The following is a 144,179-nucleotide window of genomic DNA, read 5'->3' on the forward strand; positions in this document are numbered from 1 at the left end:
TTCCTTCATCTGTAAAGTGGGAACAATAAGATAAGAACCAAGTTCTTAAGTTTCCTGAGAACTCACTCTAATCATGTATGTAAGGAGTACACGTTTGTGCCTTTCCCTTCCCTTTATCTCTAGTCTTCAGCAGAAAAAGCACATAAACTAGTAAATGAGTTCACTCATAATCACCTACTCTATTAGATAACAGGTACTCAGAAGAGTTAGAAAATATTGAGAAAATAGGTTTTCAGTAAGTTATGAGATGGAACTACAAGAATACCTTTTCACTTGAAATAAAAGTATTTCATCATGAACTAAGGTATTCTTCCAGAAAGAGAGGCTCAACGTGGAACAAGCCTGAGTCCCAGAAATGTTTTAATCTACAATCCTTTTCTTTACACCTTTCTTTCATCTTTCTGCATATTCCATCAGGAAGTAAGGATAAACTCCATAATAGTTTCCTTGGATAATCTCAATAGTTCATAGAGCACTAGAGAACTGTTTGTGTACTGAATCAATCTGTAATTGGTGGGAATTCACTAACTTGAATGAAAATTGAAATAAAATATTTTATTGGATAAGCTAGTTTCAATATTGATTAGTTCAAAACAGGTAATTTGACAAACAAAATAATTTTATTGATAAATTAGGGAAAGAAATAATTCCATTCATTTTTTAAAATTAATTTTTATTGGAGTATAGTTGCTTTAAAATGTTGTGTTAGCTTCTACTGTACAGCAAGATGAATCAGCTTTACATATACATATACCCCCTCTTTTGTAGATTTCCTTCCCATTTAGATCACCACAGTGCATTAAGTAGAGTTCCTGGTGCTATACAGTATGTTCTCATTAGTTGTCTATTTTATACATAGTATTAATAGTGTATATGTGTCAATCCCAATCTCAAAATTCCTCCCACGCTCCCCCTTTCCCCCTTGGGATCTGTACATTTGTTATCTACATCTGTATCTCTATTTCTGTTTCAAAAATAAGATCATCTATACCATTTTTCTAGATTCCACATATATGCGTTAATATACAGTATTTGATTTTCTGACTTATTTCACTCTATATGACACTCTCTATGTCCATCCACATCTCTACAAATGACTCAATTTCGTTCCTTTTAATGGCTGAGTAATATTCCATTGTATATATGTACCACATCTTCTTTATCCATTCCTCTGTTGATGGACATTTAGGTTGCTTCCATGTCTTGGCTATTGTAAATAGTGCTGCAATGAACATTGGGGTGCATGTGTCTTTTTGAATTATGGTTTTCTCAGGGTATATGCCCTGTAGTGGGATTGCAGAAACCTACATACTGTTTTTCATATTGGCTGTATCAATTTACATTCCCACCAACAGTGCAGGAGGGTTCCCTTTTCTCCACACCCTCTCCAGCATTTATTGTTTGTAGATTTTTTGATGATGCCCATTCTGACCAGTGTGAAGTGATACCTCATTGTAGTTTTCATTTGCATTTCTCTGATAATTAGTGATGTTGAGTATATTTTCATGTGTTTGTTGGCCATCTGTATGTCTTCTTTGGAGAAATGTTGTCTAGATCTTCCACCCATGTTTTGACTGGGTTGTTTGTTTTTTTGATATTGAACTGAATGAGCTGCTTGTATTTTTGGAGTTTAATCCTTTGTCAGTTGCTTCATTTGCAAATATGTTCTCCCATTCTGAGGGTTGTCTTTTATCTTGTTTATGGTTTCCATTGCTGTGAAAAACATTTTAAGTTTAATTAGGTCCCATTTATTTATTTTTGTTTTTATTTCCATTATTCTAGGAGATGGGTCAAAAAAGATTTTGCTGTGGTTTATGTCAAAGAATGTACTACCTATGTTTTTCTCTAAGAGTTTTATCATGTCCTGCCTTACATTTAGGTGTTTAATCCATTTTGAGTTTATTGTTGTGTGCGGCATTAGGAAGTGTTCTAATTTCATTCTTTTACATGTAGCTGTCCAGTTTTCCTAGCACCACTTATTGAAGAGGCTGTCTTTTCTCCATTGTATATTTTTGCCTCCTTTGTCATAGGTGTTAGGTGACCATAGGTGCATGGGTTTATCTCTGGGCTTTCTATCCTGTTCCATCAATCTATATTTCTGTTTTTGTGCCAGTACCATACTGTCTTGATTACTGTAGCTTTGTAGTGTAGTCATTTATGATAAAAACTCTACAGAAAGTGGGCATAGAGGGAAACTACCTCAACATAGTAAAGGCCATATATGACAAACCCACAACAAACATTACTCTCAATGGTGAAAACCTGGAAGCATTTCCTCTAAGATCAGGAATGAGACAAGGGTGTCCACTCTTGCCAGTATTATTCAACATAGTTTTGGGAGTCTTAGCCACAGCAATCAGAGAAGAAAAATAAATACAAAGGAATCCAAATTGGAAATGAAGTAAGACTGTCACTGTTGGCAGATGTCATGGTACTATACATAGTAAATCCTAAAGATTCCACAAGAAAACTATTAGAGCTAATCAGTGAATTTAGTAAAGTCTCAGAATGCAAAATTAATACACAGAAATCTCCTGCATTCCTATACACTAACAACAAAAATCAGAAAGAGAAATTAAGAAAACATTCCCATTTACTATTGCAACAAGAAGAATAAAATATCTAGGAATAAACATACCTAACGAGGCAAAAGACCTGTATGCAGAAAACTATAAGACTGATGAAAGAAAGCAAAGATGACACAAGTGGAGATATATACCATGTTCTTGGATTGGATGAATCAATATTGTGAAAATGACTGTAGTACACAAAGCAGTCTACAGATTCAGTGCAATCCCTATCAAATTACCAATGGCAGTTTCCAGAGAACTAGAAGAAAAATTTTACAATTTGTATGGAAACACAAAATACCCTGAATAGCCAAAACAATCTTGAGAAAGAAAAATGGAGCTGGAGGAATCAGGCTCCTTGACTTCAGACTATAATTCCATTCTTAATTTACAAATCAGCACAGGCTAAATGTTATCCCTATAAATGAAGTAAAATGAAAGACCTAAGGACAATTTTAATTTGGGATGGAGAGTAGCTCACACAATGGTTTTGCCTAGGTCTAGTTATGACAGTGTGCCATATTTTACAATACATCTCCTTAAAATATTTTCCTTTTAATTTAATTACTAATTATTTAGAGGTGGAAATACTTATTTACTTGAATGGGGCTGTTTACTTGAACGTGAGCATTGAATGTATAGTGTTTTGTGGCCCCATAACCTAAATTAATGTTAAAAGTGTTATTTCAACCCCCCAAATGAAGTTTAATACTCTTTAAATGAAGGTTGCATAGAATAAAAGATCTAATTCAAAATGATTGGGCTTCCCTGGTGGTGCAGTGGTTGGGAGTCTGCCTGCCAATGCAGGGGACACGGGTTTGTGCCCCCGTCCAGGAAGATCCCACAAACTGCGGAGTGGCTGGGCCCGTGAGCCATGGCCGCTGAGCCTGCGCGTCCGGAGCCTGTGCTCCACAACGGGAGAGGCCACAGCAGTGAGAGGCCCGTGTACCGCAAAAAAAAAAAAAAAAAAGATTAATGCACATGTACCCTTTCACACATATTCCAGATAGCAGAATCACTGGTAAGTGGTAGTGCAGTTGCTTGTGAAATGGACAAGCAAGTTCTTATGATCCCATTCCATTCAAGTCTTATCCTAGCTCCAAAGTTCAGTATCTTGAAATAATTGATTTTTCTCTTCTCCCTGTATGGTCAACAATTCACCATTCAATAATTCACTAGTTTTTATTTAAAACATCCCAGCATTTGTTCCTTATTTTTCTTTCAACTGCCACTGTTTAAGCCCAGCCTCATATATAGAATTACTGCAATAGCTTCTTGATTAGTTTTCCTCTCCAGCTTTTCCCCTCTCATCATTTCTGCATCCAGTGACATAGTAACATTTCTAAATTACTGTTTTCATCCTGCTATATTTCTCAGCTTAAAAACTTCCTATGGTTGTCCTTGTGGGATAACATCCAAATTCCTCAGCTTGGCACAAAATTTCTTCTACCACCTGACCCTGTTTGCTCATTTGACAAATATTTATTGAGACCTGACCATGTGGTTAGCATTCTCAGTCTCTTGCAACTCCATACACCTTGAAATATTTCACTTTCTGGTTAGAGATTTTTGAAAATATTCCAGTTAAGTTAAAAAGCAGAGCCAGATAACCATTTAAGAGTTACTATAAGACAGTGTGTGTTACTGTGTGCGTGCATGTGTGTGTGTACTTGTACATAAATATATTTTACAAATACATATTGATGGCAGTAATAACATGTTTTATACTGCATTGAAGTTATTACAGTTTATAACGCACATATAGGTGTGCTTTATTTTAATCCATCTGATCTGAACAACAATTAGAAATAGGGATAAATTGATGTTGAGGAGAGAAGGAACTTTATGCGAGATAAATATTTTTGCTCTATAATCTTGAAAGATAGAGCTGAATACAACTATGGCAGATTTGTAGATTGCTACTTTGTCTGTTAAAGCAAGTGTTATGCGAGAATTGTTTTCCACTGCGACAGCTATACATTTTATAGTATGTATCCAACACACTTCACCAGATACTTTGGCAGAAGCAATTTTATGAATTCATACATTTCTTCTTCCTGGTCACGTGGAAAGTGTCTAAACCTATATTATCCCAACTCCCTTGCCAGTAGGTTGGGTCACATGATTGAATTCTGGCTAAGGTATGTGGATGGAAGTAAGACTAGCCCTTTGTGGATCTGACCTTTTTACTTCCACTATTCTCAAGACTTCTCTTCATCTGTTAGGGTATCTTTGGAAGGCCCCTGTTTCTTATGACTTAGTGACCAATATGTAGGAGGACTGTCTGACTTGCTTCAGACTTTGCATGTGTAAGAAATAAACTGCATTTCATTAAGTTACTGAAATTTTTAGGGTTTTCCATTACTGCAGCATCCTGACTAATGAAAACATATTCTGTATTGAATGCAAATTCTTATGCTAGCTGTAACACTGTCACTTTCTTTATTCTCAATAAAATATGTGAGAAAACAAGCAAGAATAGCATTAAAACAAACTTAGGGCTTCCCTGGTGGCACAGTGGTTAAGAGTCTGCCTGCCAATGCAGAGGATGCGGGTTCAAGCCCTGGTCTGGGAAGATCCCACATGCCACAGAGCAACTAAGCCCATGCACCACAACTACTGAGCCTGCGTGCCACAACTACTAAAGCCCGTGTGCCTAGAGCCTGTGCTCCACAACAAGAGAAGCTGCCTCAATGAGAAGCCCACGCACTACAATGAAGAGTAGCCCCTGCTCGCCACAACTAGAGAAAGCCTGCGTGCAGCAACAAAGACCCAACGCAGCCAAAAATAAATAAATAAAATAAATAAATTTATAACAAACAAACAAACTTAACCTTGCATCAATTCTAACTATATGTATATATACTATGTTATGTACATATACACTATCTGTGTATTTATATACTTACATATTCTATACATATCGCTATGTAAATACATATATGTAGGTATATGCAATTTAAAAACACATATATGCATATATGTATAAAAAGAAATAATGTACAAACTTCAAAACCATTATTTTTCATAAATACACCAAATTCACTACATGCTATGAACTTTACCTACATTAACTCTTTTAATCCTCACAATCACCTTAAGAGGCATTTTCTCATGTAAAACAATTTTAAGATGAGAAAACTGAGGCAAAAAGAGGATAAGTGATTATGATTAACATCATTAGAGACACATTACTTAGGATGCACCACATAACTGAGGGGACTGGGATGTGAATGAAGACGTTGATCATCAAGATCTTCCTGGAAAACTCTTCTCAGCCAAATGAGGATGGCTGGCTCCTCCTCATTTGTTTATTGCCTTTCTCCTTTTACTGAGACCTAAAACTTATGAGGGCAGAGGCCTTAGCTTTGCTGGTTACTCTTCCTTAACACAGTGGCTGAAACATAGTATGTTCTCAATAAATATAGTTTAATTGAGTGGATGGATGAGTGAACAAATTAATACCGTATTTTGGCAGAAGTTATTAGGGTGATTTAAGTTTTATAGCCCTGTGCATTAGGAGGAACTGGAGCATATTCATGACATGCATGGAGGTTTTCTCTTTACAAATGCGTACCTCACTGTGGAGATTACACAAAACTTTATCACGCAAAATTATTAAAGCTTACAGATCTCTTTGGAGCCCTGGAGGCAGAAAGTAACATAAACCACTTTGTGAAGTTGGAATTATTATCCTTATTTACTGATGAGGAAACAGAGGCTCACAGAGTTTCAATGACTTATATAAAATCTCACAGTTGATTGTGGATTTGAAACCAGACAGTCTATTTCCTAGCTTGGTACTCATATTCTATCAGCACAAAATGAACACTCTGTTAATAATGGAGGTTAATGATAGTGGCTTCATGGAGATGAGGAAGGATTTGGCTGGCTTATAAAAAACATCATACAACTTCACTCCTTCATCTACTCTCTTCTGCTCCCCTTAAAACTTTTCTCACAATTATTGCCTCTTCTCATACTTATTATTTTGTATACTTTCACAAATTCACATGCTTCTGATGTGAACTCTGTCTGTCATACCTTCAAACGTGTCCCCTTTTAAAATTTCACCAGTAGGCCCTAAAATAGGCCTTCACAGCTTCTCACTTCTAGTCTATGCTTTGCAAATGACCCCTTTGCTAGTCTTAGTCAAAACCGAAAAATTAGGCCAATTTAAAGTTTCTAAAGTACGTTTGTAATTATCCATTCAAAATCCTCAGACCTTCCCAAAATCTACAGGTAAAGCTCACTCACAAATCCTACTAATTCTGACATTTTCAACCCTCTACCTACAGTTCCTGTCCAAGTTCTTTCTCAAAGATTCTATCCATAGACAAGACTTTCTCACCACACAGATGAGATGGCCACTCCTTGAGCCATCTTCATGCCATTTTGAATAATGAAAACATTGCAAAAATATGCATGAACCAGTTTACTTCCTTGTATCAAAGTCTTCTTTATTAAGGCTCAACTCAGGAACTCTTTCTTAGATTCCCTCTTTACTGCTCTGTCCCTTCCCCACACCACACTGCAAATTACCTCTTTTCACTGGCCTCTTGTGAGGATTTGCCCAATCTATGCTATGTTTTTTACACTGTATTCTTGTTATTGGTACATTGGTCTCTTTCCTTCTCTAAAGGATAAGTTTTTCGATTCATTATTGTATCCCCTAGAGTACCTAGGAAAGGACTATTTCTGAGCAATTATGGAGTAACTAAAATAGCTTGCATTTCATGTTTTAGATTAACCAGAGATTTTTAGTGGAGGGAATACTTTGACTTAAGCATAGAGAATCTAAAAAAAAAAAAAAAAACAGTAAAAATTGGTTTGGTATGCAATAAATAAATATAAATATAATTTAAGTGGATAATATCCAGGAGTAAAATTATATTTCACAATTTAAAGGTGATCAAGAGGAATCCAAAAAAGCAGATAATCAATCATAGTTTTGAATGACCCCCTAAACACACATTAATATTTACTAAAACCAAATTCTATTTTTAAAGTAATCCTTGAAGAAATAGGACACATTTTTCTAACTAAAACTCCTGCTATTGTTAGGTTATTATACTATTCTATAATACTATGCCAATTATAACATCATTTGTATAGCATAGTCATTAAGTTTAGTGTTATCCTTATAAGTGAATAAGTTGTGTCTTATATACTGAGTTGCTTGATAGGTTGGTTTTTTTTATTTTATTTTTTTACATACCTAACTTAAAGGATTCATTATTAATTTAACATAAACTTTTAAATGTCTCTTTAATTTTAAAATACTTTAGACTTGAATGCACACTTTGATGCATATTTAACTCTAAACTTGTGATCTTTAACTCTATACAGCAGTCCAAATTTAGTATATTTGTCACAATCCAAAAGATGAAATATACACATAGATATTCTCCATACTAAGAAAAGGATGTTTTTCCATGTGATAAAACCATCCATAACATATAGATTAAAAATATATTCATGCTAGATGTTCTTGAGTCATATATTTCAATGACTGACAGTCTTTAGCAAAGCAGCAAAGCAACATTTCATGGAATCACAGACTTTCAGGAATTCTTTTTTCAAAAAAATAGAAGACGTTCTCAGTACATTTGATACTTCAGCCTTTGCTAAAATTTGTTAAAACTCCCAACTGTGTTCTGTCTCTTCTCTCAGTATAGAGAGATGTAAATGTGCTCAACTTCTCTGTAATAGCCCTGTGTTCACTTAGATTTCTGGCCTCCTGTGGAGAGTGGCCATTTTGGTGTTTGTGTTGACAAGAGCTCACACAAATTACAAATGTAAATTAGAACATCTCATGACCAAATTCAACACAGCTTGTCTGTTTCATCTCTCAGATGGAAAAGCAATTAGCCATGCAAACTGGTGGTTTTGGTAGCATCAATACCATTAATGAAGGTGCAACAATATTTAAACACCATTGGCTAACAAAGTTTTGTGTTTTAGGCGGTTAAACGGAGTTGAATACTATAAGCTTATTTTTCATGACTAATAAAATTTCAACATTGAGTCAATTTTCCTAAAGGTATACAAAATAACATAGGATGAGACAAATATTTTTAGAAAGAGAATGAAATGCAAATATTCCAGATAGACTTTTTTTGAAAGGGTGAGGGAGTAGAGCTGGCTGTGGCTGCTCTAATTTTGTCTGTTCTTTGGCAAATTAACAAAGCTTAAATGTATACAGAAATCTCTCTTTGCTGAGCAATTTCACTGTAGACTACAGTTGCACCATTATTAGTGAGAAATTCTGATTTACAGTTTAATTGGCCAGAAGTGAATATAACCTCAAAGTCATTGCAATAAAGATAGCAGGAACTTTAAGGAGGTACATAAGTTAACCAAGAGATCGTCTGGTGTAGCTGGTGGAGAAGATCTGTTTAAAATATTAGAATACTACCTGAGGCCATATTGTTCAGTGCTGACTCCATACATATCACACAAAAGGTCAATCTGAAGTGTTCAAAGAGGTTCTACAATAAAATATTTTATACTTAACAACAATTGTCTGCTGCTTTTTTCCTACAAAGGAAACCAATAATTATGTGATGTCAAAAGGGATTAAAAATGGACCAGTTCTTGCATTCCTATACACTAATGATGAAAAATCTGAAAGTGAAATTAAGAAAACACTCTCATTACCATTTCAATAAAAATAATAAAATACCTAGGAATAAACCTACCTAAGGAGACAAAAGACCTGTATGCAGAAAATTATGACACTAATGAAAGAAATTAAAGATGATACAAATAGATGGAGAGATATACCATGTTCTTGGATTGGAAGAATCAACATTGTGAAGATAACTCTACAACCCAAAGCAATCTACAGATTCAATGCAAGCCCTATCAAACTACCACTGGCATTTTTCACAGAACTAGAACAAAAAATTTCACAATCTGTATGGAAACACAGAGACACCGAATAGCCAAAACAATCTTGAGAAAGAAAAATGGAGCTTGAGGAATCAGGCTCCCAAATTTCAGACTATACTACAAAGCTACAGTAATGAAGACAGTATGGTACTGGCACAAAAACAGAAAGATAGATCAATGGAACAGGATAGAAAGCCCAGAGATAAACCCATGCACATATGGTCACCTTATCTTTGATAAAAGAGGCAAGAATATACAATGGAGAAAAGAAAGCCTCTTCAATAAGTGGTGCTGGGAAAACTGGACAGCTACATGTAAAAGAATGACATTAGAATATTCCTTAACACCATACACAAAAATAAATTCAAAATGGATTAAAGACCTAAATGTAAGGCCAGACACTATCAAACTCTTAGAGGAAAACATAGGCAGAACACTCTATGACATAAATCACAGCAAGATCCTTTTTGACTCACCTCCTAGAGAAATGGAAATAAAAACAAAAATAAACAAAAGGGACATAATGAAACTTAAAAGCTTTTGCACAGCAAAGGAAACTACAAGCAAGATGAAAAGACAACCCTCAGAATGGGAGAAAATATTTGCAAATGAAGCAATGACAAAGGGTTAATCTCCAAAATTTACAAGCAGCCCATGCAGCTCAATATGAAGAAAACAAACAACCCAACCCAAAAATGGGCAGAAGGTCAAAATAGGCATTTCTCCAAAGAAGATATACAGATTGCCAACAAACACATGAAAGAATGCTCAACACCATTAATCATTAGAGAAATGCAAATCAAAACTACAATGAGATATCATCTCACACCGGTCAGAATGGCCATCATCAAAAAATCTATAAAAAATAAGTGCTTGAGAGGGTGTGGAGAAAAGGGAACCCTCTTGCACTGTTGGTGGGAATGTAAATTGATACAGCCACTATGAAGAACAGTATGGAGGTTTCTTGCAAAACTGAACTACCATATGACCCAGCAATCCCACTACTGGGCATAACCCCTGAGAAAACCATAATTCAAAAAGAGTCATGTACCAAAATGTTCATTGCAGCTCTATTTACAATAGCCAGGAGATGGAAGCAACCTAAGTGTCCATTGACAGATGAATGGATAAAGAAGATGTGACACATATAAACAATGGAATATTACTCAGCCATAAAAGAAACAAAATTGAGTTATTTGTAGTGAGGTAGATGGACCTGGAGTCTGTCATACAAAGTAAGTAAGCCAGAAAGAGAAAAACAAATACCATATGCTAACACATGTATATGGAATCTAAAAAAAAAAAAAAAAAGGTCATGCCGTACCTAGGGGCAAGACGGGAATAAAGATGCAGACCTATTAGAGAATAGACTTGAGGACATGGGACGGGGGAAGGGTAAGCTGGGAGAAAGTGGCATGGACATATATACACTACCAAATGTAAAATAGATAGCTAGTGGGAAGCAGCCGCATAGCACAGGGAGATCAGCTCGGTGCTTTGTGACCAGCTAGAGGAGTGGGATAGGGAGTGTGGGAGGGAGGGAGACGCAAGAGGGAAGACATATGGGGATATATGTGTATGTATAACTGATTCACTTTGTTATAAAGCAGAAACTAACACACCATCGTAAAGCAATTATACTCCAATAAAGATGTTAAAAAAAAAAGGGCCAATTAAAGTGTCCCAGAAAGTTAAGTTTTAAAAGAAATGCAGCAGAAACTTGGAGAAAATAGAAACAAGAATTTTAGTCACCTAGTATCATAATATATAGCTGATGCATTTGAGAGAGCCTGGTATTTCTCCATAAAACATAAGAGAAAGCAAAGTGTATTGGAAGGATTCTGAATATGATAGAAGAAACAATAACAAAGATATACACAGGTAAGTTTGAAGCATACTGTATTCTAAAATACAGTGAAATATATTAAAGATACTTTTGCTTTTACAAGAAAACAGAAAAAAGAGGGGAGATCTTATTGATCATTGAGCAATTGATTTATTTTTTGACATCTTTACTGGAGTATAATTGCTTTACAATGGTGTGTTAGTTTCTGCTTTATAACAAAGCGAATCAGCTATACATATACATATATCCCCATATCTCTTCCCTCTTGGGTCTCCCTCCCACCCTCCCTATCCCTCTAGGTGGTCACAAAACACCGAGCTGATCTCCCTGTGCTATATGGCTGCTTCCTACTAGCTATCTATTTTACATTTGGTAGTGTATATATGTCCATGCCACTCTCTCACTTCATCCCAGCTTACGCTTCCCCCTCGCCGTGTCCTCAAGTCCATTCTCTATATCTGTGTCTTTAATCCTGTCCTGTCCCTAGGTTCTTCAGAACCATTTTTTGTCTTTTTTTTAGATTCCATATATATGTGTTAGCATATGGTATTTGTTTTTCTCTTTCTGACTTACTTCACTCTGTATGATATACTCTAAGTCCATCCACCTCACTACAAATAACTCAATATCGTTTCTTTTTATGGCTGAGTAATATTCCATTGTATATATGTGTCAGATCTTCTTTATCCATTCATCTGTTGATGGATACTTAGGTTGGTTCCATGTCTTGGCTATTGTAAAGAGTGCTGCAATGAACTTGTGGTACATGAATCTTTTTGAATTATGGTTTTCTCAGGGTGTATGCCTAGTAGTGGGATTGCTGGGTCGTATGGTAGTTCTATTTGTAGTTTTTTAAGGAACCTCCATACTGTTCTCCATAGTGGCAGTATCAGTTTACTTTCCCACCAACAATGTATGAGGTTCCCTTTTCTCCACACCCTCTCCAGAATTTATTGTTTGTAGATTTTTTGTTGATGGCTATTCTGACTGGTGTGAGATGATATCTCATTGTAGTTTTGATTTGCATTTCTCTAATGATTAATGATCTTGAGCATTCTTTCATGTGTTTGTTGGCAATCTGTATATCTTCTTTGGAGAAATGTCTATTTAGGTCTTCTGCCCATTTTTGTATTGGGTTGTTTGTTTTTTTGATATTGAGCTCATGAACTGCTTGTAATGGGCAATTGATTTTTAACTTATGTCCAAGTCATGAAAATTTAAGGCATGATTTAGAAAAGAAAGAACATCATGTGAAATTGCAACAGGCTAAGAGTAGAATGACACGAGTCCCCAGAGACATGAATAAAGTGAGGGAGTGCTAAGCATTTCAACTGCCTACAATTTAAGGAATACCCAGAAAGCTAACAAAACCTCTACAATTAATAGCATTGCCTGTCACCAGGGACTCTGGCATATTTGTCTTCTTAAAAGTGGCTTTAAAGCATCTTTAATAGTACTTAAAAATAATTATTGTTACTGTATTAAATATGCATTACACACTAATAATATTGTTCCCATTTAACAAAACACAGGCTCAAAAATAGCCTCTTTTCATTGGTTTCACATAGTTGAATTCCATTCATAGTTACACATAAAGGAAGGAAAAGAGTTTAAGGGAGAAGAAAATCTGTAGACACTGAACAAAGGCTAAGACTACATTAAATGTTGACGTCCTTATTGGTGAATGTTGACAAATGGGAATGGGAAGTTCTGATAGAAGCTTCCAGGAAGTGAAACATTTGCTCAGTTGGCATGAACAGATTCTAAGGATGGTGTGTCACAGGAGCAGGAAAAGAACAGACCATCCGGAAAGCGGATATTTGGATAGTTTCATGATGTGAATTATTTTGCTTCTCGTACAGACTTTGTTCCCCCTTGAGATAAACTATAGTCACAAGATCCCAATACAACTACAGTATTAGGAATTTATAAGGGATTTTTCTTAGATTTGTGTCTTTCTCTTCTGGGGTTCTTTTACCATAAGAAGTGGCTGTTAGGGACTCAAGAGAGCCAAGAAATCCTGTTGTAAGTAAATCTACAGGCAGGCAAGGGCCTGTTGATGACAAATACATGCAAGAAGTATGGGCAACCAAGTGCAGTTACCTCTACTCAGGCACCCCTGGAACCAGGAGCCCAGACACCCATAGTATCATTCCAGGAAGACTCCATAGGGCTCTGTTGCCAAGTAATATCTGTCTTTTAAGAAGAATACAACTTGAGAAGAAAATTGTAAGGAAATAAATTTAACACATAAAAGTGAAAAGAGGAAGAATTAAAGATTAGTCTAACAGGAAATCTCGAAGAAAGAACATGATGGCAGCAGGAAAATCATATATTTGATTATGGGTAAGTGGTCAAATAAAAGGTAGGGAGAAAGAAACAGATAAAGCAGGACACGTGAATACTTGTGATAATAAACCTATTTCTCCCAGGCATATGGAAATTTTTGTAGTGCTAGGCTGACTCATAGAGGTGGCATGGGGGGAGATAAAGGACTAAAGTGTTGCAAATTGTATCATGTTTCATGACACCCATATGGATTTCCACACCATTTTCACGTCTCAGAAATTGAATGGAGGTTCATAGAGTGGGAACACTCCTAATTATATGGATTTAAATGAGGATACTAAAATGCACCAGCTGTGTGACATTGATGCAGGCACTTAATCTCTTTGAGTCTTATTTCCTCCACTGTAATATGGAATTCATTATATCTGTGAAATTATATTATTTCAAGTGCTCTTCTCATTCTAAATTTTTGTGGTTCCCAAAATTTTCTCCCCCCATTGACAATTTTTTTTTAAAGGGACATATACACCATCCTCATTTTCTGAGTTATCCTTTTCTGAGAGGCTTGTAGTTATGGTGGCAAGAGGTGTGCTAAGCACAGGAGAGAAGTAGTTGTTTTTATTTCCTGAGTTCCTTCACCTGTGTTCCTGAGTCTAGTGAGCTCTCCCATTTCTTCCCCATGGAAGTACACTCATAGAGAACTACAATGTACTGATTTGTTTATCAAGCATTTATTATATGTCTCTGTTATTTGATGGGGGGAATCAAAGACAGATAAGGTCATAGATCAATAGAATTTCAATGAATTATTTTGTGATGGAGTGATAGATACTGTAATAAAAGCTATGAGAACACAGATGAAAGAAAATCTAATGAAGTCTAGATTTATATAAAGAGAAGGGGTTGGGGAAGCATTCAAATATGGTAAATCACACTAAATATTGAATATTGAGTGAGTTGAAATTGACCACATAAAGATATGGAGAAATAACATTCCAACACATTCCAAGAAGAGGAAACTGTACGTTTTTAAGTAGAGGGGAGAATTCAGATTTGTGCTTTACATCAATTGCTATGGTAATACGGAGAAAATAGAAGGAAGAAAGGAGATCAGGCAAGGGTTGTTTTCCAAATTACAGTGACTACATGTAAAACAGCTGAAACATAGTAGGGATTTGATAAACCATTAATGTCCAAACTCTGGAAAGCTAAGGACTCTATGGCCTTTATCATATCATTTTGTGTTTGGTACATAGCACAGAACCTGGCCCACAGCAATCACTGACAAAATGGCTATTAAATAATACATATAATATCTGCAGCACAGTATCCAGCAAGTATCAGGCTTACATTTTTCCTTGATCTGAATCACTTTGGTGTAAGATGATAAAAGAAATCAGGGAGGAAGATATGAGATGTAGGGAGGAGGTTGATATTTTAGATAGGGCCTAGAGAAAGCTTTGGGAAGCTGTCATTTGAAGGAAGTGAAGTATGAAGCCCTGTGGATGTGGAGGGTGAAGTGCAGGAGAGCATTCCATGTAGAAGGAACAGCAGTGGAAAGGACCAGAGAAAGAACATGTCAAGTGTCTCTGAAAAAATGGCAAAAAGACTAACTTCCAGATCCTAGGCTATGAGGCATGTAAGACAGGAAGCAGGGACTTCAGAGAAATAGTGTTATTAAGAGAGAGCTGGGTTTCAGCTATGGCAAAATGGAGGAGGGAATTTTCATACAATTGAGGATAAAGTTGATTCTGCTGATACTTGACTTTGAGTTTCAGAGGGCACAGGGAAATGGGTTTAGTAAACGAGGTGTGGGGAAGATAAGGGGCAGAACAAGCACTGTTGAGTCCTATGAAGATCGGAATCTGGAGGATGGGGAATGAACCGGAAGTCCAAGATAATGGTGATCTTCCTTAACAGGGGCCTGGGCTGGGATGAGCTTACCTTTCGCTGTCACTTTCAGATGCTAATGGAGAGTCTGTGATAGTTGATAAAGGGTGGAGAAAACCAAGACTACCCCTTGCTTCTTTGTCAGCATTTTCAGCACTCCTACAACAGCATGGGGTTCGTACTGTTCAAAAAGGAATTTCAAAACAAAGGAAAGTACACAATAGGCACCAAATCAAATGTGGCCTAGATTTAAATAAATGGTACGACCATTACTGTTATGTTTCCTGGGAGACAGAGCTAACAAAATTTTACTAGAGTAGGGCGTTCATAATCAGAAGAAATTTAGTACAGGGCAACTAAGCTCTGTCTAGGTTCTCGAAAGAGGACTGAGATTGCAAAGAGAGAGGGTTGTTTCATGTCTTGTAAAGGTAATTTCTATTGGGAACCTAGGTCAATCTCAGTTAAGTATATATAATGAGCTGTAAGGGGATTTCCATCATCTTTTAACATTCTGAGTAATCACTGAGAAATGTGTTTTAAGTACCTATAGAATGTTATTTTATTGTAAGACAGATTGAAAATTAACTTTTGGAATAAAGTTGCTTTCCATTCCTCAAGCAAATATCAGAGTTTTTTTGCCTTTTGTTTTTGGGTTTTTATGGAATTGAACATTATCCAGTATGAGTTAGGCTTTAGACATCTGATTTGAAAGCTCAGAGTTCTCAAATTATTTATTTTCTATCCCAGACAATCCTCATGCTATAAAGCTCAAAGATGCTCATTTCCTTTCTTTGTTTTTTAAAAGAATGGGACTACTCATTCCATAATGTATGAAGGTTATCTTAGGAATTAATACTTTTTTTTTTGATTTTGTTTAAATTACATCTATATTTTGGTGAGCTGTTCAAAGTTGATGTGGAGAATATAAAGCCAGAACTCAAAAAAACAGCTTCAATTAGATATAATAAAATAAAACAAAAATAATTCTTTAGAAAAGGTTAATTCTTATTTAAAAATAAGCTGTTGATTATATAATATATATATATATATATACACTATCTTATTGATTTAAAAAATGTGTTTAGAACACTGTACTGCTGTCTACTGAATGGATGAGGACAAATCTAGACAGGAGTTTATCAACGATTTGCATTAAGATTCTTTACATGCTATCCATCTTTGTCTCTGACCTTAAGGCTAGTGGGTTGAGGAAAGAGATGAGCTGAACAAGTGGTTACTGTATTTTCATTTAACACCAGCATTCATTGGGCTTTTACTTTGAGTCAGGCACTATACTAGCTACTTTCACTGCATTACCTGAGGCAATCATCAAACTAAAATGGATTGAATAGAGTCTTCCTTCTTGGTTGCTAGGTTTTGTTTCCTATTCCATTTACTCACATACTATCAATTCCATTCACTCACAATTCCATTCACTCACATACTATCATTTGAAGCCCTGCCATAGCCACAAAACATCTGTGATTTTATTTATAAAGATAACATTTTTCTTTATACTGGTTAAGTTTTTTTTTAAATTGTACGCTTCACATAAGCAAGGATGTCAATAAAATCAAGAGTTTAATGTGTTAATTGTGATTTTTAAAAATAAACGTTAATGGACTTATATATACTACCAAATGTAAAACAGATAGCTAGTGGGAAGCAGCTGCATAGCACAGGGAGATCAGCTTGGTGTTTTGTGACCACCTGGAGGGGTGGGATAGGGAGCGTGGGAGGGAGGGAGACACAAGAAGGAAGAGATATTGGAATATATGTATATGCATAGCTGATTCACTTTGTTATAAAGCAGAAACTAACATACCATTGTAAAACAATTATACTCCAATAAAGATGTTTAAAAAAATGTTAAAATGATGGAGTTTTAAAAATGATTAATATTTATTAAATACATTTAAATTACTAAATAATTATTTACTAAATTATGTGCCTCCATGTATCACCTAAAATCACCTCGTGTATCACCAGTGGCACATATGCCAAAATTTGAGAAATACAACTCAGCTATGCTGTCTCCTACTCTAAGGGTATAAGTTTGGGCCACAAGAAAGAGGATATAGAGTATGCATCCATTTTTTCAGCAGATTCCAAAAGGATGTGAATAACAGAAGATACTTAAAATCACTTTTAATGTTGAAAAATATTAAGGCATTTGTATGTTTATTCCATTGTTTTTAATGTCTATTTTTGTGTGTTACATACAGTGTATATAATATATAAATAGGGTTACATTTAATTTATAAATATACACTACTGAGAATAAAAACTATTTTACTGATGGAGTAAAAACACAAGAAGTTTAAAGTCTTTTACTTAGTGCCTAGAGACATACCCTGTCCTTTTTGTCCCTCCACCCTACCTTCATAGCTTTTGCTTGAAGGAGGAGAATCTGGATGAATGTTAATAGTCATCTGTTTATTGTCCTTTGGAAAAAAAATCTATAATCTCTAGTACTAGTAGTAATAAGACATTTCCATATGGCCACAAAACTTAGTATTATATTCAGGTATTTTCTTGCATAATTATATCATGCAATCCAAGAGAAAGAAAGCAAAATAATGGTTAGGAATTTTGAAATCTCAAAAGCATGGAAAACTGAAACATTTTTTATAATGTATTTTGATCATAAAACCTTATTTGACCTAAACTTGTTTGAGAGCAAAACTGACTTGAAATGACATGAGGATGTTTTTGTTCTTTATGACATTTAGTATGACTATATATGTGTGCTACGGAAATATTTGGCTATGAGGCTCTGCCTCAGATCCCTCTGAATATGTTGTATGTTATCTTCCTAAAACCCTAAAAATTCAGAACTCCAAGACACAGTTGGCTTCAAGGATTGTGGACATATAAGTAAATGCCCTATGTAGTTTGTTAAGGTTGTATCATAGGAAACCCTAGAAAATGCTCACTCATTTCGAGTGAGAATTCCTAAGACAGAAATTTATTAAAGCTTTAGATATTATTTTCCAAGAGGTTGTAGAAATGTGAACATTCAATATGTCGTTGTATCAACTTACATGTGAGGTGTTCTCTAAGCTTGATATTTTGTGATTGTAGGAAACATTAAGAAAGATATATATGTATATCTTTTTTAACACAAAAACACATACATGTATGTATATATATATAAAAGCAAATATAAATTATATTTTGATTATCTGCCAATTTGAATTAGCCTTATACCCTTCTTTTCCAAAAATGATTGTGTCTAACATTTTGATTCAATAAATAACTAATATGGATTACTCAGCCCCATTAATTTTTTTAACAAAAATATGTTGAGCAAATCAGGAGTTGGAATTGACCAATACATAGAGGCTAACTTAGATATTTAAGCTGCAGTTTTGATTCATGGTTTTGATAAACATGAGTTCATCGTATACATACATGAGGCTATATTGCCAACACTAGCAGATTTTACTGAGACGAGGGAGCTAAAACAACAAGCTGATAGATTAGTCTTAGAAGACAATGAAAATTATCAGAGAAATATGCTAGTTAAGTCACTATTGAGGGATAACTTAAAAGAGATAACATGACATGTAATGGCGGTTATCACTAAGATGGAAAACTCTGGAGAGTCAGGCAGATTTTACGCTAAGAATGGTAATATAATTATAAAAAATGATGGCAGTTCTGTGTACACTCTGACATCACCACTGAGACTGTCGTTAAGAAGAGAAATAAAGTTCAAGTGAATGTTAGTGCATGGAATGATGGAAAAATAGAAAAAAGTTAATAACACACTGCCATTCTTAAATATTTTAATATGAATAAAATTTTTACGAGAGAATGTAAATTCTTTGGTATTAGGGATTCTGTGGCTTGAAAAGTATACAAATACATATGCATAGAACTTCCAGCAGCCACCCAGTAAAACTCTTCTCAAATGTAAACTAAAGGATTCATGTTTAGAGCTGGTGTACACACCAATATGTCTAAAGAAAATCATAACCCTTGAAATTGATTCCAGCTTGAGGCTGCTTTTGGACTTTTTCTGCAAGTCAGATGAGAAAAGTCTCTAAAACTATTTTAGGCTAGAAGTGTCAGCACGGTCACTTTAAAGACATTGGTATAAGTTCCTATAATTTATTTATAAATTCACAATGTGTCTAATTATATACATATTCATATACTTTTCTTTATTGTTTGTGTATGTGTATGACCCCCATAGACTTCTCAGGTCTACTCTGGTTCACAGTCATAATCAAGCAGACGACCTTAATATCTCAGTCACAAAGTGACTTGAATCAACATTGGAGGTTTCCATTCTTTCATTGAATCAGTTTAAATAACAGCTAAATTTTCAATTGTATCTGTACAATATATTTCAGAAAACACACATGGACACGTTTGGGAGTAAAGGCCAGTGTTACACTACAGAACCTAAGGAATCAGTTACCATGGACTAGAATGGACCAATGGAAATTCAGAAATCAAGGAAGTAAATTGAACAGAGACTTTGCCAGGGGTTGGGGGTGGGGGAAATGGGGAGACGTTGCTCAAAAGGTACAGTGTTTTCGTTACAAGATGCATATGCTCTGAGGATGTAATGTACATCATAGTAACTATAGTTAATAATACTGTATTATGTACCTGAAATTCACTTAAAGAATAGACCTTAAGAGTTCTCACCAAAATAAAAAACCAGAAAAGATAACCATATGAGATAATAGATGGGTTAATTAATTTGATTGTGGTAATCATTTTACTGTATATATATATATATATATATACACATATATATGTATATATATATATATCAAATCATCACAAGGTACACTTTAAATACGTACAATTCTGTTTGTCAACTATACTTCAAAAAAATCAGGGAAGAAAATTGGAAAGAGACTTTGACAACAGAAGTGTGGGTTTTCATATGCATTTTGTCCATATGCATGTAGCTTTGTGGAAGTGCGGCTGCATTGGTATTCACAACCATGGTACAAATGAACTATGGTCCTTAATTGCTTTGCAGTTTGCCATAAGCAGTGAAGGCTTTAGTAAACAAGGCACTGGGAAATGTGCTATGGAATTGTTTGCATTTTTATTGCACCTTTTCTTTGATTAAATCCATTTTATAATTGATACAGTTAATAGAATTAATGCCCTTGATAATTAGTGTACATTGCTCACTTTTAGAATTGCATATCATTAAAAAAATCATAATAAATAAATAAAGGAATTTCTCTGGCTGGCCAAGTTCCATTTAGTAAATTACATCTTATAACATGCTAAGAGATTTTAGAGTGGACTTAAATAGTCTAATATAAAGAAAAAAATTACCTTTCTTACTTTTCTCACATTAAAAAAATAAAAATACTATATTTACATACTTACCAATGCTATGAAGAGTAACAAATAATTACTCTAAGTTCCAAGAGCTAGAGTCCTATACAAATTTATGTGTCAAAAAATATTAATATTTATACCATACTGATGAGAAATTATTAACCTGGAAAGTTTTAATCATCTCATATACAGTTAAGGAAAATAAAATGTTAGTAAGTACAACATGAGGCTTCCTGAATTTACTTTTTTAAAATAAAAAAAATATTTTATACTAATTTTAGATTTACAGAAAAATTACAAAGATAGTATAGAGAGTTCCCATACAGCTGGTACCCATTTTCTCCTATTCTTAATATCTTACATTAGTATGGTGCATTTGTCATAATGAATAAACAAATATTGATATGCTATTATTCACTAAAGTCTATACCTTATTCGTATTTACTTAGTGTTTATCTAATGTCAATTTTTAGTCCTCGATCCCAACCAGAATACCACGTCACATCATATTTAGTCATCATCAGCCTCCTCTTGTAACAGTTCCTGAGTTTATTCCTTAATTTTCTGGATATTAAAGAAATGATTTATGTTCACAAAATGTTGTTCTAAATATGAGCACCCTATTGATTCTAAAGTTTTATGATGATGTGAGGTAAGAATAATTAAAATCTAAAAGTACACATATAAAAACTAGTATCAACACACATGTATGCACATTTACTACTGGCTTTGTAAATCCTTTGAAGACAATGTGTATTAATAACTCACATTCTGTGTAGGCACAACTTTGTTATCTCTGGTCTTTTCAGTAGAACATCTGAAAAATTCATGTGGAGACTATCCTTTGATAATTATTCTAACATTGCTAATGCAGATTCCATTAAGTGTGTCTTCTGGATAATTATCAGAAAATTTCATTATAAATCATATTTTAGAAGTTGGTATTTAATACAAAAAAACCCTGAGCTTTACATTAATAACCCACAGAATATTGGTACAAAGGTCTTATCGCTTTCTGTCTATAAGTTAGAGTTCATTTCAGAAGTTTAATTGGATGGTAGACCATTTGAGACAAGGATCTCAGTTAAGATATTCAACAAACACCATTAAATATTTTGAAAAACCAAGGAAGATTTCAGATTAAAGAGAGCTAAAAAAGGGTCAAATAAGAGAGCTTAGGAAAAACCTACATTAATTATATTATATATTATTAGAGAAAAAGGGAAGGTCTCTATCAGCTATGGGGAGAAAGAGTAGATCATACAAAAGAACAAAAATGAGATTTACATCAGATTTTTCAATGTCAGTACTGGAATCAAGAAAGTCTTGAGGCAACATTTTCAAAGTGTTGGGAAAAAAAAAGCTTAGAACATAGATTCAAAATCCTGATGAACTCTTATTTAAATATATTAAGGGATGATAAAAAATATCCTCAGGAAATATTTGCAAACATATAATGCCTCAGAAGGGTTACCACACAAATGCCTTCAATAAAAACGTTTGGGCAAAGTACTTAAAAATAGACAGACACACACTCAAGATAAGCTGCCAGATTTACTTAGGAAAAAGATAATCAACTATAGTTATTATAATCTTTAAATAAATAGGTACATATTACTATAAAATAGTTATATTTTGTCATCAAATATATATATGCATATGTGTACCTAGATACACACAAAAAAATAAAAACAGAAAACATAAGTATATTTATGAGAAACTTCAAATGAAAATCTACATAATACTGACAAGATAGGCTGGTATTATGGAAGAGAAAACACAACAGAGGGGAGAGTATGCTAAAGTTCTTAATAGTATCATGGTTTGAGGAAGGTATGAGTATCATTTTAGAAGAAGCATGGAAAGAAATTTTCTAAATGAAGAAAAGTGGGACAAACTGCAATAAACTTCTATGTTAAAAACAGTTTTACATATATATGTATATACATATGTTATCTCTAAAATAAATTTAAAAGAACTAAACTCACCATTTAAAAAGCAGAGTTACAGAGCTATTATAAAAATAAATTTAAAATATAATGAGACAATCTAAAGATAAAGGAAATAAAAGCTTAGAAAAAAGAAATATTTGACTGATATTAGCTATGAGGAATCTGGTTCAGCAATATTAATACTAGATAAAATAGGACTTAAGACAATAATGTCCTTTTAGGAATGAAGAGGTTTATTTACCTTTATTGTGAGCCAGCATGATCAAGTGGGGTTTATTCCAGGAATCCAAGATTGCTTCAACATTTCAAAATCAATCCATATCATCTGCCATATTAGCAGATGCAGAAAAAAGCACTTGGAAAAACTAAGCATTCTTTTCAAAGTAGGAATAGAATGGACTATCCTCAATATTTAAAATACCTCTTGCTAACAGAATACCCAAAGGCAAATGAATGAATGCCTTCTCCCTAAGACCAGGAATAAAGTTCAGAAAGGAAGAAATAAAAGTCTTCAAGACTGGAAAGCATGATTGTGCACATTAAAACTCCAAGAGTATAAGTATTGGAAAGAAAGTAATAGAACTCCCTTTATTTGAAAACAGCCTCATCATAGACATAGAAAATACTAAGGATTTTACAAGAAATTACTAGAACCAAGAAGTAAATTTAGCATAATCATAGAATTAAGATCAATGTGCAAAAATCAATTACATGTCTCCAAATTACCAAAAACACAAATGGATAATGAATTTTAAAAGTGCCATTTACACCAGCAGAAAAAGAGACAAAAAGGATTTAAGAATAAGTGAAAAGTAAACTGTAAAAGATTTCTAAATGATAACTAGAAAACATTACTAAGAAAATTAAATAGAGCCCAAAGAAACAGAAAGAGAGGTCATTCTCAGAGATTGGAAGACTCAGTGTTGTAAGATGTCAATATTTCCCTTAACTGATAAATAAGTTCCATACAATCCCTATAAAAATTCCAGCAGGCTCTTTAGAAGAAACAAATGATCCTAAAATTTATATGGAAACATCAAGAATATAGAACAGCCTAAGCAGTTTTTTTTTTTAAAAAAGACAAATTTGCAGTAATTGCACTGCCTGCAATTAAGATTTTTATTATTCAGAGAATATGATTGACCTAGAATAGAAAAGAGATCAATGGAACAAAATACAGTTTCCAGATCTTTTCTTTCCATATTTAATAAAAATTAAATAAAGTGAAATATTGATCGTCTCAGTGGCATTTCAAGTACTCAATAGCCATGTGTGGCTAGTGACTACCCTATTGGGCAGTATAGATATAGTACATTTCATTGTCACATAAAGTTTTTTTGAACAGTGCTGTTCCTGCTAGACCTACCCACATACCACATATCATCAGTTTGATTTTTGATAAAGACATTAGGTTAATTCAATGAGAATTGGATGTTTTTTGTTTGTTTGTTTGTTTTTTTGCAGTACGTAGGCCTCTCACTGTTGTGGCCTCTCCCATTGCAGAGCACAGGCTCCGGACGCGCGGGCTCAGTGGCCATGGCTCACAGGGCCAGCCACTCCGCAGCATGCGGGATCTTCCTGGACCGGAGCACGAACCCGTGTCCCCTGCATCGGCAGGCGGACTCTCAACCACTGCGCCACCAGGGAAGCCCGAGAATTGGATGCTTTTAACAGATGTTTTAACAATTGCTAGAACAACTGGATAACTCCATTAGCCAAACAACAACAACAAAAAACCCTCAATACCTATTTCACTCTGTACACAAAAATCTTGATCATAGATCTACATGTAAAACTCAGAGCCATAAAACTCTTAGAAGAAAACAGAATACAATAGGTTTGTGTTTGGGGGGTAGGAAAATGACATACTTAATTGGGCAGAAATATCACTAACCAAGAAGAAATATAATTGGTGAAGGAAGCTCCAAAAAATTAATATTTCCCTTTCATTAAAGGATACTATTAGGAAAATGAAAGTCACATGGGAAAATTATTTGCAGTAAATATATCTGTCAGCAGTCTTTTTTCCAGAACTAAAAACAAGCAAACAAACAAACCAAAAAATCCAACAAGATGAGAAATTTAATAAAAATTGTCAAAAAATTTGCATAGACATCAAATCACCAGTAAGCATTCAGAAAACTTTGTCAACATTAGTCATCTGGGACATGCAAATTAAAAGCACTAGGCACCACACACAGTATAAAATGGCTACAATAAAAAAGACTAATAAAACCACATGAAGTTTTTTGATAATGACCATTCTGACTGGCATGAAGTGATACCTCATAGAACTACCATATGACCCAGCAATCCCACTACTGGGCATATACCATGAGAACTTATATATACTACAAAATGTAAAATAGTTAGCTAGTGGGAAGCAGCCTCATAGCACAGGGAAATCAACTCCGTGCTTTGTGACCACCTAGAGGGGTGGGATAGGGAGGGTGGGAGGGAGGGTGGGAGGGAGGGAGACCCAAGAGGGAAGAGATATGGGGATATATGTATATGTATAGCTGATTCACTTTGTTATAAAGCAGAAACTAACACACCATTGTAAAGCAATAATACTCCAATAAAGATGTTTAAAGAAAAAAAAGAGACAGGTACCACAATGTTCATTGCAGCACTATTTACAGTAGCCAGGACATGGAACCAACCTAAATGTTGATCGACAGATGAATGGATAAAGAAGATGTGGCACATATATACAATGGAATATTACTCAGCCATAAAAAGGAACGAAATTGAGTTATTTGTAGTGAGGTGGATGGACCTAGAATCTGTCATACAGAGTGAAGTAAGTCAGAAAGAGAAAGACGAATACCGTATGCTAACACATATATATGTAATTTTAAAAAGCAGTACTGATGAACCTAGTGGCAGGGCAGGAATATAAAGACGCAGACATAGAGAAGGGACTTGAGGGTACGGGGCAGGGGGGAGCTGGGATGAAGTGAAAGAGTAGCATTGAAGTATATACACTACCAAATGTAAAATGGATGGCTAGAGGAAGCTGCTGCATAGCACAGGGAGATCAGCTCAGTGCTTTGTGACCACCAAGAGGGGTGGGATAGGGAGGGTGGGAGGGAGGCTCAAGAGGGAGGGGATATGGGGACATGTGTATGCATGTGGCTGATTCACTTTGTTGTGCAACAGAAACTAACATAGTATTGTGAACAATTATACTCCAATAAAGATCTATTTAAAAAAAACACACACACACATGAGGGCAAGACGTGAAGGTTGCATACATTTCTGGTGGTACAGTGAAATGGTTAAACCACCTTGAGAATTATTTGGCAGCTTCTCATGAATTTAAATATACATCAATCCCGTTACCCACCTACTTCATTACACAAGAAATGAAAATTTATGTCCACAAAAAGACTTGTAAAAGAGTGTTTAAAAACTGTCTTATTCATAATGGCCCAAACTTAAAACCATCCATATGGCCATCATCAGGAGAATGGATAATCAAATAGTGATATATCCAAAAAATGAAATATTACATATTCATTTTTCTCATCTACTCAGAAGGAATAATCTCTCTATACACATATTCTCATATGCATCTATATGAATTTAGGAAAGAAATTCAGAAGAACATGAACAAAAACTGCAAAGGCTGGTAACTTTTGGGGTGAGATAGAAGGTGTGCAGAAATGAAGCAACAGAAGGGGAGAAGCAAAGAGTAAGAGGGCAGACTTACATCTTAAAAATTATGTAATTGGCTGGGAAAGGTGAGAGGAAGGCTATTTTTTAAATTAATTTTTATTCGAGTGTAGTTGATTTACAATGTTGTGTTAGTTTCTGCTGTACAGCAAAGTGTATCAGTTATACATATATCCACTCTTTTTTAGATTCTGTAGGTCATTAGAGTATTGATTAGAGTTCCCTGTGCTACAGGTTCTTATTAGTTATCGATTTTATATATAGTAGTGTGTATAGGTCAATCCCAATTTCCCAATTTATCCCTCCCAACCCTTTCCCCCTTGTAGACAGTTTGTTTTCTACATCTATGACAGAAGGCTGTATTTTATTTTTTTTTATTCTTTGTCATCTTTTCTGATAAATCTCTCTCAACTCATCCTCTTAAGTGAGACCTGTATTCCCCCTGTGATAGTTTGGATTACTTTTTTGCAAATGTCCTTTCTGTCCAACTCCTACTGTGTGTGGAATATATAAATATCCTCAATCCTTAATGCTGCTCTTGTTCATGTGACTTACTTTGGCCAAAGGAATGAGAATGTGGCACGTGAAGAGGCCTTGAGTGTGTTTGCTCAGTTTACCACAGCTGTCATGAGAAGAGCATGTTAGAAGGAATCCTTCCTTTTCAGTTAGACCCCCAACAAAACACATGTAGGGAAATCTTGAATTCAACCTGCAGCCTGGAGCTAAAGCCCAGCCAAACCACAGCTGAAGACGTAGCAACAAAACTGAGTCCAGCCTAGGTCAGACAAATCACAGCCTGTAGACCATGCATAGGAGAATAAATACTTTTTGTTGCAAACCACTGGATTTTAGTGTGGTTACTAATGTGGTGTTGATGTGACTGACTGCTACATCCCCAAAGACACTATCCACTCAAAATACTCCATATTTCTCCTGTTTCCTTCGTTTGTTCTGATGATGAAATAATACAGTGCCTGTTAAAAATATATATGATAAAGAAAAATTATGTACTGTATGTGAACTGGTGTTTTTATCTTAACTTCAGATACAACATTCTTTATGAATTTCAGGGCTGCTAATGACCTAGGAACTTCGTGAAACTTCCTTCTTCTCTTTTCCTATTGTGTTAGTCATTATCTAATTATCTTCAAATTGTAATTTAGAACTACAGAACATTGCCATTGAGTTCACAATATTTAGTTCTTCTTTATTGCTATCCTCATCTTTGGACAAATGAAGTGTTCATGATGATGGTCCACTTTGAGACTGCTTTCTCAGTTCTATGAATTCTTTTCATCTATTAATCCAATTTAGATTCATGGATGTTATTGACAGCTGAACTGTGCCACTTTTTTAAGTCTTAAACTCTAAAATTTAAATCTCAGATCATCCTTTCTCCCTTTCTAAGTCTATGTGTCATGACAATTTGCTCATTCAAATAGCATTCATGTACTGTTTTTGCAAAGTGTTAAAGGGGATTAAACTTTGTAACAAGTATGTACTCATCACCCTTTTATTGTCCATTTCTAACCCACTCCCCTAACTGGTACCTGAGAATTGAATCATGTTTATAGTCCTTGTGCTCAGCTAATGACATGCTAATATTCTCCAAGGTGCCGCACCCTAAAGACATGTTATTAACCCCACAACAGGAAATTTGCATAACTGTCTAAAAATAACTATTTTGCATAACTGCCTAAAAATAACTATCCCTCAAAACTACTTCACAGCCTCACATACAATAGATTCTCAATAAATATTTATTGAAAGAATTGTTGACGTAGCCAAGGAAAAACTCCAGTGGAAGAATTTCTGATACTGTGACTAAACATTAAATATTTTAAATTATTTAAAAGGGAAAATAATACCCACTTTCATAAATTCTACTTATGGCTCTGATTTCCACACGTAGCTTTGGAAATAAAATATCGCTTCTAGTGTTTGCTAGTCATAGAAATAAATTTTGTAGTTGCAGTATTCCATTTTGGATAAAATTTATAGTATGAGAGAGAATTACAGCATCAGAAAAACTGATTACGACCATAAAGACATATTAAGAGATGCAAAATGACCTGTTCACCAACTCTAACGTTCCCATCAGTGACCTTTGAGGAAAGGCAAAATAGCAGAATATTTTCTCTATGTTTCTGAACTGTCCTTTTTATCTCTAAGTAGTGGCAATACTGTAGAAAAAAAAAATCACAGTGTATATTAGGAGGATTCTTGGATGACAAAGAAAGTCATTTATTTCCATTGAATAAGTCAATCACAAGATCAAAATAATCTTTTCCCTTTCGACTCAGTGCCAGTTTTGTTGGCACTCTCACAAAGAAAGCTTAGGTCTTTTTACTACATTTGTTGAATCAAGCTGGATGGGAGAAACAGAAAGGCAGAGAAATTATAATCAAATGCTCTACCAAAAATACTCAGTATGACCAGTGACAGATTCACTTAAGTGAAACAAATAAGGTAATTAATTATCATTTTTAATAACTTTGCTTTCAATTAATCATTTGAGAATAGACACGATGGATAAACTCCTCTGATATAAATTAGCAGTAAGGTTACCTGGCAAATAGAAGTATACGTTTGAGCAATCACTGTGCTATACCATAAGAAAACAGACTTTTTATTGTGAGTTTCTTGTGAGAAATTGAATAAGTGGAAGATTTGTGTCACTTGCATATTTTGGTATTTTACGATTTTATTTTAGTCAGCAATTTTACAGTGTAGGTTTATGTGTTTAAGCTCCATGTTTCATCTTTGCTCATTTTAAAAATGGCAAATCTATGCATCAGATCTGCATTATTCTCATATATACATAGCTATGAAAGAGCACATTATGCAGTAAAAACATAATTACCCCTTTAGAATTTTGATGGAAATTCAGAAGGAACTTATCTGTGTTGAAATTCTAAATTCTGGAATATATACGCCCTCCCTTGACTGCTTACTCACTCACTCCCTCAGTTTATGTGGCCTCTCCCACAAATCTCTACACTTACATATTATAGATTTCCTTGTGTTACATATTCACAAATGTTAGGTTTGCACCTGAAAGACTACAAAATCATTTTGCTGAGTCTCTGCTGTGCTTAACACAGAGCTGCGCATCTTGTCTGTCCTCGGGAAGGACTTACTGACAATATATTTATTCTTCTTATGTAGAAAACTGCAAAAGCTTCAAAATTTTTAGTGACTGGAAACATATCTTTACTAAATAATGTCATAGCCAATTCAAGCTTCCAATGTCAAAGCAATATCTCTATGACCTCATTTAGTCAATTCAGTTAAAATATCAGGTAAGTAACTCAGGAACAGAACTCAAGCACACCAGATTCTGCTGATTGGTTGCTTTTCAATTTTCTTCTTGAAACCGTGGCACCATGTAGACATAAATTATTTGTGTTTTGTGCATTTCTATTATACCTTTGGCTTAGCAAGTACATGAATATATGCATTCTTGTGTTCAAATCAGATTTATAACCGGGAAATACATTTGCAGAAAATTATACCTTCACCTCTTTGGCATTGAAAAAATGTGAAAGAAAGAACTATAAATTGCCATTTGAAGTAGTAAAAAATAATAAAAGATAACTCCTTCTGACTATATAGCAATATGTGACAATAACAATATTACTGTCTGTAAGAGAGGTTCCTATTGGCAAAGTACAATTTCTCATCCCAAATTCTATTCCTGAGGAAAGCTATAAGCTATTAACTTGAAAACCTTTTTTACTTAAGCTAAAAAGGAAAAATAATAAACCTATTACCATTTATGTTATGTTTATAAAGTCAAATTTCCTTTGCTGGTTATGATTGAATTTAAAAAGTTAGTGAAACTACAACCTCAATAGGAAAATCTGTAGTTACAGTTTCATAGATTTTTTTTTTTTAACATTCATAGATTTTTAACTTTTTAAAACTTTATAAATAAAATAAACATGGCCATTATAAAATAGTTTGAAAATGCAGAAAATTTAGAAGGAAAATAAAATATTCTATTGTTTTTCAACTTAATTTATAAAAATTTTCATAACACTCAAAACTCTTCAAATATCAAATGAGTACATAATGTCCCACTATATAGATGCAGTATATTTCATTAAAATTTTCTCTTGTTTTTGTACCTTTTGGTTATTTACTAGCTATGATATTATAAACACTGATATGATAAAAATTAATTAACTATTTAGAGATAATTGTGGCTTTAATTTGGGATCAGTAATCTGAATATATTTTGTTTATTCCTTTTCTAAAACCAAAATTGTGCATTCTTACAGAGAGTCACATAGTTTTAGAAATTGTAGTTTTCTTTTTCTCTTCTTTCTCTCTTAAGACTAACACTGTAAACTCTTTTAGCTAAGTCCTTGCTGTTGTTTAACCACCACAACTCAGCTTAATATGATTGCTTTTCTACTTCTTAAATTTTTAGTTTGAGGCATTAACTAGTGACTTTGCACCCCAGAGGATGACGATTTAGCTTGTATTTCTCCCTTCGTTTCTACCACACACATGCATCCGTGGTAGCTGACTCACCCTCCTAATACGTGTATAGCATATTAGTAATTTCATGATTAAGGACTTACAAGTGTATATAGCTACATTTGTATGTAACCTATTTTTACCTCTGGAAGCATGTTGAATTTTTGTGCATCCTCAGTTTTCTGAAATTTCAAAATAATGTGCCTTGGTGGTGGTATATTTTTCTTTAGTGTGTGGAGTAATATGTGCTCTTTATAAACACACATGCATAAGCTCTGGAAAATGTTCTTGTTTTAATTAAGTCCTTTCTTTCCTTTCACTCAGTTCTCTCTCTTTCTGGAACTCTTTACTGGATACTAATCTCAATTTTTTCTTCCTTTGCTCTTCCCTTCCTCCCTCCCTTCCTTCCTTGCTTGCTTGCTTCCTTCCTTCCTTTCTTCCTTTCTCTCTCTTTCACTCTCTCTTTCTCTCTCAGTTTTCTGGAAGTTTTCTTCAACACTATTTTCCAAACTTTTTATTGAATTTTCATTTCAGCTATTAAGTTTTTAATTTTCAACAGATCTATTTCTGTTCTTCTTTTTTATGAAAGCATTTCATTCTTTTTTTTTTTTTTGCGGTACGCAGGTCTCTCACTGGTGTGGCCTCTCTCGTTGCGGAGCAGAGGCTCCGGACGTGCAGGCTCAGCGGCCATGGCTCACAGGCCCAGCAGCTCCACGGCATGTGGGATCTTCCCGGACCGGGGCACGAACCCGTGTCCCCTGCATCGGCAGGCGCACTCTCAACCACTGCGCCACCAGGGAAGCCCAGTACTTCATTCTTGTTTGAAGATGGTATACCTGCTATTATCTCTCTCTGGGATACAGTTTTCTTTACCATGAATATGTCTGTTTCCTTTCATTGTTTCTGTTGTTATTTATTTTGGCTTCTGCCTTTCATGAAGAGGATTCTGCAGCTTGTGGCTGGGAGTTGCTTCTTGAGGGCTTCCCTGAGGGTGATTTGATGCCACTGTATCTTTTCTACAAGAAGTAAAAGTATGACATGTTTACCCCAGTGTTGTAAGAAGTGAGGCAGTTGGGGGAAACATGCTGGTGGTTTCCTCATTCATTAAGTGTATCTTTTCTTCCTTCTTAATTCTACCTGAAATATGTAGTCCAGAAACTTCTATTTAGTGGTTTTTTTTTAGAGAATATGTTCCGATCTTTTCTGGAGAATGGGCAGTTAGCTGATGAGAGACAGTTGATGGACTATTTAAAGTTGAGTTGGGGTTATGGAGAGGGAATGGATCTAGCAGCTTCATAAAGAACTTTTCAAGCAGTAATCCTTATTTTAAAACCTCTCCTTTCTACGCATGTGGATCCACCCATTATTGAGGAATTGGGGAATTTGGTAGCAAAAATTGTGTTAGATCTCAGCCTTCCCCACAATCAACTTTAATTTTCTCCAATCTCCTAAATCTTTCATCTGACTTTCCGAAATGTTGCTCTTTATTTTACTTTAGCACTCTCCTTGTCCTTGAGGCATTTTTACTTTAAAAAATCCTTTTTTTTCCCTAAACAAAATTAATGTTCTTGTCCTCTATCTCTACCAAGAAGTCAAAAGTCTAAACTATGAATACTTGTGCCAATGTGCTTTCCAATACAATAAATAGTGTATTAATTTACATCCTTATTAGGGGTATTTAAGAGCAGTTATTACTTATTTCTGCAATATCTAATGCCAGCTACTGTAAATTTTTCTTCATATTGACAATTTGAAAGGCACAGAAATGGCATAATTTAAAACTAGAACAAATGCTCAATAAACAAATGAAAGAATGAGGGTGTCTGAGGAACAGAGATATTTGGTAACTCTGAGTAAATCACAGATGATCCACAGACTTTGGTATGACTATAGCTAATTAGACTTCTGTTTTATTGCATGATTTCATGAAGAAGGAATCCATGGATAGAATAAAAGGAGTCTTATAAAGCTGAATGGGGAAAATGATATAATAATTTCACTACATTGTAGTATTAGTGATATCTACAACATTGTCACCAAAAGGAATCATACCATATGTATTTATACAAATTTCAATTGTAGACCTCCTGAAATGCTTAGTACTTTACAATTATAGAATGTACAGCTTGATGATTATGGTTAACAATACTGGATTGTATATTTGAAAGTTGCTAAGAAAGTAAATCTTAAAACTTCCCATCATAAGATAAAAATCTGTAACTATATGAGGTGATGGATGTTAACTAAATTTATTATGGTAGCTATCTCACAATATATACATGTAGCAAATCGATAGCCGTGTATCTTTAATATAATGTTATATGTCAAATATTTACCAATAAAACTGGAAAACTGTACAGTATTTATTAGTTCATACACTAAATTTTATTATTTAACAGAGCACATGTGTATTCTGTGTTACAAATTTATTTTAAAAACATCTTCCTAAACGCACTTCCATATTATTTAATTCCTTCATAATCCTATGTATTTTTATTTTAGGTACTTAAACACAAAGTAAATTGAGAATCCCCACATAGATGAAAGAGATTCTCTTGAGAAGAATGAGCAGTGGGTGAAATTTTAATGAGTGCCCAAACTTTAGGCATGGTGTAGAATAGATTTTTGTTTGGATAGCTTGAAAAAGTTGCTGAATTTTTAAATACTTAAGTTGATATTCTTTTCACTTTATGTTGTTAATTTTACATTTTTCTCTTTGTTTTCCAACTACAGTCTATCCTTCTAAAATGAGGTACAAAATTAAGTAAGACTTTTAAATGCCTCATCTGTTTGTACACTTTTTACTAGATTTTATGAGAATATTCTAAGAAAAGAATGGAATAATTTGCCATTCTAATTAAGCCATTGTAGATCTTAATTTGCTGTTTTCATTCTCATTCAATGTAAATGTAAAGTTGAAAGAGGAAAACTGTACTGAAGAAAGTAACCAATAGTCAGTTAGAAACATCTGGTGACACAAAGTTTGATGTGCAGAGTCAAAGTTTGCCTGGAAAAAGATTACACCTCCAAATATAGACCTTGACACTGGAATGCATTCCCACATATTTTTGGTAATTGATGCTAGCAATTCTTTAAAAAGCAAGAGATACAATTAGACATATCAATTGGCCAATATACAAACATATTAAAAACTTTACTTTTAATATCTTTCTTCTTTCAAAGTTTATTGAATGTGATAAACACTGTTTTTTTGTGACATACAAAATTTTAACAAGATCCATACTCTGATATTAAAATGCTCACAATTAAGGCATAAGGAACAGACAAGACTAATAAATTCTATTTACTGTGATAAGTAAAATTGATGTGCATACCAGGTATATTGTTGTCCAACATAAAGATGAATAAAGTTTGTCTGTGGCAGGAAAGGAAAGGGAATTAACGGGATATTTGCACCAAAATTATTTGAGATGGTTTACTAATTGAGCATATTAGAAAATGGAAAATTTAGAAATAGAAACTAAAGCATATTAACCAAAGGGGTAGGGATCAGTGAATATTAGCTAATTACCACAATAGGTTTTACTTTTTCAGTAGCATGGAATACAAGAGGAAATCTGTTTATTTTCCTGAAGAGCATTCCATGGGGTACTTTATTAGAAAGATGCTCCTAGAAAAGATAATCTGTGATAAAATGCTGAGGAAATATGGCATAGAATATATCTATGAATATTAGATTTAATTAGAAACTATGTATTATCTCAACTATGTGTATTAGACTTAATTGAATTCTTACAGTAATGAAAATTATATTAATGTGATTGCTATTTATATCCATTAAAAAACCCAATATTTTATTAAACATATTTTGGAAATACTGGTTTGATAGTTTTTATTTAGTGACATGCACAATAAACTCATATATTTATGTAATCACATTTTCCTGCTTAATAAACTGTTTTGAATGAAATAGCCAGAGTGCAGTTTAAAAAATTGGAAAGAGATGAAATTTTTAAAAATCATTAAGGGGACAATTTAAGATGTTTCTTTTACGGTGTATTTTTTATTTTGTAATATTAGGTACACTAACTAAATTCATTGCCAGTTTCAAGATTAAAGAGAAGATGCAATAAATAGAAATTATTTTAAACTACTGAGGAGAGTTGGCATTTTGAATTCTGGAAACTGTCTTTGAAAGTTAATGAAAGGGAATTTAAAACTATTGATTAATTCCTGTATTTTAAAATGAAATTTGAGACTACTGATGTAACAATTGTAATTGTTATAATAATTACAATAATTGTACCATATATGCAATCCATACATCTACTTGAAAAACCTCAGAAATTGACTTCCTAACTCTGCATATATTTTCTGAACCAAAGTAGCAGAGAGGCAACTAATCAAGATATTTTGATTGAACACCTCTGAATAATAAATAGAATTTTGATAAAGAAAAAAAGAAAAATACTTGCCAATGTGAATGACATTCTTTTATTATGAAAAAGAAAACTGACTCTGAGGAAAAAATACTCAACCTTAAAAGTAATCATATATTCCAAATGATTGCATGAATTTTCTATTCAACAAAGTTCAAATTTCAGAAATTTTGAGAAAAAGGAGGAAAAGAAGCTAATTTAAACTTATGGTGAAGTTTAAGAAAATATTTATTCAATAAAAGATTAAAAAGTCATCTACATTTTATAGTTAGATACTAATTACAGACAAGATACACTATTCCACATTAGAAAAGTAGAGTGGTGAGATAGGGAGGGTGGAGGGGAGATGCAAGAGGGAAGAGATATGGGGATATATGTATATGTATAGCTGATTCACTTTGTTATAAAGCAGAAACACATCATTGTAAGGCAATTATACTCCAATAAAGATGTTAAAAAAAAAAAAAAGGAAAGAAAAGAAGCAATCTTAACTGAAATTGGAAAAAAAAAGACATGGATACAATCAAAGTCATCTAAATTAAATCAAATAAGGGCCATCAGAAGAGATGGGAGTTCTTTTAGACTAGAAAAATAGTAGTGTAATTTGTAAATAAATAGGAGGTCAAAAGGGAATTACAAACTCTGTTAGAGACTGATGGGACTGAACCAAATGATTGTTCATTGTATTATCTGCTTAAGAATTTTGTGCCAGAGAGAGAATAATAGAACAAAAATTGCATTTGTAAAGTGAATGAAAGCTGCATTTTGGGGGGTCATAATTAACATCAGCTGTTATAGAAGTAGTAATAACACATTAAGAAAAATGGAGATGGACCAAATATTTGAATGCATGTGTAATTATGGTTATTCCTGTACTAACATCATATTTTCATTTTAGTGAGACTTTCCGAGTTTAACATGAAATTAATTTTATTTTTTCTTAGAAGGAAATTTAAAGCATATATTTTATTGAAGGTTTTTTTTTTTCTTTTTAACGTTACGTGGGCCTCTCACTGCTGTGGCTCCTCCCGCTGCAGAGCACAGGCTCCAGACGCGCAGGCCCAACGGCCATGGCTCAGGGGCCCAACCGCTCAGCGGCATGTGGGATCTTCCCGGACCGGGGCACGAACCCGTGTCCCCTGCATCGACAGGCGGACTCTCAAACACTGCACCACCAGGGAAGCCCTATTGAAGGTATTTTTAAGTTATTGGCAATTGATATAATATACATCAGTGCTTCACGATGTTTACCAATGTTTTGGTCATTCAGATCACTCAAAACCATGGCCAATTTCTTCTCGTTTTAAATTTGATTGTGTTGCGGGTACTCAATTCCGTCTCAAAGTTGTGCTTTGTTGGATATTTTCCCAATTTGCTGCTATATTAAGCCAGGCAGGTCATACAAATGACTGCCAACAACTGAAATTGGCATGTATTCTTACTGGTTATGAAGGGGATTGGGTGGCTTGAAACACACCTGAGGAGCCTAACAATTTTCAAGCCATTAACTCAAGTCTTCCTCCCATGAAGAAAGTCAGAAGATGGTAGCAACAAAACAAAAAGGTCCAGTTATTTTGCAAAATTAGATTGTATTTTCCTCCTACTTTGCTCCTATTCCTTGACTGTGTTCCATGGAGTAAAAGACCATGAAACATTCAAAGAACTATTCTATTTTGAGACATTCTTAAAACTGCCTCTTTAGTAATTCTCAAAGGGTATATCAACCTGAGGCTATGTAATAGTCTCAGACCAGCTTAACTTTTATATTCTTATTTACTGATTTTATCCTAAAATATCAGTAGCTGAGGTTCTCATTACACACATCATTCTCTGATTGTCTGAATTGAACTGACTAATCAATACACACCTTCATAGAAAAAGAGCTTGGATTTATAACTGATCTTCATTTCCACTATGACTCTCAAAAATTAGACTCGAAAACTTGAAACATGATTTTTTTTCTCTCTGCTCAAGTTTTCTTTTTTTTTTTTCTTAATTAATGAATCAGGGACACAATCTTCAAATTAGAATAGTAATAATAATAATGATAAAATGATACTATTGTTATAGTTTTATTAACCTTTTTATTATAAATAATTTAGATCAAGTTTATAGATAGTATAGTGTTTATATAGCCTCTTTTGATTAATCAGTACAAAGCAGGTGATACCATATTGTGTGAAAAAAAATCTCATAAATCACTAGTATTATCAAATCTACAGTTGAATATTTAAAGGTATTAGCAGTAAAACACTTAGATATATATTACATTTTTTTGCTAGTATATATTGGATACTCAGTATGTGACTGTCTGTGCAAGGTATAGAAGATACAAAGGTAAACAAAGCAGATATCTTTTATAGAGATTGTATTTTAATCCAGGAGATGGACAATAAACAAACACATAATTGTATAGACATAGAACAAATGAATAATTCATCTAATAATTTGTTCTTAAAAGTTGGCAAACGTTGACCTATGGATTGTAAATGACTGTGTTATAATTTCAAAGGGTAGGCTTAACATTAGGTAAGCTACCTAATGTTAAATGTCTACAAATATGGCCAAAAAGGTTTTGATCATGCAAAGATAATTTTGTTCCTCTTGAAGCCCCAGTTACCTCTAAAATTTTGATTATTGAGAAAGCATAACAAGAGGATCATTATATATTATATGGCATTTACTGAAAGCATTTATAGCTGGGCACTACTCTAAGTACCCAAACAATCAAAAGCATGCTTGCTCTTTTCAGTTCTCATAGCAGCCTTATGAGTTCTTTCACAGGTAAGAATTCTGAGGGATAGAAAGATTTTGTAATTTACCTAAAATTGCACAGCGCTTAAGTGAGAATAGGTCTATATGATTCCATATATTGTAAACAGTATATTTCATTCTTTGTCTATTACTGCAATTAATAATCTGTTGAATACATACAAGTGGAGGAGGAAAACCTAATACTGCCAGGGTAAGAAAAAATAAAGTATAGTAAATGGCTCTGAGGAAATGTGATTTAAAGTTTAAGTTTTCTTCCAAGTAACTGGAAAAGATGAAAATGATTTTAGAAAGAGATATCTCTAAATGATAAATATGGGAAAGCAGAGTTACTGGTGAATGCCCAGAAGTCATCAACTACAGAATTCACAAAGTAGAGAAGGAAAAAAGGAATTTAACTTATTACAGATTCATAACTATGAAGTCTCTTTATGAAAGAACAGAGGACTTGGAATGAAAGCAAAACACAAAACTACAAAGAAGATGTAGCCCACACAAGAGCCAGTGTTAACATTTTTAATAATATTATTTGTATTATGGAAAATATTTGTTAAAAATCATATAGGATGTGTCATGGCATTTATTTTCTGCCCAACATGGGAATCCAACTTCAGTTAGGACTCAATCTCGAATATATTAGTACTGTCTCAAAGCAAACTAGATGCATTAGCCCTCTTATTACCACAGATGAGGCAGGATTCAGAGGCAAGTAGCCAGGGAACAAAGAATACACAATAGAAAAGGACAAAAAAAGTATCAGCAACTATTAAGTAAAGAGAATACATTACTAAGTAGTATGGCACATGTTTTGACCACATGGTTGAAAATAATACTTTCTTAGTAATGAAATTGAGTATATCTTCAAACACACCAATATACAGGTAATGTATGAATCTATACCTTTAACTCAGTCTAGTTTTAGAGCTAGATACTAATATTTTCATTTGCAGAGCCTCAGGGTGTAACAAGTACTCAGCTAGGTACTGAAAATAAATAAAGAATTAATGGCCAAGCTTGGGCCCTCAAACAGTGGAGAAGAGAGATAATTAAAATATGTTGGCTAGGATATCTGCTTCTGACCATGATGAGTAGCTGGTATTAAACTAGTTCTTCTGCTAGAACCATAAGAAAACTGGAGAAAATATGTGAAATAGCCATTTTCATATATTGAAAAAAAAAGCAGCATAAGTCTGTGTCCCATAAGAAATAAAAGGAAAATGAAGTGAGGTATTTGTCTCTGTTTTTGTTTTTGTTGTTGTTGTTAACATGGAAGCATTTACTGCATCCCCATCACAGAAAGAGTGAACCCAATCAAAGCTTTATAGTCTTGCTAAGCTGAGGAGACAGAAAAAGAGTTTAGGAAAGTTGAGATAGCTGAAATTTGAGGGACAGTGCAATTAAATCTGTATGAGAGTCCCTTGAATCCTGGTTTTAACTCTAAGCTACATATACATAGAATGATATGCAATGAGTTCAGGCAAAGAACAACTACCAGGAAAGGATTAACTACCCAGAAACTGTAACCTGAAGAATTCTTAGATCTCATGGGATTGGAAGAATTCATGACATGAATAATAAGTGTGTAAAGACCCTGTTGAATATAAATAACATTCAATAGAAATTTCAGCAAAGCCATAAATATGGCTCAACTTGTCCTAGAGCAAAAGATACTTTATATTCATCCTCAAAAAGGTGAAAAATAAGTCTCAAATGGATCAAGGTGATGAAATATATCAAATTCTTGCCAAAACAAAATTCAACACTCTTTTAAAAAGAAGATAACAAAGTCTAGATACTCAGCACTATTTATAATGTCCAGTATACAATACAAATTTCTAGACATGAGAATGGACAAGAGCTTATACCTCATAACCAGAAGGAAAAGTCATTCAGTAGAATCAAAACTCATAAGTGACAGCGGTTATACAATAGAAAGACACTGACTCAAAAAAGTTACATTACATACACAAATGTATATATATATATACAGATGACTAGTCCATATATATTAATTATATATGAATCATATGTGATGATGAATCAAATCATCATAGGTGATCCTGTCACTAATATATGATATCACTAATATATCTTCAAAGAAATTCTATTGCTGAAAATACAAAATATGAAATAAAACTTCACTCTATTGCATAAAAAAGATTAGACACTACAAAAAATTATCAAAGTAGTGAATTTGAATAAAGAGCAGCAGAAACTAACCCAAACTGAAATATAGATAGCAAAAATGCTAAAAGACAAATAAAACAGAATCTCAGTGGTCTGTGTGACAAATATCAAGTAATTGACCATTGGTTTACTGAGAATACCAGAAGGAGAGGATGTGGAGGAAAGAGCAGAGAATTATTTGAAGTAATAATGGACAAAAATATTTCTGATTTCATGGAAATCTGAAACAGACATATTCAAAATAATCAAGATCAACACAAAGAAAATAATACCAAGATGCATTACAGTAAAACTTCTGAAAAATAATGACAAAGAGAAACACTATTAAAAACAATCAGAAGGGGAAAGAGGAGTAAAATCCACACTCATGTAAAAAGGAACAACTGTAAGAATGATGTGCAATGCAAGGCACATGAAAATGCAAGGTGCATGAAAATGAAACAGCAGTCTTACAAGTATTAAAATAAAAATCTATTAAACTATGATGCTATATCTTACTAAATATCCTTAAAAATGAGGGCAAAATAAACACTTTTTTATGGTATACTATTTCTGAGAGAATCTGTTGACAGAATACTTACACTACAAAAATTTGTTAAAGAGATTTCTCCAGGCAGAAAGAAAACAATTGGAAATGGAAACTAAGACATGGACAAAGAGAGAATAGTCCAGAAATGTATGGTCAGAGGTAAACATAAACTAATTTTTTCTCACTTCTAAAATTAATTCTAAAATATTTGGCAACTTAAAGAAAAACATGATAAAAATGCATGAATGGGTTTATAATACATATTGAAAAATATATGACAATCATAGCATAAATAACACAAAAAGGGGAAATTGACATGTACAGTTCTATGGGATACACATTATAGATTAATTAGAATAATATTATTTGAAGTTAGAATATGATGACAAAGTTATATGTTTTGTAAATTCTAGTCAGGTTACTAAAATGAAAAAGAAAGAAGTGAATTAATGAGTCAATAGAAGAGATAAAATGGAATACTAAAAATATTCTTGTATAATAAATAAAATATGACAGGGGAAAGAAATAAGAAACAAAGAATATTTAGGACTAAAATAAAACAATTAGTATGATGATATATTTAAACCAAATCATATCGTTAATTATAAGTGGTTTCAATACTCCAATTAAAAAAGAAAGATTGTCAGATTGGGTTAAAAAACATGATAATACATATTCTGTCTATTAGAAACCAACAATAAGAAAGATATATAAGTAGAGTAATAGAAAAATCTATACCATGTAAAGAAACAAGGAGGGGTTATATCCATAGCAGGTAAAGTAAGCATTCTCCCAAACCTAGAGAAAAATAAAACAGGTATTCTAAATAAAAATAGTGTTTGCTATGCAAACGTCTTCCAAATAACACCTTAGCAGTACCTTTCTACATATTTGACAGCGAACAAGTTTGCCACTCCAAAGATATACATGTATAGAAATTTTGAACCATCACTACCCTAGTGATATTTCTACAGTTCTTGAATTAATACAAGACTTTCACTGCTTACTTTTCCCTACCTTTCTAGCCCTGTCTTTCATTATTTTCCTCACAGGCACCTTGACTACGGCTACACTGAATGACTTACAGTTACCCAAAAGCAAGTACAACATATTTAATCAAATATCTCAGTATTTTACATTCATTTTCTAGCATGTACATTCCTACTCCTACACATGGATATTTCTTACAAATCCTTAAGTATTCAGCTCCAATATTACCTGTTTCGGGAGGCTTTCCATTATAGCTTCAACATAGGTGAGGTTCCTCTTTCATGAGATTCTACAATGACCCCTCTGTTTGAACGTGTTGCCTACTCCAGCTTTGTTTCTGAAGTGTATCTGCAGGACTAAAGTAAAAGAACTCCTAGAGGAGAGGAATCTTGGTTTTTGTCTCTACTGTTTTAGCACCAAACTCAATAATTAGTACAGATAAATGACAGTGTTACAGATTGTACTGAAGCTAAGATATTAGATTCCAACATTTTGATTTGAGCATTGGAACGTTACTTTGCAGGCTACAAACTACTAAAATTGGAGCTTTTTTAAAATTACCAAGAAATGTTTACAGCAGACAGCTTAAATTCATTTCTATACTCCCCCATTCTACCTAAAGACAACGTTAAATTTCATGAAGCTTCAGCAATTTCCAGGTCAATCTCAGAAATATAACAAGACAGGAGAAAACAAAGCATTTTCATATTCTAAGAATAGAGAAACTTACTTTTAACATTGCTTTTAAAACATATCATTCACTTTTTCCAAGTGAGAGTTGATTTCATTGAAATGAGAAATTTAAAATAAAAATTATTGTAAGCCAAATAACTTGATTATCTAGTTTATTTTTTCCATTTTATTGATATGGACTGAATTTTCGAAGTAGCAAATTCCTTCGATAATTATTTATTGAGAGTTCACCATGTGTCAGGTGCTACGCTGGATGCTGAGAATTTAGCAGTGAATATAGACAAGGAGAAAAGACATGCATTAAATAAGTATTACATAAAATTAATAAATTATATTCATGATATGTGTTAAAAACAAAAGCCAGTGGATGCTACTTGCACTTTCCTCAGGATTCCATTGTTGGTTAACAAAACAAGAGGAAAGACAAAAAGCTTGATACTAGGCAACAGGAAACTTTGAAATCTGATGTTAGATCTTATGTTGTCTTGTGCTTATCAGATGAAATCTTTTTTTCATTCAGTAATTGCTCAGTTATAAAAAACTGCTATCATTTTTAAATTTGATGTTTTACCTACTCATTACATTTTTAGCAGTGTAGTTTATTTCCCCCAGGAGCAATTTCTCCAGAATATAAATATTTCAATGCTGTTCCTTAATTTTTAGGATCACTTAGCCTTGGTGAAATGGATTTTTATGTTGAAGAAACAAATCCAAAGGGAAACTATAAAATTTACTACTGCTTAGATAAATTCATGGTGACAACTCATAGGGAGGGATGGTAGAAACTATCTTTTCCTCAGTAGGGAAGGGATTGGGTGAATGAAGTCAGGGGATAATCATAAGAATAGATTTGACTTTGACTAATTTTCTTGCTGTCAACTATGGTGGATCTTTTCATAATTATTACATGTCATTCATAGGAATCCTTTCTGGGTCTACCCCTGGCCATGAAAAATGGTTTCAGACAAATTCCACAATTTCTTACAGAATGGGTTATGGAAAAGACCTTATTGGACAAAAATACAAAGTTACTTAGAGCAAAAGTAGCAAGAAAAGAAAAGATGTGGTCCACTTAAATGCCGTGTCAACTCATGAGAGGTGTTAGCCTGGGGCTCTGTTGGAATCTTAATGTGGGTCTGAGCTCCATTACGGATATTCTCCTTCTTGGGGGTCTCACTTTTTATAGGAGATCTGTGAGAAAGTGCCCTCTTAATAGAGAATGAACAGGCTACTGGTTGCCTGTGCTGCAACTGGAAATATACAAGGTTACTGTGAAAAGAAATGTTGGACAACCAACTGTTGGAAAGAGTGTGGAACCCACCATTTCCAAGTTAAACCTGCCCTGGTTAGCCAACTCTGATTATGTTTCTGGTTCTCTACTTTACCTTATAACAAAACTCACTTCTTATACTTTATAACTATGCACAGTCTTTTTACATTAAGAATTGTCTGAAATAAAGCTTATCTGCTCTCTTAAATGCCTCTTAGGCATGAACTTTTGCCTGCTTTAGGTGTTACTCTTTTTGCTGAGGAAAGCAAGTTCCTTCAGGCCCAGCTAAACAATTAAGTGATCTCCCAAAGTCATTTTTGGAGAATCCTCCTTATTTCACTACTTTTAGATATGTAAAAAATAATTCATCTTGAACTTGCAAAACTGCAGCCATTTTGAAAAAACGTAGGGAATTTTCAAAATGAGTTATCTAATGACAAAGAGAATGAACTGTTCCCTGAATAAAGAAATCCTTTGATGAAGCAAAATAAATCTTTAAAACTAATTAATATAAAAAAAAGAATTTCTTTCAGAAATTTATAATATTAGTCAATTTAATTAACACAACATGTTGGACAAATTTATGGCTTCAATGTGAAGCCATGAGATAAGTGTGCCCAGCTATCTGAAATATGCCTTAAGTGGACAAATAAAATTAACTATGTCGTTGCTGAATACTAATGCTAAATCACTATTTTTCTAGTAAATGTCTTTCTATTGAAATTTCTTTTAGAGTTTAACAGATATCATTTTACTGAAAAGAAAACAAAAAAAATTATATTTTCTTAAGCTTATACCATACTGACAACTAACACAATTAACTGTCGTTTCTCTTTTACTTAACATAAATAAGTTCAGAGTTAAGCCTTGTAAAAAGCAGTGATTCTAGATCTCCAGAGAATGTACACATAACCAGTATCTTCAGTAGAATTTGTTTGCTCTTTTTTTCCCAATCAAATTTCAAGTGCCTCTGAGTTCTCAGAAAGTAATGGAGAATAAGCATGTCTCATTTTCCTCATGAATCTTTTGCCCAGATGGTAATATAATCTTTCAAACTTAAAACTCTTTATTATTATCAACACCTTCTTAAACTACTAAATATTTCTTTGGCAATAGACAATATGTTACTTAATAATCTTGAAAATTTACTTGTTTATTTTTGTCACAAAACTAAATTATGAGTAATTTAAGCTTATCTAACATACCCCAAATATCATAATTTTCAGTGCACTCTGATGTTGACATAGGGTTCAGGTTTAAACAATAAATACAGTGCCTCAATAACCAATTTAAACAGGTATCATTAACCCTGATTACCACTGGTTAAACCAAAACAGGGTCAAATGACTTGTCTGCACAGATTTATATAGCTTTTCACTGACAAGAGGCAGGGCTGAGATCAAATGTCTGATTCTTGGTGAGTTATCATGATTTCATTGAAGTAACTCACAGATATTATAAGTGAATGGGACACATGTGGCCTCTTATACCTATGATAATAAGATGCCGATATTCTTCATTAAAGAAAGAAGAGACCTGATTCAACTATGCTAGGCAAAATGCCATGGCAACAGCTGGTTTCTCCCTATAGCAATGATTTTACAATCCTGCTGGAAGGCCATCAGTTATAGGATTTTCCCCTTTCTTTGTTCAAACTCTTTCTATTACTGCAAGTTAGTGTTAGATGCTCTTCAGAATGTGATAAGGAGGGAGAAGGTGGCATATGAATACAGATAGTATTTTCTCCCATTAGCAATAGTGAGGGAGAGGAAAAGGAGATGGTGGAATCAACCTGTAGCAAATAATAAAATAATTCTTGTGAAAGGGATAAATGTCAAGAGGCTCTGGTTGTATTAAGTGAAAAATAGTTTTATAAGAGGTGAAAATTAAATTTAACAAAGATAGTAGTACTGAAAAATGGTGTCTGAATAATCAGAAAAGGAAGCAAATAATGATTGGAGGGAAGAATAAGTGGAAAAAAATCAGTAGGAAAAAGTGACAAAAGAAATAATCCTTATTCAATTCTCTTTCAATAAACCTATTAAAAACTAAGTTAAAGCAGCCTTTTGGACACCAGTATAAATCAAAGGGAAAATTTACAAAAACATTTATTTGGAAGATAGATGAAAAAATTGCAAATTAAGTAAGTCAGAAAGAGAAAAACAAATACAATATGCTAACACATATATATGGAATCTAAAAATTGGTTCTGATGAACCTAGGGATAGTACAGGAATAAAGACAGAGAAGTAGAAAATGGACTTGAGGGCTTCCCTGGTGGCGCAGTGGTTGAGAGTCCGCCTGCCGATGTAGGGGACACGGGTTCGTGCCCCAGTCCGGGAAGATCCCACATGCCGCGGAGCGGCTGGGCCCATGAGCCATGGCCGCTGAGCCTGCGCATCTGGAGCCTGTGCTCTGCAACAGAAGAGGCCACAACAGTGAGAGGCCCGTGTACTGCAAAAAAAAAAAAATAGAAAATGGACTTAAGGGCACGGGGAGGGGGAAGGGTAAGGTGGGACTAAGTGAGAGAGTTGCATTGACATATATATACTACCAAATATAAAATAGCTAGTGGGAAGCAGCTGCATAGCACAGGGAGATCATCATGGGATAGGGAGAGTGGGAGGGAGACACAAGAGGAAGGGGATAAGGGGATATATGTATACATATAGCTGATTTACTTTGTTATAGAGCAGGAACTAACATAACATTGTAAAGCAATTTTACTCCAATAAAGATATTAAAAAAACAAACAAACATAAGATAGCCGAAACATGACCTAGGAATATTTTGTTATACCTGATACCATAAATTATGCAGTAGTAAAAATATGTCTCATTGACTCAATAGGTAAATTAATGATATATTTCATTGTTCTAAAATGTATACATTAGCATTAAGGTGTGGTTTGTTATGGTACATAGCAAAACATTTCAAATGCTTTAAAATCTATTGTGTGAATGACCATTTTTCAAAATTATGAGATCATATGCCAATTGTAGTCAAAATTTCATTATTTATTAAAGGAACATTTATGTATGTATGTATGTATGTATGTATTTATTGGCTTCATTGGGTCTTTCTTGCTGCACGCCGGCTTTTTCTAGTTGTGGTGAGCGGGAGCTACTCTTCAATGCGGTGCATGGGCTTCTCACTGTAGGTGGCTTCTCCTGTTGTGGAGCATGGGCTCTAGGCATGTGGGCTTCAGTAGTTGTGGCATGCGGGCTCAGTAGTTGTGGCTTGCAGTCGCTAGAGCGCAGGATCAAGTAGTTGTGACACATGGGCTTTAGTTGTTCCGTGGCCGGTGGGCTCTTCCCAGACCAGGGATGGAACCCGTGTCCCCTTCATTGGCAGGTGGATTCTTAACCAGTGTGCCACCAGGGAAGTGCCAAAATTTCGTTATTTAAGTGGATGGTAATACATGAAATAAACAGCGTCCATAAACTTTCCAAGTTTATTTAATATTTACCTCAGTGTTTAGTCATATAAGACCCTAGAAACTTTCTAGTCTTCTTAGTCTTCCATCAAAGATGAGGAAACAAAATCTTATAGTCAGAACTGTATTATTAGTATTAGTATTTTAGTGTGTGTGTGTATTTACACCAAAGTAATTTAATCTCCTTTAAGCTAGGGTGCACAGTTTTCATCTCTTTTGTCTATGTTATCTTCATGGGTCCTTGTGCCTAGCAAACACTGAATAAATGCAACTGAACTGTTGAAAATTAAGATGAATTTGTCTATAATGATTTAATTTTGCTTTATAAGGATATATTCATTATTTAGACCAATGATTATGATATTTCATATATTCACACCAATGTTGCTGTCACGACTACAAACAATATTGTTTTTGTCAGTGACTTTTGAAAATTCAGAATTTTCTCTGAATCATGCCTTCATCAACATCAAAATGTGTTAATGTTAATTAATAATTAATTAATTAATGTTAATATTTCCCTTAGAGGTTTGTGTCATCTTAAAGGATAAATTACACATTGATGGTCATCTTAGGGAATCGTGTGGTCTAGATCAGGGGTCTCCAATCTCCGGCACTCTGACTGGTACCAGCCTGTGGCCTGTTAGGAACCGGGCCGCATAGCAGGAGGCGAGCGGTGGAAGAGCGAGCGAAGCTTCATCTGTATTTACAGCTGCTCCTCATCGGTAGCATTACCTCTTGAGTTCCACCTCCTGTCAGATCAGCAGTGGCATTAGATTTTCACAGGAGTGTGAACCCTACTGGGAACTGTGCATGCGAGGGATCTACGTTGTGTGCTCCTTATAAGAATCCAATTCCTGGTGATCTGAGGTGGAGCTGAGGTGGTCCCATCACCCCCAGATTGGACCATTTAGTTGCAGGAGAGCAAGCTCAGGGCTCCCACTGACTCTGCATTATGGTGAGTTGTATAACTATTTCATTATACATGACAATGTAATAATAATAGAAATAAAGTGCACAATAAATGTAATGTGCTTTAATCATACAGAACCATCCCCTGCCCCCTCAGTCCATGGAAAAATTGTCTTCCATGAAACTGGTCCCTGGTGTCAAAAAGGTTAAGGACTGCTGATCTAGATGGTCTCCTATGACTTTGACAGTGACATCAGTTTCTCTGTCTTGAATTAGGGAGCTGATATCTTCTAGGACAACTTTATCCAGCTCTTACTAGAATGACAACTGGTTCAGCATCAGCAAATTTGTGATAACCATCATGGTTCACAAGACCTCCACCTAGAGAGCAGACATCCTTGTTCTCCTCCAGTTATAGGAGAAAGAGTGTTCTCATCATATGACAACTTATGTAACGATTTACTGGAAATGTGACATTTCTTACAGATTTTTACATCAGATACCTACTATGAAAATTGACACTAATACAGTATAAAAAAGGAACAGACAGTAAACAAGTAAGGGGGACGGGAGGAAAAAGTGTGTGCAAAAAAAAGCTAAAAACATAAAAAGAAAAGAACATACCCGCATTGTTATTTTTTTATAAGTTGAAAGTCTTTTTTACTTTGATATTATTCTTCAGGAAAAATAGGTCAGAGTTTATTTTTAAGATATACTTCTTAAAGTTTGGCTATTTAAATAATGTCTGTGTTTCCTTGCACAAGCAAATTCATACAGTTTTGTTGGGTCCTTTTCAGGAACTAATGGTACTGCACTTTTCAGTTTCTTACCCTAGAAGTAGTTGACTGTTTGGAAGAAGACCCTACATATTATTTTTCTCTAGTTTTTTCTTGATAATCTGTGAAAGTTGATTTACAACTTTTTATTTTTCCATTGACTTTCCAATAGCAACTTTTTAAAAAACATCAACCTTTCTGATATATTTGCCGAGACAGAATTCTAAGTCTTTCTTGAACATTACTTCCTGATCCAGTCTCACTAATTCCTACTTAAATAAGCTTTCTATATTCTTAATAAGCTTATAATGTTTACTAAAGTTTCCCTGTTTGCTTCAATTCTTATTTATTATATTTACTATGTGTGTATGTGTATGTATGTGATATATGTGTATGTGTGTATATTTCACAATGCCTAGCATGAACTGGATAAACAAAATATAGATTTAGATATCTGCTAAAATCATATAATGGTGAAATCTGTAACCTGATAAAGGAGGCTTATGTGGTTCTTTCACTAGCACACTTGAGTTTCTCTTCCTTCTTAAATGCTTCAATTAATAAATCTGGCCATTTTGTCTATCATACATTGGATTCCATGATATTTTAAAATTAACATACCTCAATTTTACCCTAGAATGCATACCACAGCACATGGTAAATGAGTATTTGAATACAGTCATATTTATATTGCAATCTATATTTTGCCACACAAACCAGTCTAAGTAGCTGCTATTAAATGCATTATCCTTTGTTCACTCATTCAACAGTATTGATTGAGCACTTTCTACATGAATTTTTGTTGGATATTGTTAAAACTTCGACAATAGTTGACATTTATTATTACATTTATTACTATACTATGTACAATATAATAAATCATAATATTTATTGATAATATTGCTCTCAGCTTCTCCTCCTCCTAAATTTAGTGCTGCTCTATATTTAGATCTGATTGAAAACCTGTGATGGTTGCTACACAATACAAGTTTAGTAGATGTGATTCTTTGGCATCCAAATATACATAAAGAAAAATAGTGACAAAGAAAATACTGACATGATAAAAAAATATTTTTTTACATACTGACAAAATTCATCTGATATATTTATTGAAATGAATATGCCAGGTATATTCATAGTCAATCAGGAAAGAATGACAAGAAAATACATTTTCAAATAAGTGGAATTGGAAATAATTATTATTATCTCTATTCCTGTGGATAAAGAAAAATCATAAACTTATAAAGTTATTTTAGACGATACTTGAGTGATTCTCAGAGCCCTATAATCATCATTTACCATAGATATGATATAGCCTCCTGCCTAGTAATTTATGTTTCCTCTAGATTCCTTCAGCCTTTGTTTTTAAAATCTTATAGAATAAATAAATCATTTAGTTCAGGGTACAGTTACATTACTAAAAGAGACAAAAAAGTGTTTCTGCTTTTTTTTTTTTTTTACTGGATTCAATGGAATGTAATTTAAAATAAGCTTTTATATATACTAACTTTTATATGCTGTTAAAATTAGCTTTGGGGGCTTCCCTGGTGGCACAGTGGTTGAGAGTCCGCCTGCCGATGCAGGGGACACGGGTTCGTGCCCCGGTCCGGGAAGATCCCACATGCCGCGGAGTGGCTGGGCCCATGAGCCATGGCCTCTGAGCCTGCGCGCCCGGAGCCTGTGCTCCGCAACGGGAGAGGCCACAACAGTGAGAGGCCCGTGTACCACAAAAAAAAAAAAAAAAAAAAAAAAAAAAAAAAAATTAGCTTTGGGACTGCTGTATTCATTTTTTGCAAATAATTTAAAAATAATCAAAGACCCTATCAATGCTCATATTTATGTACATATATTAGAGTAAAATCCATGTGTACATAGGAGTAAATGATAGATTGGCTAACTAAAACTATATTAGCATGCATCAGTTTAGTCCAAAGGAGACAAAGGAGATTGTGAGTCATGCCGTGGAAAGCAAATATGTGAGACAAGTAGGAATGTCCTGACAAAAATCTGAGAAACTGTTAGGAAAGTGGTGGTTGGGAAAACATTAAGAAAATAATGTTTTTATGTCTGGCTGATGAGCATTTGCAATTTCTGCCAATTAATATAAGATCCAGGCCAATCAATGCACAGGTATCATTGTATAGACAGATAGACTGAATTTAGAATATACATGGTTTGTAAAATGAATAATTTTTCATAGTCTGCTTCTCAGAATGAAAAACAAGGATGTGATTTCTTTCTTTTCTCCATCTTGCGGCTAATCTACAATTTCTTAACCTCCTTTCTTCTATCAGACTGAATTATGTTTGACTGGATCATTGCCCATTTTGTGAGGTAATTTCTCCATGTACATTCTGAGGTCTCCTTGGCTTATTTTTGGAGAGTGATTTTATTACTTATGGTTGCTATCTGCACTACCTGCATAGAAACCTTTTGTGTCTACTATGCATTTTGACATTTCAACAATACAGCCTATATTTTTCTTCCTGCTTCCTTCTTTCTTTCCTTTCTCCCTTCCTCCCTTCCATTCTGTCTCCTCCTACTGCTACTAGTTTGATATAATTGTTCCAGGTATTAACATTAGAATGTTGACTCCCAAAATTAGTTGACAACAATTTTGAATAAAGTTTTACTATTTTTCTTGGTGACAATTAACACAATTGCTATATCTTGGTGTTTATAAATCATAAATTCTATACACTATTCTTACTCTACTCATGGCATAGGAAAGGCCTAAGAGTCACTTTAAAATTCAACTTATTACTACAATCAATATAGGTACCCATATATTATGACCTGCAAAAGTTATTATTAATGATATAATTAATAAAGGAATTTCAGAGATTAGCTGATATAATCTTCTCTGTCAATAAGTAAAGAATTGGAGGCTCAGAGATTACACAAATAAAACAACTGGAGAGTTTGAAGACCATAAATAGAACCCAGATCATCATTCTTTTAACTCTATGCTCTTTCATTACAAATAAATTTACTGATATATTTATATTTTTGTTTGGCATACATCATTAACAGTAATAGCAACCAACATTTGATTGCATATTGGCTGATATAAAGTCATCAATTAGTTTCTGTTGAAGTGAATAATAAAAATCTTTCCATGTATCATATTATCGATATATAATTTTGTGGGACAGGTATTATTAATTGAATTTTAGATATTGGAAAGCTAAGACTCTGTGAAAATGAATTGTCCAAGCTTACTTAACTGCTAAATAGAGAATTCTAATTCTGAATGTGAAGATTTCTGATTCTCCTGAATCATTATACACATTTAACAATTGATCAGAATTTGAAAATATCATATTTGTGCTTTCCATAATGTGAAATAAAATGACATTCAAAGTAAATTTCATACTTTAAATTTTATAGTAGCTTATTCAATCTGTGGAAGCTAGTCTGGGATGAGAATATGTGTAGTTTAATACAAAATAATTTATTATATGATGTGGCTTTGGAATTTGGATCAGGTTTTCTATTCTTCTTAGCATTATCATCACAGAAAAACATAAAAGCCTTTATTTAGACACCACCCAGAAGAAATAATGGAAATTAAGGAGAGAGTGGAATCCATTTTATGACTTATTTATTGAAGTCACATTTTGCAAAAGATGAATAATTTTAGGTGAAGAAAGATATAATCGATTGGAACAGTTCTAGACATCAGCATTCAATATTAATATAAGAAATAACATATTAATCACCCCTACATTTACTGCTTAGTCCCATACTAAGTAATTTACAGCAAAGGTTAAAGAGGAGAAATAACTCTAAACTGTGATTGTAATCTACAATAAATACAGAAACACTGAGCAAATATTACATTCTGTCCTTTTCATCCTTTCTTTAGTAGCCTATACTCTCTACAATAGCTAGTTTTGGTGGTATTATTTTTTACATATTATCTAAATCTCTTTTAAATTTTTCCTTGTGACTAATGGTATTTTACACACACACATATATACAGAAATGACTGATTAAATAAATGATGGTATATTATATGTTGAAAATGTGATGTTTCTATTAAAAAGAACAAGTAAACCTATATAAATGGATAATAGAATGACCTGCAAACCGTATTATTTAAAATAAACTAAGAAACAATGTAGTTGAATGTGAGAGTGTACAACAGGTGTTAAAATGGCAGGACCGCAGTTATGCATACATTCTTTATGTATGAGCCCCAAATGTCTCTACAATGATGCTAGGAGACCCATTGTAGTATTTCTCCTGTGGGAGGAAGATGGGGCCAGGATATTAAGACAGAAACTGATTTTTCTTTATACAGTCTTTGTACTGTTTGAATTCTTTAAACCATGTACATATATTACATTTAAAAAATAGCAGGCAGATTGTGTGTTTATGATCCTTATAAAAGCTTTTCTAGTATGTCTTTGTTCAGGTTTATTAAATTTTCTAAGTGTTTTCTGAGAACAAATCATAATTTTTTTTATCATAAAATTTTTTAAAGTCCTATAATCTAAATTATTTACCGTATTTTTATTTGAGCAAGTTTTATAATAGAGTCACATCCATGTGCAATATTATTATAGTAATAAAGATATAATTTAAAAATATAGCTTGTAACAGTCATTTTAATTTTGCCAAAGCTCCTTGTCATTTTTTTCCTATTCAATCTGGGGCAGGTTTCTCTTAGGACTTAACATAGGAATTTGCATGCCAGTTTCTATTTTGGACATGCATCAGAAGGAAGAGGTTTACGGAAGAAAGAAGAATGTAATAAAGAATTTGAAAACTTAATTTTATTATTCTAATAATTTTTTCATTATCTTAATTATTTATTACTATTTGATTTTGAAGGAACCATGATATGTTCTAAGAGGTAAATTAAAAACGTAATTTTAAATTATCTTCATTGAAGAACAAAGCCAAGTAATCCCTGTGTTCCAATGAACATAACCTTACCTGTTATAAGCAGCTTCCCATATGCTGTTTTTAGGGAAGAAATTCTTGGACACTGATAAAGCATTAACTGAATTTGAGATTGCTCCTGACAGAAACTTCTAATATCTGTGTCTGTGTTATGTTAGCTCTCATTAACCCTGTTTAAATAATTATATCTATTTCCGACTGCTGTTGTTATAAATTACCACAAACTTACTGACTTAACCAAAACACATTTATTTTCTTACAGTTCTGGAGGTCAGAAGTCTAAAATCAGTCTCATTGGGCTAAAGCCAACACTTTGACAGGGCTGGTTCCTTTTGAAGTTTCTGGAGGGAAAATCCTTTGCTTGCCTTTCTCAGCTTCTACAAGTCACCTGTACTCTCTGGACCCGTTCTCTCATCACTCCAACCTATTTTGTCTGTCTTCACATTTATGACTTTCTCTGAATCTCTCTTATAAGAACTCCTGTGATTACACTGGGCCCACTGGAATCATCCAGAATCATCTCCTCACCTCAAAATCATTTAGTCACATCTACAAAGTCCTTTTTGCCACATAAGGTAACACCTACAGGTTGCGGAGATTAGGAAGTGGACATCTTTTTGGGGGTCATCGGTCAGCCTACCACAGTAGCTTATAAACAGGGGTCCTGGAAAATGTCTCAAAATAGGCAGGTACTTAATTTCTCTTCTTCGTGGATAGGAGACATGAGAAACTATATCCCCTAAATTTTTTTTTAAATAACTCTGCTATTAGCTCATTATGCAATTCTGGCTTTCATTTGAGCATCTTAGAGGACTTATATCTTGAGAAGGTGGCAACGGATAATAAACTGCTTTATTACCTCCTTAAGTCACAACCACAATTTTTATGATAATTTAAAATCTCATAATCTATTTTTTTATAAATTCCTTTGAGTTTGCAACAAGGCCCAAATTTAATGCTTCCTGTAGCCACCAACTATATTAAGAACCTTGAGACAATGCAGACATATGACCTTTGGAGCCCTTTATGCCTCCAAGTGGCTCCCCATCATGAACATGAACTAATCATCACCCATTCTGTTCTATTCTGTTATCAGAAAGTTCAGAATCAGAAGGAAGAGTTCAGATTTTCTATTATTATGTGTCAAACATAAAATAGATTTTTATGTAGCATGTGCTTATAACTTTCTAAATGCTGCTATATATTGATAAGCAATAACAATTTCTCACCTTTCAATAAAACTTAAAGATGATTAAAGAATTTTCATTTTCATATATAGGTCAGTTCAAAGACATCTGTAAAATAGTGTAAACTTCTACATATGTGTTTCTTTTAGACACATGTTTGGGTGTTAATTTGGGGCTAATCTGAAAGTGTATCTTTCTTTTAATGAAAAAAATTTTCACATGTGTGCTTACTGCTGAAACAAATATATTTAAAATTTTCATTAGTTTTTATGAATTCTGATTTTAGTAATTCCTTGATATTTCCTTCATTTTGTTATATAATCTCTGAGTGTCCTATTGTATTATTTTTTTCTTTTTTTCTTCTTTTAAATATGGATTGTTATGTATTTTTCTCCATAGAGATATATGTATGCATAACAGATAGTATATTAATTTTTCTATTAGTGTTAATAGTGTCACGTATAATGTTAAAAATATGTTTGAAACTAATTTTCTCCAGTTTTAATGACAACTTTTAACATGTATATATATGCATATATACAGAGGTGCAAATGTATGTATATATGTGTATACTTATTAAATTAAATTATTGCTAAAACCAAAGAACACAAGTTAAAAAAAACAGAATGCTATGAAAGAAATTTCATATAGGAATTTTGCTTTTGGAAATGTGAAGCAGTGTTAACCCTTTATACACTTAAAGGTTAATGCTGCTTCACATTGTAAGACGTGAAGGAGGAAGATTAACAAATATTTACATAACTGTTACCATAAAGTAAACGTTAAATGTAATTCTATATTTTGTCTTTGATACAAAAAATTTTCCAGTAATTCAGAAAGTTCAGTTTTAATAACTCCAAGGACTACTGACTTGTAATCTTGAGAATATGAATGTTTGTCAAAGAAATTGTAAGTTTGAATGCTTGTTGAGTAAACCAGCTCTTCATTTCAACGTGTAAACTATGCTTGTCATTAACCTGCTGACTGTAGATACAGATTTAGTTGTGAAGATGGAGCACAGATTATTGCAGAAAGAAATATATCTGAAATAATTATTCTTTGCAGAATCTATTTTGCAATTAAAAATAAACTTTAGAAAACAATGCAAAAAATATCATTCTTCCATACTACTGTAATTCTGTAATAATAACAAAACAATTTTCACACTTATTTTTTGTTCAGAGTCTATCCCCCAGTTCCTATTTCACATATCCTCCAACCACCTCTCCATTTATATGAATGTGATTGCTAGTATTAGTTTTCTATTGTCGCCATAACAAATGAACACAAACTTAGTGTCTTATTAAAGCAACATAAATTTATTACTTTACATTTCTGTAGGCTAGAAATCTAACATTGGTTTCAGTGGGATAAAATCAAGATGTTGTCAGGGCTGCATTCCTTTCTGGAGGCTTTAGAGGGGAATCTGTTTCCTTGCCTTTTACAGGTTCTCAGGTCACCCATATCCCTGAGCTCCCACCCCCTTCCTCTGCCCTCGAAGTCAGCATCATTGTATCTCTCTGATTCTTCATCGTTACATCTTACTCTGACCACAGCCCGGAAGGGTGACTTGATTGGACCCACTTGGATAATCCAGGAAAATTGTTCCATCTAAAATTCCTCAACTAAATCACAACTGCCAAGTCTTTTTTTATTTTTAAATTAGCCCAGCTATTTTTATTTTTATAAATTTATTCATTTATTTTTGGCTGTGTGTGGGCTTTCTCTAGTTGTAGCAAGCGGGGCTACTCTTTGTTGCGGTGCATGGGCTTCTCATTAAAGTAGTTTTTCTTGTTGCAGAGCCTGAGCTCTAGCGTGCGGGCTTCAGTAGTTGTGACATGCAGGCTTAGTTGTTCTACGGCATGTGGCATCTTCCCAGACCAGGGCTCAAACCCATGTCCCCTGCATTGGCAAGTGGATTCTTAACCACTGCACTACCATAGAACTCCACCAAGTCTTCTTTTGTTTGTTTGTTTGTTTTTGGCTGAGTACTTATAAATCCACCTCCAATTAATGAATTTATTCATTAACAGAAAGCTTAATATGGACAGTTACTTATCATAGGTTATAAAGGCAAATAAGAAAATAAGAAGTGTTCATTGTAATCAGTAGATTTTTACTAGGAAACATTCTTATAAAACATATTGGTTAAAGTTTGATAAATAATGCCTTAACCTCTAAAGAATAAATTCCAAACCTTTTAGTTTGGAGAGCAGAGAAAATCTCTCGATCTAACTACCTCTTTAACATCACTTTGTGCTTGCCCCTGCACCTTATACTCCAGGCTTATGGAACTAGATACAACTCCTTAAATATGCCTCACCTTTGTGGCTGGAGGGAAAGGCTGTGTCAGTTATGTACATGCCCCAACTGATTTCTCCTTCTAGTTTAACCTGGTGCATGTAGAGCCACTATATAGGGAAAGAACACCCAGCTGCTATTTATACCATATGACCACTGTATAAAGTTCCAGATATGGGTACCTGTTGAAAGAATGACATGTGAGGTATCCTGGTGTGAAAGGATTTAACCTTAGGAGCAATTGTAATGAACAAAGCAATCAGCTGATTCCTTCTGCAATCAGATTTTGAGAATGCAGTGACTGTTAGCCACTCATCTGCAAACATATTACAGCAGATTGCCAATGTAAATCTAAATGTAAAACAAACTGTTCAACCATGAGTGAGAGATAGAGATAACTGTCAATCTCCAGATAATTCCATTAGTTCCTCATAATTATTGTTATTTTCATTGTTTGAATTTCTGATCACTGATTAACCTACATCAGTGGTTCTCACACTTTTTGTCCTCAGGTTATCTTCATGCTCTTCAGATTATTGAGGATCTCAAAAGGCTTTAGTCATAGGGATTATGTCAATATTTACTGCATTAGAAAATGAAACTGGGAAATATTTGTGTTAATTTTTAAAATGAGATATAATTGACATACTATAAAATTCACCTTCTTAAAAATTATAATTCAATGATTTTTAGTATCTTCACAGGTTGTGAAACCAGCAACAGTACCTAATTCCAAAACATTTTCATCACTTCACAAAGAAACCCTGAGTTCATTAGCATCTCTCATCTGATTCCCTCTCCTCTTAGCCATTGGCAGCCACAAATCTTTCTGTCTCTATGAATTTGCATATTCTGGACATTTCAAATAAATAGAATCATATTTATTGAAGGTTAATTTATAAATTCATTTTAAAATAAGAACAAAATCTTATAGCATGATACCTATAAGTTTTCCAAAATTTTAACTTTTGCTTGAAATCTCAAATTTTATTATTGAAATAAAAATTGGCTGTAAAATGACAGGCACACATCATTAATTTTTGAGAAAATGTTTGCCAACATCCTAACCAGGAGTAATGACATAGCTTGTCAATCTGTTGTTCATGTAAGTACAATTGGTGTTTTATTTAAAAATAATAAATAAATAAATACTAGCTAGTTCTGCTTTCATTTCAAACAATCTTATGAGGGCTTTATATTCAGATAATTACAGGACCTGAGTATGCAGCAAAAATGCTGTAGCAATGCCCTTCATTTTATCATCAGGGTATTAAAGGGTCACACATTTAAGTTGAGGTTTAATAACATTAATGATTTTTATTACTTTATTTTTTCACTGTGAGTGTGTGGCATTGAAGAATATTATGACTGCTAGTACAGTTTGGTGTCACTTCCTTGATTCATGCTAAGGTACCAGCAATTTTACCCATTGTTAGTTTTACACCATCAGCTTACACAGTGAAAGTAACAAATGTCTTGGTGTTGTTACAAAAATAGTTTTTAACACATACCAAACACCTCTCACCCCAAAGAGGGTTTTGAACTTTCCCAAAAGACTATGGACATGCCTAAAAAGCACATTATTTTTACATCAGTGACTCCATTTCTGTTTTGTAAATAGGTTCATTTGCAGTATGTTTTTTAGAGTCGACATATAAGCAATTTCATATATTTGGCTTTCCCTGACTTACTTCAGTACATTCTTTTTAAACAAAGAGTATCTAAAGGGAGGAAGAAAGAAGAAGAAAGCTGTGTGGATGAAAGGCTCTTGGTACTCCAGCCAGGCATCAGGGCTGTGCCTCTGAGGTGAGAGAGACTCAGTTGAGGACACTGGCTCACAAGAGACCCCCCAGCTCCACATAATATCAAATGGTGAAAATCTCCCAGAGATCTCCATCTCAACACCAACACACAGCTTCACTCAATGACCAGCAAGCTACAGTGCTGGAAACTCTATGTCAAACAACTAACAAGACAGGACACAACACAATCCATTAGCAGAGGGGCTGCCTAAAATCATAATAAGGTCACAGACACCTGAAAACACATCACCAGATGTGGACTGGCCAACAAGAAAGACAAGATACAGCCTCATTCACCAGAATACAGGCACTAGTCACCTCCACCAGGAAGCCTACACAACCCACTGAACCAACCTTAGCCACTGTGGACAGACACCAAAAACAATGGGAACTACAAACTTGCAGCCTGTGAAAAGGAGACCCCACACACAGTGAGTTAAGCAAAATGAGAAGACAGAAAAACACACAGCAGATGAAGTAGTGAGGCAAAAACCCACCAGGCCTAACAAATGAAGAGGAAATAGGCAGTCTACCTGAAAAATAATTCAGAATAATGATAGTAAAGATGATCCAAAATCTTGGAAATAGAACAGAGAAATACAAGAAAAGTTTAAAAAGGACCTAGAAGAACTAAAGAGAAACAAACAATGATGAACAAAACAATAAATGAAATTAAAAATTCTCTAGAAGGAAACAATACCAGAAAAACTGAGGCAGAAGAATGGACAAGTGACCAGGAAGATAAAATAATGTAAATAACTACCACAAAGCAGAATAAAGAAAAGAAAGAAAAGAATTGAGGACACTCTCAGACCTCTGGGAGACACTAAATGCACCAACATTCAAATTATAGGGGTCCCAGAAGAAGAAGAGAGAAAGAAAGGGACTGAGAAAATATTTGAAGACATTATAGTTGATAAACTTCCCTAATACAGGAAAGGAAATAGTTAATCAAGTCCAGGAGGTGCAGAGAGTCCCATACAGGATAAATCCAAGAAGAAAAATGCCAAGACACATATTAATCAAACTATCAAAAATTAAATACAAAGAAAACATATTAAAAGCAGCAAGGGAAAAACAACAAATAACACACAAGGGAATCCCCATAAGGTTAATAGCTGATCTTTGAGCAGAGACTCTACAAGCCAGAAGGGAGTGGTAGGACAAACTAAAAGTGATGAAGGAGAAACACCTGCAACCAAGACTACTCTACCCAGCCAGGATCTCATTCAGATTTGATGGAGAAATTAAACCTTTACAGACAAGCAAAAGCTGAGAGAGTTCAGCACCACCAAACCAGCTTTACAACAAATGCTAAAGGAACTTCTCTAAGCAAGAACACAAGAGAGAGAAAAGATGAACAATAACAAACCCAAAACAATTAAGAAAATGATAATAAGAACATACATATCGATAATTACCTTAATTGTAAATGGATTAAATTCTCCAACCAAAAGACATAGACTGGCTGAATGGATACAAAAACAAGACCCATATATATACTGTCTACAAGAGACACACTTCAGACCTAGGAACACATACAGAGTGAAAGTGAGGGGATGGAAAGAGATATTCCATGCAAATGGAAATCAAAATAAAGCTGGAGTAGCAATTCTCATATCTACAAAATACACTTTAAAATAAAGACTATTACAAGAGACAAAGAAGGACACTACATAATGATCAAGGGATTGATCCAAGAAGAAGATAAAACAATTGTAAATATTTATGCACCCAACATAGGAGCACCACAATACATAAGGCAAATATTAACAGTCATAAAGGGGAAATCGACAGTAACACAATCGTAGTAGGGGACTTTAACACCCCACTTTCACCAATGGAGAGATCATCCAAAATGAAAATAAATAAGAAAACATAAGCTTTAAATGATACATTAGAAAGGATGGACCTAATTGACATTTATAGGACATTGCATGCAAAAACAACAGAATACACATTCGTCTCAAGTGCTCATGGAGCATTCTCCAGGGTAGGTAATATCTTGGGTCACAAATCAAGCCTTGATAAATTTAAGAAAATTGAAATCATATCAAGTAATTGGTCCCACCATAACGCTATGAGGTTACATATCAATTATAAGAAAAAATCTGTAAAAAATACAAACACATGGAGGCTAAACAATACACTACTGAATAACCAAGATATCACTGAAGAAATCAAAGAGGAAATCAAAAAATACCTGGAAACAAATGACAATGAAAACACGATGACCCATTAACTACAGGATGCAACAAAAGCAGTTCTAGGAGGGAAGGTGGTAGCAGGACAATCCTACTTTAAGAAACAAGAAACATCTCAAATAAACAACGTAACCTTACATCTAGAGCAATTAGAGAAAGAAGAAGAAGAAGAAGAAAAAAAGTTAACAGAAGGAAAGAAATCATAAAGAAAAGATTAGAAATAAATGAAAAAGAAATGAAGGAAATGATAGCATAGATCAATAAAACTAAAAGCTGGTTCTTTGAGAAGATAAATAAAATTGATAAACCATTAGCCAAATTCATCAAGAAAAAAAATGGAGAAGACTCAAATCAATACAATTAGAAATGAAAAAGGAGATGTAACAACTGACACTGCAGAAATACAAAGGATCATGAGAGATTACTACAAGCAACTCTATGCCAATAAAATGGACAACCTGGAAGAAATGGACAAATTCTTAGAAATGCACAACCTTCTGAGACAGAACCAGGATGAAATAGAAACTATAAACATACAAATCACAAGCACTGAAATTGAAACTGTGATTTACAATCTTCCAACAAACGAAAGCCCAGAACCAGAAGGCTTCACAGGCGAATTCTATCAAACATTTAGAGAAGAGCTAACACCTATCTTTCTCAAACTCTTCGAAAATATAGCAGAGGGAAGAACACTCCCAAACTCATTTTACGAGGCCACCATCACCCTGATACCAAAACCAGACAAAGATGTCGCAAAGAAAGAAAACTACAAGCCAATATCAGTGATGAACATAGATTCAAAAATCCTCAACAAAATACTAGCAAACAGAATCCAACAGCACATTCAAAGGATCATACACCATGATCAAGTGGTGTTTATGCCAAGAATGCAAGTATTCTTCAATACACGTAAATCAAACAATGTGATACACCATATTAACACACTGAAGGAGAAAAAACATATGATCATCTCAATCGATGCAGAGAAAGCTTTTAACAAAATTCAACACCCAATTATGATAAAAACCCTGCAGAAAGTAGGCATGAAGGGAACTTTCCTCAACATAATAAAAGTCATATTTGACAAACCCACAACCAACATCATCCTCAATTGTGAAAAACTGTAACCATTTCCACTAAGATCAGGACCAAGACAAGGCTGCCCAGACTCAACACTATTATTCAACATAGTTTTGGAAGTTTCAGCCACAGCAATTCGAGAAAAAAATAAATAAAATGAATCCAAATCAGAGAAGAAGAAGTAAAACTGTAACTGTTTGCAGATGACACAATAGTATACATAGAGAATCTTAAAGATGCTACCAGAAAACTACTAGAGCTAAGTAATGAATTTGGTAAAGTCGCAGGATACAAAATTAATGCACAAAATCTCTAGCATTCTTATACACTAATGATGAAAAATCTGAAAGTGAAATTCAGAAGTCACTCCCATTTATCATTGCAGAAAGAAGAATAAAATATCTAGGAATAAACCTACCTAAGGATACAAAAGACCTGTATGCAGAAAACTATGACACTGATGAAAGAAATTAAATATGATACAAACACATGGAGAGATGTACAGTGTTCTTGGACTGGAAGAATCAACATTGTGAAAATGACTATACTACCCAAAGCAATCTACAGATTCAATGCAATCCCTATCGAACTACCACTTGCATTTTTCAGAGAACCAGAACAAAAAATTTCACAATTTGAATGGAGACACAAAAGACCCCAAATAGCCAAAGCAAACCTGGGAAAGAAAAACGGAGCTGGAGGAATCAGACTACCTGACTTCAGACTAAACTACAAAGCTTCAGTAATCAGACAGTATGGTACTGGCACAAAAACAGAAACATAAATCAGTGGAACACGTTAGAAAGCCCAGAGATAAACCCACACACATAAGGTCACTTTATCTTTGATAAAGGAGGCAAGAATATACACTGGAGAAACGACAGCCTCTTCAATAAGTGGTGCTGGGGAAATTGGACAGGTACATGTAAAAGAATCAAATTAGAACACTCCCTAACACCATACACAAAAGTAAACTCAAAATGGATTAAAGACCTAAATATAAGGCCAGACACTATCAAACTCTTAGAAGGAAACATAGGCAGAACACTCTATGACATAAATCACAGCAAGGTCATTTTTAGCCCAGCTCCTAGAGAAATGGAAATAAAACCAAAAATAAACAAATGGGACCTAATGAAATTTAAAACCTTTTGCACAGCAACGGAAATCAGAAACAAGAGGGAAGGACAGCCCTCAGAATGGGAGAAAATATTTGCAAATGAAGCAACTGACAAAGGATTAGTCTCCAAAATTTACAAGCAGCTCATGCAGCTCAATATCAAAAAACAAACAATCCAATCAAAAATGGACAGAAGAACTAAATAGGCATTTCTCCAAAGAAGATATACAGGTTGCCAACAAACACATGAAAGAATGCTCAACATTATTAATCAACAGAGGACTGCAAATCAAAACTACAATGAGATATCATCTCACATCGGTCAAGAGAGGCCATCATCAAAAAATATACAAACAGTAAATGCTGGAGAGGGTGTGGAGAAAAGGGAACCCTCTTGCACTGTTGGTGAGAATGTAAATTGATACAGCCACTATGGAGAACAGTATGGAAGTTCGTTAAAAACTAAAAATAAAACTACCATTCAACCCAGCAATCCCACTACTGAGCATATTCCCTGAGAAAACCATAATTCAAAAAGAGTCATGTACCAAAATGTTCATTGCAGCTCTGTTTACAATAGCCAGGACATGGAAACAACCTAAGTGTCCATCAACAGATGAATGGATAAAGAAGATGTGTTATATATATATATATGAATACTACTCTGCCTTAAAAAGAAACAAAACTGAGTTATTTGTAGTGAGGTGGATGGACTTAGAGTATGTCATACAGAGTGAAGTAAGTCAGAAAGAGAAAAATAAATACCATATGCTAACACATATATGGAATCTAAGAAAAAAAAAAAGGTCATGAAGAACCTAGGGGTAAGAAGGGAGTAAAGACACAGACCTAGTAGAGGATGGACTTGAGGTTATGGGGAGTGGGAAGGGTAAGCTGGGACAAAGTGAGAGAGTGGCATGGACATATATACACTACCAAATGTAAAATAGATAGCTAGTGGGAAGCAGCCGCATAGCACAGAGAGATCAGCTCGGTGCTCTTGACCACCTAGAGGGGTGGGATAGGGAGTGTGGTAGGGAGGGAGATGCAAGAGGGAAGAGATATGGGAAAATACGTATAGGTATAACTGATTCACTTTGTTATAAAGCAGAAACTAACACACCATTGTAAAGCAGTTATACTCCAATAAAGATGTTAAAAAAAAAATCAAGTCAGGTAAATATCTTACTTGAATGATAATTCTCTAGCTGGAACGTCTTTCTCCAAAGCTTTCTGCAAAATTTCTTTTTATTCAACTCATCAGAAGGCCTAGCTCAAGTGGGATTTGTATGCTGTCAACTTTTTCTATAAATAGAGTTAATTTTAGGAGTTCACACTATGCATGTTGGGATAGAATTTTCTGTTTTTTAAATCTCTGATATTTTATTTTATTTTTTATCATCTTTATTGGGGTATAATTGCTTTACAATTTTGTGTTAGTTTCTGCTGTATAACAAAGTGAATCAGCTATATGTATACATATATCCCCATATTCCCTCCCTCTTTCATCTCCCACCCACACTCCCTATCCCACCCCTCTAGGTGGTCACAAAGCACCAAGGTGATCTCCCTGTGCTATGCGGCTGCTTCCCACTAGCTATCTATTTTACATTTGGTAGTGTATATATGTCAGTGCTACTCTCTCACTTCATCTCAGCTTACCCTTCCTTCTCCCTGTGTCCTCAAGCCCATTATCTATGTCTGCATCTTTATTCCTGTCCTGCCTCTAGGTCCTTCAGAACCTTTTTTTTAGATTCCATATATATGTGATAGCATACGGTATTTGTTTTTCTCTTTCTGACTTACTTCACTCTGTATCACAGAATCTAAATCCATCCACCACACCACAAATAACTCAATTTCGTTTCTTTTTATGGCTGAATAATATTCCATTGTATATATGTGCCACATTTCTTTATACAATCATCAGTCAATGGACACTTAGGTTGTTTCTTTGTCCTCGTTATTGTAAATAGAGCTGAAGTGAACATTGTGCTACACAACATTTTGAATTATGGATTTCTCAGAGTATATGCCCAGTAGTGGGATTGCTGGGTCATATGGTAGTTCCATTTTTAGTTTTGTAAAGATACTCCACAGTGTTCTCCATCGTGGCTGTGTCAATTTACATTACCACCAAAAGTGCAAGGGGGTTACTTTTTCTCCAAACCCTAACCAGCATTTATTGTTTGTAGATATTTTTGATTGATGGCCATTCTGACTGGTGTGAAGTGATATCTCATTGTAGCTTTGATTTACATTGCTCTAATGATTAATGTTGGTGAGCATCCTTTCATGTGTTTGCTGGCAGTCTGTATGCCTTCTTTGGAGAAATGGCTATTTAGGTCTTCTGCCCATTTCTGGATTTGTTGTTTGTTTTTTTGATATTGAACTGCTTGTATATTTTGGAGATTATCCCTTTGTCCATTGATTCATTTGCAAATATTTTCTCCCATTCTGAGGGTTGTATTTTTGTCTTGTTTATGGTTTCCTTTGCTGTTCAAAAGCTTGTAAGTATAATTAGGTCCCATCTGTTTATTTTTGTTTTTATTTCCATTTCTCTAGGAGGTAAGACAAAAAGGATCTTGCTGTGATTTATGTCATAGTGTGTTCTGCCTATGTTTTCCTGTAAGTGTTTTATAGTGTCTGGCCTTACACTTAGGTCTTTAATCCATTTTGAGTTTATTTTTGTGTATGGTGTTAGGGAGTGTTCTAATTTGATTCTTTTACATGTAGCTGCCCAGTTTTCCCAGCACCACTTATGGAAGAAGCTGTCTTTTCTCCATTGTATATTCTTGCCCCCTTTATCAAAGATAAGGTGATCATATGTGCATGTGTTTTTCCTGTTCCTTTGACCTTCATTTCTGTTTTTGTGCCAGTGCAATGCTGTCTTGATTACTGTAGCTTTGTATTATAGTCTCAAGTCAGGGAGCCTGATTCCTCCAGCTCTGTTTTTCTTTCTCAAGATTGCTTTGGCTATTCGGGGTCTTTTGTGATTGTATACAAATTTTGAAACTTTTTGGTCTAATTCTGTGAATAATGTCATTGGTAGTTTCATAGAGATTGCACTGATGTGTAGATTGCCTTAGGTAGTATAGTCATTTTCAGAATGTTGATTCTTCCAATCCAAGAACATGGTATATCTCTCCATGTTTTTGTATCATCTTTAATTTCTTTCACCAATGTCTTACACTTTTCTGTATACACATCGTTTTTCTCCTTAGGTAGGTTTATTCCTAGGTATTTTATTCTGTTTGTTGCAATGGGAGTGTTTGGGAGTGTTTCCTTAATTTCTCTTTCAGATTTTTCCTCATTAGTGTATAGGAATGCAAGAGATTTCTGTGCATTAATTTTTTTAACATTTTTTAACATGCTACTTTACCAAATTTATTGTTTAACTCTAGTAGTTTTCTGGTAGCATCTTTAGGGTTCTCTGTGTCTCGTATCATGTTATCTGTAAGCTGTGAGAGCTTTATTTCTTCTTTTCCGATTTGGATTCCTGTTATTTCTTTTTCTACTCTGATTGCTGTGGCTAAAACTTCCAAAACTATGTTGAATAATAGTGGTGAGAGTTGGCACTCTTGTCGTTTTCCTGAACTTAGTGGAAATTATTTCTATTTTTCACCCTTGAGAAAGATGTTGGCTGTGGGTTTGTCATATATAGCCTTTATTATGATGAGGTGAATTCCCCTTATGCCTACTTTCTGGAGGTTTTTTATCATGAATAGGTGTTGAGTTTTGTCAAATGCTTTTTCTGCATCTATTGAGATGATCATATGGTTTTTCTCCTTCAATTTTTCAACATGGTATGTCACATTGATTGATTTGTGTATATCGAAGAACTCTGGCATTCCTGGCATAAACCCCACTTGATCAAGGTGCATGATCCTTTTAATGTGCTGTTGGATTCTGTTTGCTAGTATTTTGTTGAGGATTTTTGCATCAATTTTCATCAGTGTTATTGGCTTATTGATTTCTTTTTTTGTGACTTCTTTATCTGGTTTTGGTATCAGCATGATAGTGGCCTCATAGAATGAGTTTGCAAGTATTCCTCCCTCTGCTATATTTTGGAAGAGTTTGAGAAGGATAAGTGTTAGCTCTTCTCTAAATATTTGATCGAATTCGCCTGTGAAACCATCTGGTCCTAGTCTTTTGTTTGTTGGAAGATTTTAAATCCCAGTCTCAATTTCAGTGCTTGTGATTGGTCTTTTTATAGTTTCTATTTCTTCCTTTTTCAGTCTCGGAATATTTTGCTTTTTTAAGAATTTGTCCATTTCTTCCAGGTTGTCCATTTTATTGGCATCTAGTTGCTTGTAGCATTCTCTCATGATCCTTTGTATTTCTGCAGTATCAGTTGTTACTTCTTTTTCATTTCTAATTCTGTTGGTTTGAGTCTCTTCTCTTTTTTTCTTAATGAGTCTGGCTAATGGTTTATCAATTTTGTTTATCCTCTCAAAGAACCAGGTTTTAGTTTTATTGACCTTTGCTATTGTGTCCTTCTTTGCTTTTTCATTTATTTCTGATCTGATTTCTATGATTTATTTTCTTCTGCTAACTTTGGGGGACTTTTTGTTCTTCTTTCTATAATTGCTTTAGCTGTAAGGATAGGTTGTTTATTTGAGTTTTTTATTGTTACTTGAGGTAGGATGATATTGCTACACATTTCCCTCTTAGAACTGCTTTTGCTGCATCCTGTAGGTTTTGGTTTTTCGTGTCTCCATTGTCATTTGTTTCTAGGTGTTTTTTTTTTTTCTTTGATTTCTTCAGTGATCTCCTGGATTTTTAGTAGTGTATTGTTTAGCCTCCATGTGTTTGTAGTTTTTACAGTTTTTTTCCTGTAACTGATATCTAGTCTCATAGCATTTTGTCAGAAAATATACTTGATATAATTTCAATTTTCTTAAATTTACCAAGGCTTGATTTGTGATGCAAGATATGATGTATCTTGGAGAATGTTCCATGAGCACTTGAGTAGAATGTGTCTTCTTTTGTTTCTGGATGGAACATCCTATAAATATCAATTAAGTCCATCCTGTTTAATGTATCATTTAAAGCTTGTGTTTCCTTATTTATTTTCATTTCGGATGATCCTTCCATTGGTGAATGTGGGGTGTTAAAGTCCCCCACTATTATTGTGTTTCTGTCAATTTCCCTTTTATGGCTGTTAGCATTTGCTTTATGTATTGAGATGCTCCTATGTTGGGTGCCAAAATATTTACAATTGTTATGTCTTCTTCTTGGATCGATCCCCTGATCATTATGTAGTGCCCTTCTTTGTCTCTTGTAACAGTCTCTATTTCAACTATTTTTTCTGATATGAGAATTGCTACTCCAGCTTTTTTTTTTTTTTTTTTTTTTTGCTGTACGTGGGCCTCTCACTGTTGTGACCTCTCCCATTGTGGAGCAACAGGCTCCGGACATGCAGGCTCAGCAACCATAGCTCACGGGCACAGCTGCTCCATGGCATGTGGGATCTTCCCAGCCTGGGGCACAAACCCATGTCCCCTGCATCAGCAGGCAGACTCTCAACCACTGCATCACCCGGGAAGCCCTCCAGCTTTCTTTTGATTTGCATTTGCATGGAAAACATTTTCCATCCCCTCACTTTCACTCTGTATGTGTCCCTGGGTCTGAAGTGGGTCTCTTGTAGACAGTATATATATGGGTCTTGTTTCTGTATCCATTCAGCCAGTCTATGTCTTTTGGTTGAATAATTTAATCCATTTACATTTAAGGTAATTATCGATATGTATGTTTCTATTACCATTTTCTTAATTGTTTTGGGTTTGTTATTGTACATCTTTTCTCTCTCTTGTGTTTCTTGCTTAGAGAAGTTCCTTTAGCATTTGTTGTAAAGCTGGTTTGGTGGTGTTGAATGCTCTTGGCTTTTGCTTGTCTATAAAGGTTTTAACTTCTCTGTCGAATCTGAATGAGATCCTTGCTCGTAGCGTAATCTTGATTGTTGTTTTTTTCCCTTTCATCACTTTAAATATGTCCTGCCACTCCCTCTGGCTTGCAGAGTTTCTGCTGAAAGATCAGCTGTTAACCTTATGGGGATTCCCTTGCATATTTTTGTTGTTTTTCCCTTGCTGCTTTTAATATTTTTTCTTTGTATTTATTTTTGATAGTTTGATTAATATGTGTCTTGGCATGTTTCTTCTTGGATTTATCCTCTATGGGACTCTCTGCACTTCCTGGACTTGACTAACTATTTCCTTTCCTGTATTAGGGAAGTTTGTCAACTATAATCTCTTCAAATACTTTCTCAGTCCGTTTCTTTTTCTCTTCTTCTTCTGGGACCCCTATAATTTGAATGTTGGTGTGTTTAATATTGTCCCAGAGGTCTGAGAGTGTCCTTATTCTTTTCTTTCTTTTCTTTATTCTGCTTTGTGGTAGTTATTTCCACTATTTTATCTTCCAGGTCACTTATCCATTCTTCTGCTTCAGTTTTTCTGGTATTGATTCCTTCTAGAGAAGTTTTAATTTCATTTATTGTTTTGTTCATCATTGTTTGCTTACTCTTTAGTTCTTCTACATCCTTGTTAAAGGTTTCTTGTATTTTCTCCATTCTATTTCCAAGATTTTGGATCATCTTTGCTATCATTACTCTGAATTCTTTTTCAGGTAGACTGCCTATTTCCCCTTCATTTCTCTGGTCTGATGGGTTTTTACTTTGCTTCTTCATCTGCTGCCTATTTCTCTGTCTTCTCGTTTGCTTAACTTACTGTGTTTGAGGTCTCACTTTTGCAGGCTGAAGTTTCATAGTTCCCACTGTTTTCAGAAACAACCTCTCTTCCCCCAGTGGTTGAGGTTTGTTCAGTGGGTTGTTTAGGCTTCCTGATGGAGGAGACTGCTGCCTGTGTTTTGGTGGATGAGGCTGGATCTTCTCTTTCTAGAGAGCAGGACCATGCCTTGTGGTGTGTTTTGGGGTGTCTGTGAACTTATTATGCTTTTAGGCACCCTCTCTGTCAATGGTTGTGGTTGTGTTCCTGTCTTGCTAGTTGTTTGGCATTGGGTGTCCAGCACTGTCGCTTGCTGTTCGTTGAGTGGATCTGGGTCTTATTGTTGAGACAGAGATCACTGTGAGAGCTCTTGCCAATTGATATTATGTGTGGCTAGGAGGTGTGTGGTGGTCCAATGTCCTTACCTTGGCTCTCCCACCTCAGAGACTCAGGGCTGACATCCGGTCAGAGCACCAAGACCCTGTTAGGCATACAGCTCAGAAGAAAATGGAGAAAAAAAGAAAGAAGATCTAAAAATAAAATAAAGTTATTAAAATAAAAAAATATATTTTTAAAGTATAAAAAAGTAATAAGAAGCAGAAAAAATAAATAAAAGAGCAACCAAACCAATAAACAAATCCTCCAGTGATAACAAGCACTAAAAACTATAATAAGATAAACATAAAAATCAGAAACTAGTCTGCTGCATACAGCAAACCCCAAGTCTACAGTTATTCCAAAAGTCCACAGCCTTAATTTTGGGAAGATTTGTTGTCTATTCAGGTATTCCACATATGCAGGGTACATCAAGTTGATTTTGGAGATTTAATTCTCTGCTCCTGAGGCTGCTGGGAGAAATTTCCTTTTCTCTTATTTGTTCCCACAGCTCCTGGGGTTCAGTTTTGGATTTGGCCCCACATCTGCATGTAGGTCACCCTTGGGCATATGTTCTTTGCCCAGACATGAGGGGGTTAAAGGAGCGGCTGATTAGGGAGCTCTGGTTCACTCAGGCTGGAGGGAAGGGTGGGGTATGGAATGCGGTGCTATCCTGTGGGTACAGAGGCCAGCGTGACGTTGCAACAGCCTGAGGCACACTGTGTTCTCCCAGGGAAGTTGTCCCTGGATCCCGGGACTCTAGCAGTGGCAGGCTGCACAGACTCCTGGGAGGGGAGGTGTGGATAGTGACCTGTGCTTGCACACAGGCTTCTTGGTGGCTGCAGCAGAGCCTTACTGCTTCATGCCCGTTTCTGGTATCTGCATTGATAGTCATGGCTCACACCCATCTCTGAAGCTCATTTAGGCGGTGCTCTGAATCCTCTCTCCTCGTGCACCCCAAATCAATGGTCTCTTGACTCTTAGGCAGTTCCAGAATTTTCCTAGACTCTCTCCCGGTTAGCTGTGGCACACTAACCCCCTTCAGGCTGTTTTCACACAGCCAACCTCAGTCATCTCCTTGAGATCTGGCTTCCAAAGCCTGAGCCTCAGCTCTCAGCCCCCAAACTCTCCAGCAGGTGAGCAGAGAAACCTCTCAGGTTAGTGAGTGCTGGTCTGCACCAATCCTCTATACGGGAATCTCTCCACTTTGCCCGCTGCACCCCTGTTGCTGTGTTCTCCTCTGTGGTTCTGAAGCTTCCCCCTCTCCAACATACCCCCTTTCCACAAGTGAAGGGGTTTCCTAGTATGTGGAAACTTTTCCTCCTTCACAGCTCCCTCCCAGAGATGCAGGTCCCATCCCTATTCTTTTGTCTCTGTTTTTCCTTTCTTCTTTTGCCCTCCCCATGTTCGGGGGCAGTTTCTTTCCTTTGGGGAAGTCTGAGGTCTTCTGACTGCGCTCAGTAGGTGTTCTGTAGGAATTGTTCCACATTAGATGTATTTTTGATGTATTTGTGGGGAGGAAGGTGATCTCCTTACTCCTTCTGGAGTAAGATCTCCAGATCTTACTCCTCTGCCGTCTTGAAGGTCCTCCCTAGAATTTTCTTAAACAAATGATTAGGTACTGTTTTTAAAACTCAGAACCCAAAGAGAACTCAACTGTAGCTCTTTTGAGATCTGCGATTACCAAAGAAATACCATTATTACAGCCTGTTTAGCATGCTTACAAGTAGGTTGTGAGGTGCTTGTGACACACACCACTTCAGAAATTCAAGGAAGAGTTACATGATATTTGAGCCTTACATTAAATTACACAAACTTCTACTTTAAAGAAGGGAGTTTCATATCACTGCATGCTTTGTCAATGGTGCAATTGGATGGTGAGGCTTAAACATCCGTTTTAGTTAAGGAATTATAAAGCAGCATAATCCTTTAGAATGAAACATCCATGTATATCCCAAGAAATTATTTTCTCATATTTAGTGCTTGAACACTAATCATTTAGAAAATATTTCTAAAAGGACTTTATTGTACTGTGATGTATATACACGAATGCATTGTCTCCAGCCAACACTATTTTTATACTCCTATGAATTTCTTCATACATTTCTGATATGGGTAATGGAGATAACTTTTAAAGGTTTAGTTTGAATGTCAAATTATAGAAAGAATCCACTGCTTAGAGGAATTATACAACTCAATTCAGTAACTATTGCTTAGAGTCTACTGTCAGAAGAATAAATATTATAGTTGAAATGTATATTTTCCACTATGCCTCATACATCTGAAAAAAAAAACACATTTGAAAAATTTTAATTCTGTGATTTAAAATAATATAAATTATTTTCAACACTATAAGAATACTTAATATTTTATTAATGGAATTACTAATGGACCATCAGGAAAAAAATAATTTAGAAAAAAATAAGGCTTTTATTTACAAAATTTTGAATGTATAGAGAAAATGTAATCTCCTTTAGCAATTCAAATATATGCCTCTATATGCTATAGGGGTATGTGTGTTTCTAAAAAATAATAAACTTAAAATTAACTTATAAGCTATATGTATATGGAGAGAGAAATAATCTATATCTCTTTTTAATATCTTTATTGGAGTATAATTGCTTTACAATGGTGTGTTAGTTTCTGCATTATAACAGTGAATCAGTTATACATATACATATGTTCCCATATCTCTTCCCTCCTGCGTCTCCCTCCCTCCTACCCTCCCTATCCCACCCCTCTATGTGGTCACAAACCACCTAGCTGATCTCCCTGCTATGCGGCTGCTTCTCACTGGCTATCTATTTTACATTCAGTAGTGTATATATGTACATGCCACTCTCACTTTGTCACAGCTTATCCTTCCTCCTCCCCATATCCTCAAGTCTGTGCTCTAGTAGGTTTATATCTTTATTCCCTGATAAACTCTAGGTTCTTCATGACTTTTTTCTTTTCTTAGATTCCATATATATGTATGTTAGCATACGGTATTTGTTTTTCTCTTTCTGACTTACTTACACTGTAGGACAGACTCTAGGTTCATCCACCTCACTACAAATAACTCAATTTTGTTTCTTTTTATGGTTGAGTAATACTCCATTGTATATATGTGCCACATCTTCTTTATGCATTCATCTGTAGATGGACACTTAGGTTGCTTCCATGTCCTGGCTATTGTAAATAAAGCTGCAATGAATATTTTGGGATATGACTCTTTTTGAATTATGGTTTTCTCAGAGTATATGCCCAGTAGTGGGATTGCTGGGTCATATGGTAGTTCTATTTATAGTTTTTTAAGGAACCTCCATACTGTTCTCCATAGTGGCTGTACCAATTCACATTCCCACCAGCAGTGTAAGAGTGTTCCCTTTTCTCCACACCCTCTCCAGCATTTATTGTTTCTAGAATTTTTGATGATGGCCATTCTGACGGGTGTGAGATGATATCTCATTGTAGTTTTGATTTGCATTTCTCTAATTGTTAATGATGTTGAGCATTCTTTCATATGTTTGTTGGCAATCTGTATAACTTCTTTGGAGAAATGTCTATTTAGGTCTTCTACCCATTTTTGGATTGGGTTTTTTTTTTTTTTTTATTGAGCTGCATGAGCTGCTTGTAAATTTTGGAGATTAATCCTTGGTAAGTTGCTTCACTTGCAAATATATTCTCCCATTCTGAGGGTTGTATTTTGATCTTGTTTATGGTTTCCTTTGCTGTGCAAAAGCTTTGAAATTTCATTAGGTCCCATTTGTTTATTTTTGGTTTTATTTCCATTTCTCTAGGAGGTGGGTCAAAAAGGATCTTGCTGTGATTTATGTCATCATGCATTCTCCCTATGTTTTCCTCTAAGAGTTTGATAGTGTCTGGCCATATATTTAGGTCTTTAATTCATTTTGAGTTTATTTTTGTATATAGTGTTAGGGAGTGTTCTAATTTCATACTTTTACATGAACCTGTCTAGTTTCCCCAGCACCACTTATGGAAGAGACTGTCTTTTCTCCACTGTATATTCTTGCTTCCTTTACCAAAGATAAGCTGACCATATGTGCATGGGTTTCTCTCTGGGCTTTCTATCCTGTTCCATTGATCTATCTTTCTCTTTTTGTGCCAGTACCATCATGTCTTGATTACTGTAGCTTTGTAGTATAGTCTGAAGTCAGGGAGCCTGATTCCTCCAGCTCCATTTTTCGTTCCCAAGATTGTTTTTTCTATTCGAGATCATTTCTGTTTCCATATAAATTGTGAAAATTTTGTTCTAGTTCTGTGAAAAATGCCAGTGGAAGTTTGATAGGGCTTGCATTGAATCTGTAGATTGCTTTGGCTAATAGAGTCATTTTCACAATGTTGATTCTTCCAATCTAAGAACATGGTATATCTCTCCATCTATTTGTATCATCTTTAATTTCTTTCAACAGTGTCTTATAATTTTCTGCATACAGGTCTTTTGTTTCCTTAGGTACGTTTATTCCTAGATATTTTATTCTTTTCACTGCAGTGGTAAATGGGAGTGTTTTCTTAATTTCACTTTCAGATTTTTCATCATTAGTGTATAAGAATGCCAGAGATTTCTGTGCATTAATTTTGTATCCTGTGACTTTATCAAATTCATTGATTAGCTGTAGTAATTTTCTGGTAGCATCTTTAGGATTCTCTATGTATAGTATCATGTCATCTGCCAACAGTGATAGCTTTATTTCTTCTTTTCTGATTTGGATTCCTTTTATTTCTTTTTCTTCTCTGATTGCTGTGGCTAAAAATTCCAAAACTATGTTGAATAAGAATGGTGAGAGTGGGCAACCTTGTCTTGTTCTTAATCTTAGTGGAAAAGTTTTCAGTTTTTCACCATTGAGGATGATTTGGCTGTGGGTTTGTCATATATCCCTTTATTATGTTGAGGAAAGTTCCCTTTCTGCACAGTTTTAATCTCATAAATTAGTGTTGAATTTTGTCGAAAGCTTTCTCTGTATCTATTGAGATAACCATATGGTTTTTCTCCTTCAATTTGTTAATATGGTGTATCACATTGATTTATTTGCATATATTGAAGAATCATTGCATTCCTGGAATAAACCCCACTTGATCATGGTGTATGATCCTTTAAATGTGCTGTTGGATTCTGTTTGCTAGTATTTTGTTGAGGATTTTTGCATCTATGTTCATCAGTGATATTGGCCTGTAGTTTTCTTTCTTTGTGAAATATTTTTCTGGTTTTGGTATCAGGGTGATGGTGGTTTCGTAGAATGAGTTTGGGAGTGTTCCTCCCTGTGCTATATTTTGGAAGAGTTTGAGAAGGATAGGTGTTAGCTCTTCTCTATATGTTTAATAGAATTCGCCTGTGAAGCTATCTGGTCCTGGGCTTTTGTTTCTTGGAAGATTTTTAATCACAGTATCAATTTCAGTGCCTGTGATTGGTCTGCTCATGTTTTCTATTTCTTCCTGGTTCAGTCTCAGAAGGTTGGGAATTTCCAAGAATTTGTCCTTTTCTTCCAGGTTGTCCATTTTATTGGTGTAGAGTTGCTTGCAGTAATCTCTCATGATCCTTTGTATTTCTGCAGTGTCAGTTGTAACATCTTCTTTTTCATTTCTAACATCTTCTTTTTCATTTGTAATTCTATTGATCTGTGGCTTCTCCCTTTTTTTCTTGATGAGTCTGGCTAATGGTTTATCAATTTTGTTTATCTTCTCGAAGAACAAGCTTTTACGTCTGTTGATCTTTGCTATCATTTCCTTCATTTCTTTTTCATTTATTTCTGTTCTCTTCTTTATGATTTGTTTCCTTCTGCTAACTTTGGTTTTTTTTTTTACTGATCTTTCCCTGTAATTGATATCTAGTCTCATAGCATTGTGGTTGGAAAAGATGCTTGATATGATTTCAGTTTTCTTAAATTTACCAAGGCTTGATTTGTGACTGAAGATGTGATGTATCCTGGAGAATGCTCCATGAGCACTTGAGAAAAATGTGTATTCTGTTGTTTTTGGATGGAGTGTCCTATAAATATTCATTAAGTCCATCTTGTTTAATGTATCATTTAAAGCTTATGTTTCCTTATTTTTTTCATTTTGGATGATTTGTCCATTGGTGAAAGTGGGGTGTTATAGTCCCCTGATATGATTGTGTTACTGTAGATTTCCTCTTTTATGGCTGTTAGTATTTGCCGTATGTATTGAGGTGCTCCTATATTGTGTGCATAAATACTTACAATTGTTATATCTTCTTCTTGGATCAATCCCTTGATCATTATATAGTGTCCTTCTTTGTCTCTTGTAATAGTCTTTATTTTAAAGTCTATTTTTTCAGATATGAAAATTGCTACTCCAGCTTTTCTTTGATTTCCATTTGCATGAAATATCTTTTTTCATCACCTCACTTTCAGTCTGTATGTGTCCCCAGGAGTGAAATGGGTCATTTAGACAGCATATATATGGGTCTTGTTTTTGTATCCATTCAGCCAATCTGTGTCTTTTGGTGGGATCATTTAATCCATTTACATTTAAGGTAATTATCGATATGTATGTTCCTATTTGATTTTCTTAATTGTTTTAGGTTTGTTATTGTAGAACTTTTCCTTCTCTTGTGTTTCTTGCCTAGAGAAATTCATTTAGCATTTGTTGTAAAGCTGGTTTGGTGGTGCTGAACCATCTCAGCTTTTGCTTGTCTTTAAAGGTTTTAATTTCTTCATCAAATCTGAATGAGATCCTTGCTGTGTTGAGTAATCTTGGTTGTAGGTTTTTCTCCTTCATCACTTTAAATATGTCCTGCCACTCCCTTCTTGCTTGCAGAGTTTCTGCTGAAAGATCAGCTGTTAACCTTATGAGGATTCCCTTGTGTGTTATTTGTTGTTTTTCCCTTGCTGCTTTTAATATGTTTTCTTTGTATTGAATTTTTGATAGTTTGATTAATATGTGTCTTGGCACGTTTCTCCTTGGATTTATCCTGTATGGGACTTTCTGTGCTTCCTGGACTTGATTCACTATTTCCTTTCCCATATTAGGGAAGTTTTCAACTATAATCTCTTCAAATATTTTCTCAGTCCCTTTCTTTTTCTCTTCTTCTTCTGGGACCCCTATAATTCGAATGTTGGTGTGTTTAACGTTGTCCCAGAGGTATCTGAAACTGTCCTCAGTTCTTTTCATTCTTTTTTCTGTATTCTGCTCTGCAGTAGTTATTTCCAATATTTTATCTTCCAGGTCACTTATCCGTTCTTTTGTCTCAGTTATTCTGCTATTGATCCCTTCTAGAGTATTTTTAATTTCATTTATTGTGTTGTTCATCATTGTTTGTTTGCTCTTTAGTTCTCCTTGTTAAATGTTTCTTGCATTTTCTCTATTGTATTTCCAAGATTTTGGATCATCTGTACTAGAATTATTCTGAATTCTTTTTCAGGTAGGCTGCCTATTTCCTCTTCATTTGTTAGGTCTGTTGGGTTCTTACCTTGCTCCTTCATCTGCTGTGTGTTTTTCTGTCTTCTCATTTTGCTTATCTTTCTGGGTTTGGAGTCTCCTTTTTGCAGGCTGCAGGTTCATAGTTCCCGTTGTTTTTGGTGTCTGTCTCCCATGGCTACAATTGGTTCAGTGGGTTTTGTAGGCTTCCTGGTGGAGGGGACTAGTGCCTGTGTTTTGGTGGATCAGGCTGGATGTTGCCTTTCTGGTGGGCAGGTCCATGCCTGGTGGTCTTTTTTGGGGTGTCTGTGGCATTATTCTGATTTTAGGCAGCCTCCCTGGTAATGGGTGGGGTGGTGTTCCTGTCTTGCTAGTTGTTTGGCATAAGGTGTCCAGCACTGTAGCTTGCTGGTCATTGAGTTAAGCTGGGTGTCAGTGTTGAGATGGAGATCTCTGAGAGATTTTTGCCATTTGATATTACATGGAGCTGGGAGGTCTCTTGTGGATCAGTGTCCTGAACTTGGCTCTCCCACCTCAGAGGCACAGCACTGACTCCTGGCTGGAGCACCAAGAGCCTGTCATCCACACGGCTCAGAATAAAAGGGAGAAAAAGTAGAAAGAAAGGAAGGAAGAAAGAAAGAAAGAGGATAAAATAAAATAAAGTAAGATAAAATAAAAAGTTATTAAAATAAAAATAAAAAGTAATTATTAGATAAAAAAAATTAAAGTAAAAACAAAAAAAAAATGGACGGACAGAACCCTAGGACAAATGGTGAAAGCAAAGCTTTACAGACAAAATCTCACACAGAAGCATACACATACACACTCACAAAACAAGAAAAAGAAAAGAAAATATATATATATCGTTGCTCCCAAAGTCCACCACCTCAATTTGGGATGATTCGTTGTCTATTCAGGTTTTCCACAGATGCAGGGTACATCAAGTTGATTGTGGAGCTTTAATTCACTGCTCCTGAGGCTGCTGGGAGAGATTTCCCTTTCTCTTCTTTGTTCGCACAGTCCCGGGGTTCAGCTTTGATTTGGACCCACTTCTGCGTGTAGGTCGCCTGAGGGCATCTGTTCTTCACTCAGGATGGGGTTAAAGGAGCAGCTGATTTGGGGGCTCTGGCTCCCTCAGGCCAGGGGGAGCTGGGGCACGGAGTGCGGGGTGAGCCTGTGGCGACAGAGGCCGCCGTGACGTTGCACCAGCCTGAGGTAGGCTGTGCGTTCTCCCAGGGAAGTTGTCGCTGGATCATGCGACCCTGGCAGTGGCGGGCTGCATAGGCTCCTAGGAGGGGAGGTGTGGAGAGTGACCTGTGCTCGCACACAGGCTTCTTGGTGGCAACAGCAGCAGCCTTAGCGTCTCATGCCTGTCTCTGGGGTTCACGCTGGTAGCCGCAGCTCGAGCCCGTCTCTGGAGCTCCTTTAAATGGCGCTCTTAATCCCCTCTCCTCACGCACTAGGAAGCAAAGAGGAAAGAAAAAGTCTCTTGCCTCTTCGGCAGCTCCAGACATTTTCCCGGACTCTCTCCTGCCTAGCTGTGGTGCACTAGCCCCTCCCAGCTGTTTTCATGCAGACAACACCAGTCTTCTCTCTGCGATTCGATGGAAGCCCGAGCCTCAGCTCCCAGCCCCCGCCCGCACAGCGGGTGAGCAGACAAGCCTCTCAGGCTGGTGAGTGCCAGTCAGCACCGATCCTCTGTGTGGGAATCTCTCCACATTGCCCGCTGCACCCCTGTTGCTGCGCTCTTCTCCGCAGCTCTGAAGCTTTCCCCCTCTGCCACCAGCAGTCTCCGCCTGCGAAGGGGCTTCTAGTGTGTGGAAACCTTTCCTCATTCATAGCTCCCTCCCACTGGTGCAGGTCCCGTCCCTATTCTTTTGTCTCTGTTTTTTCTTTTTTCTTTTGCCCTACCCAGGTTCGTGGGGAGTTTCTTGCCTTTTTGGAGGTCTGAGGTCTTCTGCCAGTATTCAGTGGGTGTTCTATAGGAGCATTTCCACGTGTAGATGTATGTCTGATGTGTCTGTGGGGAAGAAGGTGATCTCCGCGTCTTAATCTTCCGCCATCTTCCTCAACCCCAAGAATCTATATCTTAAATTGTGCTTGTTTTGGTAGTGTTCATTAAACCCAGTAACTTTATTTTTTTTTTCTTCACAGGCTGTCAAGCTCTTCCATATATTTGCTCACAAATATATGTTGAACACTTAGATCTGAGTCTTATATTTGAGACTGTGTGCTAGGTAATCTCAGGTTGCATGTTTATAAAAGCTGGAGTGTCTCTTATTCAGGAAGGTAAAGAAAATAGCATCATATATTGCATCATATATTTCACCCTCATACATTGTGCAAAGATTAAGAGGTTTTACATTGTCTCTGCTCTGATATTCATGGGTGGGCCTGATTTGTCTAGGAGTCAGAGTAAATTTAACTCTCTTGCCGTGGTAATTGCTTCAGGAACCCAGACCCAAGTCAATCAGTAAATGATATCCCCAAGGGCATCAGGGTGGTTCAACGCAAGTATAATTCAGGATACAGTTTGATTGTAAGGGGAGGGAGCATCCTCCTTCTCCCTGGATATGAATGATGAAGAATGCACTTGTGGTTGATTGATGCTTGTGGCTATTTGTGAAGTCAGTATAGTACTGAAACTGAAACACAAGAAAGGCAGAGCCTTGAAAATCATAAACAACCAGAGCCAAAGAATGAAAGTAATGTGTGACCCTACCTTATTATTGAATTTTCAGAAACAAGTCAATAAATTTTGTTTCTGTTAGTTTTTATTCAAGTTGCACTAAAATGTAAAAAGACAAGGATGCTTGAGAGAGATGAATTCAGGCTGAAGAAATGCAGTGGAAAAGGGGATCAAATGAGAGTTCTTATTTGCTAATTCACAGTTGCAAATTCAAATGCTTCAGGGCCAAATCAAGAAATCTATACTAGTGGACTTCCCTGGTGGCGCAGTGGTTGAGAGTCCGCCTGCAGATGCAGAGGACATGGGTTCATGCCCCGGTCTGGGAAGATCCCACATGCTGCGGAGCGGCTAGGCCCATGAGCCATGGCCGCTGAGCCTGCGTGTCAGGAGCCTGTGCTCCCCAATGGGAGAGGCCACAACAGTGAGAGGCCCATGTACTGCAAAAAAAAAAAAAAAAAGAAAAGAAAAAGAAATCTATACTAGTGAAGCAAATCAGGCATAAGATGAATATTGTAGATAGTAATAAAATATTTTTTATTTTTACTTTTTATTTACTGTTGACATGTGTTAATATAAGTCCAGTGCTATAAGAGCTTTCTATTTTCAAAAGTTTTAGAACATTAAATAAGATATTGTGTGGAGAATGCTTCTCACAGTGTCCTATTGACAAAGAACAATAAATAAGTGGTAACTTATTATTTATGAGAATGATGGCAAGGTGTGTGGCATTCAATAAATTTTAACTCACTTTTTTTATTCTTAGTTTGATAAGGAATATATGACAAGAGGACAGGTGGTTATAGGACTACAGAACAGGTAAGCTACCAGTAAATAAAGGTGAGGGGTCAGAATGAGAGTGACTGATATGGGCATTTGAATACAAAGGATAGTAGAAAAACCAAAGAACGAGTGACATTTACAACAAAATAAAGGGGGAAATATTGAGAGATAAATATAGAGCACTATTTATTGGTCAAATATAGTAGTAATTAAGATCAATGTCTTTGAATGTAGATAGTGTAAATCCAACCTCTATTTTTTATCTGCAATTTGGTAATATTAATCACAACTTTCTTATAGGGTTTGTATAAAGTTAGAAGAGATGCATATTAAACATGTAGTTCATTGTCTGGCTTAAAGTAGGTGCTCTACAAATATTACTAAATTTATTGTTATTTATTTAGTGAGGAATAAAGAAGAAGAAACTGCAGAGAAGAATGAGCAGAAAAAAAAAGAGGCAGAGTTAAAAGAAAATCAAGACAATAAAATTACAAAATGAAAGTAGGTGTTGATTTCACAAAGTAGGAGAAAATTGATGGTTGCAGAAAATGTCAAGGATAAAGAACACAGAGAACAAGTAATTGTGCTTCAGAAAGTTACAGTACATTTCCATGGGAGGTGTGGTTCTCAGTTTGGAGAGGAAGAAGAAGCCACACAGTAGGGGATTAAGAAATGTGGCAGTCATAAATTTACATCCTTAGAATGTAAATGATTGTTTGAAAATTAGCAACAAAAGCAAGGGGAAAATATATCATAGAAGCTTGATAGGGAAAGTTTTTGCTTCCATTTTTTAATATAAGAGAGACCTGAACATATTCTAATGCAGATGGGAGAGGTCTCAGAAGAATTTTCTGAGAAGAGAAAGAAAAAGAATGATGATGTAAGTCCTAGAATGTGCAACAGCAGAAAAAGAAATACAGAGGTTAAACTTCATTAGGAATGAGGAAGACAACTTTTCCTTTAATAAAGAAATATTGGGAGAGGGGAAACATTTTAAAGAGATCAGGTAATTTGGTAACAGCTATAAGCTGAAATCATGGGGTTCATTTTTCATGATACTATTCTTCTTGGCAAATTAAAACATTTGGTGAATTTAAAGAATATAGAAATTCTTGGAAGAGCTGCTTTGAGAATATACAACAGTGTTATGAGATGAATAAAGGAATACAGCAGTGAGGTCCACTTGATGTATTATCAATGACATTGGATCTATTTAGTCATGTACAAGATTTTGCTCTAGAAACTCTATTTTTTGAGTGGGAGTAGGAGACCAAATGTTGAAAGTTGCCTAGGATTTAATATTGTTATGAGGTGAACAGTTGAGTTTCAAACAAAATGATTTTCTTGAGGCATCATAGTTGGCTGTGCTGAATGACTGAACATGCTAGAGCAGCACATGAATGCTAAATGCCTAGAAATTTAAGGAAAGGAAGTATAAATAATTGGAAAACTGAAAAAGACCAAATTAGAGGGTTTATTTTAGTCAAATTGGAGTTTTAACTGTTGTGAGAAATACATAGAAATAACAAATATTGGAAGAACTATTTTGTCTTTTCACTTAGTATTTGTGGTAGAATGTTTGCAAAAAGGCCCCATTCTCCACCACTCCCTTTATGTATGTCCATTACTATGTGACTTTACTGTACAGTACCTCTCATCAAGAAGTTGAGAACTCTAACCCTAACCCTGACTCTGTTCTTTGTATTTGAGCTAGTCTTGTGATGTGCATTAGCCAGTAGAATGTAGCAAAAATGACATTGTGCCAGGTCTAAGCTTAGGTCTCAAGTAGCCTTGCCTCCTTTCTTTTTGTCTCTTGTCTGTGTGCCTTTACCACAATATCTTTCTTTGGTCTCTTGGAAGATTAAAAGTATGGAATGGGCTAGTCACCCCAGTTGATCTAGTTGAGGCACAAGATAAGTGATAAATGCCAGCCAAGATGAGCACAGTTGCCTAGTCAAACCACAGCTGAACACAGATACATGGGTTCATCTTAACAAGGCCAGTTCAGGACAAGAGAACCAAGCAGCCTATGCATAGATTGAGAACCAAAGTAATGTCCATTGCAGTATACCACTAAGTACTGTTAGTGCTTATTACACAATTAATTGTGATAATAAATGATGCAGTATTTTCTTTGGTAGGTTACATATAGACTATTTTTGCAATGCATTTCATGTGAAATACTTATTTACCATTTCCTATGGGCACTTTTGTGTATCAGATTCCTTCTTAAAATATGTTTCTCCAAATGTGTATAAGATGTGGTACCACCACTTCAGAGTATAATAGAATCATCTCTTTCTGTAAATATATTCCTATTGATGCATTCAAGATTTAATTAGCCATTTGGCAGCAATTTCATGCTGGTGGGATTTCCATAGGGAGAAGGATAAGCTGTGATCTGTGTCTCTAAGGTATGAGCTGCTGTTCTTCACGTTCTGCTTTAACTAAAGAACACATAACTTAAAACTATGTTGAAAGGCTTCCCATGAGATTTTTAAATAGATACTATATTTGGAGTCAGAAAGACCTGGGTGAAAACTTCAGTACTTCAGTTCTAACACATACTCTTTGTATAACCTTTGTCATTTTATTTTTTTAGCTTAACTTATCTCAACTACAAAATGATTGAAGTATAGCCAGCCTAGCATCAGACACAAAGTAAGCACTCAAGCAATATATGGTAAGTATAATTTTGTTAATGATTCATCTCATAACCTTCAGTAATCTGGGTATTATAATCTCAATTTAGTTTTTTCAACTATGCTACAGTCTCTTCCAAAACACACACACACACACAATCATACCTTAAATATATTTTTTGAAGTGTAGTTTTTAATGTTCTTTTTAAAATTTAAAATATAACTAAATTTGTTGTTAAATCAATTTATATTAATATTATTTATATTTCTCCTTTATTATTCCAGAGAAAATTAAGAAGTTTCATAAAATACAAAAAAATCCAGCAAAATAATAAAGTAGAAACGAGTTGCAAAGAGGTCACCTGGAGAGAGTTATAAATAGGCCTAGAAATGAGGCTAGAACACAAAAAGTTTGGTCACAGTTTGACTCTAACCTCTATAGTAGAAAATTAGAAGAGAAAATAGGATAAGTGGACGATTCATAATATCTGTAAGATAAAAGTAAACTAATTTTTCCCAATTCCTTCCAAAGAGGATGCTGTAATCTAATGGAACAAAATTCTCAGTCACACCTTCTGTTAAACACAGCTTTGAATTGCATGGGACTATTTCTTATGATGTCACTCAATATATGGCTAATGAAATTGTACCAAATCACAATTTAATCAAACTAGTCTTAAGGGACAGCAATACAATAGAATTTAGGTTACCCAGCTGTCTGATGTCCTGTATAAAGGCATAGGTATCATGGTATCTGAGAAATAGATAGATCATATAATCTTCAGGCAATCCTGCCTAAATATTATTTTCTCTAAAATGAACTTTGGATTTGGGGCAGTAGTGAGTTTAATATTATTTGCCCTGACAAAATTCCAGAGTGCAGGTAAACTATTTTCGCAGCTAAATATTAAATAGTAAGCTTATTAAATGGAGCCCAAATTGATATTGTATTATCAAAACTGAGGAAGCAATCAAAGACATATTCCAATATATAAAGCCATCCCAATACTCTCAGGGTCAATGGAGGGCACACTCTCTGGCAGTGTCAAGATTCTCCTTAGTTATTAATTTTGGATACACATAGTTCTTAAGAAGACTATAAATTACTTTTTAACAATATAGTCATTACCTATGTCAGTTGTTTATATAAAATAAAGAATGTAACACTTCAGGATCATTTGAACATTAGTTCATAAAATAGAAAAAAATACTATATTTCACACTAATAAATGATTTTTACCCTTTCTTCTTTTTCTTATTTATATAGTCCTCTTTATTCTCATTTTCTTCCCGTTCTCTTCTTTTTATCAAAGGGCCTGTATTAAGTGTCCATGTCTATGTGGCTCCTTGCCAAGCTTTTAGATCTTGCATTGTGAGACAGACAATGGCCATGTCAATAGACACATATAAGGCACACCGACTACAGGAGGAAGATGTTAAACACCACAATGCCTTTAAAGTTCAGGCAATCCTTTCTTTCTTTGGACCTATTCTCTCTGAAAACCACAACTTTCCTTCCTTTTACGTTTCTGATGTTTCCCTTTCCTAGTCAATATTGCCGAATCTCTCCATAACCTGGGCTTTGCACTAGATGTCTTCTAGATTTTTTAATCAGTTCAATGAATGCATCTTACAAACTGAATTATGTTTATGGAATATTCATACATTTATAACCCCTTAGTTCTGCTAGTTCTATGGTAGAAGCAAAGGCTATAGCCGCCCCTTCAGGCACAGCCCATTATCTGAACCAGATGGTTTATTCTACTTATGTCAAGGTAGGAAAATCTTATTTAATAGTCCTTGGGGGGTCTGAGAAATCAAGGGAATTTTATAACAGTAATACTGGGTCTGCTGTAGCTCACTTTGTGAAATAGGGTACAGTCCAAAATCTACTTCACCTGCAGCTGCTTGGATGTTTTTTGCATGCACACTGATCCATCTGCAATTTTATAATGTTGTCTGCTCATTCGGAAAAATATGACTACTAAATTCTCAAGCATTTACCAAGACAGAAGGTGTGCGTGTGGGGGAATACTAAGTGTCACTGACGTGTACAATTAAAAACAAAGCAACAAATAAACAGCAGGTTATTCTTCCACATTAACATCCTAATATTCATTCATAATGTAGATTAAATCACCTTTTTGGTAGTCAGCTCTTAATTTATAAAGAAACATTGAATTGGTCATAAACATTCTTTGTCTGGTTTGGATGTATATTATGAAAATACTTCTTCTCTTTCTATTTACCTAATGAGGGAATGAATTAAAGTACATGAAGACAAAATGCAAATAAAGTGTGCTTAAGTTTGAGTTAAAGCATCATGAGTTTAAATTAAAGCAAAGTATATTATTTTTTACATTGTAATTAAGCGCTTCTCCCAAAGGCAGAGTCACATTCTATTAAAATAAGGAGCCTCTGGTAAAATATTCATGATTCCATAATAAATAGTTGTCTTAGTATTAGAATTTTTACTATTAGAATTTTCCAAGTTACCAAAAAATCCATTGCAAACTGGTTGAAGAAAATCTATCTTATCTATCTATAATGTGTCTATCATCTATCTAACCTATCATGAGAAAACTGGACAGTATAGCTTCTGTTGCTTTATCCTTGCCCTAGACCACATTTACTCAGAGTGGAATCAGAGCTGTTTTCAGAAGAACAGGGATATAGATGCTGGGGATATAAAGTATTCACTGTATTGATGAAATTTGAGAAACTGAATAAAGTATTCCCACTAGTCTGCAGCAGCATGGCGTGAAGCATAACATAATAGCAACTAGCTGCTAGGAACAACACAGATCTGTGTTCATGGGTTACCATATATTTATTCTTATTGTCCCTAATCCCAGAAGGGAATTGCATTCTAGAAGGATCCTCAAGCATCTAGAATAGTGCTGTATTTGACTCAAATTAAAATTTAACCTCTTTGATAAATTCTATTAAAACATTAAATCTGTTCTATAATCCCTAGAGATGCAGCATGTACAGTGTATTACTAATAAGAGTAAAGGAAATTTATGGAAAAATGTCTGAGTAATCAGCCAAGACTTCAACATAAATGCATACAAATTTGTCAAAAATTGATGTAAAATCTGAGGAACATCCTCAGGAATTTTTTTTGTTATGTAAATAGCCAGGATCAATTGAAACATGAAATGTATGGAGATTTATGGACTTTTATTTAACATAAGTGCTGTCAATTTTTCAAGACAAAACACATAAGAAAAGCCATGCAGATTTGGATATAATACGTAGAATAAACTGGGAGAAATTTGGTTCTACTGAGTCTTCTTTAAGGAAAAGATCTTACCAAGAAATATCATAAGCTCTAAGTAGAGTTAGCAAAGATTTCAGGCTTTGGGTTTAACCAGGGTGACCATGTTCCAGTTTGCCCAAGATGGGTCCAGCTTAGACCTATTGTTCTGGCATCGTGTCCTGTCTTGTTTTGAATTTTCCCAGAGTTTTATTTTGTTTTTTGGTCACACAATTTTATTAATAATTGCATTAAACTAAGCATATGATGGTTTGTTTGATCCCCGATTGTTATTTACTCTTTCTGCCATGCTTTCTATTAATACTGTGGGACACGCTTTCTATTAATACTGAGAGACATGCTTCTCACAGCATTCTGTGTGAAAATCTGAAACACAATCGGTTATAATCGACATTTTATTTTCCAGCTCTTTTCAGATAGAATATGATTGACACTTCCAAATCAAAAGAAGCTTGCAGGGTGCTGTTTAATAAAATAAAGTGTCCCTCCACACAGGAGGGTAGGAACAGCTTACTCCTTCAAGTCTTCCAATGTGCTCCCTGTAATGGCCACTTGGTGCAACAGCTTGCTGTTCCTTGGCCCATGCACTGGCCTGCCAGGTACATGAAACCTCCAGGTCCTCATTTAACAGGATAGGTATTAATATTAAAAATATGTGGGAAACATGTGTGGAGAATAGAGGTTGAGTAGTCCTGCCATAGAGAATATGGAGAATAGTGTGAATGCTTTTGCTAGAGTGAATTTTAAAATGAAAAACGTGCATCTAACTCATTTATTCATTTATTTGTTTGTTTAAATTTTGCAATATACCCTTTTGGCAGAAATGAGATCACAGAAATAAAGTATGTATATTAAAAAAAATAATTCCTACCCTACTGGTCTATCTCTTTCTCAAAAGAAATTTGAAGATGAATGTGTAACTTTCAGAAAATATTTGTCAACAATTGTTGTCCACTATGGAGACCCTACCACATGAAAAGCAGGAAACACAAATCTATTGTAGCAGGGTCAACATCTGCTTCAATAGTTTTTAATTATTTTAAAGACTGTGCTCACTGTTGATGGTTTAATACATGAAGCTGTAAATGGTGCATTGGCATATTCTGAAAGGTAACTTTTCATTTGGATCAAATGATGATTCTTCTATATTATTTCAACTTATTTTTAAAGGAGGGTATTTTTTACAAACTTCAAAATCTACCCAGAGGCTGAACTTACAACTTCACTCATTTTTTTTAATCCCAAATTTTCTTCTGTACATAGAAGAAGTAAAGTAAGTGATGGCTGTTTATGTGTTAGATACATTAGCACATGAAAACCTTCAAGGACAGCTAGGTGATGGACAGTTTTATATGTGTCATCAGAAGCTTCAAAGAGCAAACTAAATTAATTCTAGTAATGAGTAATTTTTTTCTCCCTTTTAATTCAATGGATCATTGTAAAACACTTTGATGTTCCTTCTGTTTTAAAGGTGAAACATCTGACGTTACTATTACTGCTTTTTAAAATTCATTTTAAAAGTTTATCAGTAAAAATAAATGTATTTTTTTGTGAGATGAAACTACAAATACCAAATTTGGTAGAATATAGCAGAGGGTTATAAAACTGTCCTAGTAACTTAAGAAAGTTATGAAGCATAAATGTACTTAGAATTGCCTTTGGTACAAGTATATAAAACACTGTGCTAGTCTACCAATCAAATAAAAATTGTAGTTGTCAAAATCTATAATATTTTATATTTTAGTTGTATTTTGTTAAAAATAAAATTTAATCAAAATAGTCAACAAATGGAACACTAAAATCTTTACTTTTGTAACTTTAGTGAATTTCACTTGTCGAAATAGTTTTGCAAACTAGAAGACACTGAAATTCTCCTTAAAAATGAAAGGAGGAAAAAAGGTACTAAATTCTGCTACTGCAATTGGAGTATAAAAGTTAATTCTGAAAATCTATAATGCTATTTGCAATATCTTGACTTGTAGAATAAATTTTTGATAGAGTTTATTTTTAATTGGATAAATTTAAATTCTTTGCTAAAATGGAACAAAATTGATGAAGTCTATGGTTTTTGTATAATTTAAATTTAGGGAAACAAAATGTTATTATAAGTAGAGGCAACTTATTCTATACATATTTTCTTGTAAAAATACCTATCAAAGATATTTTAAATGGAGGCAAAGTGTTAGTCTCTTGAAAAACCATTGGACTGAAATATTTACACATTTAAATATTAAAAATAAAAAGAATTGAGAACATCCTCCTTTTTGCAGAATTTGATTTGATCTCACCAGGTGTCTCAACACTTGCAGAATGTTTTTCCATTAAAAATATTATGGCCTAGCGAGAAGAATCATTTGCAAGTGGGAGTAATTAACTTCAAATTTAGTAATCATAAAATGCGGCTTTGAAAATAACTTATGAAAAAAGTTTTTAAAAACTCATATTAAAAACAAATTCTCCACGAAATGCACTTAATATTGTAATAGATGCAGACAGCCAAGCCAGTGTAACCTAGATTTGTACAAAACCTAAATATGTATGAAAACCATTCTGCTTATATATTATTTTTTATTTTAGAAAATCAAACCACTGATAGTTTTTGCTTAATAAGCATAAATGTATTTAATTTAAAAATTTAGAAATAACTTTTGCTTTGAAAGTAAAATAAAACAATTTTACAGATCCACCAATATTCTTAAAAATTGGTAAATTAACTGTATATATATACATATATATATATATATATATATATATATATATATATATATGTCTAGTATCACTCTTGTGCCCACAAATGTTCTGGTTTATTCTGTCAAAAAGTAAATCAGTAAAACCAGTGTTTTCTGCTGATTTCTGTAAAGCAAGCCAGTGCACACAGAACTTTCTAATCCAGGTTTCATCTAGGATTAGATTTCAAAACACCTAGATGAATGTCTATAAGACAGTTATCCAAAACATGCTTTACCTCAGTAGATAGTCATATTTATTATATTCCCTGATAAATATCTGGAGCAAAACTAGCCCATGTTGCCAATTAAAAGGGGGATAGCTGAGTTAGGGAGAGACCATCTTGAGATAATTGATGAGGGAAATATGGATAGATTTCTGAAGAGGATGCTCCAGCTCTACTCAGAGGTAATGCAGATAAGTTCTTTTTTTTTTTCTAATTTGAAAGATAGGCATGAGGATACTTGAAAAATTAGGGTCAGAGAATTTTAAAAAAACCTAGGTTTAACTTGAGCAAACCTCTACGTTTGCAATGCACCGAATTTATTAGAAGCAGTCTTCAAAGTGATTTACTGACTCATACCTACATGTGAACATGCGGAGATTGCCCAGCCTAATTTTTGAAGCAAGAAATCAGGTGGAGCACTCACTTTCAAAATGTCATGGCTGGGCTTCCCTGGTGGCGCAGTGGTTGAGAGTCCACCTGCCGATGCAGGGGATACGGGTTCGTGCCGCGGTCCGGGAAGTTCCCACATGCCGTGGAGCGGCTGGGCCCGTGAGCCATGGCCGCTGAGCCTGCACGTCCGGAGCCTGTGTTCTGCAACGGGAGAGGCCACAACAGTGAGAGACCTGCGTACGGCCAAAAAAAAAAAAATGTCATGGTTGAGCTAGATTTCCCACTCAGTCGCAGCTAAATTTCTTCTTGTATATATTTCCCCATGAGGTGTCAGAACTTTATAGGATTGAGAGAGTTATTTGGAGAGTGAAGTATAATGGTGATGCTAGAGTGTTAATACTAGTCTCCATAATGTACTGCAGTTTATTTCTGATTCTGAAGGAAGTTAAACAATTTTAAAGAGAACTATTTTTCAGACTTACCCCAAAATTCATTCATACATTCAATAAGTGTTTACTGAGTTCATTTTTTTTGTGTGTAAAAAAGTGTTTATATCTCTATACCAGGAGCTGTAGGTAGGCTGATGTTTTACTCCTTTGATCCATTTGTCAGCTTATTAAGGATGACTGGGTGATAGGAGATACTTATTTTTTTTAATAATGATACATTTTAAAAATATGTACTTATTTTCCCCGTTATTATTATTATTTTTTTTTGGCTGCGTTGGGTCTTAGTTGAGCACACGGGATCTTTGTTGAGGCACACGGGATATTTTCGTTAAGGCACGTGGTCTGCTCAGGTTTCTCTCTAGTTGCGGCACGTGGGCTTCTCTCTAGTTGTGGTGTGTGGGTTTTATCTTCTCTAGTTGTGACGTGGGGGGCTCCAGGGCATGTGGACTCTGTAGTTGTGGCATGCAGGCTCTCTCGTTGAGGCACACAAGCTCAATAGTTGTGGCACGCGGGCTTAGTTGCCTCACAACATGTGAGATCTTAGTTCCCTGACCAGGGATCAAACCCGTGTCCGCTGCATTGGAAGGTGGATTCTTTACCACTGGACCACCAAGGAAGTCCCAGGAGATACTTTTTTTTAAGACAATCCTGAACCTGGAAATTGTCCTCTTCCTGCTGAAGTCATTGTGTTTATATTATTACTCATCCTGGAACTGTAAATGGCAAAAAGACAATTCATTTCCTGATAATTCGCAAGAGTAATGATTGTTTTGAAAGGGTACACATTAGCAGAGAGTGCCAGTCATAAAATGGGGTATTTTGTGGTATATATGAACAATAAGAGAATAGCTTATAACTTTAGAAACAACATTGACTCTAAAAGTGAAGTCTTAAACATAAGAAATTATGAACAAACTGAGAATTTTCAGAGTTTTTTTTTTTTTTTTAATGAAGGTTATGGAAAAATCAGTAAATGACATGGAAATAAGAAGATAAAACAAGAGGTAGCAACAGATAAGATCAAAATCATGGTAGAGATATTTCCGTATACAGACACTTCCTCTAGTCTCATTAGGCATAGTGAAGAGCATAATACTGGGATCAAATTTTATTTGATCTGTCCTCTGCTATGTACATATACAGACAACCATGTCTCTATTTATCTCTCTATCTCTCTCTCTATCTATAAATCATCACTTATTATCAACCTGAGGTATAATTTATGTTCCCACTTAAAGTGTACAATTTAAGGAATTTTGACAAATGCATACCCCTGTGACATCATCACTTTAATGAAGTTACAAATACTTACATATCTGTACCTATGCCTGGCTATCTATCTATCATCGTTATATCTATATGTACACCTATCTATGTATCTATATATCTATCTATATTTATCTCTCTCTCTCCATATATATATGGAACCATACAGTATCTTCTTTTTGGTGTGGTTTCTTTCATTCCGCACAATGATTTTGAGATTCATTCAGTTTGCTGCATGTAGCAGTAACTTCCAGTTATTGTTTAGTATTCATTGCATTGATATATCATATTTATTATTTATCCATTCACCTATTGGATGACATTTTGATTGTTTATGATTTGGGGCTATTGTTTTGATAAATAAAACAGCTATGAACATTTGTGTACAAGTCTTTGTGTAGACATATGACAAACAACCCAAAAAAAATGAGCAAAAGTTTTGAGCAGACATTTCACAGAATGGCCATACACACAAGAAGAGATGCTAAATATAATTTGTCACTAGGGGAATGCAAGTAAAAACTTCAGTGAGACATCAATACATACCACTTAGAGTGGTTATGATTTTAAATTACTAAAAATACCAAGTTCTACCAAAATGTACTGGTGCTGTAATACTCATAAACCGCTGGTAAGAAAGCAAAATTGTGCAACCACTTGGAAAATTGTTTGAGAGTTCCTAAAATAATTAAAAATACATTTATCATACAACTCAGCATATTGAGCACAAATCTGACCTTTGTTATTCTGACTGTGTGACCTTGGGAAGGTAGGTTAACCATACTGAGTTTCAATTTCTTCACTGTTAAAAATTGGGAATAAATAAGACACATTCACAAAAACCATTGAATAGTATTTTAAATATATCAGTATTCAGTAAATACTGGTTACTTTTTTACATATGTTAGTTGTTTATTTGGCTGTAAAATATTCAACCCATAGTGTGGATTTATTCTTTCTAAATTATTTTCTAAAGTTTAAACCTCTAAAAGAATTATTAAGTGGACAAATCTCAGCCTAGTGGATTTGACCATGGGAAACAGTAAAGATTCTGAAGGATCAGGTAAGATGTTCATCATGCAAAATGTTGCCCAGTTACTGTTCTGTGGACACAAGACACAGGTAGGCTCAGAAAGAAGGTAAGGACACCACAGGCAAGTGGGGACCCATATACCTCTTGATGCTTCCTGATTGACTCTCTGGTGACTTTTGTCATAGTATACATTTGGAGATAATTAGAATACATTCTCTACTTTATTTCTATTATACATGTCACAAATTTCATATAACTTCTGTTCAGACTGTTGGTAAATATATCAGAAATTATTTATTTAACCACTGGATATTTCTTGAGTAACTATGGAGTATTTGTAAGACCAAGCAGTGGGACCATTCACGAGCTGCAGGACCTCACTTTGACCTCAAGAAAACAGGCCATGAGAATATCATAAGTACACTATCAACTAACAGCAGTATTACAGAAGTTGAGAGTTTAATCTTATTTTTTTTTTAGAATACTTGGGGACCATAGAAATGAAAATGAGGTGTCTGGAGAAGCAGCTAAGTATGTCAGATGTATGTTTGAGGGTGGTTTTATGGAAGAGGGTGGGAGGCAGTGATGTTTTAAGTTAAGCTAGAGCAAAATGGAGCAGCCTGGCTGGAATGGAGACTTTACATAGTTGAGGAGTATAGAATTGGGGCAAGATAAGTGGTGGCCAGAGGGTTAAGTGGATAACATTGACACTTCATTTCTAAGGGGCCATTGAACATTTTATTTGTAGTCAAAGTCTGACCAAAGATGTGAATAAGAACAAATAGATCTGTAGTCAGGTTAAGATAGATTGAGCATCTGGAGGGAGCAGAGACACCATGAGAATATTTAGGTGACTTTGGTGATAATCTAGATCAATGCAAATCTTTTAACTCAATACTTTTCGTTCTCTTCCTGTTCTGCAGTCTTTCGTAGTCCTAGCTATGGAATAATCCTTATCCCCCTGACTTGGCAATGAACTTGGCCTACTGTGAAAAGCTGGATTATCAGAAAATGTGAGTTCAGACCTATTAAACTTAGAGGAACATCACAAAACTAAGGACATACTGTGCTATTTTAGAAGGAACAAAATGTGTAAATATGGAGAATTATCAGCAGCTGTCATTTTAAAAGAAAGATATTTCTCTCTGTTGTGTTGTATCACCCGAGGAGCAATTGAAGGTCAAGTTATTAAAAGTGCTAATATAATATTTGTGTCAGCTAATTAAATGTGTCATAGCAAACATCTTCTGTTTTGTCTGACACTTTCTCTCTCTCTTTTTTTTTAATAGATCTTTATTGGAGTATAATTGCTTCACAATACTGTGTTAATTTCTTTCATACAACAAAGCGAATCAGCCATATGCATACATATATCCCCATACCCCCTCCCTCTTGAGCTTCCCTCCCACTCTCCCTATCCCACCTCTCTAGGTCATCACAAAGCACCAAGCTGATCTCCCTGTGCTATGCTGCTGCTCCACACTAGCTAACTATTTTACATTCGGTAGTGTATATATGTCGATGCTATTTTCACTTCATCCCAGTTTCTCCCTCCCCCCGCTGTCCTCAAGTCCATTCTCAGCCATAAAAAGGAACGAAACTGAGTTATTTGTAGTGAGGTGGATGGGCCTAGAGTCTGTCATACAGAGTGAAGTAAGTCAGAAAGAGAAAAACAAATACCATATGCCTGACACTTTCTCTTAATTCTGCTTCTTACTCAGTAAATACAGCAAAAACCATATAAGCAAACAAACAAATAAATAATAATAAATATCCTCAACTGTCAGGGTCAAATTCACCAAAATGCTGCCAAATAACCCTTTAAGTCTTTCATTGCATGTACTAATTTAAAGTGAAGCATTTATTGGATTCTTTTATATTTGCAGTCATTTTATACTTATTAATAAGCCATCAGGAAGAACAATTTAACGGTAATGTCTTCATTCTGGATTTTTTTTTTGTTTTTACCAACCAGATTATTTCTGAGAATTATATGGTTTCTCAAGCACCCTATAAAAATTAAGAAAATAGTGATTAAGAAAGACTTAAAAAAAAATTGTTACAGAGATGAAACTGATCCTTTGGAGTAGTTATCCAGTTGAAAGTTTTGTGCTCATCATTTATTCGTAAGAAATTTAGAATTTTCAATTACCTCAGAATAAATTCTAGGAAATAGTGGCCTGTCTGAGGGGTCACAGATACAACACACAAATGATAGTCACTTTCTGAGGTTGCTATAAGAACATGTCTACATAGTTCTACTCAGCACTACGTGATGTTAACCTCCTGCTGTACCAATTTATCTCAAAGAACATTTCCCTACCACCATCAAAACAGTGTCCAGAAAATAAACTCATAAACCATGTGCTTCCTCTCCTTTGAGGTCCCAAAGCTTTTACCAATAAATCTGTGATAGTCTTCTCCAGTGGAGTGGCTTTGCCACATCACCTTTGCTAACTTTCTATTTAGGGTATATTTTCATCCATGGTCCTTTAGTTCTTCATCTTTTCTCACTGATTTCAAATTAAGCTTTTATTTATTTTTCAAGGAATTCAATTCTGAAAACAAAACTAATCTGAAATGAAAAGCTTCATGTGGGATGAAGTGATAGGCAATGTCTTTATCACAGTCTCTTAATTCTTCTTCCTAATCCTTTTCTTCCACTGGATGGACTGAGAAGAATATTGAGGACACCTGTGGACAGGACAAGTGGGTACCTCCTCTTGCCTGCTCCCTAATTCTGGGCTACAATTGACTCAAGCCCTGCTGAGGAAAGAGATCTATGTATGGTGACTGTTATCATATTAACTTTTGACTAAAGCTATTTCCCAATAGTATCTGAGTGCCTTTTACCAAACAGAGCATGAATTTAAGCAGGATTTCAAGAAAGCTGGATGTAAAACATAGGTTTCTGGCTCCACACTTCTCCATCTCCAATAACCTTACAAAACTGAGCTTCAGGTGTATAACTGCCTTGATATTTGTCAAGACCATCCACGAACCCACATATTGGTAATTTATTTTCTTCACTACCACACAACTCAACTCACCTCCCATGTCCACTCTGTTCTCATTGCCTCTCACTTAAACTAGCAGAAGTGATAAGCTGATAACTTGTAGATCTAGTTTGCAGTCACTGTAAACCTGAAATGAAACTGGTTTATTCAATTTAATGCAACTTTATATCATTTGAGGAGAAGGGAGAAAGTATATTGCCTTCAACAGATCTCATATATTATATATGACTGAAAACACAAATGATACTTATATTGTAAACATCTTAATCCTAATGTGTGTAAGTTGGTGATACAAATTTAAAATATTATAATAAAATGAGAAAATGTTCATAACTGAATAAGTAGGCAACTATATGACCAGCACAATCAGATACATATGTTAAATATATCTACGGAAAAACCCTGTAAAATCATACATACAATATTAAGAATGGTTACTTCTAGGCTGGGAGGAAAGATTGGTTAATTTTGTTTTCTATTTTGTAAACTTTTACATTTCAAAAATTTTTACAGTGTACAATTACTAATTTACTATAAGGAAAATAGTATCTTAATTTTAAATGAAACCATGAATGTGACAGCTGTAGCACACAATCTCACACATAGTAGGTATCCAAAAAATATCAAATTCCTTTTGTACTCAAATAGTATCAAAGAAACAGGTGAATATTTATTTTGTTATTTATAAAAACTTATTTGAATTGTCTAGAAAGCAACTGAAGTCAAATATCTCACAACCCTGGCTAAGAAGAACAGCATAAAACTTAGAGACTGTGGTTAGGCCTAGGCATGAAGAGCCTTCACAGCAGAAAGTTAAAATGATTCATTGATGCACTGGGGTCTTATTAAGCAAGTGAAGAATGAGGGTGATATCATCAAAAATCGTTCTAACGGTAGGGAAGCGATTATAGAAATTATTGCAATGGTCAAGTTCACTCATAATGAACATAGGAATAAGAAACTGCATTAGCCACTGATAGCAAAGTTTCATCTGGACCATATTCTTTTCAATGATAACAAGCAAAGTCAATGCTTATTCCCATTTGCTTTTTGGAGGAAAAGTGAAAGATCCAGGTCTCAAGTGACCATAAAACTCCAAATAAAATTTTCTGTTAGGCAAATAACATGGTCAAGGCCATATAGACAAATTGAGATTTTAAAAATTACTTAAGTAATAATTTTGACTTCACCTAGAACACTAAACAAAATAGAATTCAAGCAAAAGAATGATTGCATATTTGTCTTTAACTTTCATACAACCTCTCTTCTGACACTTCTGGCCTTTTGGGCTTTCCTATTTTATCATGGCCCATCTCACTAATATACTAATGGAATGCAATGATCAAAGGTAATATCTTTAGCAGAATATCACTCCATTTATTCATGACCTTATTATTCGCTTATTTATTGAATACATATGTATGAAGTTTTCTTTTCAAAAAAAAGTTTGGAGTGTCTCCTAACTGCTAGGAGGTATTCTAAATGTTGGAGATATAATAGGTAATTAAGGTAGAAAAGTTTCCACACTCCTAAAACTGTTATTCTAAAAGAGAGGAAATAGATAGACATTTAATAGCACAATTGGGTTGGGATGATGGGCTGCACGTTTAACTCATATTGTGAGAAAAATGTTTTAGGAAAAGGCATTATTACCACTGCAAGTTTACCTCATAACGCTTTCCCTGCTGGACTCAATGAAGCTTCCAGGTGTTCGATTTGGTTTTTCCCTTTGACTTTAGTAAGGTTTCTGGGTAATCATGTCATTTTCTCTCAGCAGCCTTAGTTTCCCCTCACTCCTCACTGGTTGTGGACTCCAAGCCTCCATACCTCTCCTCCATCCTGCTCATGGACCTGGGGGCCGACCCAAGCCTCCCCTGGAGGTCACTCTCCTTCAATGCTGAGCCACCAGCAGACCACCAGTCTCAATTAGGTGACTTTTCCATACAGGTGCTGAGAGTGGCACAATCAGGCTAAACTTCAGGGCCTCCGTGTTCAGGCTAGACTGTCAAGTTTACTTTGCTATGTCCTGGCTTAGATGGGGCTGTTGTGGGAGAAAATGTTAGGGAACCTTAGTTATGTTATTTGCTACTTGAAAAGCAAGAGACTCAATATAATAAAGCTGAAATTTTTCCCTAAGTTAATCAATAAATTTAAGGGAATCTCAAATAAAAATAAGAGATTTTGAACTTCAAAACCTGAATCTAAAGTTCATGTGGATAAATAAGTAAGCAAGAGTATCCATAAAATTTCTGAAGGGACTTCCCTGGTGGTTCAGTGGTTAAGACTCCATGATCCCAATGCAGGGGGCCCAGGTTCAATTCCCGGTCAGGGAACTAGATCCTGCATGCTGCAACTAAGAGCCCGCATGTCATAACTAAAGATCCCGTATGATGCAATGAAGATCCCACACACAGCAATGAAGATCCAGCATGCTGCAACTAAGACCTGGCACAGCCAAATAAATAAATAAATAATAAATGAATAAATAAATACTTTTTCTGAAAATGAAGAATAATGTTGAAATTCTAGCTCTACTACATTAGAACACATATTATAAAATTATAATGCTGTTTAAATGTAATGTTGTTGCATAAATTAGTAGGTTATTGCAAAAGAAGAGATGTATAAATACATCCAAATACATATAGAAATTTAATGAAAGATAAAGTTTCAGTTTTGTAATAAATGCTATTTCAACAATTTTGTAGACCCATGGAAAACACAAAAATTAGAATCCTATCTCACACTATTACTCTAAGGAGAATTCCACATGAAATATTTAAATATAAAAATAAACCCCACAAAAATCCTAGAAGATACCATAGAAGAATAATTTTTTAAAAATATATCAGATGGAGAAGGACTTTTCTCACCATGGCACAAAACTCAGAATCCATAAAAGAATAAAATTAAAACCGATATGTATTTTTAAATTCCACAACAAAATCAACACTAGCAGAATCAAAAGACAAATATTAATCTGAGAAAAACTGCAACTCATATCACAAAGGACTAATATCCTAACACATGAAATGTTTCTCTAACTAATGAAGAAGCAATAGTTGGGAAACTAATAATTAGCCAATGTGGGCAAATGTCTTCACAGAAAATTAATTACAAATGTTTAATCCTATAAATCATGTGAAAAATCACTTTAAAAAGCCATGTACATTAAAACTATTACTTTTCACCTATTTTTATTGGTAAAATGATAACATATTGATCAGGATACAGAAGATTAGAAACTGTTACATACTGCAGAAAAGATAGCTAAATTAAGTTACATAATTCTCCTGAATACTTCTGTTTACTCCTGGCCCACCATCCTAAAATATTCTATATTAGTTTTCTTACCTATCTGAGCCTTCTTTTTTCCTTCCTGCCCATTCTCCTTCCTATGAAATGTCTCTGTCCTTTGAACTTTTTATGAAATGCTGATACATCCTCTATTTTTAACTATCTATGAAATAGTCAAACTATACTGTAAGCATCATGCAGTTTATTTTTTAATAAACCCAGTGCCTGAACTTTCTATTTATTAATAATAAAAATATCTGTAATAGTACTAGACTTTATAGTTTTTACAGATTTCAAATGTTTTCTCATTTGGTACCATAACAAACCCCAGGGCTAAGTTTCTCTATTTACTTTATTCTACTGAAGAAAAATTAAATCAGGTTATGGTCACATATTGACCAGGTAGAGCTTACAGCATAGGAGTTTTAATTCAGAGGACCTAGATAGATAGGTAGATAGATGGATAGATAGATACATGATAAACAGATAGACAGATGGCTATGGAAAGATCAATCCTGGCTCTTCCAATTATTGGTAATGTGAGATTTAGTAATTTAGTTAACTTTTTAAAATTAGTTGTCATACCTATAAAATGGAAATGACAGTAATACCTACCTAAGGGTTTCTGGGAAGGCAAACAAGAAAATAAAGCATTTGACACATTACTAGTCCCATAAAAAGTGCTCAGCTACTGTGACTATTATTATTTTTCAATAATGCAGCTTTGGTTAACTAGATTTATTTCTCTAGAATGTGTCACTGTTATTCAGCCCCTTTGTAGGTAACTCAAAATGTTGGCAGTGGATCATTTTTGGTGATAGATTGATGGCAAATTCAATAATTAAAATATACTTAGTGCTTTACCAATGTACTTTCCTCATTTATAATTCAGTCAAAGAACTAGTGAGAATCAGGTAAAATGGGAGTTGACATTGAAGAATTTTATTATTCATTGTTACTCTAATATCAGTCCTTCACATCTGTTCTTGGTTGCATTGTATATAGTGCTTGAACGAAACTTTGTTTGGTTAGTGTCGATCCTTTTTTTTCTTTCTAAAACTTCATCAAAACATTTGTCCGATATCAGTTTTTCTCTCTTCTTTTTGTTTTTGTACAGAATTTAATATTTTCATCCACATACAGTTTAAATCTCTGAATTACCAGAACTTCTTGTCAGAATTCTCAAACCCTATGAAATAATAGATCATCAATTCCTATTGCGAAGAGACTAGATATATGAAGTAGCTTTAATTCAGAAGTTGGTTTCTGTTGGTATGAAAGGGAAAGTATCTTTTTTAGCTACTGAGTTATGATGGATATATACACAAATACTAGCAAGAACAATATGAAATGTGAAAATTTGGAGGCAAGAAATTATTTTATTTCACTAATATTTTCCTCTTTTAATTATGAATAATAAAAACTAAAATTATGCTATTAAAACAATAGTTTTAGCAATAATTTAGTTTTGATTTACTATGTAATCATAGTAATAATGTTTTCCATTTTCAGGATGATTTTCTTCTTGATCTGGAAATGAAAAGTAATAATTTCATATTCACAATAGCTTATGATCAAGGTAGCTATAAACTCCCATAAGGAAAAAGGTTAAAAAATAAAATAAATTCAAGTTTTTAGAATAACATATTGATACTTAACTGAGATATGTTTTTCATCTTCCATCATAGATTTACCACTTGAAATTCAATCAGACCTGAAGAAAGCAGAAATCTTTAATGAAGTTATGCAAATTAAAATATATCTTCATAGAAACAACTGTTCTAAGCCAAAGACAAAGTTCTGAAAATCTCAGGCAAGATAATAGAACCTGGCTCTGAGCTGTTGTCACAGGACAATAAGTTGTATGATTAGATTGAATTATCTGAATATAGTCATTTCTCCAGCAAAATACTTTTGAAAATTTACTCTGCCTGAGAATACTGCCCTAAGAGTAAAGGACACTGTGATAAAATGAAGTCTATTTTAGTTAAAAACATCTATTTATGTAAAAATAATTACTAACATACTTCATTTATACTTTATAGCTATATCTTCTTAGTAATACTAGTAAAACTGTACTGAGTGCTTAATGTAATCCAAACACTGAATCAAATACAAATTACTTATAGAAAACTCCTTATAGCCCTTAGATCGACAATATTGATTTACTGATTTAAGATGGGAAAATTGTGATTTGGAAAGATTAGATAATATGGCCCCTTTTGCTTAATCAGAGGAAAAATTTGCATTCTGAATTCCAACTAATTTCCTTGTAAAATTATATAAATGGCTTCATTTACAATAGTATATATATGGATAAAGGAAATTATTATTTGCTTGTTATTTTTTTCTGATTAGTTGTTCCATTAGTTCCAACATGACCCAATGTAGGAAGGTCCGTGACTGAGTACTCTATTCAAATTTCTGTAAGAGCAAAATCCCTGAAAAGAGAGTAGCTGATTATAACCCCTTATATTTCTCTTACTGTCTTTACAGTGCCTCTCTTTTTGTTCTTATGGCTCTAGCTACACATTTTCCTACTTTTTTTCCAAAGGAATGACTTGGAAGATGTCATTTCCATCCTTGAAAGACTGTTAGGCAAGTTACATACCCTCTATTCAGGCTACTTCCTTCTCTGATCTGTGAACCAGAGCATGCCAGTTAAACTTGAAATCCAGATAAACAACAACAACAAAAAAATTAATATAAGTTTATCCCATACATTATAGTGAAACAAATATATCTGAAATTCAAATTTCACTGGGCATACTATATTTTATCTGAGACTCTCAGTCCTGTGGAATGTATATACAGAAGTAGACATGCCTAATAACATCAACAAACACCTAATTCACCTCTTTCCTTCGAATGTGAATTGCTCTTTATACTCTGAGTTTCATCTCCAAGTAATAGAATGTTTCTGCCAGCCAAATACATATTTAGCAATCGGATTCATATGAAACAGACTTTCTGAGAGGTGCAAATCCTGTAGCTTATGTTCTAAGCAAGCTTCTTACTAGTAGAGAAGCAAAGATCAAGAAGTGGGTTCATTTCTTTAAGGTGTTGCCTCCTCCTATTACTGAGAGCCAGGGAAAATACAAAGGCATTTTAGCCACAATCATTTAATTTTGTTGTAACTGCAAAATGTTTTATTCTTTTTCACAAGGCAAGTATGTAATAAATTATTAATTCAAATTATGTATTAACATGTGCAGAAACTCTGGGGTTGGAATAGAGATAGTGATAATTTTGAATAATTTGTTGATTGGGGTCAAAAACATAAAGAGATTGAAAATTAAAAATAAAACTCCAAAGAGTATATCCATGATAGCATATTTATTGATGTCCAAGCTTTGTAATTCTCAGATTTTACTCACAAAAAATAAAGTTGTGACAATGTGGACTTAAAATACAATCATTTATTTTAGAGTTATTACTATAATGTTAATGCTATATATTTTAATTTGCAGTTTACATTAGTTATAGAACTTAGTTTTGCTGAAATAAATTCATGCTGAATGTTTATTATACAAAATGAAAGTAAACGCTTTGACCATGTGTTCAGAAAAAATAAGAATATTAGATTTACTATAGATTTTGAAATGTCTGCATTAACTGATCATATCCTCATGTGTCAAGTACCTTTCACATTAGCTTTTACTATAGGAAGAATGTGTTAGAAAAGACTCTTCAAGCAGCATCCTATAGAATACAAAGCAGTGGTGTCTGGTAATTAAAATTTTGGATACTTGTATTGGATAGATGAGGGTTGAAATCCCTGCTAGGTCATTATCTAGCTGTGTCATCTTGTAAATATGATATTTAACTTTTCTAAGGCTTTGTTTCTGCATATGTAAAGTGTGATAATAATGATGTTACACCCTGAATTAATACTATATCATAGGATTGCAAGTGAAGAGTAAATGAAACAATATATTAAGTGGTTCTATAGTAGCCCAAATGCAATAAGCAATGAATAAGTATTAAATAATTTTACCATCACAGGTCTAAATTTACCTGTGCTACTGCATATATGAAAATGTTTTCTTTATTTATCATTACCTTTTTCTAAATAGTTTAAAAGTGTGCGTTCTAAATATTTTCTTTTCAGACATCAGTCCAGCCCCCTAGCTGGAGAGGCTTCTTGATTCCCTCAAACCTCAATTTTTCAATCAGTTGTAAAGGCCCATTAAATTGTTCTTTGAAATAATTTCTGTATTTGAATTAGTTTCTTTTCTACCACAAATCCACCACTGTTATGTTTATCTTATATCTATCAAACCAGGAATATCCAGTAGAACTTTCTGTGATGATGGAAAGCTTCTAGATATCTATTGTTCAATATGCTGGCCACTAACAACATGTGGGTATTCAACTTTGAGTTAATTAAATTCAATAAGATTAAAACTGTACTTCCTTAGTGATGCTAGCCACATTTCAAGTACTCAATAGTCACATGCAGCTATTGTCTACCATTCTGATGGCACAGTGACAACTGGTCCAATTGTCTCCAGTTTCTCTACAATCAAATCCATTCCACAGAATAGTCCTAGTTTAATATTAATAATGGATACTTTTGATTAAATTATTCCCATGCCCAAGCTCTTTGGGAATAACAGTGACAAATATATGAAGACATTTAATTATCATGTATCCATCAATATTCTAATATTTTGCCTTCCAACTAATATCGTCCCATCTTCTTCCAAGGACATCAGTGAAAGAACTTCCCTGAGGACAAACATAGCTTTACTCAAAATAACAAAGTTTGTCTGTAAAATTCACCTAATTTGCTAGTCTAGCAGCTCTATCAAAAAAGAAGTTATTATTTGTGAGCCCATGCTGGCTCCTAATGATCATTGCTTTTTCTCCCAAATGCTCTCAAAACATCTGCTTAATAACTACTAGAAATTCACTAAGTTCTCTCATGTCATGCCAAGGGATTTGGCTTTTATCCTATGTACAAGGGGAGAAAGTCTGTGTTTTTATAGTTATTTTTATGTCTAATTCACATTAAAATAGTTTCTTAAAATTGGGGATTATGCTTATTTATACCTCGATCTAACTAGGGATGCCTGAATCATTGTATTCAATAAATATTAGATTAATAGAAAATAATGACAATAATTGAATATTTTGAATAGGTGAGTTAAATAATTAAGCATTTATTTAAGAAAAATTATTTTGAATACAGGACTAAGGGGAGATGGGAGATAAGCAGGGTTGAGGCTATGTTCAGGGAGACCTATTAATGGTCCATTGAAATTTTTTATCTAAGAAAAGATGAATACCTGAATTAAATAATGGTGGAAATCTAAAGGGATAAATAGGATGAACAGATGATGGCTAACTAGCTAGCTAGCTAGCATCATAGATAGATGTGTGACTGTACACAAACATCTACATGACTGATCAGATCAGATAAATATACAGGTCTACAATGACATCCAAGTTTTGGGCTTAGCTATCTTTATTTTTATGGTATTCAAAATAATAAAGTCCCACAAATGACTAATGGTATAATATAATAGGAGGTTATTCCTTGCTCATAAAATGGAATTGTGTGGGGCAGCTCTCTTCAACACAGTCATTCAGGTCCTTAAACTGACCTGACCTTAAATTTTCCTAATTTCCAATTTCTAACAGTTAAGTTTGTCTCAGGTTTCCTTCTAACTTAAAGAAAATTAGAATAAATTAGAATAAAGGAGTATATATGGAAGGTGTCTCTGACTATGTGTGTAAATATAATACATTACTTCCTCTCCCATTACATCTACTGGAACTCAGTCTTATGGCCACACCTAAGAGCAAGGAAGGTTGAAACATATTTGCACTGTGTTGCAATAATTAAGAGACGACTATGAATTTAGGTGAGTGCCTTTCATTAACATGACCATAAGAATGGGAGGAGGATTCACCAAAGAAGTTGTTATGGGGCTATTAGTTCATTCTGGAACATAAACTTGAGATAACATTTAAACATCTGTATATAGAGAGATCCGTTAAGGACACAGAAATACAATGACTGAGTTCAAGTGGGAGGTTTGTTTAGAGTTGCAGACTTAGAAATCACTGTTTTATAGGTGATTGAAGTCAGGAATTGAAGGAGCTCTTTCAGTAAGAGTGTAAACTGAAATTGGACTAGATGAAAAGAGAAAATCAGGAAAGAAGAAAAAGGCATGATTAAAATTTAGAGTGAAAAACTAAATCTGTACAGTCAGAGAACTCCGAAAAGGGAAGAAAAATCTAGAAAAAAAATTATCATGGCAGTTAAGAGACACAGATGATAGATAATAGTGCTAAAAATGAGAGTGAGCTTCAATTTCAAGTACCATAGAGGGATTAGATCACATTGGGATGAAAGTGTATTCCTTGCTTTTGTCAATAATGAGACATTAATGCACTTTAACAAATCTGTTTCAATGGTGTTACAAAGGAAAATTCAGATTAAATGCTTAGTTATCAGACAAAGGAGATAGATTGTAGCCAGAAGGAAGAGGGAGGGGAAAACACTTTTGATGTTGTAGTTAAAAATAAAGCATCTTAAGCAATTTTACACATTGAAAAAAAATTATTAGGGGTAAATAATTTAGATACAGGTCCCAGGGTATGGAATCTCAAGTATGAATAGAAAGATTGTTCTTGTATAAGAAAATGGACCTCTCTTCCTTTAAATAGTCAGAAAGATGGAAATCACCATCTCTAGTACCCTGAGATATAATTTGTTTGGTTTTTAAACTTGGATTGATTTAAAATAGTTTGAAATATACCTAAAAATTAGTTAGAATTAGATTGTATAGTTTTACCATTTATCCATTTCATTCATTCTTTTGTCAATAACCTCTGACATTAGTCAGGTACTGAAAATTTACATGTTAATAATTAGCTAAGTTTTCTTAAAGGATCAAAAGAAATAAAAACCACAGGAAATATTTCAATTAACATTATATAGAGTTACAGTTAGAGAGGTATATATTAAACAGCAATGTAGAGATTGCTATAAGAATGTTGACTTTAATGTGATTTTGATTATTATAGTTTCCTTAACATTGATATTATTTTAACAAACTATATATGCTTACATTGGATTCAGGTTATTGAATTTTTCAGCCACCCCATATAGAGACTGCTCTTATATTTATCCAGTTCATTCAAATCCAATTATATGCACAGTAGTAAAGAGAAAAGAAGCTAATTGTTGGGTGTGAAACTTAGAAGTTCCCACTTTTTATAGTTACCTGGGATAAACAACATAATGAGCTTGATTCTCTCCACCTCAGGGTGCATGGACTTAAACTTGGGGAGACAAAGTTTTAGAATCATAATAGGTTAGATATCTTCATGATCACCTTGTTTAACTATATTTCCCCAAAGTTTGGAGTCTAGTGAAAGAGTTTGGGGTTAAAACAAAAACAACAACTTTAGTCTGTTTCTTGACTTCGTATCAAGAAACAGAGGCAGGATGGCTTCCTGGGTACATAGGGACATGGGAAATGGTACTTTCTCTATGCCTCCTGCTGGAATCTGATGGAGATGAGAATTGGGCTTCTGAAGAAGTGAGTAAACTGGCATGGGATGCACAATGATCATCATTATTAAATTGTAGAACCCCTGCCTCTAAATTTCTATATGTTTTCTACCTTCCCCACATATGCTGACCTCCACTTTTTCTTCACATATATTAAAGAATATTACAGTTATATGGACTCTTAGATTTTGGAACTCCTATAATTTAACTTCTCACCCCAAGTGAGAATTACATCTATAATACTCCTGCAATGGAAGGCCATTCAGATAGGATGATGGTCAATCAAATTTCTTCATTTTCCTGCATGCCCTCAGAAATAACATGTTGCCGTGGTTTTATACTTGTACCTAGGATATATCTCTAAGACAGGAAAGAAAATCTAACTTCCTAAAAATTGTTTTAAAAACAAACAAGGGGCTTCCCTGGTGGCGCAGTGGTTGGGAGTCCGCCTGCCGATGCAGGGGACGCGGGTTCGTGCCCCGGTCCGGGAGGATCCCACGTGCCGCGGAGTGGCTGGGCCCGTGAGCCAGGGCCGCTGGGCCTGCGCGTCCGAAGCCTGTGCTCCGCGGCAGGAGAGACCACAGCAGTGAGAGGCCCGCGTATCACAAAAACAAACAAACAAACAAACAAACAAACAAACAAACAAAAACAGAGCACAATACCTCTAGGGACCAAATTTCCACCTGAAAGTTATGATTGCTAAAGGAGTTTAGAGTTTTAGTCTCCTGGTAAATTTACTTCCCAAGTCACTTTGATTTCAGGAGTGGTGGATTTCTAATATTTTAATCATTAAAATGATCCAAAACTGCAGTTTCAGTGTTACAAAATCCGGCAATACTTTGGTTTTCAGCTCTGAACTATAATTTAATGGGAAGAAAGCCAGTGTACAAATATGCACCCCAGGCAAAGGAAACAGAGTTCTTCCTTGTGACAGAAACCAATAACCATGTCAACACAATGCTTATCTTAATCATACTTAAGTGATTATAAAACTCTAACCAAAAACTTGGATTAGATAATTTTAAGAATTCATGAAAATATTAATTTCTGATTTTAGCCAGAAAAAATTTTTACAAAATCTGGTTTGATTTTAGACAATATCAATATTTTAACTGATTGCTAAATATTAAACTTTCTTTTTACAAATCAAGCAAATAACCTGTGAAAAAACTGATAAATCTTTAGCTTCATATGTATTCAGCAGTTATGACCAATAGTAAAATTAGAAGAAAACCTAAAATATACAAACAAAATTATGCACATGGTCTCATGATATGCTTAGATATTTTATTTATAATTCATTGATTTATATTCATAGTTAAAATATAACATGCATAAAATATTTACTGATATAGTTATGTATTTATGGGATGAAATGAAAGTGTTTCCAGTGTCTACCAAAATATCTTCTCTAATGATTTTAGAACACATTACAATGGAAAATCTAATGTAAAACTAATAACATGAAAGATAAAATGTTTTACCCCCATGTTTACTTACATAAAAAAGATCAATTTAGTAGTAATAGGAAAGTGATAAAACTATACTTCACTTAAGAGCAGTTAATAATTCAAGGAAATAAAACTGTCTTTATTTAAAAATGACTGTGGAAAATGGGACAGTTTGAAAGGGAAGATAATTTTTCTTCTTGGTTAATGAAAGTTATTGGGTCAAGATATTCACTAGATAGATAAATAGAAATATATATATATATATGTATATATACACACATATATTTATATCTTATAACTTTTTTAAAGTTTCCATGTTATTACTCCTTTATACCAGACTCACGTAACCCCTATCTTCCTTAAAGTTCTGTTCTATTTTCCCTTAACCCCCATTATCCCTCTTATTTCTTCAAGTCTCCTCCACTCCCTACAAAAAACTGAGCCTTTGAGAGGTCAGTGCTACTCTGAGCTACTCAGACAATTCTCTCCAAATACAACTCCCTATTCACAATTCAGCTTCAGAACATAAAATTTTCTACGCTTGTGAACATCAAGTACCAGAATTCACAATTAAAAATTATTAAATGATAAAAGGCTCTGTCGGGAAGTTGTGAAAAGGAGAGTACAGCCAACACAGAATATTTGACAGTACGAGGCCAGAGAAAATGCACTAAAATGGTGAAGTTTTAAGGCAGCTGAGTTTTGCAAGGCATTCCCAGGAAAAATATATAACAAATTTGAAGGGCTTTTAAATTGTATCTGAAAAAGGAACAGAAGGATAGGTATGTCACTTGCAGGTGACGATTGAATGTTGATAAGTGACAAAGAGAAGGTAAAAGCATTCAACTCTATTTTACTTGTCTTCTCTGTCATTGTGAGTGATCTACAAACTAAAAAGGAGAAAATGAATGTTGTTAAGAGGGATTTAGGTTCAAGGTGGGTGAAAATATTCTAATAGTAGCTCTGAATAAGTTCAGCTCTTCTGGCTCAAATGAAATATATCCCGAAACAATGATGTAGTTTTCCCGTAAGACAGTCAGTGCACTATAACTGATATCTGGCATTTTAAAGAGCCAAAAAGGAGGTAAAATACTAGTAAGTGTTTCTCAAAATAATAATAATAATACAACAATTTATAAAATAAGATGAGAAGAAGAAAAATAGGTTAACCTATAGTGATTAATTAATGAGCTTAGTGTTAATCTCAGACCAAATTTAGGACAAATTTTTGAAGACTGACTTACAAAAATTAACAATTATTCAAAATCAGCATGGAGTCACCGAGAATGAGATATGACAAAATGACTTTTGGAACTGAATGCATCTTGACTGCGTGTACCTGGAAAAAATAAAATTTTTTCATTCTTTAATTTCTCCCTTTGGCAGTCTATCAAGGCTAAAGATCAGAATAAATCCACGAATACAGTGTATCTAAATTTCAGAGAAGTATTTTTCATGAATTTGCATGATGCCCTGGAATAAAGAATGAAACATGAATTGTTGTATGATGCGGGTAGTTAAATAATCTAGTTAACAGATAATAAATAGGAATTCAGTCTTACACCATTCTAAACAGCTAGATCTGGGAGAAAGAAGACAAGCCACAACCATAAATGAAAAGCAATAGGACAGAGTCTGGAAAAGCAAGAAGATCAAATAACCCACATCAGAGCCAGTGTTGCCATCAGGCACAGAGACACAGAGTTGGCGGAGAGAGGATAAGCTTAGAGTTAACAGAGAAAAATTTGGTCTTAGACTTGTGTTGAAAATGCAGCATCCCAGATCTGGTGGTGTGTGTGTGTGTGTGTGTGTGTGTGTGTGTGTGTGTGTGTGTGTTTGATGAGATAAAGGAGTGTCTTAAAGGTCTGGGCTTCTAAGAACATATGACTTCAAAGAAACTCCAGGTAGTCAAGCAATAAGTCATGATGTCCAAAGACTATGGCAAATTTGCCATAATACAAGAAATGGTCGGTTGATGTTGTCTCAACCAGTAAGTCTTCCAGAACCAGTATTGGTGATTACAAATAATGGTAGGTATTTAGGATTCAAAAAGCAGCAAAATTTCATTTAATTTGCATAGGAAAGTAGTTATTTGATTGGAAACATAGGTGTCTGTTATGGAAAGGAATTCTGGCAAGAACCATAAGGATTTCACAACATTAAATAAATAGGAGTGGTAGAAAAATAGTAGAAACAGCAGTAGTAGCAGCTTAATAGTATCACTACCAATATCCTGGGTTTCCAGTCAGAACTTTGAACTCAGAGAAGAGTATTGGAATACTAATCAAAGTAACTACTAAAGAGATGATTGTGGTCAGAAAACTCATCTTTTAGACTGGACCAACATGAAGATGAAGTGCAATGGAATTTACTAATTCATTAATTTGTTATCATGCAGGAGTCCAGCTCTCATCCTCATGTGCTTGCTCTAAAGCCAGGAAGCAGACATTAAGGTGGTGATAGAGACCAAGCAGTTCCCTGGGTTTGTAGATTCACTTGATTTTACCTTTAGGTAGCTGAGAGGGAACTGGGAACAAAACATGGTTATGCATATTGTTTCTATTATTTTGTTTTAATACTGGAAAGGACCTGAAGCTACAGGTGAAGATCGTCAGTAATTCTAACTTCAATGAACCTTGGAAGCTTAGGCAGATGTAGAAAAGATGGATTCCAACTCTACCATTTACTAAACTCTGTGAATTTGGGCAAGTTGAAACTATTTTCAGTTGCTTATCTGTACATGTAAAAAAGGAAATAACAGTACTTATTTTACTTTAATGATAAAATAAGGTCGTATGTGTTAAAGCACTTAGCACAGGGCTGCCATTCCTTCAGATGGCAGCTACATGAACACAGAGACCATATGCTTTTTTTTCAGTGTTCCAGAGAAGGTAGCTTGTTGTAGGTAGCAATTTAAAAATTAAAAAGAAATATCTTTTAAAATAAAGAGCTCTCTTCAAAATTTCTGAACAAATATTTGCATGAAATTAGAGATGTATGTTTAAATGTGTAGATGACACATATTTAGCCAACACACAAGAGTTTCTGAGAAGCAGCATTACTTGGCAGGAAGAATATGGTCTTTGAAGTAAAAGCAAACAAACAGAAAACTAGGTGCTACGGTTGGGCTCCACCATGAACGAGTCCTGTGAACTTGAGCACTTTCTTAAAATACTTGGAGTTTCAAGTTTTTACCTTTTTGTGATGAATTTTTCAGTGAGTAGATGATTAAATTATATAATTTAAAAAGGGATCTTCAAATATTGCATATAAACACATATGTGGAATCTGAAAAAATTGGTATAGACAATCTTATTTACAAAGCAGAAATAGAGACACAGAATAGAGAACAAATGTATGGATACCAAGGGGGAAGGATGGATGGGAGGAATCGGGAGATTGGGATTGACATATATATATTATTGATACTATGTGTAAGATAGATAACAACGAGAACCTACTCTATAGCACAGGAAACTCTATTCAGTGCTCTGTGGTGACCTAAATGGGAAGGAAATCCAAAAAAGAGGGGATATGTATATACTTATTGCTGATTCACGTTGCTCTATGGTAGAAACTAACACAATATTGTGAAGCAGCTATACTCCAATAAAATTATTTTAAAAAAAATTGATCTTCAGACCTGAGATTTTATACTCCTAATTTTGTTTGTTTTTCCTAGTTTGGACAAAAATAAGAAACTTTATTGATTTTAATGAATTATAATAATTCTACAAAGAAAAGATTTTCTTCTCAGTGATAGAACATGTCTCATAAGTACAAGAAACTACATTTGTTTTTATCTATGTACATGTTTATGCATATATACCAGGCAAATATTGAAAATTTTGCCTCTGAGATATAATCTTACCTTATTCCTTGAATCTGTTTTCTCTTTTTGAGATATTTAAGAATCATATAAGACATTCAACTGTGAATCTATTTGTATATGTTAATATAACTAACTGAGAATTTTATAAAAAAAGAAATGCAATATAAAAATAGTTATAAACGCAAACTGAAAATCTAATGCTGATTCATAGCAATCATGATAAATTAAACCCGTCTATATTCCACTTCCTACGATGCTGCATATTTGTTTTGAAGGTTTTTATCTATATTGTGTATATGACTCAATATCTTACTTCAAAAAACTGTCAGTTTGTCCATTAATTTATAAAATTATTTCTGGCAATAGAAGTCTATGTTTACATAAAATTAAATGTATCATATTGAAGTCAAAGGAAAACACTGAGAAAATTCTCACAATTGAGAAGCACACTTTTTTCTTAATCAAGTAAATTCAAAATACTGATTGGAAAATGCTTCACTTGCAAGTAGATTTTTTAAAGTATGCACATTGACTATATTAAATAATAATTTAAAAAAACCCAGCAACATTGAAACTAAGAACATGGCTTGAACTGATAAAGCTGGGAAATTTTAAGCTGACATGGAAATCAATCTTTTACAGCAGTTCCTAACCATGAAGAACTCCCTATGAAATCATGGTGACATTTTCTACTTTAAGCGCTGTAGAATCCAGACATTCAACAAGTCCAGGCAGTGCACAGAATCCACAAAGAGGGCAGGGTTTTATGTGTCTGGCCACAGTGGATTAGCTGAAAGATGATGTTTTGTTGTGAATTCAGAATTCCTCAAGCATTGCCACTTTTACATGGCATTGTTGACATTTGTATTAGAGAGAAATCCACGTTTAAAAGTGAAGTCCTTTGCAAACTCCCAGCCTTCAATCTTTGTCTTCCAGTCTGTCCCAATTGCCACTGTGAGTGTATCACTCCCTGCCTCAGCCACTGCAAGGATCTCACTAGAGTCAAGGCTGCAATTACCCTTCACAAAATTGTCTTAATCAATTTTTAATACATGATCACAAAATAGTAATAATAAATATGCATAATTACTCTCAAAAAACAAAGGTATCCCTAAGTAATTATTAATTTTTGTAGGCATAATTATTATAAACATCAATAGCTCAATTTTATTTTGTACAAATCATGTAGTTGAGTGGCTTACAATCTACCACTCATTATGAGGGATCCTATGTCAAATTTATACCATTGTAACTCACCTAGAACCTTTCTTTTCCTACATACTAATTCAATAAAAACTTTTTCAAACACATACTTAATTAGTATGGCTAATTAATCAGGTATATATCAAGTGTCTCTTATAGTTTAAAAGATTTACTAGATATAATATAGATGAGTTTATAATCTAATTGGTAAGATAAGACAAGCTAATGAAATAATTAAAAAGTAGTACCTATTTTAAAATATTGTTGATGATTTTTCTTTACCAAATGGGAGAAAAAGTGGATCTGTGTATACCTAAGAACTCAGAACCATAAACCAGAAATGTGACTGCTAGGATGACAACATGCAATGCTATCCACTTATGCTGGTTCATGCCTGAAACAAGTAATCTGATTGAGAGAAACTTGATGTGTCTCTATTGCCTTTGAAGACCTAGATAAAAAAAACTGAAAGTCTTAGAGACACCTGTGGAGTAATCATGTCTTCAGATTGATAGTCAAAACTTTGGAAAAGAATGAGGACTTGGAAGCTTATTATTTTATTCATATGCAGGAATACAAATTTTCAGTACTCTGGTTTGTGATGACCAAACAATTGTCTCCTGGCAGGAGATAGTTGGAACTCATGAAGACTAGGGAAACAAATTCATTGTCAGACTTCTCAATGTAATTGGAAAGATTTGAATTGGTATATATGTGGAAAGAAAAAAAAAACATTAATTTGGAATTTGATTCTCAATATATTGAACATACAGATATACACGTAGCACATGCATGCATAAAGACCACATTGAAGGAGTATATAGTAATTCTTAGAAGTAAGTAACAGATAATGTTTTTGAACCCAAGTTCATGTGCCCAATGCACAGTGAGGCCAAAGAAACTGAAACATCAGAGTTTGGAGTATAGAAGGTTTATTGCAAGGACCAAGAAAGGAGAATGGGACAGTTCATGCTCAAAAGACCAGAACACTCAGATGGGTTTCAAGGGGAAGGCAAGGGAAAAGAGTCTCAGGGTATGTGATCAACTCGTGCAAAATTCTCTGATTGGTTGATGATGAGGTAGCAGGGTGGTGTCACAGGGGTTAACATTATCAATCCTCAGACTCCAGCCAGTCTGAGGGTGACATGCTCATGGTCATATAATTAACTTCTACCATTTAGTCGGGGGTTTAATATCTGTAAAGTAACTCAGGAATGTGCATCGGATACCGCTATTTATGTTCTTCAGGGAGAAACTAAACGTTCTGTGCCTGCCATATTGCTGATTTACTGTTTACATTTTTACCAGTTCTACTGGCCGAAGTGCTACTTTTGTCACTACATATTCACATTTTTTCAGTCATTAATTCTTGAGCCAGGCTTTTCTGATTCGGTGGAGGCCTGGGAGACTACAGCTTTTCTACAAACAAGAGGCAGGCAGACAACATAGTGGGGAGGGGAGTCTGTCTCAGGAAGGCCTGATAGGGTCCTGTTTGGTTACAATAAGAGAATTTAAAATAATATTATGATTTAAGGATCTATATATAGTCTGTATGTCTGAAGTCCATATTACATATTGAGTAAGCTTGAGGTTTAACATAGTATGCTTTCATAGGTATTAACAAGACTTGGCAGAGCAGAGCAATGTGAAAAGAGCAGTGGATATTGTTATGGACAACATTTATGTCACCCTAAAATTCATATGTTGAAGCCCTAACCCTCTATATGATGGTATTTGGAGATGTGGCCTCTGGGAGGTGATTTGGTTTGGATGAGGTCATGAGAATGGGATTCTTATGATGGGATTAGTACCCTTATAAGAAGAGACACCAGGGAGCTGGCTCCCCCTCCACCATGTGAGGACACAGAAAGAAGGTGGCCATCCATCTACCAGACAGGAAGATAACTCTCACCAGAAACTGATCATTCTGGTACTCTGATCTCAGACTTCCAGCCATCAAAACTATAAGAAAATAAATTTCTGTTCTTTATGCCACCCAGTCTATGATATTTTCTTATGACAGCTCAAGATGACTATTATTTAAAAGAAAGGAATAACAGGTGAACATATTGAGAATATTTATAATTTTATGCCTTATTTTTATAAACATGTTCTACAAAGCAAAATAGAGTCTTTGAATAAAGGTAAAAATAAGGAAAATAAAGAAAATTAATATCTTTGTGGGTAATTATCTGCCAAAATCTGGCTGTTAGGAAGTAAAACATAAATACAAAATAAATATGTTTTGAAATAATAACTCTAATATATATTCAAATCAAATGAAGATTATGGGTAAAAATTCATGAGACTTTGAACTTAACACAAAACCATCTGTATGGAAATAATGGAGGACTTAAACTCTGAAAACATCTGTTAGAAATCTAATTCTGCCAAAAGGATGGCATCTAATAAATTTGTTATTTACCTTGTTGACAATTTCATCTTACATGGGGAAGCAAATGGGCTGTTGCTGTATTTCATTCAAACAAAGGAAGAAAATTGTCTGGGGATGTGAGTGTTATGGAAACCTTTCAATTAAAGTGACTGTGCCTATTTAGAATTTAGGATGGTGAGGACAGAATTGCTTAGTAGTTTAAAGACATACTCTTGACTTAAGAAAAGCTTAAAAAAGGTAAATGTGAACCCATGATCCCATCTGTAACTCTAAAGTATACATGTGTTGAGAGTGTTGAAAGGCTCTGAAATAAATTCTGATGATACATTTTTGCATAACTGTAATGTAGACGAAAAGCAGGAAACAGCAAATGGATCCTACATGATAGATTGGGGAAATCTGCAATAAGCTCAAATCTATAAGATTTTCCCAAGACGAAAGGAAAGGCAGAAAACTAGAGTAAAGGCAAACAGAAGCCAAGACATTCTAAGAATAGAATTAAAGTACTTATATCCAGAAATAAGTTGAGTTAATGAGGAAAGTGCTAAAATCTGTTATTAGAATAATAGTGGAAGTTAATGAGGTAATTGTTATCTCTTAGAGAGAAAGGTATGATATTCACGGATGGTGAAATGAAGACCAAAGGCTCAGTTCCAAAATACATATGGCTTGCTCTGTAAGAGGACTGGTCTTTACCAATTTTCTTCTAATAATCTTTTTCGCACACCAAATAATTTGAGATACAAGTTAGGAGTTGTCTTAGATAGTATTTTCTAGAAGCAGACACTGAGATGGATACTCATATAAAAATAATTTTTTAGAAAATGTTCACAGTGAAGGGAGAGGGAATAGGAAAATGGTTCAGGCAAGGGAGTGTTTAGTTTTCAAAAGCTGCTGTAACAAGATACCACAAACCAAGTGGCCTAAACAACAAAAATTTATTGTCTCGCAGTCCTAGAGAGTAGACATCTGAGATCAAAGTGTTGGCAGAGTTGGTTCCTTCTGAGAACTGTGAGGGAAAATCTGTTCCACACGTTTTTCTATGCTTCTGGTGGTTTGCTCGCCATCTTTGACTTTCCTTTGCTTGTAGATGCATCACCCAATCTCTGCCTTGATGTTCACATGGTTCTCTCCCACTGTGTCTTTATTGCCTCTTCTTATAAGAACATGAGTCATATTGGATCAAGGCCCAGATGAAAGACCTCATTTTACCTTGCTTACTTCTATAAATAGGTGATTGTGATCTATTTCAAAATAAGGTCACATTCTGAGGTAACGGAGAGTAAGACTTCAACATATCTTTTTTTTCTGAGGGACACATTTCACAAAATTATATAATGTTGAAGGTGTAATGTCAAGCAAATCTCCTTATGATATAACTTGAACTCAAAGCATAAGGAAGTTCTGCAGACATTGTAACCTTCACCTCAGAGTTATCTTATCAAGAATAAGGAAGTGAGAGTATTTATGCCATTGCCCCAACATTCTTTGGTTAGTGGCTACCCTAGGTGGGTGCAACTTCCCAGGTACTTCCCAATCTACAGTCTAATGGCAAGAGTCGAATAATGGACTGCAGGAACTGGCCCTGAGGGTTAACAGCATGTACATATGAAAACAGTAAAGGGATTTGAGAGGCTAGGAGCAGATCACTGACAATGACTGTTACAAAGTGGTACATAGAACACACACACATACACACACACACACACACACACACACACACACACACACACACACAAAACCCAGTTCATCATTTAAATGGTTTTGTCTCCAGAAATGGAAGAATTGTATTACAGGATGCTTAAATGTATGCTGTCATTTAAACCACAAAACCACTGTAAGTAATATTTGAGAAATATGAGAAACATGCAATATTTTCCAATATTGGTGATGAGCGCATGTTCTGTTTTCAAAAAGGGAAAATTACATTCTGGTAAATTTGACATATGAATGGAGAATAGTTAGAAATAAAATCAGTGGTCACAATTCACATTAATTCATCACAAACAAGATGAAGAAATAATTTTTTTTTTAAATAGGTCTGTAGAGTACATTTCAGGGAGATTTTAGAGGGCTGCCTGATTGAGCAGCTTCACTGGTGCCCTTTAAATGGTGTTCCCAGTAGCTATGTAGTGCACAAATTATGTGGTCATTTGCAGTGGCCATATATATATAGACGTGTATAATAATTTAGCTTGACTTTAGGAGTACATTTGATAAAGCTTCTAATTAATAGTCTTATGAAGACATTAGAGACATAGCTGAATTCATAGATGACTGAGTTCAATGTTGATTAATAGATTTGTGCAAAATTAAGAGATAACCAATGGCATACAAATGGATCAGTTTCTAAATTTTTTCCAAAATATTATCAATTACTTGGATAAATATATTTACCAATTTTTAAAATTTATCCAATCATTTTATTAAAAACAATTTGTTGAACACCAACCATATGTCACAGGCTATTATGACTAAAGCTGAGAAACACAGGTAAAAGGTCATAGTTCTTTTCTAAAGATGTTTGCAATCTGGCTGAAAAATCTGTCAGATAATAAACATAATACTAACTAAAATATATCCATCCTTATATGTAAAACCCTATGTAACAGACTTTGTAATCAGTAATGCTGCTAAGAAGTTTATAATTTATCTTCTTTACTTTCCCAAAGAGAAGTGTGCTAATTTTTATGGTGAGGTCCAAAGATATCCACTGAATGTGATAAATTCCTGGAAAACCAAACATTAATATCAGGGAGGTAGGTCTTATCTAATCAAGTATCCTTTCTGTTTTTTTTGTTTGTTTGTTTGTTTTTAAGAATATGTGTTCTCTTTACTTGAAGTTGTAAGAACAGTCCAGAGCTGCTAAGGGGTGCTGATTTAGAAAGAATTAGAACTTCTTCATGGTTGGTCTGCTCTACCAAAGTCAAGATTTTCCATTTCATAAAGTTCAGAGATATGGATTTTGGGTTTGGTCTTAAAAGGAATTGAGTAATAGAGGTGTTGTATTTGGACTCACATCTACATATTAGGCCTACCATTGGTATAATTGAAAGCAGTCTTTTATTTATTATGATTTCATATTGAGGTTAGAGCAAAAATCCCTCTTTGTAAAGTGTTCCTTTCCCTGATTTTCTCCATTCTCCAAATATCTTAGAGAATTCAAGGGTTAGTATCTTAGATTGGATTTTCTGGAAACAGATTCTGAGATAGGAAATTATGTGTGGAAGATTCATTGAGGAGTGGTCTTGTGAGATACCACCATAAGGAAGAGAGGATCACTGGATTGGGCAGCAGAAGTTGACCTTCACTGTAGTTGCAACTGAAAACCTAGTTGTTATTATGCAAAGCCTTGGATCTGGTATAAGTTTTATAGTTGTACATATTTGAGGGTGTACCCATGGAGGGTGGGTCTTGTTTTTCTGCATCAACCTGTCCTTGTCGGTGGGCAGCTCCTTGGCAATAGGGTTCCCTGTGGCCAAGGCAATTCTCAGTGAGGGGCAGAGCTGTGAGCTATCAGCAGTTAATATTCCCAGTAGTTGAAGTATGTGTGCATAGGATTTGAAAAGAGGTTTAGAGTATAATACTACAGTATCCATTACAATTGGCTTAGAATAGTGAAAAACAAGCAAGGGTCAGTGAAGGGACAGGGTAGGAGGAAACGTATTCCAGATAATTCCATAGATAGCAAGACATATGCAACTAAAACACAATGGCTGTTTTTGTGGAAGATATAACAGACTAGATAAACAGTGTGATAAAAGAAAAAATAGTGTAAGACACAGTAGACTCCAAAAGCTAGGGATTGATGTGACTAGAAAAGTCAGACATTCACAGTGGAATCATGGAGAACCATCTGTTGGGACATTAAAGATTGGTCCCCATGGACCTCAGTGTAAACAATACAATTTAAAAAACTAATTCCTTATGCTCATTTTTTAGCTTTTTAGCTTCTAGCTTCAGACTACAAAAATCAAGTTAAAGTTATAATAAAATATATACCCAGGCTTATCTTTTATTATATAGGGAAAGATATACTAACATACAGTTTTCCTTGCTAGTAACAAACTACAAAAATATTCATTATATAGCACATTTCAAATATAGCTCTTGCATCTTCATGCCACCTAGTTCCTAAAGTCTGAAATCTGGGCAGTTTATTTTTTTTGTTTGTTAAGATTTTTTTTTTTTAAGAACAGTTTTAGGTTCACAGGTAAATTGAGAGGAAGATAAAGAGATTTCCATATACCCCTTGTCCTCACACACATGGTTTTCCCCATTATCAATATCTCCCACCACAGTGGTACATCTACTATAATTGATGAACCTATTTGGACACATCATTATCACCTAGAGTCCATAGTTTACAATAGGTTTCACTCTTGGTGTGTGCATTCTAAGTGTTTGGACAAATGTATAATGACATGCATCAACCATTATAGTAGCAGGCAGATTAGTTTCACTGTCCTAAAAATCTTCTGTGCTCTGCATATTCATCCTTCCTTTCTCCCTAACCTGTGGCAAACACTGCTTTTTACTATCCCCATAGTTTTGCTTCTCCCAGAATATCGTATAGTTGGAATCATACAATCTGTAGCCTTTTCAGATGGCTTCCTTCACTTAGTAATATGCCTTTAAGCCTTCTGCATGTCTCAACATGGCTTGATAGCTCATTTGTTTTTAGTATTATATAATATTCCATTGTCTGGATGTGCCACAGTTTATTAATCTATTCACCTGCTGAAGGACATCTTGATTGCTTCCAAGTTTGAGCAATTGTGAATAAACGTGCCATAAATGTCCATGTATAGGTTTGTGTCAACTTACATTTTCAACTCCATTGGATAAATAACAAAGGGCACAATTGCTGTATCATATGGTAAAAGTATGTTTACTTTTGAAGAAAAAAACAAACAAAACCTAAGCTCTCTTCCAAAGTATCTATAGCATTTTGCATGCTCACCAACAACTGGTAATATTCCACACCCTCACCAGAATTTGGTGTTGTCAGTGTTCCAGATTCATATTTATTTATTTATTTTTTATTGAAGTATAGTTGATTTATAATATTAGTTTCAGGTATACAACATAATGATTTAGTACTTTTACAGATTATACTCCATTAAAAGTTATTATAAAACAATGGCTATAACTCCCTGTGCTATACAATATATCCTTGTTGCTTATTTATTTTATATCTGGCAGTTTGTATAGATTTTGGACATTCTAATAGTTGTGTAGTGATATCTCACTGTTTTAATTTGCATTTCCCTGATGGCATATGATGTGGAGTATATTTTATATGCTTATTTGCCATCTGTACATCTTCTTTGGTGAGAGGTCTGTTCAGGTCTTTGACCCATTTTTTAATTAGGTTGTTAATTTTCTTATTATTGAGTTTAAAGTGTTCTTTTCATATTTTGGATAACAGTTCTTTATTAGATGTGTCTTTTGCAAATACTTTCTGGGGCTTGTCTTCTCATTCTCTTGATATTGTCTTTTGCAGGGCAGAAATTTTTAATTTTAGTTGAGTTCACTTTACCAATATTTTTTTCATAGATTGTACTTTAAGTGTTGTATCTAAAATGTATCATTATACACAAGGTCATCTAGGTCTTCTATATTATCTTGGAGTTTTATAGTTTTGTGTTGTACGTTTAGGTCCATTATCCATTTTGAGTTAATTTTGCTGGGTGTAAAATCTATGTCTAGATTCTTTTTCATTTTTTTTTTTGCATGTTGATGGACAATTTTTCCAGCACCTTTTGCTGAAAAGACTATCTTTGCTCTGGTACGTTGTTTTTGGTTTTGTTTTTGTTTTTTCTAGTACCAGTGAGAAAGACATACATAAAGTCTATGGTGCTCTGTTATGTCCTCAACATAACATTAGCAGGATATATTATTTCCTGTACATGCATTCAATTTACCTTTTATAAAGAGGTTGTACCAAAAACTAAAGTACACATGGAAATAATGTGGTGATTCTTGCCATTTTATATAAATCTTCTGGATTTTGACCCTATCTCTAGTTTTATTTTAATTAATTTACTTCTGTGTGTGAACCTCATACTTAAACAACTGAATTGATTTTTTAAAGATCCTGAGCAGTGGTAGACTGTATTCTGTATACATTAATTTTAGAAGTACAAGCATATTATTACTGATTTTATTTTATCATTGTTGTGTGTACCTAGGTATATTCATGCTTTCATGAAATTTCATGAACAAGTGATCAAAAAATGGCTCCTGCTCACTGGAGTATTTAAAGTACTTTTAAATGTTGAATTATATAGCTGCACTTCTTTTTGAAAAAAAGTGATTGGATTATTTTTGGAAAAAAATAAATAGTTGTGTACATGTCAATCCCAAATATCATGCACACAGTGCTATATTTAAAACAGATAACCAGTAAAGACCTACTGTATAGCACAGGGAACTCTGCTCAATATTCTGTAATAACCTACATGGGAAAATAATTTGAAAAAGAATAGATACCAGTATATGTGTAACTGAATCACTTTTCTGTATACCTGAAACTAACACAACATTGTTAATCAACTATACTCCAATATAAAGTATAAGTTAAACAAATGAAAAACAGAAATAGACTCACAGACATAGAAAACAAACTTATAGTTACCAAAGGGGGCAGGAAGGGAGGGATAACTTAGAAGTTAGGGATTAACAGATACACATTACAATATATAAAACAGATAAATGACAAGGACCTACTGTATGGTACAGGGAACTATAGTCAATGTCTTGTAATAACCTGTAATGGAAAAGAATCTGAAAAAGAATAGATATATATATATGTGTGTATATAACTGAATCACTTTGCTGTGTACCTGAAACTATCACAATATTGTAAATCAACTATACTTCAATAAAAATAATTTTAAAAAAGAAAAATAATAAATAAGTATATATTCTATTGTATAATAGACATCCAAGTAAGTCCATAAATAAGGAAATGGTGAATGAGTGGAGCAGTCAACATAATTTATCTCAGAATTCGAGGAAGTGAAATAGAAATTCCCACTCTAAGGTTCTAATTTCTCACATTCCTTTTGCTCCATGATTCCATTAGTTAAAATGTCTAGAAGCAGTATGTTATGAGACTGTATGAAAAGGGATCAACATGTCCAGTAAACCTACAGATAGAAAGCTTTCATGTTCAGAAGATCCATTATTGCTGACTAATTACAGAAAGTTTTGGTATACCATTGAGGTATATTTCAATTATTGAGATTTAAGACTACCAAATGTATAATCATGTAATTTATAAGCCTAAGAGTGCTGAATTCTTTTCAAATTCATTTAGTTATGAAGAAAATATATAAAATACTGGCATACTTGTTACAAAAGTAGTTTAAGTGCAATTAGTGTCATTAAATTTGAAGTGTGGCCAAACCCCATTAGACAGCTACTGGGGAGTTAGTAGACAACAATTCAGAAAAAATACACATAGCCTTCAAGCACAAAATTCCAGGGCTCTGCAAAGCCATAATGGCAGCAAGAACTTAAGCCTGGGTATTTTAAGGATAAAAATTATAATATTAAGGTTTTGTGTGTTTGTTTTTGTTTTTCCAATTAACTTAAGATGGATTTATCTATTTATAAGAGAACTGAAAGGTATTAATTTGACATTTTAGACGAGGAACATTTCTTTGACAAAGCAAAGTTTGCAATATTATAACTATAAAATTAAATTGTTAAAACTCCGTGGCAATTGGAGTTATAATGGAAATATTTATACTATTTTTTTCAGTAATGATGTGTGAGGATAAGTCCACAGCAGGCAACCTGAGAAAAATAACATGAAGAATCATGTTCATTTCCAAAAGTGTCTGAATGCCCTGCTGTCTATAAATCTGATATTTTTTTGTCAATAATATAACTGAAGGTAGTAAGTCTAAACTGTGACTGAGGGTTTCAATCCACAGCTGACTTTAATTTGCTTGCTGATTAATTGGTTTGGGTGAAGTTAGGAAATTCAATCGTTTCTATCTTTATTAAATTGCAGTAGCAGAGGTACCACTTCTAGCAGAGCAACTGTAGCAATGGACTGAATTTGCAGAAACTAGCTCATAGTGTTTCTCTGTCTTTGACTTGGTCCAACTGCCTGAAAGGAAAAAAAAACATTTTACTTGATTGAAATTTCTTATAAAACCAGGAACTGAACTAGCTGGGCTTAGCTTTTCAGCATTGATACTATATATACTTTTTCCTTTGTAGGACAAAAGTGGTGAGAGATTATTCTTCAGAGTGAAGTGTCAAGGTGTTTAAAAGTTGAAATGCATTATAATTGCTAAATTCTGAAAGAAATTTTATTGGGAAGCAACAACTGAAGTATATTAAGATTAGGAAAAGAAGACATTTTTAATATCAGAGCAGACTGATTTTAATAGGTGGGGGATGCTGTGTATGTAATGAGATTCCCTCCTGAGGAATGAATTTGGGACTCACAGTGGTCAGCCAATCTGTGTTGGTAACTAGAAATATTGTGTGTAAATTCAGGAAATCAAGCAGCCATTCCATGTTACCCATTCCTGGCTCCAGACCTTAGGAGAACAAGAACAATTCCTGCCCAGTACTCATTTGATATCTTTGCATCATTCCAGCAAATCACCATCCCCCTTCTAGAGAACCCTAACATAGCTCAAATGGGTTTCATTTACTTTCATTTCATTTAAAGTCTTATGGAACTGGGTCAGAGGGCAAAAGGATAAGGGACAAAGGGCTTAGGAAGAGTCTTGATGAAAACCAGCTTTAAGGTACAACTAATAAAGAAGAGTCTTCTTTATTAGTGAATGTGATAAGCATCAGAGAGGCAGAAAAGCAGTCAGGAATTGTGGGGATCATGGAAGCTCTGGCAGTGCAACGTCCCCACCCCAGTTACTGCAGTATTCCCATCTTGTTTTTGTTTTCTTTGTTGTTTTTTTGTTTTTTGTTTTTCGATGTGGGCCTCTCATTGTTGTGGCCTCTCCTGTTACAGAGCACAGGCTCCAGATGCGCAGGCTCAGCGGCCATGGCTCATGGGCCCAGCCACTCCGTGGCATGTGGGATCCCCCCGGGCCGGGGCACGAACCCGTGTCCCCTGCATTGGCAGGTGGACTCTCAACCACTGCGCCACCAGGGAATCCCCCCATCTTGTTTTTGATATAGAATCAAAAATTTACTTCTCAATACGTGGGAAATAATTGTTTTGCAAATTCAGCTACAATGCATATCTCCTAGCAGTTTTTTAACGATCAAATTTCTCTCCTGAAGCCCCCTTAGAGAGAAACCCTTGAACTACCATATAGAAAAATGAATGCAAAGAGTGCTTTGCTTTGAAAGAGAGCAAGTGATAACATTGTCAAATATTGTTGAAACATCAGCCAGAAAATTACTGAAATTGTCTCTTTGATTTAGCATCATGAAGGTGAGGGCAGTTTGTATCAAGTGTTCAGTGAAGAAAAGAGATAGCTCAGGTTTGAAAAATTGAGATCAAAAAAGTAAATGATCAGGGCTTGGAAGGGGCCAACACAACAACTTTGTAAAGAAGAGGGGTAGATAGGGCTATAGATAAAAAGAAAATTTAGGAAGAATGATTTTTTTATTTAGAAGAGAGGAGAGAAAGCCTGATTAAACCCTAAAGAAGACAATAGAGGAGAAAAGTTAAGGGCACAAAAGAGAGAAACATGTCATAGAGAAAGTGAGGTTCAGAGAATGGGGTTCAGACCATGTCCAGGGATTTCATAACTATATCAGTTTCCCAATTCAGAGTTGGAGATCAAAATCCAAGTTGGCTGTCTTCAAATCCATCCCTTTTCACCCTGTACAGCTTCCATTTGGGGAAGCCTTTTCTGACATCTCAACTTCCAGACACTTCAGGTGTCTCTTTTGCTATTGAAGCCCCCTTTCCTTTATATTTCCCTGTGTTATGTTTTCCATGAGCTATAAACAGTTAACCTGATGAATATTTTTATTAAGAAATTTATTTTTAAGTTCTGATTTTATAAAAGCTAAATATTCATTGATTACTTAAAGGTTGCCATGTTTTTTGTCCTATCTGTGAGGTCCTTTAATGTTAGAGATATATGCTGTTGTGGCCCAAGGCCATTGAGGTATGGCCATTTGTGTCTCAGTGCAAGGTATACTCTTGGCTTAGTTTCTTCAGAGAGCATAACATGGTCATTTATTTCTAGAGTTTACTTGTATAATTCTGAGCTAGAACTTGAGAGACAATCTTAGTGGTATTTAAAATGCTATTAGGAAATGAATGACAGCCTTGCTGGTTAGAGTATTCTTGACTGTATGTTTTTCCCTTTTATCACTTGAAATATATCATGCTACTCCCTTCTGGCCTGCAGTTTCTGCTGAAAAAATCAGCTGATAACGTTATGGGGATTTCCTTGTATGTCATTTGTTGCTTTTCCCTTGTTGTTTTTAGTATTTTTTCTTTGTCTATAATTGTTTTCAGTTTGATTAATATGTGTCTCAGCATGTTCCTCTTTGGGTTCATACTGTATGGGACTCTCTGCACTTCCTGGACTTAGGTGACTATTTCCTTTCTCACATTAGGGAAGTTTTTGGCTATAATATCTTCAAATATTTTCTCAAGCTCTTTCTCTTCTCCTTCTGGGACCCCTATAAGATGAATGTTGGTGCATTTAATGTTGTCCCAGAAGTCTCTGAGACTGTCTTCATTTCTTTTTATTCTTTTTTCTTTATTCTGTTCTGTGGCAGTGATTTCCACCGTTCTGTCTTCCAGCTAGCTTATTTGTTCTTCTGCCTCAATTATTCTGCTATTGATTCCTTCTAGTGAATGTTTCATTTTAATGATTGTATTGTTCATCTCTGTTTATTAGTTTGTTCTTTAAATCTTCTAGCTCCTTGTTAAACATTTCTTGTATCTTCTAGATCCATGCCTCCATTCTTTTTTTCTGATTTTGGATCATCTTTAGTATTATTACTCTGAATTATTTTTCAGAGAGATTTCCTATCTCCTCTTCATTTAGTTGTTCTTATGGGCTTTTATCTTATTCTTTTGTTTGCAGCATATTTCTCTGTCATCTCATTTTGTCTAACTTTCTGACTTTGTGGTCTCCTTTCCACAGGCTGCAGGATTATAGTTCCTCTGCTTCTGATGTCTGCTCCCTGGTGGGTGAGGTTGGTGCAGGGACTTGTGCACATCTTACTGTTTTTTTTTTACCACCAGAATGTTGCCAAACTATTATTCTATTTGAAAAGAACAAAAATTGTGTTTCTCTATCAATCAGGATAGATTAATGTATACTGCATTAACAGGAACTTCTAAAATCTTAATGACATATTATAATGAAAATATTTCTTGCTCAATGACATGCCCATTGCAGTTCAATCAGTGTTCTGCTCCACATCTCTTCAATCTGTGACCTAGGCTTGACTTAGCAGGCCATATCCCCCAAAATGAGTCTCCATCTTGAAAACTGCTAGTCTCCTAGGCAGAGGGAAAGAAAACTCTGAAGCATTTTTCACCAGCCATTATATGCTCTATCCTCTTCACCATTCATTTGCTTTGAGAATCACAGGCAACCCCTTCCCCTCTTACTGCTCCCCCACAACCCAACCTCAAGGGGTATAGGAAGTGCAATCTTACCTTGTGTCTAGAAAATTCAGAGCTGGAAATATTTGACAAATAACACTAATGGTGAATTTAACAATGAATTAATAATGAATGCAAACACTGTTACTAAAATACAAACTCAACCATTTTTAAAGATCTCATGTCCCCAAATGTAAACATATAAACATAAATATGCATATATTTGTGTATTTATGTCTATCTTAAATATGCTTCATTAGCATTCTCTTACATTTTGGGGCATAAAGATAATTTGACACAGTTTGTTCTTGTAATGTTCCTTAATGCTTTCCAATTTATTTGTGTTGTTACTTGTAACTTCTACAAATCTCTCATATTTGCTCTGATAAAATATTAAACTATTAAAACTGATGATATGTAACTGAATTTTTTTATAAATATTAAGTGTTCCTAAGCATGTGACATTATTTTCTGTACCAATTTGTTGATTTAATTAGTATGAGAGAATAGGTTGTATTTAGATGTAGATGTTGGTGTCTCATTAGTATGTATGGTTGTTTTCGTTTTCTTTTTTCTTCACATTTGTCTATATATCTGAAGGCAAACTTGGTTTTTCAGCTGTATAATTGTTAGATACAATTTTTCTCCCTTCATGTTTTATTCTGTCTTGTATTTGAAGAACTTTTGAATAAAATGTTCTATGGCTTTTTTTAAGGAGATGAATGAGTTAAAAATATCTGAACAAGGAAATCAAGGATAAGAAGCCCTCTCAGTGTTTATCAAGACTAATCTAAATATTCAAATTATCTGAGGTGATGCTTTTTAACACCTGAATATATGTGTATGTGTGTGTGTGTATATATATATATATATATATATACACATACATATATATATATGCACACACACACATTTTCTTTTAAGTTCATGTTCAATGAATTAAAATATTCAATGGGTTGAATGATATAGAATAGTATATACGTCTTTTCTATGGGTATTTAAGAGCAGTATGTGCAATAATTATGCTAATATATTTAGAGTAATTAGATGTTGTGAAAAGAAAAGAAACCTTCTAGTGTATGTTAATTCATTAACTGTGCATTGATATATGCTTAAAATCCCAGTTTCTTTTTTCCCTTTTAGCAATAATATATTGCATATGGCTTACATACATTTGAGGAAAGTATTTTAAAAGAAAATTAGAAATAGTTAGTTTGTAGACTGCTTTTGTGCAAAACTAGGGCATGCTCCCAATTAAGCGGTTTATTCCAAGTTTGCATTTTGGTTAGTGTCTGTAAGAGAAATATTTGGTATATGACATGTTTATACTTTATTTATAACTATTTATTTGATTTACTGCCAAAAGTACACTGAATTGTCTAAAATTACTATTTATCCAAAGCCCACAATAGAATAAGTATAAAATTATTTTTTAGTTTCGTGGTGCATTAGTTAAAGGTTCCAGGGTCAGACATACTGATAATCTAGCCCCATTTTCTCCAAATACTTGCAGCTTGATAGAAAATTACTTATCCCTTGTGAGGACCAGTTTCTACATTTGGAGACGAGGGATACCAGAGTTGTTGGGATGATTGAGTGTGATTAGTGAGATAATGTATGTGAGTACAATGTCTTGTCTATAGTAGGCTAGAGTAAACATTAGCTCCCATTCTATGTGATAGAAATGAAGACAAAGACTTTTGTATCAAGACTAATACAAAATACTTACTACAAAATTCCTAAAACTGTCTAGAGTTGTATACAATTTATATTTGCATTTATAACGACTAGCCTGAAACCCTGGAAAGTAGGATACTACTTTTTGAATCAGCTGTCAGATTAATTTAAATTCAATATAATTTAGTGTCCTCATATAGTTTTCCTATGTTGTAATTCTCAGTAAATATGTAATAATTGATAGCTATCAATGGCACACATACCAGAGTGGCTGGTATAACTTAGTCAAAATAACAACTAAATCAGTGACTTAATGTCTCCACTTTCTTTTATGAAAAATGAAGAAAATAATACATGCTGCATTAGGCAGCATTTATTTCAGTTGCAAATTACAGAATCCCAACTCAAAGCAGCTTAAAAAATGTGATCTATTAAAGATTTGGGGTAGTTGATTGAATCAAATGGAAAAGCTGTCAGAACCAGAGGTTATCTACCACCTTAAAGGAAAGACACAAAGCCATTTAAACTCTCTCCAGTCAATCATCTTATTGTTGCCTCTCTCTTTTTTGCTGCATGTTGTTTCCTCCAAAGAAAGAGAGGACCACAGACAACACAAGGATTGTATCATGGACCCTCAGTAAGTTCATAAGTCCCCCTCTCAGGTGAGAATAACATACTTAGGAAAAGAATCAGACTGATTTGAGTTACATGTCCACAGCTTGGCCAAATGCTATATTTATAAAATGTTTATAATGGCACTTAGGTCTACCCAATGTGAAGCACAGAGGTCCAATCAATACTACCAAATTCCAAAGAAGCTTCATATCATGAGACTTGGGATCTGGTTCCTCCAAAAGGCCAGGTAACCCAGAAGTATTGTAAATGGGACTTAACCACCACCACACCACCACCAACACTACAGGAGCAGGAGAGTAGTGGGAAATTTTGACTAATGAGAAATAGAAAACAACAGGAAGGAGCCTGAAGATGGGGAGATAATTTTCCCTCCTTTCTTATTTTCCAATGACTACTTTTCTCTAAACCTTGTCTAGTGTTATCCCTCATAGACAAATGGCCATGGCTATGAAGCACGGTCCACCTCTATAACACATCACCTTGGATTTGCTCCCATCCTCTCTGGCACGCTAAACTTGGCCTTTGCCTTTACTGCCCTGGTTTAATACTTCTCAATGAAGAATTTGTGTTTATGCTTTGATGAAGGCTCTGTTTTCTAAGGATCCCAAGCTTAGACAAGTAGACACTACAGACTTACCTCGTTTTACTGCACTATGCCTTATTGCACTTTGAAGATATTTCAGTTTTCTTTTTACAAATTGGAGGTTTGTGGCAACCCTACGTTAATTCTATTGATGCTATTTTTACAAAAGCAATTGCTCATGTTGTGTCTTTGGGTCACATTTTGGTTATATTCTCATAATATTTTAAGCTTTTTAATAATTGTTATATTTCTTATGATGATTTGTGATCATTGATCTTTTATGTTACAAGTTAACTGCTTGGGGTGTCACAAACCACGCCAATATAAAATGCTTATATTAATTGGCATATGTTGTGTATGTTCTGACTGTTCCACTGACCAGCCATTCCCTCATCTTTCTCCCTCTCTTCAGGCCTCCTTATTCCCTGAGACACAACAATATTGAAATTAGACCAATTAATAATCCTACAATAGCTTCTAATTGTTTAAGTGAAAGGAAGAATAACACAACTTTCACTTCAATCAAAAGCTATAAATGGTTAAGCTTAGTGAGAAAGGCATGTTGAAGGCCAAGATAGGAGCTAGGCCTCTTGTACCAAAGAGTTGGCCAAGTTGTGAATGAAAAGAAAAGGTTCTTGAAGGAAATTAAAAGTGCTACTTCTGTTAACACACAAAAGATAAGAAAGTGCAACAGATGGTCAGGGTAGAAAAATCAAACCAACTACAACATGCCCTTAAACCAAAGCCTAATCCAGAGCAAGGCCCTAACTCTCTTTAAATCTATGAAGACTGAGAGAGGTGAGGAAATTGCAGAAGAAAAGTTTGAAGCTAGCAGAGTTTGGTTCATAAGGTTGAAAAAAAGAAGCTATCTCCAGAACATAAAAGTGCAAGATAAAGCAGCAAATACTAATGCAGAAGCTGCAGCAAGTTATCGAGAAGATCTAGCTAAGATAATTAATGAAAGTGGGTGTGCTAAACAACAGATTTTTAATGGAGACAAAACAGGCTTACACTGGAAGAAGATACCATTTAGGATTTTCATAGCTAGAGAGAAGTCAATGCTTGGCTTTAAAGCTTCAAACCCTAGGCTGACTCTCTTGTTAGGGGCTAATGCAGCTGGTGGCTTTAAGTCAAAGCCTGTTTTCATTTGCCATTCTGAAAATCCTAGGACCCTTAAGAATTATGCTAAATCTACTCTGTCTGTGCTCTATAAATGGAAAAACAAATCTTGGATGACAGCACATCTGTTTACAACATGGTTTACTAAATATTTTAAGCCTACTGTTGAGAACTACTGCTCAGAAAAAAGATTCTTTTCAAAAGATTGCTGCTCAGTGGCAATGTACCTGGTCACCCAAGAGCTCTGATGGAGATGAACAATAAGATTAATTTGTTTTCATGCCTGCTAACACAACATCAGTTCTGCAGCCCATGGATCAAGGAGTAATTTTGAATTTCAAGTCTTATTTTTTAAGAAATACATTTTGTAAGGTTATAGCTGCCATAGATTGTGATACCTCTGATGGATCTGAGCAAAGTAAATTGAAAACCTTTTGGAAAGGATTCACTCTTCTAGATGCTATTAAGAACATTTCTGATTCATGGGTAGAGGTCAAAATGTCAACATTAACAGGAGTTTGGAAGAAGTTGATTCCAACTCTTATGAATGACTTTGAAAAGTTCAAGACTTCAGTGGAGGAAGTAACTGCAGATGTGGTAGAAATAGCAAGAGAACTAGAGTTAGAAGTGGAGTCTGAAGATGTGACTAAATTGTTGCCATCTAATGATTAAATTTTAATGGATGAGAAGTCACTTCTTTTGGATGAGCAAACAAAGAGGTTTCTTGAGATGGAATCTACTCCTGGTGAAGATGCTGTGAAGATTGTTGAAATGACAACAATGGATGTACAATATTACATATATTACGTAAACTTAGTTTATAAGTTCAAAATAATTGACTCCAGTTTTGAAAGAATTTCTACTGTGCATAAAATGCTATCAAACAGCATTAGGTGCTACAGATATATGATTCATGAAAGGAGTCAATCAATGCAGCAAACTTCATTGTCTTATTTTAGGGAATCGCCACAGTAGCTGCCCCAGCCTTTAGCAAACACCCACCCTGAGCAGTCAGCAGCCATCAACATCTAGGCAAGACTCCACCAGCAAAAAGATTACAACTACCTGAAGGCTCAGATGATGGTTAGTAATTTTTAGCAATAAAGTATAGTTTAATTAAGGTATATACATTGTTTTTTTTTAGACATAATGCTATTGCACCCTCGATAGTCTACAGTTTAGTGTAAACATAAATTTTACTTGCACTGGAAAACAAAAATTCACTTGACTCACTATACTGCAATATTTGCTTTATTGTGGTGGTCTGGAACCAAACCTGCAATAGCTCTGAGGTATGCCTGTGTATTATTTACTTATTTATTTTTATTGCTTTTAATATAATCTTTATGAGATTAGGATTTTTTAATGCTGTCTTCACTACTGTATCTCCAATGCTAAAATTTCCTAACATATGCCAGCTTCTCAACAAATAATTAATAAATTCAAAATTAATGTACTCCATTAGGTTACATAACCTCAGAAGGGCTATCACAAAAAGAAGTGCAAAAGAAGACTTTTCTCGCAAGGCAGTATAACAATGATGGGCACAAAGTAGGTGCACAATAATCCTTCAGTAATATTGGAAAAATAAAACTGATTCTGTGTTGAATCTTGGCCATTTACTGAGTGTATACTCTATGCCAGGTAATGCAAGTTGCTGAAGATAGAGTGATACAAGACCTAATTTTGCCTTTAAAGACAATACAGTTCTGTGTGGGAACACATAACTTCATAGTTGCCATAAGATTTCTCAGAATAAAAGAATACAACATAATTACTTCATTTCTCATGAGGAAAAAAATAATGTTTATGTATGATTTCCGTCCTACTGATGCCCCTGTTTTAAAGAGAGAGCTGGTCACCAGGGCTGGAATGTCCACACCAAATAAAGCACTTTGCTCAGGCCACTTTGTGTACTGAAATGTGGCAGCAAGCTATGAAAGAGTAGAGACACAATTCAGCAGCTTTCTCCTCCATCCTAGTATTTATTTCTCCCTTTCCATCTGGCAACAAGGGAAAATAAAGGCAACAGCATCTGTTGCTCCTGCTGCTTTGAATTAAGCTCGACTTTTACTTTAACCAGCTTGCCCCCACTAAATCCATTGTTGCACCTTTCCAGGTATTAGTTTGACCTTTGATTTGACAGTCCTGTTGGTCAAGTTTACTAACTTTTTTAAAAAACAAAAAGCAGACATTTAAATTAAAAAAGTCAAACATATTTAATAGCCTTTGTTTCTGTTGTATACACGCATATAAGCATGACACTTTTAAAATACAAATTTCCATATTTGTGTCTATATGTAAAGTACAAGTAATAAGCCTCTGATATTAAAAGCAAGAGATTGCCTGGAGATTTGTTTTAAATGATAGGCTTTGAAGCTTTAGTAATGGTTGCAGGGCATTTTTCCTTGATAAGGAGATGTACTGTAAGAGAGATTACTAAATGATTTTGAGTTTAGGGAAGGCACTGGTTTTATGCAGGTCTTGATATGCTTGAGCACACAAATACATCTCATAAATCTGTCTAAGTTCCCTGGAACTCAAGGGTAATGCATTTTCTCCTGAATTCCTGTACCGATCAGCAACACACACACACACACACACACACACACACACACACACACACACACACACACACACACACAGAGTCCTCTTAAAGCGCAGTCCCAACACAGAGAAAGAGGTGTAGTTCTTCATACACCAATTCAAAGAAGTAAGAGAGAGTTAGAGCAATTTCTTCTCATAAAATTGTCTGTGGGTATTTGAAATCTGATCACATCATTGTAAAGAAACATTATAGCTGTAAAATGTTTAGAAAGTTTGGTCTCTCTTTTGAAGTACTTAATTAAAAGTGAGTTTGATAAGAAAGGTGCTATGCAATTACACTTGCTGACCACATTAACATTTAAATGAGAATAGGCAACATCAAGGTATTTAGGATAAGAAATTTAAGAGAATATTCTAGAAAGGCTCTGACAAAGAAAAAGCATTTAAGGTCTATACTTATAAAGTTCATATGCTAATTATCAGTTTCACTTATAAAAATATAATTGCAAACATTGCCCAAAAAATGTTCTAATCCTTAACCCACAGTTCCATGAACTTCAAATTCAAACAATATGTTTTGATCATTAGTGAACATAAAGTTTACCGAGTTAAAGGTTAAAACACACTACTGTTATAACTACCCATTTTCAGTAAATAGGCAGTTTTTTTTTTTAAAAATACCAACATTCTGTTACTTGCTACTGTTTTTTATAGCAACGAACAGTTGTGCTTTGCTTAAACAACAGTTGTAAAGTGTCTTGTGCTGATACTTGGTAAAAATGGAAATATCAACATTGTTTACGTAGAATTTTCAAGCCATAAATCAGTCAAAGGTACATTCTGTTCTGCAGTCGACCTATTAAGTATGAATGGGCTTTTCTGATTGGTGTGACATTTTTCTTGACATTGTCAAACAACAAAGACAATAATACCCATTTAAAAGTAAAGCAGAATGAAATATTCATCGTTTTTGTCAAATACAGAATAAATGATCCTTGTAAGAATAAAGCACTTTGCTACTCTCAAATTGTCCAACATTCAAGAGCGTATTTACCACAAGTCATTAAAGTAATTTGGTTAAGAGTGATTTTTTGTGTACTGGTGATTTTTTATACTTTTTATTAAAATGTGAAGTATGTTATTCTTCAAACTGAAACTTACTTGGTTATAAATCAAAGTCACTGAATATTTTTTAAAATTAACTTGCCTTCAGAATTATTTCCTTTGTTCTGAATCTCTTCTGTGTTACAGAATTATGGAATAGAAAAGAACTAAAATGTGTTGAGTGCTTACTATGTGGTACACATGTTACATTCACTGTTTCATGTAACCTTGCTAACAATGCTTTTATATTGTTACCCTCCATTTAAAGGGAGGAAATTGAGTCTGAGTGAGGTATAGGAACTTGCAAATGTTGCATGGCCTGCTTGCTCCCTCATTCCGTGTATGTAGGGAGCAGAGCCTGTATATTATTTATTTTTGTCTTGCCAGAAGCAAACACTAGTTCTGCCACCTAGAAATAAGGGCCTAGTGGTGACTGAGAACTCAGGCTTATATATGCTTGTGACTAAACGGTGCTTCCTAACCGTGTGTTTTTTGCCTGGTCAGGCAACCACTCTCAGCCAATGTGAAATGGGGATAGAAATCTGTCTGGGATCCCTGTAAGGCAAGCATGTTGTGCATATGTCTGTCACAAAGGAAACATGCCATGAAGAGTATTCATTATTTTTATGCTATTTCATATTTATTTGTTGAACTCTACTGAGGAAGCTATGAAAACACTTCTGCTGTTCACAAACTATCAAAAGATTGGAACAAATGAAAAAGTTCTTGAATGTTGCTTGAAAGAGTATTTTCCTAACTTCTAGGTTAGTGAAGCTTTATGCCATAGTTGAACATTGCAGATTTTTATGAAACTGGAACAAAAGCTTCAAAAATGGTCTATTTTCCTCAGTTTGGGGATATTCATTTCCATTTTGAATACAGTACCAAATCACGTTCAGACAGGATAAAAAAACAAACAGCAGATGAACACGTTCTTTCATCCTTATGATTGTATATGACTAACAAGAAATTTCTCAATTTATTTTATTAGAAATATTTAAATTAGTGTGTTTGAATATGTATGAATAATTTAACAGAAATTGAGGACAAATTTGACAAAAATAGGATTGTCTTCCTATATACATATATATGTATATATATTTATATATACAAGTAAAATACATAAAATTAAAGATGTATTTATGATAAGTCATTTCTGGCATGCTTCTGGATTTGAGAGTTAATTAGTAGACTTTTACTTTTTAAATTGGAATTAGAGCATATTTTAGTCTGATTACCTACTGAATTTAATAATTAATTACATTTGTTCTGTGCTTCATTAATTCTCTGAAAACAAATCACAGCTTTAGTGTCATTTGTTCAGCTAAATCTTATAGTTTTGTTGTAAAAATATCATCTTTTGGAGAATTACATATGTTCTCAAAATTTATTTTGAACAAAAATATGTGTTCTACTTAATTTTTCTTTATATGTTAGAAAGATATGTGAAATACATTTATAAAGTATATAAGATAGAAACATGTATAACAATTTAATAATGTTAACACACGCAGTCAAAGGTAATGGTAAGAATGTTGGAAGTGACTCTATGCAATAAAGAATATTAAAAAATATGGTGAACAGTAGAGTTTCTTTTATAAATTCTCTCTTAGAATCTTCCTATCCTCTACCTTATTTGGAAGGAATAGAGCAGTAAATACATAAAGTGGTTAATCAGGGATTGTATTTGAATGGACATAACTTTTATGTTACAATTAATGTACATTTAGTTTCAAAATCTTCTATATTCATAATAAAGTGCAATGAGAATTGCTGTAAACATTTGAGAACTCTGAGGCAATGTAAATGTTATCTAAAGGGTATTTTTGTCATTCAAATTTTGAAAATTACTTACTACTTATATGAAAAAAGTCCTAGAATATCTCATTTACATCTATGTACTATTGCACAAACCACTGTGAAATAATAAACATGTATTTCATATAGCTGAATAGGTTTCTGTATTTCCTTTTGGTGAGAAGGATGGAAAAATCTCCATAAAATGGTCTAATCACATTCTTATAAATCCACATCAATACTCACTTTGCATCCTTCTTAAATTATAGTTGGTTGAAGCAACTTTCAGATAAATCCCAGACTAGGTCTATTCCTGTGATCTGTGGAGCAGGGAAAGTGATTGAGTTAGAAAGAACAAGTAACAAGTAGAAAAGCAGTAAAGCCAGTTTAGCTGAGAAGAGACAGGAAGAATATCTTGTTTTCAGAATATTTTTATTTTGTAATTTCAAAATATTTACTGTGAATAATATTAAACACACACAAGGGTAACAAACCCACTCGCTCCAGCACCTAGATCAAATGACTCTCCAGATTTTGCCACTTCATCCTTGCCTCATCCATTCCTTTTTTGATACAGCTGTAAAGTATTCTAAAGCAACTTCAAGACCATACATCATTTCAACATACATGTTAAGATGTATATCTCTCCCCAAAATGTAAATAGTTACTTACATTTTTATAACTAACAAAATTGATACTTTCCTGCTATCATCTAATATCTAGCTATATTTAAAATTGTTTATACAAATCAGAATCTAAAACAAGTTCTTAAATTGCATTTTATTTTTATGCCTTTGCTTTTTTAATTAACTCTTCTCTTTTTTATGTCATTAACTTGTTAAATAATTTTGCTCCATTATACTTGTTGAATAATTTGTACCAGTTTGTGGTTTTAACTCTGCTTTTTCATGGTGTCACTTAGCTTCTTCCTCCTGCATTTCCTGTAAGATATCTGTAAAGATTTGAATAGATTCAGTTTCAACTTTCTTTAACTAACAATATTTATTAGTAATGCTGAATTTGTCATGTTATATTACATCAGGCAGCATATACTACCTTATTGTCCTGCTTTTAGTGATGCTGAGAGTGAACAGTAGGTAAAACTATTACATCCTGAACCTCATTGTAAAGTTACCCATCAATCCTTTATCTAATGGTTTTATTCACTAATGTACTTTGCCTGAAACACTTATTTCACATTTACTAGCTGATATTATCCTTTCCATAATGAATAACTTTTCATACTCAGGTTTACCTAATTGGTTATCCTGAAAGATAGTTTACACAGAAAATATAGAATAAATGTTGACTTCTTTCCTTTGCCTTTCCTTCCCATCTCTTTTATGTGTATCATTATGAAGTTGAGACTTTTTTATTGTAGTTATTTTTCTTTCCAATGATCAAATCCTTCCATATTTGGCCATCAGAAGCTCTCTGTGGGCTCTTATGTCATCTTAATTTTTATTTTATTTATTATTTTCCCAGCTTTATTGAGGCATAGTTGATATATAGCAAACTGCATATATTTACAGTGCACAATCGGATTAGTTTCAACACGTGTCTAGATCCATGAAAGTGTTATGACAATCCAGAGAGTGAGCATAATCATCACACTCCAAAGTTCTCTTTCCCTGAATGTGGAACTCTCCCTCCAGAGTAGGGCTGCCACCAGCCCCAGCCCCACCCTATCCCCTTTGCCAAGCCAGTATGATCTATTTCTTGTCCCTGTAGATTTGCCTTTTAGAGAGTTTAAGTAGGATCTTATAGTGCATAGTCTTTTGTGTTTGCTTTTTATACTTACTATAATGGTTGTGAACTCCATGTTGTCGTGTGTATTGATATTTCTTATTGCTGAGTAGTTTTCCATGGGGAGGATATATTACATTTCTTTATCTATTCACCAGCCAATTGACATTTAGAGTATCTTCGGTTTATGGCTACTACAAAAATAGCTTCTAAGAACACTTGTGTACAACATTTGATTTGGACACAGGATTTTATTTCCTTGGATAAATACCCAGAAGTGGAATTGCTAGTTTCTGTGGTAGATGTGTTTAATTTTTTTCAGAAATTCTCAGATTGGTTTCCAAAGTGATTGAACAAGTTTACATACTATCAATGTAGGTGTTACAGTTCCTCAACATCCTTGCAAACACTTGGTATAGTCAGTAGTTTTACTTTAGACATTCTAATAAGTATGTACTACATCATTGTGGTTTTCATTTGCATTTCCCAATAGCTAATACTTTTGACCATTTTTCACGTTAGTGCTTATTAGCCATCTGTGTATCTTCATTGATGAAGTCTGTTCACATATTTAGCTCATTCTTTATTGTCTTGCTTGTTTTCCTGTTATTGGGTCTTGAGAATTCTCTAAATTCTGAATATAAAACATTTTCAGACATATATACATTGCAAATATTTTCCCCAAATATTTTGCCAGTCCTCTTAAAAATACAGTATCCTTCTAAGAACAGGTGATGTTTTTTTCATTCATGAATTCCAATTTATTAATTTGTTTTCTCATGTATCATGCTTTTGGTATTATATCTGAGAAATATTTCCTAATCCAAGTCACAAAGATTTTTTCCTACATTTTATTCTACAAGTTTCATAATTTTAGGTGTTACATTATGTCTATTAACCATTTAAAACTAATGTTTTCTATATGTTTCATATTATTGATTAAAGTTCTTTTTTGTATATGAATATCTACCTTCCACTATCATTTGTGAAAAAAGATACCCTTTCTCTGCTGACTAACCTTTATATCTTTGTTGAAAATTAGTTATTTATATAGTTTGAATCTATTTCTAGTTTGCTATTTTATTCCATTTATCTACTTGTCTATCTGTATACCAATAGCACATTGCCTTGATTACAGTGGCTTTACTGTAAGTCTTGAAATCACACAGGGTTAGTTTTCCAACTTCATTATTTTTCAACATTATTTTGTTATTTTATGTCCTTTGCATTTCTCCTTATACATATATTGTAGAATCACTTTGTCACATTTTATTTTTAAAAGAGCCTGCTGAAATTTTGGGATTGTATCAAAACTATAGATTGATTTGGGTTAAATTTATATCTTAATTATATTGCATCTTGTTACCCATGAACATGGTCTATATCTTCATTTATTAAGAACTCTGAATTCAGCAATATTTCCTACATAAGAATGCACAGGCCCTTTGCATTTTTTTAGATTTACCTCCATGTATTTCATATTTTTGATGCAGTTGAAAATTGTACTTTTATTTTAGTTTTTGATTGCTTATTGCTAGTATATAAAATACAATTTATTTCACTATTGAGTTTGTATTCTATAAAATTGCTAAACTCACTTTTTAGTTTTGGTAGCTATTATAGATTCCAACAGCTTTCTAAATAGTTTTACTTCTTCTTTTCTATTCTGGATGCTTTTTTTCTTGTTTTTCTTGCCTTATTGCACTGACTGGAGCCTTTACTACAATATTGAATAAAGTGGTGAGATTTTGCTATCTTGTTTCTGATCTTTTGAAGAAAATATCATTCAGTCTTTCACCATTAAGTAGGATGTTAGCACTAAGGTTTTGTAGATACATTTTATCAGGTTCAGGAGTTTTATCAGGAATAGACATTAGATATTGTCAAAAGCTTTTTTGGGAAAATATTGATCTCATTTATGAAAGCAAAACAAATTTATTTATGTGAAAATAAAATGCTTGTGTATTATTCTTTGCCTTGCTTTTTTTTAGCTAATAGTATCCCCATGACTGAGAGAATTCTCATTCTTTTTTACATCTGCATGTTGTGCAATATGTGATTGTATTAAAGTCTGTTTCCTTTTGACAAATTTATGTATTCCTTCTAATTTTTGATATTACTAACAATATCATTATGAATAACATTCTGTGTAATCATTTTATATTTTGCCAGAGTATCTTTGGAATAGATTCTCACAAGTAAGACTGATGACTCAACTGGTAATACAAATGTAACATTTCTAGTTATCCCATTTCTACCAAAAATATAGAAGAATACATGTTTATCCCTTTGTTTCTGATATATTATAAATGTTTCCCAATTTGTTATTATTCTTATTACTTTTTTACATTGCTTATCATGTCTTCTGCCATGAAATTGATTTTATTTCCTTTTTCACTGCCTTTAAATTCTGAATGATATTTAATAGGAATATTTTCCTTGATCCTAAAAAGAAATGCATCCTTGTTTTCTTCATAGGTCCTTGTACTATTATTATTACTATTACTATTATTTTTTTTTACATTTATGTGTCCTACTCTTTTGGAATTTTCCTTGTGTATATATGATATACCTTTAATTTCTGCTTTTATTGGTCACCTGGGACTTAAAAGCAGACTCCTGAGTGTCTGTGTTAGTAGCAGCTTATATACAACTACTATGAAATGATCCGCCTGTCATATGGGTTTACATTTCTGTCTTATTACAATACTCATAAAGGATCATTAGTTGTCAGGAAAGAATCTTCAAACATTAAAAAAATAAAAACCTCCTCAGTATCATTCAACTTCAATTCTGTGGGTAAAATATATTTCATGTCTGGGCTTCCCTGGTGGCACAGTGGTTGAGAGTCTGCCTGCCGATGCAGGGGACACGGGTTCGTGCCCCGGTCCAGGATGATCCTACATGCTTCACAGCGGCTGGGCCCATGAGGCATGGCCGCTGAGCCTGCGCTTCTGGAGCCTGTGCTCTGCAACGGGAGAGGCCACAACAGTGAGAGGCCCGCGTACTGCAAAAAACAAACAAACATATATATATATATATATATATATATATATATATATATATATATATATATATATTTCAGGTCCATTTGTATATAGTAGAGTTTAAGGGGTATATTTTCCCCCCTAGATCTTATAGTTATATAAGAAGTCTGGGGCCCACCTGAATTGCCTTAATATTTAAAATTAATCTTTCCAACATAACAAAAGCTACAGTTATGATTGATCAACATTATTTTGAACTTCTTATTTGACTGGGTATTCTGAACTTACTGTGGACACATTAAAATAAAATTCTATAATTTCTGTTTTTTCTGCTAAGTAAACTATGAATTTTTTTTAGGCTATTGCAATATGCCAGATTTTACAAACAAAATTAAGCCATCTACTTTGTTTTATCTCCCTTTAAAAGCATTTCTGGCCTCCTTTGTAGTGACTATTGTCAATAAACTAATTAAAACAAAGTCACATGTTCTAATTCCCAATGTTTATAGTATTAAGGTCATCATAATGGCACAAAGACTTTAACTGTTGTATTTATTTTTAAATTGCTGAGAAATAATGATGCCATACTCTCCATTCTATCCAAGCAATTTAGCAATTCTCTAAGATACCCTCAAGCAGGGTGGAAAAAGAATGATATGTTTTCTGAGAAGTCTTTCTTTTCTGTCTCAAATTCCATTGAATTAATCCCTATGAAACTTATTTGAAGATAGGAATTAAGAAAACTATCTTAGCAGTAGGATGAATGAGCCCATCTCACTCTGCCTCTTTTAAAATGAAGTGGCTCTGTGGAAATGGTATTACTGACATATTGTTTGGTAGAATAAATTAAAGATGAAGTAAAATAAAATATGAAAAGGGACCAAGTTACCTACAAAAGAAGTAAATTTGATGTTAGTCTATTTTAACCCTATTACCGGTGACTTTACAGAAACTATATACTAATATTTGTATAAAGTGAAATTTAGTCTTTGGTGGTTTTTATTAATGCTTTAAAAAGCAAGCAAAAGCTTCAGAGTGCGTGAATATCTTTTTAATATACTTACAGTCTATTTGACATTTTTAAATTATCTTAAAGTAATATTTAAAGCTTAGATTTGTGTGTAATTTTCTGTGTCCAAAACTAATTTTAAGTTACAATTTACTTTTCTGTTGGGCTATATCTATTTTCACAACATATAAATTCTCATAACTTTATTTGTAAGAAATCTGAAAGAAAAATTTGACTTTTTGCTCTCTGATACCCACCATCTAATCAATAGCTAGGACTACCTACTTAATACTTGATTCAGTCTCTAGACTGCTTTACTCTAGGTATTTGTAATTTCTTACTCAGACACTTGAGATAGCTATATTTACCTATATCCATATCCAGACATGGATATGGACTTGGATTTTTTTCAACAATTATTGAGAAATAATTGACAAATACATTTTTATATATTTAAACTGTACAATGTGATGATTTGATATTCATACACCTAACTCTTCCCTTTTTTGTGATGAGACAGCTTAAGATCTATTCTTAGCAATTTTCAATTACACAATATTGTATTATTGACTATAGTCACCATGCTGTACCTCAGAATTTATTCTTAAAACTAAAGGTTTTTAACCTTGACCTAAATTTCACTATTTCTTCCATCCTCCAGCCTGTGGCAACCATTATTCTATTTACTGTATCTATGAATTTTTTTTTCTTTTTTTTTAGATTCCACCTATAAGTGATAACATACAGTATTTCTTTTTCTTCTGTCTGGCTTATTCACTTATCATAATGTCCTCCAGTTTCTTCCACGTTTTCACAAATGGCAGGATATCATTATTTATGGCTGAATAATATTCCTTTACTTATATACATATACCATCTACTTAATCCATTCATCAACTGAAGAAAACTGTTTCCATATCTTGGCTATCATGAATAATGCTGCAATGCACATAGGAATGCAGACATCTTTTCAAGATATTGATTTCATTTCTTTCAGGTATATACTCAGGAATTGGATTGCTGGACCATATGGCTGTTCTATTTTTATTTTTTGAGAAACTACCATACTGTTTTCCATAATGGCTATGTCAATTTACATTTCCACCAAAAGTGTAAAGGTTTCTCTTTTCTCCACATCTTCACCAACACTTGTAATTTCTTATTTTTTTTTTTGATAACTGACATTCTAACAATTAGTGAGGTGATAAACTTGTTATGTTTTGG

The sequence above is a fragment of the Orcinus orca genome, chromosome 18, assembly GCF_937001465.1.
Source record: "Orcinus orca chromosome 18, mOrcOrc1.1, whole genome shotgun sequence".
Classification (NCBI taxonomy): domain Eukaryota; kingdom Metazoa; phylum Chordata; class Mammalia; order Artiodactyla; family Delphinidae; genus Orcinus; species Orcinus orca.